We start from the raw sequence: 111,796 nt of genomic DNA on the forward strand, positions 1-111,796 counted from the left end.
AAAACTCTCAAACTAACTAAAATAAGGGGGTAGGGTGGTGTGCAGAGCAAACCAGTAATTACTAGAGGTCAAAATGGCTGTGTTTGACCTTGAAAAGGACATGGTGAAAATTAAGCAGGTCGTTTACAGTCAATCCTATCTAGGAGCAAAGTGACCTAAAGACAGTGACATGCAGGGCCGCCGACAGGGGGGGGGGGGGAGAGCCGGGACACGTGGCTGCGGGGGGCACCGCCAGGCGGCGTTGAAAGTTGGTATTGGCCAGAGGTCAGGCCAACATCTGCGTCCGGCAACCGGGACTCTGGTTGCCACGGGGCTCCAGATCTCCCTCATGCCAGGCCTCCTGCCGGGCTGCCTCTGTCCTGTCGGTGCACACCAGATGTTGGGCCAACTTTCGGGCAGGGTCAGCTTCCGCGGGAGAGAGGCAGGCCCAGCGTGGGAGCGAGGCCTGCAACAGCTGGGGAGAGTAGGGGCACCAGAGGCCTGAGACCATCTCCAAGGTAGGGGTGTGTTGTTTGTATATTTCGGGGGTGTTGTTTGTATTTGAGGGGGGCTGTTTGAATTTGGGGGGTAACATTGTAAGTTTTTAGGGGGGTATCTGTAGTATGCATTTTGGGTGGTAATGTTGTATGTATTTGGGGGGGTTGTGTTGTAAGTATTTGGGGGGGGGAAAGTAGTATTGTATGTGTAACCCCCCTCCTAAAAGGGTTACTAACATGGTTACTGTTTGTTCGGCCCCACCATGAGTTGCGATGTGGGGTTCCAGATGTCACACAGGGATATATAAGTTGGAGGGAGTATTCTACAAGGTTAAGTTCCAGGAGGACAAGGGGAGAGGAGCCTCGGGGAGAGCAGATGAATGTGTTTATCAAGTAATAGAATAGGCCTCCCTGTTTATTATGTTATAGATGGGAACAGTATCCCTTAAGTTATTGCCCCAAAAAGATGGAATAGAGTCTTGAATAGTTAATGAAAAGGAATACGGCCACAGAGGGACTCAGGAAAGAAGGCTCCTGGGTGCCAGCGGATCAACCCTAAACGCGGATCGGCGCTAATATTCCTTATCAGTCTGCGTGGAAGTGTCAGTTCCGAAACAGGCAAAAGGTACCGGGTCAAGTACGGAAGACCAACCAGGATTCCCGTCGGGGCCCAGAGAAAATCGGATAAGTACCGATGATGTTCCAAGGCAACAAGAAGGGCCGGGTCCCACATCTACGAAGAGCAACTAAGTGAATGTATCTCAGGTCAAGTGCTAAGAGTGGGCACATATGGAAGAACCATATTCATGTGTGATATAAAATAGAGTGCAACGTGGTAAACATGTGTATGAGCGGTCCCTGTGCTGGGGACACGAATAAATGACAGTTGTACTACAAACGTTCCTGGCGCCCATTATTCTACAACCTTGCTACCTTATTGCCCAGCCGCCTCAATCAAGCCCCTGAGTCAAGGTAGCCATGCAATACACACCAATGTAATCTCCCTAGAAGCCAGGCAGGGAGGGTTACATATATTTTTGGGGGGAGTAGTGTTGTATGTATTTGGGGATGGGAGAGTAGCGTATGTATTTGGGGTTGTGGGAGTAGTGTTGTATGTATTTAGGGTTGGGGGACTCACTAGTGTATGTATTTGGGGTTGTGGGAGTAGTGTTGTATGTATTTGGGGATGGGGGGGGTAGTGTTGCATGTATTTTGTGTGTGGGGGGGGGTTATTGTGTGTGTATTCTGGGGGGTAACAATTGTGGGGTGGGATTGTGCGGACATTGTGGGGGAGGGGAGATAGTATGGGTTTTGGGGGGAGAGGGATTTGTATGTGTGGCCAGGGGGGGTGGGGTGAGGGGGTGGAGATTGAGGGAGAAGAGGAATAAGTTAGGAGGGGATTGAGGGAGTGGTATTGATTGGGAGGGGGGTAATTGAGTGATAGCGGAGGGGGTGAAGAGGGTGAGAGGAGCGAGGGGTGTAAGAGAGGGAGTGAGGAAGAGAGAGAGGGGTGAGGGGGGAGAGTGAGTGAGGAAGAGAGGGGGGGAACGGGAGAGAGGAGGGAGAGAAATACATGGGGAGAGAGGGTGGAACAGAAGAGGGGGAGAGCCAGGAGGTGTGATGGGGGTTCACAAGACCGTCAACATGGGGGGGCCTGGTCAAAACGCTAGTTCTGGGCTCCAGGAAATATGTTGGCGGCCCTGGTGACATGTTTAATGGGTTACAGGGTCAGTCCCACGTAGGAGCCGTGTAATCACGCGAAACGCGTTGCGGAAGTGGTACATGACGGAGAGACGAGTCTGCCCACGTGACGCTGAACAGACCGGCAAAATAAATCGCCTTTTCCTTGCACGCGCTGCCTGGGTGGAAGCCACGTGTACACAGGGAGATGTTCCATGCAATGTCTCTCCCATTTGCTGTTTAGTTTGGCGCATGACGCCACTAACCCTTTGTACGCACTGCCCTTGCGTCCTGCTGCCTTGTCCGCGCCAGAACGCAGCAGAGGATGCTCCAGTAATGCGCTGGCACAGACCCACTGTCCCTCTAGGAGGTTGACCTTTCCCAAAAGGCAGCGGGGGGCAGAAATTCAACAAATGGGGTCTATTTATAAACTCGTCTGGCACTTGAAAAACTTTTTTTTTTTTCATGCACCTATAACTCATAGCTCTGTCCTGTCCATTCCAGCCCTTCACTGGCTCAGTAAATAACTTATCTTCACATTTACAATGAGATTTTTAAATGGCAGATACTACACAGTTAAAAAAAAACTGCAATGTGCTTTACAGGGTCAGTCCCACTTAGCGAGTCAATAACCACCTTCAGTGTAATTGTCTTCCGTAGAAAGATGTAATCTTTATTTAATTGGCTGTGGTGATAGAATAATGTTTTACTTTGCTCAGGGAACAGGAGGATTTGGGGTTTGGGACTCCTTTTCAGAGAGGTGCTATCTTTATGCTGGGGATGGATTGCACCTCAATGAAGAGGGATCTTCTGTGCTAGGGGAGGAAATGTTAAAAACGTTGGAGGGGGTGCTTAAAGACAATTACATGACCCAAATTGAGGAACCAACCAGGACAATACTGGATTTGGAAATATCAAACAATGTTGAAGTAATAACAAGTATTCAAATCCGGGAACATTCGGGTAGCAGTGATCATAACATGGTCTCATTTGAAATAAATGATCAAAAACCATATTACTTGGGTTCAACAAAGACTTAACATTTTAGAAAGGCAGATTTTAATAAATTGAGGAATAATTTGAGAGGAATAAATTGGGATTATGTTTTTGCAGGGAAAAATGTGGACGATAAATGGGCAGTCTTTAAAACATTTCAGTAAAAAACAATATTGCCATATAAACAGAGAGGGGAGGAGATGGAAAATAAGAGGCAGGCGTTTAGATTCTAAAAGTCAGAAGGGACGGAAGCATCGTATCAGAATTATAAGGAAAAATTGCAAAAAGGCAATCAAATTAGCAAAAATTGAAAATGAAGAAAGGATTGCAATAGAAAGTAAGATCAACCTTAAAAAGTTCTTTAAGTAGCTTAATAACAAAAACATTAGAAAAGAAAATATAGAACCTTTCAGTGTGAGATGGGCAGGCAAATTATTGGAGATAAGGCAAAAGCAGAGGTATTAAACAAATTCTTTGTCAAGGAAGAATCAATTGCGATAATAGTGCCGCAGGAGGAAGCCACAACCTCTATATTAACGCACAATTAGTTAACTGAGGAAGAAATACATAGGTGGCTTGGCATAAAGAGCAAAGACTCCATCTTTGCAGATGACACTTAATTGTGTAAGGTACTGTAGTAGAATCAGAACAGAATGTAATTTCTCTCCAGGAGGACTTGAAGGGACTGGAAACTTGGGCAGGTAATGGCAGATGAGGTTTAATACAGATAAATGTAAGGTTGTATATTTGGGAAACAAGAATCAACAGGCAATTTACAAATTTAATTGGGATAAATTAGGAGAAGGATTTAGGTGTGCTTGTAGACAGCAGGCTTAGCAATAGTGCCCAAAGTCATGCAGGAGCTGCAAAGGCAAACAAGATATTATCTTGCATTAAACGGAGAATGGATGGAAGGGAAGAAAACATAATTATGCCCCTCTATTAAACATTAATAAGACCACACCTTGAATATGGAGTACAGTTTAGGGCATGACGTCATAGAAAATACATTATGGAACAAGAAAAAGTGCAGAGAAGAGCCACCATATTAATAAAGGGGATGGATAATCTGATTTATGAGGAGAGGCTAGCTAAACTAGAGTTGTTTACATTAGAAAGAAGCATCTAAGAAGGGATATGATAACAATATACAAATATATTTGGGGACAATACAAGGAGCTTTCAAAAGAACTATTCATCTCAAGGGCAGTACTAAGGACTCGGGGTCATCCCTTAAGGTTGGAGGAAATGACATTTCACCAGCAACAAAGGAAAGGGTTCTTTACAGTAAGGGCAGTTACAGTGTGGAATTCATTACCCATGGAGACTGTGATGGCAGATACAATAGATATCTTCAACAAAAAAAAGGTTGATCATCTTTATAGAAAGGAAAGGTATACAGGAATATACCAAATAAATAAACATGGGAAGGATGTTGATCCAGGGAGTAATCTGATTGCCAATATTTGGAGTCAAGAAGGAATTTATTTTTCCCCTTATGAGATATCATTGGATGATATGTCACTGGGGTTTTTGTTTGCCTTCCTCTGGATCAAATTACTGTAAGTACAAATATAGGATAAAGTATCTGTTGTCTAAATTTAGCTGTGGTTGAACTTGATGGACGTATGTCTTTTTTCAACCTCGTCTACTATGAAACTATGTAACTATGTAACACTGAATTCCAGGGTATCAGCTCTTCTTCTTTATCTGTCTGACAGATGACGGCGTCATCTTTGCAAAAAAAGACAGCAATTTACCTGGGGCTTCGAGGTCTGACAAACAGTCTGATCACAGTTTGTAAAAAAAAAAAAAAAAAAAAAGCTTTTGTTTATGATGGACACGGTAACACATCTCTGCAATTAGGTAGCTTTGCTCCTACATGGGGCTGACTCATTAATAGGTTAAATGTAGGTGATCAACACCACTTCACCAGGCAGCACAGAACTGTTTTCAATGCAGACTACAAAATATCTTATTAGAAAAACCCATCCTAATTTCCTCAGGTAAAGTTATTTGTGCCAGACCCGCAAAGTTCAGTTGAATCAGAGCTCGGAACGAGACGTTACCTAAATCAGGGCTAAGAACGTGACATTACCTAAATCAGGGCTCAGAACGAGACGTTACCTAAATCAGGGCTCAGAATGTGACGTTTTCCTAAATCAGGGCTCAGAACGTGACGTTTTCCTAAATCAGGGCTCAGAACGTGACGTTTTCCTAAATCAGGGCTCAGTATGTGACGTTTTCCTAAATCAGGGCTCAGAACGTGACGTTTTCCTAAATCAGGGTTCAGAACGTGACTGTAACAGGGGACTTATCCCTGTTCAGTAATGTGCCTTTAATCTAGCAGTGTGGTAGTTAATTACTAAACACCACCTGCCTGATTAGATTGTTTACAAAAAGCCTGCCTTTGAGACAGGAAGTGACTCTCTCCTTAGCTCTGACTGAGAGCTGACCTTTGGAGCTGACCGGTCTTGAGCTCTGCACAGCAGAGCTGATTTCAAGACACAGGGAAAACTACTACACCTGAAGCTGAACCAGGAAGTGAGAAGATTTTCCCTCCAAGAAACAGATAAGACTTTTATTCTTAAGAGACTGCTTCTATCTGCTTATTTTCATGCTATATGTTTTGGGGCTGCGAGACATGCTTAACTAATGGAGATGTGAACTAATTGCATAGGATTTCACTAGAAATACTCCCAAGTGAATGGAAGCTTTGTTCCCCCCCCCTGTGTTTTGATAATTTCCTGATGAAAAGGAACAGGCACAATAAAGCCTATTATAATTTCACATTATAAAGCCTCCTAATTGTGTAATTCTGTGAACGTCCGTCTACAGTGACGTTTTCCTAAATCAGGGCTCAGAACGTGACATTACCTAAATCAGGGCTCAGAATGTTACTTTTTCCTAAATCAGGGCTCAGAATGTTACTTTTTCCTAAATCAGGGCTCAGAATGTGACGTTTTCCTAAATCAGAGCTCAGAACGTGACATTACCTAAATCAGGGCTCAGAACGTGATGTTTTCCTAAATCAGGGCTCAGAATGTGACGTTTTCCTAAATCAGGGCTCAGAACGTGACGTTTTCCTAAATCAGGGCTCAGAATGTGACGTTTTCCTAAATCAGAGCTCAGAACGAGACGTTACCTAAATCAGGGCTCAGAACGTGACATTACCTAAATCAGGGCTCAGAATGTGACGTTTTCCTAAATCAGGGCTCAGAACGAGACATTACCTAAATCAGGGCTCAGAACGTGACATTACCTAAATCAGGGCTCAGAACGTGATGTTTTCCTAAATCAGGGCTCAGAATGTGACGTTTTCCTAAATCAGGGCTCAGAACGTGACGTTTTCCTAAATCAGGGCTCAGAACGTGACGTTTTCCTAAATCAGGGCTCAGAACGTGACATTACCTAAATCAGGGCTCAGAATGTGACGTTTTCCTAAATCAGAGCTCAGAACGAGACGTTACCTAAATCAGGGCTCAGAACGTGACATTACCTAAATCAGGGCTCAGAATGTGACGTTTTCCTAAATCAGGGCTCAGAACGAGACATTACCTAAATCAGGGCTCAGAACGAGACGTTACCTAAATCAGGGCTCAGAACGGGACGTTACCTAAATCAGGAACGCACGTTATGTTCTTTGGGGATAACGCGTATTTTCAAAGCTAATTATATGCAAAAATAACGTTCAAAACACATCTCATTAGCATAGGCTCCACGTCACGTTATTGTAGCATAAATATGTCTTCCAGGCCGTGAGATAGGTGTTTAACTCAAATTGAGAAAGACAGGAGAGGCAACCGTGTAACATAGGCAACCCCACGTGGCGAATGTAACAAAATGGCGCCCTTAGGCACTTACCTGATGCTGCCCTTCTGTTCTAGCGCCACACCATCCCATTACCATGGCAACGTGACACTGTGTGATATCATGTTGCCGGCCCGTGCATGTGCGATCGACACTTGCCGGCCTGCACCTGCCAGTCGCGCATGCGCAGAAGCGGCAAGGGCCAATCACTCATGCGGGGGCCAGCAAGCAGCGGTTGCGCATACGTGGGCCGGCAGGTGGCAATCGTGCATGCGCACACACTGATCGCGCATGCATGGGGCGCCAAACCGCCTAAAAATTCTTCCGCCTTAGGCCCGGACCTATCGAGCCTACAGGGAAATCCGCCACCGGCAACCCCTATGAAGGTAAGTATCTTGGGAAGCAGGGGGAAGCAGGGGGTCCCCGGAGCTGAAAGGAACGTAGGTCCTCTCCAGAGACCCCCAGCTTCAATCCAATAACCTAAAAAGAACAGAAACATAAACTGCAACTTGTAGTGAGGCTTTAAGTGACTTAACAGAGCTTCGAGCAGCCGCTCCTAAGTGCGAGGACATTCCCAGCCATGTTCATGGAGCTTTTGGGATCATTTTTTATGAATAAAACCCATAGTGGAAACAAATCAGCGAGCAGAGTAAATACTAGAGGTAAAAACAGACCCCTGTATTGTAAGGCATGAGAAAGGGATCTTTAAATAATAAAAAAAAAATTAAAGCACACAGCTTTAATATATTTCCAATGACACCGAAAAACATTGTTAAAAATACCTCTGTGGGAGGGGTGACATTTAAAAAAAGCTGGAGGGGGAGCTCACGGGGGGGGGGAGCTCACGGGGGGTGGGGGAGCTCACGGGGGGGGCTCACGGGAGTGGGGGGGCTTAAGGAGGGGGGCTCGGCTCACAGGGGGGCTTACAGGGGCGGACTCACGGGTGGGGGGGAAGCTCACGGGGGGGAGCTCACGTGGGGGAGCTCACGGAGGGGGGCTCACGGGGGGGCTCGGCTCACGGGGGGGGCTCACAAGGGGTGGGGGCTCACAGGGGGGGCTCACAGGGGGGGAATAGGCACATCATTCAGGGGCGGTGTTCAGCGAATCACTGGGGTGTGCGTGTGTCAGAGTGTGCGTGTGTCAGAGTGTGTGTAGGTATGTGTGTCAGTCAGTGTGCTTGTGTGTGTGTATGTGTGTCAGTCAGTGTGTGTGTGTGTGTGTGTGTGTGTGTGTGTGTGTGTGTGTGTCAGTCAGTGTGTGTGTGTATGTGTCAGTCAGTGTGTGTATGTGTCAGTCAGTGTGTGTGTGTGTGTGTGTGTGTGTGTGTGTGTGTGTGTGTGTGTGTCAGTCAATGTGTGTGTGTGTGTGTGTGTGTGTGTGTGTGTGTGTGTGTGTGTGTGTGTGTGTGTGTGTGTGTCAGTCAGTCAGTGTGTGTGTGTGTGTGTGTGTGTGTGTGTGTGTGTGTATGTGTGTCAGTTAGTGTGTGTGTGTATGTGTGTCAGCCATTGTGTGTGTGTTTGTGTATGTGTGCGTCAGTGTGTGTGTGTGTGTGTGTGTATGTGTGTCAGTCAGTGTGTGTGTGTGTATGTGTCAGTCAGTGTGTGTGTGTATGTGTGTCAGTCAGTGTGTGTGTGTGTGTGTGTGTGTGTATGTGTGTCAGTGTGTGTGTGTGTGTCCTGCCCCCTCTCTCTTGACTCCCCCCCAGCACACTTGTCCTCCCCCCAGCACCCTTATCCTTTCCCTGCAGCAACTTTTTCCTGCCCCCAGCCCCTTTCAGCAGCCCCCCTTCCCATTCCTACCAGATCGCGGCATAGAGGCGATGGAGGCTGTGTCGGCAGGGGGAGGGGGGCAGCGTGTCATCGTCAGCTGGAGCCGACTCGGAGGGGAGCGCTGCAGCGATCCCCTTCTGATGGTGCTGTGGGGGACTTGGGTAACGCAGCGCACTCAGCGCACTCATCACCCCCCTCCCCCCCATTTCCGGAGCAGGAGCCGTTCCATGCCTCGGCTGGGGGAGGCCTGCAGGGACATGGGCATGCACCGGGAGGAGAGGCTGCAGGAGATCAGGGCCTGCATAGGGCCCCGGGGAGCAGTGTGGGTTGCAGTGTCCCTGTGAGGAGAGCCATGGCGTCTTGAGCGTCGCCATGACTACCGTGCATGCGTGGCACATCAATGGGCGGGGAACGGCGGCAGTTAGGAGTGGCTGTATCTCCTCGGGCTGCGGCCCGGCACCGGGTCTCCGAGCTGTGGCGTCCGGTGTGGGGGAGCGTTGGGAGTGGCGTTGGCGATTAAATTTTGAGGGGGAGCGGCGCCGGCGGCAGCGGGTGGGGGGAGCGGCGTTCGTTAGGAGCTGCGGCAGCGAGTAAATGTTGAGCGGGTGGGGGGGAGCGTGTAAGCGGCCGTGTGGGGGGGAACAAAGACGGTTAGGAGCGGCGCCGGCGGCGATACCGCATGTGATTTGCCAGAACACAGCCCGGCCTCAACTGCCAGCACTTTGACGTCACATCCGTTTCATTTTCTGTCCCCACAATCCATTTTTGTCGCATTACAAATGAGGTGCCACTAAAGAAGTTTCACTTCAAAAAATAAGGTTTTAAATTCACCTTTTCTTGGTAGCAGAGAAGTGTCGAAGGGCAACAGCGATGTTAATACGAGGGGAATTATAACTATCCTAAAAAATACTGTGTATCGTTGAGATGTTGTTACACACAAACTGATGTTTATTACAATATAAATATTTGTTCCATCCCCGTGGGAGCTGGAATTTGCCTGGCCCCCACTCTCCCTAAAGTACATAGATGTCTCGGTTGCAAACCTACCCACACAAGAAGGAATTTAATTGACCATTGTACAAAATCCCCTGTACCCTTCCTGTAATTATCTGCCGGGTCTGTTGGGGTGTGGGTAAGACTTATTAAATGGTGCTAAATCAAAGGAATAAACGACGGTCCATTCATGTGTGGGATATTTAAACAGTTGTGTGAACTCTCACTGGTTTTCTGTCCTGTGGATTTGGGGTCAGTCTCGTTGATTTGGGGTCACTCTCGTTGATTTGGGGTCAGTTCCATTGATTTAGAGTCCTGTTAATTTGGGGTCAGTCGCATTTATTTGCTGTTAGTCCCATTGTTTTGGGGTTAGTCTCACTGATATTTACTATCAGTGTCTCATACAAATCAGCATTATTTTCATTAAAATTAAATAGGTGCAGAAACCCCCAAATCTTATTTCTTTTAGTTGAAGTTTGAATGTTCATTCGCCCGGAATTTACGCCGAGCTAAACCCGTCCTATGAATAACGGCCAATTACAAGACCGACCCTAAATTTATCCCACAAATATCCCCAAATCGACTTTTTTCTACACCATTGTAGTTTAGGGTCTGGCAGCTTTATCTGGGAGACTCTGTGGCTACTATTTGCTATCCCAGAATCCTCTGCTTCTCTCACTGTTTATTGGCTTCTCCCTCCCATGTTTGGGCAGTGACTGTCACTGGAGATCAGGACTATTTACACCAGGGATCAGTACATCAGACAGAACTGCAGAGTTGAACAAATGTGAATTTATTGACTAAAGTTTTCACAAACTTCCAGTACATAAAACACACACACAAACTCACCCAACTGGGGTAACTGGGCGACTAACCTAAGGTCCTGGATGCTGGGACATCTGTCCAGAAGCTTACCCCGATACGCATTCCCAAGTTGTACCGCTGTCCTCTGTAGTATGGGCAGCACTGCCTTGCTCTCCGCTGGCTAACAGTTTGAAATTCCCCTCCATTGCTTCACTCCAAACAGCTCCAGCCAATGCTGCACACAAAGACCACAGCAACACCGGATACTCCAGACCCCTGCACTGGGTCTCCTCAGTTCCCTTCTGCTAACTCCCTGTCAGCTCTTCCTTTACAGAGGCCAGTCCCCTGTCATCACACAGCCTTCACCAAAAATAACCAGTCCAGAATGACTGTCTTGAAGTTGGAGAGAAGGAGTATGTATACCCCTGTCCCAGTCAGGGAGATGCCAGCTAATCTGGGTAGGAACAATATTCCTGGTCTCTGCACACGGCCCTAGACCCGGTTGATGAGATTACTGGGGTTGAAGGTTGGCCAGGATAATGCTGATACAATCCCCTTCCACAGGCAAACAGTACAGATACAACCCCAGGGCTTACAGCTTTCTTGCAGAGCAAGTCCACTCAGCAGGTGGTCGACCTCTCCCTGGTTCCTCAACAATGAGTCTAATCCCATCACAGAGTCCAGGCCTACAATACCAAACTCTGATGTCATTCCAGCTCAGTTTGCAAGAGAGCGTTAACCCCAACAGGTCCCCACTGGGAATGGTACAATAAACTGTACATAGCCAAATAACCACATCATATAATTGACAGGTAGGGGTAATGTCAGGGCTTAACCTTTATTTAAAAGCAGCCACATCTACCCCGACCATCACAGTGGCATAATGAATTGGAAACTTCCCTGACTCTGTCCACCATGTTGTTCAATCTCGTTTGCAGGAATTTCCAGTGGGACTTTCTCCCACCTCATGGGGCTCAAAGCCCATGATCAGAATAGGGGGACGGAAAGAGTAGCTTTGTGGTAACGAGTGGGTAAACATGGCTCGAATCCCAGTACCCCTTCTACTTGTGACCTTAGACAAGTTACTTTATCTCCCTGTGCCTCTGGCATCACAATTAGATTGTATGTTCTCTAGGGCAGGAACTTACTGTGTCTGAAAAATTCTATGTACAGCGCTACGTACACTGTCAGCACTATACAAGGTGAGATAATATTAATAACCGTGGAATGTATTTTCTCTGTGCGACTCATTTTCTTACACTGAATATTTTCATACACAAAAGCCAGAGATCTTGTTTTTGAGGCATCAGAAAAAACTGCATACCTTACTAGCTTAATATAACTCACCGGTTCCGTCCCAGCTCAAACCAGCTTGACTATCTCGAGGAAAAACCCAGAGTTCAATCTACCCCCCCGTGAAAAATATACTTTTTTTTTTTTTTAATCTATCCATATGAAATAATTAGAGATTGGCAAAGTTTAAATCCACTGCGAAAAGGTCGACTTTTCGAAAAACTTGTCAGAGTTCGGAAAAAGGGCGCCTCTGTTGCTAGGTTTCCTTTTTTTTATTCAATTATGTGAAAAGTCAACTGAGCAAACCCACCCACTCAAGAAGGACTTTCTGCTTAAAAAGTGACGAGAAGTTAAAAAATGTTGTTGGACGAACTTGAAAACAAACAAACAAACAAACGGAGAAATAGAAACTAGAGCCTTCTTCTGTACACACCAAATAAGACATTTGGGCTATTTTCGGAAGAAAATCACCATTGAAGTCAAATGAATAACAAAAGGTTCTAACAAACTGTTGTGGGTTCGCGAGGAAATAAAAAGGTTTGGGTCGGACTTTGACACATTCGCCCATGACTAAAAATAATATAAACACCTACAGACATAGCCAGACGTAACTTTGTTTCAGCCGGGGGAGGCAGCAGGAATCCAGCTGTGGATTCCCCCGGGCAGCGGTGAACTCTAGTCGCATGTGGTCCTATTGAGGAGTAATGTGTGGCTCGCGGTGATGCCGGAGGGTGCCAGGGAAACCTACGGGTGTAATTGTCACCGTTCAGCAAAAGTCTGGTTATATCTGCATGTACAAGGAAAAGCTATGCAAGCTTCTCTATAAGGCGAGGATAAGGATGATCGTTTTGGTAATTTTTTTCTCCTTTTGCTGGTGTTTATATTGATTTAATTAGCTGACTTAAAAAAAAATACTCTGCGGATAAGTTTAAGGGGTCAGTCCGTCCTACGACCAAAGTTTAAAGGGTCCTTGCCTCCTAGGATCAATGTGTACTGATAGTGACATGTTTACGGGGTCACATCTGGGTGATTAATACTTTCTTTACCCAAATCTGACACCCACTGTATAAGTATTTGAAATCATTTTTGAAAGTTCGTTTGTAAATACGTTATATTGAGTAAGAAGAGGAGTTATAGGGAGAGGTTATATGGAGCAATAGGAGGAGTTATAGGGAGGGGTTACATGGAGCAATAGGAGGACTTATAAGGAGCGATTATATGGAGCAATAGGAGGAGTTATAGGGAGGGGTTATATGGAGCAACAGGAGGAGTGATAAGGAGGGGTTATATGGAACTAAAGAAGAAGCTTAAATATGTTCCTATAACGACTCTATGTATATATTTGTTTACAAAACCTATAAATCTCATGTGGCTCTCGGCTCTTTGTGTGAGAGTAAAAACATTATTTATGACACTTTCCTAGATGTTCTATTTAAGAACCAAAAAAGCCCTCAGGAGTCACGTTATCAGCATGTTCCCACCTAAAGAAGCTATAAATCCAAAGAAATGAGCTATTCAACACCTTCCATGGCATCTAAAATATTTGTTTAGCAGATAGAGGTATGCACAGGCCTATGTAGGAGCAAAATGACCTAATGACAGTGACATGGTTAATGGATTAAAGGGTCAGTCCCACATAAAACCAACTTGACCCACTGACAGTGATGTATTTAATAGATTAAAAGGCCAGTCCCAGTGCTGGTCATTATAACATGTATAATATATATAGTATATTAGATAGTACTTACTGGTGCTATTGTTAATGAAAGCCGGAGGACAGGACGTCTCTTGCGTGTGTAAAATGATTGTATGATCTATGTGGAATTATTACGATGTGGAGGAACTGATTAGGTTGACAAGATATATTTTTTAAAGGGGTCCACATACAGTACTGGGCCATATTTAATGTCAGTTTTCTGCCATCAGACACCTTCTAGCGCTGGAACTTACTGACTATTCAAGTCAGTGTCTTCCATCGCCGGGAGGTGTCTTTTGGCAGAAGACTGCTTAGTAAATGTGGGCCACAATATTTTCCAGGTACAGTGGCAGATTTATCTGGCGCATGAACGTAACGTTCCTATCACTATTGTCACCTCCTGCCTGGAAGGACCAGCAACGCCCTGCGGAATCTTGGGTCAATGCCTCCTTAGGCTTGAGAAGACTTAAATGATGTAAAGAAAAACAGAACCAATTCCGTATAACCTCTCCCTACAACTCCTCCTATTACTTCCTGTAACCCCTCCCGATAACTCCTCCTATTACTTCCTGTAACCCCTCCCGATAACTCCTCCTATTACTTCCTGTAACCCCTCCCGATAACTCCTCCTATTACTTCCTGTAACCCCTCCCGATAACTCCTCCTATTACTTCCTGTAACCCCTCCCTAAAACTCCTCCTATTCCTCAATATAACCCCTCCCGATTACTTCTCCTATTACTTCCTATAACCCAGGGGTGTGCAAACTTCTTGCGCTGTGCCCCTCCCCACCCCCCCCCCCCCCCCGCCTGCTCTCCCTGCGTCACACCTCCCCCCTTACCTCAAATGTAGCGTCAAATAACCCGTGGGGTCATGTGACGTCACGCGACCCTCGGCGTCATCGGACGACGCGTCTCCATGGCAATGGGCATCAAATGACGCCGCGGTAAGTGAGACGCGCCCCCCCAAAAAAAGTCAGGGCGCGCCCTCCAGTTTGCGCATCCCTGCTATAACTCCTCCTAATTCCCCATATAACCCATCCCGATAACACTACATTACTACCTATATAACCGCTCCAAAAAATGCCTCCTATTGCCCCATGTAACCGCTCTCTTTAACTCCTCCTATTGCACCATATATCGTCTCCCTATAACTCCTCCTATAGAGAGAATTAAGGAAGTACAGAGTTACTAAACTCTCAATGATGAATATCACATGTAGGGCCTTGTTTACTAAGAAGTGCTACTCAATAGGACATCACAAAGTCCCATTCAATAGAATGGGCCATATTAATCCGTGCTGAAGCGATCTTTATATTGTAGCACTGTTTAGTTAATATGCCGCCTACATGCCATAACTTTGTCAGACTTGTGTAACTCAAATCTGTGGGTTCATTTTCCGGGACCCAGCACCCAGGGGTTTTCTGCTGTAACAGAGATGCTGCCCCTTAGTTGTTGCATGTGTGAAAGAGGATGTGTTAATAGTTCGTAAACAAGATTTATGGGGTGTTAAAAGGTGATCTGTGGTATGTAACATCCTGTAAGCTGATGCAGGTTTTGGTCTGACCCTAAACAATACCACAATTAGTGCGTGTGTGTCTGTGTGTGTGTCAGTGGGTGGGTGTTTATCAGTGTCTGCGTGTGTATTAGTGATTCTGTATGTGTGTCATTGTGTGTGTATTAGTGTGTCAATGTTTCTTTGTGTGCATCAGTGTTTCTGTGTCAGTGTATTATTGTGTGTCTGTGTATGTACCTGTGTCCGTGTGTATATTAGTGTGTCTGTATGTGCATCAGTATGTGTATAGTGTGTGTATCATTGTGTGTGTGTATTAGTGTGTCAATGTTTCTGTGTGCACATCAGTGTGTATATGTGCCCATCAGTGTGTCAGTGTATCTATGTCTGTATCAGTGTGTTTATATGCGTGTCAGTGTGTATCAGTGTGTCAACGTTTCTGTGTGTGTCTCTGTGTGTTAGTGAATTTGTGAAGTGCTTAAAGAGCACCATGTGCTGCATTGTAACCTTATTATAAATATATGTTTCTATTTTCTTTTGTATCCTTTCATTCTCACCTTATCTAGTAATTATATATTTTTCCCACTGTATCTCTTTAGATAACAATCTCCCTGTATATAGCACAGTTTGCAAACAGTCTTATTCCAAAAGACATTAGGTAAAGATCGTAGAAACACCCCAAAGACCTGCGTTACTACGGCAACATTAAAAGTAGAATACGTTTTTAGAAATACTTGTCTGTGTTAATAATAAAAATGTGTCACTTTAAAGCAATCCGTTTCCCTCTATATATGGCTCTATTCTGTGGCCCGTGGTGTGGTATTCCCCAGGCTGGAGGAGATTGTGGTCTCATTCATTTGAAGGGGAGCTGATATCTTCCCCAGTGCTGGGAAATGGCTTCACAGTGTAATGTGCTGGGTGAGCGAGTCCGTCTGCTGTGCACACTATACAAGTTAAACGGCATATTCTAAATACTGCACTGCACATTCCATTTCCAACGCTATTTGCCCCGGGCAAATTAGTAGGATTCCCCCTCCTATAATCCATATCTTAAATCACACGCTATGCGTATCAGTGTCTGTCTGTGTATCAGTGTGTCTGTCTGTGTATCAGTGTGTCTGTTTGTGTGTATCAGTGTCTGTGTGTGTGTGTATCAGTGTGTCTGTCTGTGTATCAGTGTGTCTGTGTGTGTGTATCAGTGTGTCTGTGTGTGTATCAGTGTGTCTGTATCAGTGTCTATGTATCAGTGTGTCTGTGTGTGTATCAGTGTGTCTGTGTGTGTGTATCAGTGTCAGTGTGTGTGTGTGTGTATCAGTGTCTGTGTGTGTGTATTAGTGTGTCTGTGTGTATTAGCGCTTGTGTGCTTATCAGTGTGTCTGTGTATTAGTGTGTCTGTGTGTATCAGTGCTTCTGTGCGTATCAGTGTCTGTGTGTATCAGTGCTTGTGTGCTTATCAGTGTCTCTGTGTGTATCAGTGCTTGTGTGCTTATCAGTGTGTCTGTGTATTAGTGTGTCTGTGTGTATCAGTTCTTGTGTGCTTATCAGTGTGTCTGTGTGTATCAGTACTTGTGTGTGTGTCAGTGTGTGTGTGTGTGTCAGTGTGTGTTTGTCCGAATCAGTGTGTCTGTGTGTATATCATTGTCTGTGTGTGTGTATATCATCGTGTGTGTGTGTGCGCGCGCGTGTATCTGTGTGTGTGTATGAGTGCTTTTTGTGTGTGTGTGTGTGTATTAGTGGGTCTGTGTATATCAGTGTCTTTGTATGTGTATCAGCTTGCAGAGAGATATAATAACATACAGGTTACCCCTCTGTGTTTGTCAATTTAAAGTGCCAAGGTCATAATGCGCAGTATTTCGCTATAAAATGCATGTTATCCTAAGCGTGTAAGTGTCCTGTCTTGGCAGACACACCACAGATTACGAACAGCACATATTACGGGCTCTGCAATGGTTATATTTTCTTTATTAGTGAGAGATCAGGGGGCTGATTACAGAAAGTACCGGTCAAATGGAAAAAATAGAAGGAAAAAATCCAGTAAACAAGTGGAGAGCTAAACTCCAGATTATCGGGGACAGGCTCAAACAGTCCTGGTTTTATATGTAACGTAGTGTGTCCTCTTGACTGCAGATAATCAGGGACAGGCTCAGACAGTCCTGGGTTTATATGTAGTGTAGGGTATTTTTTATTATAAAAAAAAAACACGAAACAATTTTACAAACATATCAAAACAAAAGCAACAAATACATTTAAAAAATACAATTTTACATTTTATTTACACTGTATACAGAAAATGTTTACACACTTATATCTGAACCCCCCGCCCATCTTCTCTCCCAGGACTTTATATCCCACCTGTCTCTCTCCCCCTGCTTTATTTCCTTTATACAGTGTGCTCTATAACCTGTCCCACTGCACAGGTAACAGGCACGAGAACCTTTCTGTGGAGAGAAGACTGCGGGTGATCCACAACCTATATTTTACAAATGCATTGTTTTAACACCACAGTGCTACAATTGTAACCCTGCAAGTGACCCCTAAACACACCATACACTAGTTCACAATAGTTTTGACCCTTTAAATCTGGCATCCATAATGAGGAGGCCATGCCCCCCCCCCCCCCCACATCTCCACTGCGTAGGGACACACCAGGAGGAGGTGCTCCATCGTCTCCAAGATCCCTGCACAGGAACCTCGGGGGCAGTTCCTATCCTCTATGTTTTTATATTTTAAATTTGCTCTTACATAAAAGACGCCCATGTAAAGTCAACCTGACAGTATCCTGAATCCCAAGAGGGTTTCTTGGGTCTAATAGAATCTGTAAGGCCTCTTTCTGATTCTCTATATCACAGGTGTTCTAGATCTAATTGTGTGACACATGTTCTGCTCAATACTACCCGGTACATTTTTTTCCTGGGAACAGAAGTAATTTCCAAAGCACTTATTTTACATCTATTTACGAATTTGTAAATAATCCTCATACTGTATATTCTGACATGTATACACCTTTTACAATGATTCTTTTAACATGTTTTCCATCTAGCCAGTGGGAGACATATATATGCCAAAACTGGTCATCTCGATTGAGAAAATTCTGCAAAGTAAAACATACAAAAATGAGAGAGAAAAAAAATAATAGAGGGTTCACCATTCCCAAACCGCCTTCCTCTCTCGGCAAATAAGTAATGTCTCTCTTTAACACATTCAAACGATTTCCCCAGAGCAATTGGAAAAAAAGGCTGTATAAAAGTAACAGTCATTTCCGCAGGAGGAGGAAATACAAAAAACTTAAATAGACAAAAATAGGTATAAAAAAAAATCCTTAATCATTTTAACTTTTTTCCTAATTGATAATTTCCACTTCTTCCCCCATTCTACCATGACCTTACAGACGTTTAGTTTATCCTTCCAGTTGTGAACACCAGAATTCTCTTTTCCAAAATAAATCCCTAAAACTTTAAAAGATACATTGTCTATCTGAATATCCTCAGGTAGACTAAAGGGGGTTTCCTCTTATCCTAAGCAGCAGGCCACAGATTTATCCTGATTCACCAGGGAGTTGGAAACATTTGAGTATTTATTTATTTCCTGGCTAACACCTTCAAATGAGCTTTTTGAGGTAACATAAATACAAACGTCGCCTGCATACGCCTGGCACTTAACTCGCCCTTCGTGTTGGGAACCCTCACAGGGTAGGGCTTGAATAAGACTATTCTGCTCCAGGTGTCTTAAAAAGGGGTCTATGGAAAAGATAGGGGGCTCAGCGGGCAGCCCTGTCTAACACCTGACTTTATGGGAAAGATTCCCCTATCTAACCATTAATGACCGGTCTTCTATAAGCTTCTTCATATAACAAAACCAGTTTCTTCACAATGGTATCTGGGAAACCATATCTTTCCAGAGTTTTCCATGATCCACCCTATCGAAGGCTATGGTCAAGATTTAACACGTAACCTGATAGACCTCCATTCCTGTCCATCTCAAACATCTCCCGAATGTTAATTAAATAATTAGTGATGTTCTTTCACTTAATGGCACAGGATTGGGAACTTGTTATCACCTTCTCAGCGATGTTACTCATCCGATTTATAAGGATCTTCGCTAAGATTTTATAAATCATTATTTATTATTGCTATTTTTTCGCTAACTTTTACATTTTTTCGGATCTCCTTTCTTATATAATAAGATCAATAGGGATTCACGCTGAGAGTGAGAGACCTATCCCTCCCAGAGAGGAATTATACACTTTTGCCAATATTTCAGCTAAAATCTCACAGAAAACGTTATAAAATTCAGCAGTGATTCCATCTGCCCCGGTGGTTTTATTACCTGTGGGGGTCTTAAATTGCATTAGACATTTCACTTGCTGTGATTGGGGAGTACTCACAGAACAAACAGAAAGATTCCCCAATGAATGCACTCAAAATGATGAAGTGAGAGTAAATGAAAACTTAAAATGACTATTTATTCAGTATAATCTTGTAAAATATAGTTTGTACAGAGACTATGTGGTGAAGTGATCCAAGACCACTCCCTTATGACACGCCAATTAATAATTCCAAATAATAATTTATAAGGAAGAAAGACCTAGGGAGACACTAATACCTAATAGTTTGTAGGCTATCACAAACAAGGATTAAATCCGGAGGAAATAGATACAGCAATCAGTATTGCAATACTATTTTCTAAAATAACTGATAGGGTACTGTAGTACCTAATACCAGTACTGAATCCAAAAGGATATAATCTATTGCATAAAGTGCATGCCAAAATTGGCAGACCTATGATTTAAGACTAGTGTGTCGTGAAGGTACAAATGTGGTAACGACGTATGGTCACTAAGCGAACGCAGACTGGTGAGAAATAATCACCTGCATACAGTATATAATCATAACAAAACTGATAGATAAGGGAAAAACACCCTGAGAAGAAGGGATCCTATAAAGGGCTAGCATAAAATATGCAGAGAAAAAGCCCTGAGGCACAGTTCAGTGACCGTATCCAGTTATAGCCTCCAGTCTATTGTGAACAATATATAATTGACAATAAACATGGATCACCATGGATGTGTACCAAAAAACAAACAGTAATGCTGTGCAGTCTGTATGGCAACGAGAAGTTGCTTCAAAGTAAGTGAACTGTAGTGAGCTACAGCTCACAAGTCAAACAGCCAGACACACAGGCTGGCGAAAAAGTTATATAAAACACTTTGGTTTAATGTTGTATAGTGGAAGTGGTTAACCAAAGGATACTGTTAACGCAGATTCAAGTATCAAGTAAGTTCAGTAGATTAATATTACCCACAACATATATGATGATCCTGGGTCTGAACTAATCGTAATAATGATACAAGTAGTTGAGAAGCTGCAACAGTGTTGGTAACTTGCTAGTTAAATATGTTTCAAGTAGCCAAAGTCACCCTATTGGTCCACACATAAATATGGTGACACAATTGTATGCTAAGAAGGGGATGATACATAGGCTCAGGCAACTTATCTGTGTGTCGGCATCTTTTGGCTTAGCTTCCTGCAAGTTACAAGATACAGCTCCGACTTCGGGTGGGGAGTGAGTGTATCCGCCGGTTCCGCAGAGTGACGTCATGCTGTCGAGTCACCTGACGTACGTTTCGCGTTGGGACGCGCTTTCTGAAAGGATTTAATCCTTGTATGTGATAGCCTACAAACTATTAGGTATTACACAGACTAGTGTCTCCCTAGGTCTTTCTTCCTTATAAATTATTATTTGGAATTGTTAATTGGTGTGTCATAAGGGATCACTTCACCACATCCCTCTGTACAAACTATATTTTACAATATTATACTGAATAAACAGTCATTTTAAGTTTTCATTTACTCTCACTTCATCATTTTAAGTGCATTCATTGGGGAATCTTTCAGTTTGTTCTGTGAGTAGTCCCCTTATCCCTATTTTCACCTTATGATTTTCATTATTGTTATTTATTATTCCACTGTTACTTAAGCTGATGCGGGAGCTTTCCTCTCTTTCACACATTCCCCCTTTTTATGTGATTGGGGAGTCTAAGCTTATCAGGTCATCCTCAGAAACTGATGGGACGTTAATAGAATCCAGATAATTGCCCATTTCTACAAGATCAAGTTTTTTTTTGCTAAAAAAAACCCAAAAAACTGCGTAGTATTCAGTGACAACGTTAAGTATCTCATCTTTACTAGTTACACAAAGACCCTGTGCATCTTTTAGGCCACATATGACCACCTTTTTCGTTCTGGTTTTTCAAAGGGATCTGGAGAATAAATCCCACAGCCACCAAAATCCTTCTTGTTTGTTAAAGAGGATAACCATTCATATTGTAATAACCTCGTACTTTCCTTAACACACCTACACTGCTCAGAATTCACTCTTTGACCAGTCTGCATTCCCGTATATAGTTGCAGCAATTTAGAGCGGAGGACCAAATATTTTTTAGTGACCTCCCACCAATGCACTATATTGAGATACAGAACTTGTGTGGCTACACAGTCCTTGAAGAACTGAAGGAAATGTTCTCTTACAGTCCCCTCCTGTAACATGGAAGAGTTCAGCTTCGAAACACTGCGACCTGGAATCAAAGTGTAGAGTTATTTGTAGAATAGCGTGATCCGAATATTCTACTGGTGATAATCTGCAGCTGGCAGTATTTACATTGCTCCTAATATATAACCTGTCTATTCTGTTTTTTCTTTCCCCACATACATATGTGTATCCTGAAGTATTTGGGTTGTGAAATCTATAAACATCGCTTAAATTAGCCTGTTTACACAGAACATTTAGGAACACGATATCATATTCCAATACATCTCTACCACTGCCACAGTCTAGGTTCGAGGTCACACAATTAAAATCACCCCCTAGAACAAGACATTTGGATGTAAATAAAAAATGGTTTAACCAAATCAAACAATTCCCTTCTTTGTTTTTTCATTTGGTAGCCATACACATTCATTAATCTGTGCCTGACATTCTGGAATGACGCATCGGCCTGGGCTCAGGTCAATCACTTTTTCACACTAAAAGTCATATCCCTTAAACAGAAACCCCACCCCATCACACAGGTCTGGGTCATAGGACCAAAAAGATGCACCACTTGTCCATTCCACAGAAACTGTTGCTTACACTCCACGCCCTCCATTTGTGCTTTTTCCCCTTTGCCAGGCGATGACCCTCGTTTGTTTGAAGGCGGCCTCATCTCCACGTCCTGTGAAGCTATAGTTTTTTTCACTCTACCATCTGTCTTTGAGGTAATGGTTGTACCTATGACAGTGGATCCTGTGGGTTGTTCCACCTCCATCCTGTTGATGTTTTGAGGAGATGGTGCCTCCTGGGAATTCTTCATTGCTTCTGCACCTGGGACTTCGTGGGTACTCGGTTCCTCTGTTTCCTGCTGTTCCTCTTCTTCTTTTTCCTGATCTTCCACCCCATCAGACCAGGACTTTTGTAGTGGCTGAAACATGTTTCGTATCTTTAGGCGGTCAATCACTGCTGTAAGGTAACTTTTTTGAAATCTTGGACAAGCTCAGCTGCACAAGGGTTATTCTTGTTTTTCTGACTTTGCAGCTGTGGGAATTTTCTTCTGGGACTTCTGAACCTCCCATGTGGATCCTCCTCCTTCCTCACCATCAGCCACTGCTTCTAGATGCTCTGGAGCAGGGAGAGCCTTCTGGCTTTGTTCTATTTTATTTTCAAGAGCAGTTCTATCTCACACCTCTCCTGTTGTACTGGTCCCTCTTGGGCGTTTTTGTTCTGTCAGGTCTGAGAAGGGAGTGGATTACTTCTGGAGTCCTCTCTTTCTACTGTGATTGGATTGTGAATTTCCTTTAAAACCTCCTCAAATCGGTCGCAAGCCCATGGAGTCCCTCCTCTCTGCAGCTGGCCTCAGTGCCTCGGAGTGCAGGTCTCTACCCACCTCTGTTGTAGAGTGCTGCAGAACGTACTCTTGTGCTTGATTGTGTTGGGCATGGGGACAGACATTGTATCAATGCCCACTTTTTGAGCACAAGTTACACAAAATGTTGTTCTTGCATTCATTTTGGTGGTGCCCCAAATCTTTGCATAGACTGCACCTGATCTTGTTAACTCCCGATGAGAAGTGTGATCTTGATCGGCACTTAAAGCAACATTTGGGTTGCCCAAGGTACAAACACCTTCCTCTTTCATTTCCAATGTATAGGAAGTTTGGTAAGTGTGTCACAGTGTTGTCTGCACACACTAGTTTCACCTCAAACTGATATCCTCCATTCCAGTATTCAACATTGTAGAGTTTCCTTGGTCCTTTGAGTACTGGCTGAAGTGCCAGTGTGACATACTCAATGTCAGCCACTGGGATAGATTCGTGGTCAAAGATGACATTCACCATCACAGTCTCCGGCTTAGAAATTGCTGTGGCCTCAAAAAGCTTCCACTCAGAGCTGCTACTCACTGCTTTGTATCTCTCCCAGAAGGTCTCAAGGTGGGTGGAGGTTTTAAAACTAATATCATAGTATGGTGAATAAGGGCCATGCAGCATGGCGTAAACATGCTCTGGGGCAAAGCGCAAAGATTTCTTTACGAGCGTTTGCCCCACATAATCCAAACCTGGATCTTTCTTTCTTGGTCCTAGAAATGTCAGCCTTACCACATTCCTTCTTCTTAAAGGATTTCTTATGGAGATAGTGAGAAAGAATTTCAAACCTTTCAGTGATTTCCATGCATTTTACTGTGAATCACTGGGTTTTGCTGGTTCTGTGTTTTCCCTGCAGTCTGAGCCCCCAGCAGCTGAAACTTGATCCAGACTATCAGTGCTGATTGCAGGCACCAGGTACAGCTGATTTTCCTCTCTCAGTGAGATTTCCCCTCTCTGGCAATCTGATTCTCCTGCAGCAGAGAGTTGTTCCATGTTAGCAGTGCTGGCTTCAGGTACCTGTGTAATCTGTGTTTCTGTCAGGGAGTTAACCCTTTCTGGCTCACAGTTTAGCTCCTTTGCCTCTTCAGAGTTTTTAGCTGGGCTCTGAGTGAGAAGAAAGTTTCCCAGGGTCTCTTTCCATTGTTTCTGCCTCAGTTGCTGTTTGCAATGTACCTGTGTTTGCCTCCTGAAAGACATGAGGCGAGTGCAGTAGGGGTCAATCAGCCTCAGTTTCCATGTGCTGAGGACTCTCAGCCTCTTCACTTGGCACATTCAGCCTCTGCATTGTTTGGGCACTTTGCTATAAGACTTGTTTGTCTGCCTGCTCTCTCTTGCCATCTGCCTGCACTCTCTTGCCGCCTGCCTGCACTCTCTTGCCGCCTGCCTGCACCCTGTTGCCGCCTGCCTGCACTCTCTCTTGCCGCCCGCCTGCTCTCTCTCTTGCCGCCCGCCTGCTCTCTCTCTTGCCGCCCGCCTGCTCTCTCTCTTGCCGCCCGCCTGCTCTCTCTCTTGCCGCCCGCCTCCTCTTTTCCAGCTCAGCCTCTCTTTTCTTTTTGCCCTCTGTTATAACATTACTTTGCTGCTGGGATTTACTGCTCTGGGTTTGTATGTTACTTTCCCCGGACAGAACCAGCACCTCACCTGTTCCTTGTGTCTCTTCCTCCATTCCTTCCTGCTCAGCAATCTCTTTCTCTCTTGTCTTTTCTCTCTGAATTATCCTCAAATCTCTTTCCGTTTGCAAAAGATCATCAGTGTCAGTAACATCCAGGCCACAGCCCCTGGGGTTCTCAGGTTCACCTGCCCCAGCACCCCCACCCCCTCCTGGGTCTGAGGCCATGCTGAGCCCCTAGTGGGAGCTCAAACACACCCAGCCTCTCTCTGCAAGGGAGACATCCTGACTGCAGAGTATCTGGAACAGGCTCAGACAGTCCTGAGTTTATATGTAGTGTAGGATATTTTTTATTATGTATATAAAAAAATAAACATTTACAAACATATCAACACAAAAGCAAAAAAATTAAATTAAAAGATACAATTTTACATCTTATTTACACTGTATACAGAAAATATTTACACACATATCAGAACCCCCGCCCATCTTCTCTCCCAGGACTTTATATCCCACCTGTCTCTCTCCCTCGGCTTCATTTTCTTTATATGCTCTATAACCTGTCCCACTGCACAGGTAACAGGCACGAGAACCCTTTCTGTGGAGAGAAGACTGCGGGTGATCCACGTGTCGTCCTGCCTGCAGATTATCAGGACAGGCTCAGACAGTCCAGCAAACCCTGACCAGGGGAGAGCAGTGACATGACATTGGCTTGAGTGGGGTCCTGGAGGTGAAGGGGTTAAGAGAGGGAGCATGCAGGAGGAGGGAATGGTCAGGTTATTTAAGAGGCAATTTGCCACACACCTACCTCTTTCCCTTCCTCCACACCTCAAGGACGGTTCCTGCGCACCAGCCCCTTTAGTGTGGGGGTGAAGGGCGAGCAGGTGTTATGTCATTAATATATTTATTGTATGTGTATTTTGTTTCTTATGAATATAAAATAAAAAATATATAAATGGAAAAAAGAAAGGAAAATAAGTATGGAAAGAGGATATGAATTGTTGGGTTTGTCGCAGCTGGAGTGGTGCGGACTGGTTAGTTTTGCCCAGGTAGGTATTTGGAGGAATGTTGATGGGGTCCAAAGGAAGCAGTCTTAATTCTAGGCCAGGTGCAGAAGGCCTGAGGGTGCCCTCCTAGAAGGGACCCCGGAGGTTTGGAGGCAAGAGTGCTCACAGGGTCAGGAGGTGCGGTGTACAGTGTCAGAATCACAGGTTTGGGGCTACATACTGACCATGTCCAGAGATTGTATGTATGTATGTCTTTATTTATATAGCGACATCCATGTACCTAGCGCGTCACAGCAGTATTATACGGGACATAATAACATAACACATAATGGGAATAAGCGCTTCAGACATAAAAGTAACAATAGAAAAAGGAGTTCCTGCCCGAAGAGCTTACAATCTAAGTATATGATTAATTGTTATGGTTAATAAAAGGCGGTGAACCAAAGTTACGGTGTCTGTGGCTATTGGGATTTATGGGTTACACTAAATGGTCCTAGAATCGAAGGGTACATAGGTCAAAGGGTGTATATCTAAAGTTGTCTGCCAAGTTGGCATAAGCCCTAAATAGTCTGTTCTAAGTGTTGGCACAGACTGAAGTTGCTGTGTATCGGCCAAACATTTAGTTGCCGAAGCGCGGGTGTTTCCTTATATACCTGTAGGTTACCAAAATGTCACATTTTTCACATTGTGGTCATTCTAAATAATATTGCTCCAGCAATTTATATTTACTAACACTCGTTATAAATAAAATAACATCATTCTGTTTTCTTTTAAATTGTATCAATCAGGTATTCAACATGACGCAATGCATCAATAATATTTTAAAACAACAAACCATGCGTCATACAGTGTGTATAAAGTGTGTATAATGTGTTCATCCATCGGACGCACATTCGATAAAGGTTTGTATGACCTTTTTACATAGTTACATAGTTACATAGTTACATAGTTACATAATCACATAATAGATGAGGTTGAAAAAGACGTTGGTGTTGTGCGGGGTACATTTTTGACCCCGTTTGGGGTTACTCTTCCTTTGTGAAAAAAGACATCCGTCCATCAAGGTCAACCGATGCTAAATTTAGACGGCAGATACTTATGCTATATTTGTATTTATTTATCCAGAGGAAGGCAAACAAAAAACCCCCAGTGAAACATTATCCAATGATGTCTCATAAAAGGAAAAAAAAAATCCTTCCTGACTCCAAATAATAACAATCAGAATTCTCTCTGGATAAACATCCTTCCCATGTTTACTTACGTTGTATACAGCACCTTTCCTTTGTTATTAAAAAAATGAGGTCCAACCTTTTTATGACGATATCTGTAGTATCTGCCCTCAGTCTCCATGGGTAATGAATTCCACATTGTAACTGCCCTTACTGTAAAGGACCCTTTCCTTTGCTGCTGGTGATGCTCCAAGAAAAAGTAAAATAATATTTTCATACATACTGTAGGTTCCAATTATATTTGGTCTTCTGTCTTAGGCTGCGTCCATAGAGGGGGGAGCCGCGCTCCTCCGCGCTGACGCTGAGGCTCGTCTGCGCAATCTGGAGTAATTGCATGAACTAGCAGACGAGCCAGCGTGCGCGATCGGGAGGCGGGGGGAGGCGGGGCACTGACGTCACTGGGCCCATAGCCCGCAATGCGCCAACGTCACGGCGCCGACGTCAAGGCACCGTGACGTTGACGCTGCTTCGCTCTGATTGGAGGTTTTCAGCCGACAGCGCGCTCAGAAACAGGCTCTGCTGTCGGCTGAAAATCCCTGCGCCTCAGCACGCCTGCGGACGCTCGCGGGAGCCCCCTCTCAAGACATCCTCATTGAGGATGACGGGGCTCATCGCGGAGCGTCCGCACGGCTCAGCGCTGACTGTCCTTCTATGGACTCAGCCTTAGAAGAGGTTAGCATATCCGAACCCTGTGTTCCATTGCATTTCAGTGACATTTGATGGCCCTTTTTCAATGTAATTGCTAGTTTATGTTTATTTGACAGTTCGACCTTTTACAACATTACCCGTGACCTTGAACTCCTGTATTAAGTGCCAGATAGACATTTCTGCATCTGCTCTTGATTATTCTCTGCTGATACCAGACATAAGGTTAATATTTATCTAAGACTAGGGCCTCTGCTGTATTCCGTGCTGTATGACTAGTGATAACAGAATGTATGGCGCTTGCAGAGATAGCGTGATAATTCCATATCTCGCTTCAAGAAGCAAGAATGCAGTCCCTTCTAGCAAATAAGACTGCTTAGTAAATATGGGCCTGTGTCTGTGAACTCTGTGCACGTCACGGCCTTTCCACATTCATCGCACCACGCGGGGTAATTAGCCATATCAAATAATTAAGCCGCAACCAAAATAGCATTTCATTAGCACTGAACTCACACTTCATTTACGCTGCAGCTGCTACAGAAGTACTGATATTTTTATAGTGAGGGAATACGTGACGCTACAGTACTGATGCTCGATCCCTGGTCCCAGGAGCTCACAATCTAGCTGTTGACATCTGCTTGTAGTTGTTAGGTGACTGGGGATGTTAAAATGGCTTGTGTGAAAAGCAAACGTTCATTAGCTACTCCTCTGTAGCCCAGTCTATGTAAGGCCTCGGTCCCGCTGCGCTCGTTGGCGCGGGCGGCAATGTAGCGAGTTCCCCACCAGCAGGGGAATCCTCGCGAGCCGGTCCCGGTCCCCCCTGGCGGCACAGCTGACTACACGCTGTGGCGCGTCAGCCGCTAGGAGACACAAGAGAATGGTGTTTCCTAGCGTTGACGCGTCACGTGGTGTGGCTGTGAGCCAATGGGGAGGGGAGGCTTCGGGAGGAGGAGAGGCTTCCGGGAGCGGGGAGGAGTGTGGAGTGAAAGCAGGTGCGTGCCTGTCTGTGTGTGTGTGTATGTGTGTGTGTATGTGTGTGTGTATGTGTGTGCCTGAGTGCCTGCCTCTGTCTGTGTGTGTGTGTGAGTGCGTGAGTGCCTGCATGTGTGTGCGCGTGTGTGTGTATGAGTGCGTGAGTGCCTGCCTCTGTGTATGTGTGTATGTATGAGTGCTCCAGCCCGAGTCCGTGGAGGGAGGGAGGGGGGGGGGGGAGAGTAGCGGGTCCCTCCTGCAGCCCGTGGAGGGAGGGGGGGGGGGAGAGTAGCAGCTCCCTCCTGCAGTCCGTGGAGGGAGGGGGGGGAGAGTAGCGGGTCCCTCCTGCAGGGAGTGGGGGGAGAGTAGCAGCTCCCTCCTGCAGTCCGGGGAGGGGGGGGAGAGTAGCGGGTCCCTCCTGCAGCCCGTGGAGGGAGTGGGGGGAGAGTAGCAGCTCCCTCCTGCAGTCCGTGGAGGGAGGGGGGGGAGAGTAGCGGGTCCCTCCGCTCAAGCCACGCCCCCCCTCCCTGTCAAACCTCCCACCTCCCGCCCACCTCCCGCTCTGGCTCCCGCTCCCTACAGACCGCATATCGCGGTCTGTGTATCTCAGCGCACCGCCTGTCAGCAGTGCGGGTGCGCTGACTCTGGGAGCGGGGCCTTAGCCTAAGGCCCAGCAAATATGAGATGGGTGGGAATTCATTGAGCCGAGTTTAAGGAATTTAAATTTCCTTTGGAATCAATTTTGCTTGGAATTTGGGGATGTTCCTGCATTTTGGGGGATTGTTTGCTGTACCTAACCTCCAAATCCCTTTCTGTTCCCAGTGAGGCTGGGGCTATCCATTTCTGGAGCTAGATCCACAGTGCTTGGTTCAATCAGAGCTTAAAATGTGACTTTGCCTGCATCAGAAACTGACATTATGGTCCCTGAAGTTAAAAACGTATCCACAAAGCTAATTATATTACAAAAAACAACGTCCGAAATACATCTCATTAGCAAAGGATCAAAGTCACGTAATTATAGAATAACATTGCGTTACCTTCAATAAGGTGACATTTAATACATCTTAGCATTACTCTGATCCAGACCCTGAGATAGGTGTGTAATTCAAGTTGAGAAAGAGAGGAGAGGGAAATAACGCTATGTTGGGTAAATTATACCGTACCAAACTGAAATAGACCCTATAAAATCGCTATTTTAGGGTTTGCATGCGAGTAATGCCAACTTTACGTATGACCTAACTCACGTAACATTAAGAACCTGCGTTAACCTTAACAGAATGTTGTGGATATGCGCAGTTAGGATAACACCTCATTTGCATGTCATTATCTGTAATGAACATTATAGTTAACACTATGCTCTTCACGTTCGCTTAACGTTATGTTATTGTTTGTATGTCTGTATATCTTTATTTATATAGCGCCAAAAGTGTACTCGGCGCTTCACAAAGAACACCGTACAGGAGGGCCCCGGGCATGTGGCGGGTTCCGTTCTAAATCCCGTCGCAAAACGAAAATCGCCAGAAAGTGGAATCGGCGATTTTCTGTATGTGCGCTTGTGCATGCGCAGACCGGCAATGCGCCGTTCTATGCATGCGCAACCTCGGCAAAACCCCCCATTCTGCGTGTGTGCGACCCCGGACAGGCCTGCTCTGTGCATGCGTGACCTCGTAGCGGCCCGTTCTGCGCATGCGCAGACATGGCGGATCGCCGAAAAGCGGAGCACCGAGAAGCGGGGCCTTGCTGTACAGGGAATTATACAAATACAATAAGCGCAGCAACATCAGACAATAGGAAAGGCATCCCTTGCCCCAAAGAGCTTACAATCTAAGTGGTATGATGGGAGACTTACAGAGACAGCAGGTGAAGATGCAACATTAATCTTAACATGATGTTATGTCAACGCCACCTTAGAGAACTTAATGAGCTTTGTGGCTCTTGGGCCCGGAGTCTTAGCAATCATGCGGTTTTGTTAAATAATCATTTCCTTTCTTGAAAAAACGGGTTACAGTTCTACGTCTCATTGACCTTGTAGAGCCGAATCAGTTGCCGAGTAAGGGACGTGGCTGGGTCACCCAGGGCGCAGTAAATAAAGTGCGCTAATTACTGTCACAGTATCTTATGGGGGACAATATTATAAATGTCCCCTATATTTCCACTTACCCTTCCTTAATAGATCGAAAGCTCCTCGGGACAGCGCCCTCCTTACCTACTGTTATAATGCATGTTCATGTTTGTTATTTTATTGGGGTTTTGTCCTCCAACCCTATAGTACTGCGCTACGGAATATGTTTGCACATTATCAATAAAAGATATAATAATATTTGTTTGAAAGTGAAAGGCAGGTGTAAAAGAGAGACCTTGAAGGTATCATAATATCACACATCGTAACACCGTCTAAAGGGGTTTCCAAATAATTCACTCTAAACCTTTATTATGAGCCCACTCACTGATATAAAGTGCGTTTTTCTACATACTGCACACGTGTGTCTGTACGGTGTATGTTCAGCGTTAAAAACAACCTGCCAAACATTTGCAAACACGAATAAATTGATTTTCCGTTGACCACATGATTTTCTTCCACCCCTTGCTGCCCCTTTTAAAACCATATAACATTTTCATTGTGATTAAAAGCTGTTGGTGTTTTTTTTATTTTTTTTATTTTTTACAATCTTTACCTAATGTTTTTTTGGGGAGTTAGACCGGCAGTTGTCAAATTGTTTTTGTTTCTGGTTTGCAAAGTCATTCTGAAGCCGTCATTAGTCAGACAGACAGACAAACAGAAGGCGCTGATACGCTGGAATCCAGTGATCCCGGAGAAAAGCAAGACATTCATTTATCACCCGATACAAACAGGTAAAACAGTTACTTTAAGGGGGTTGAATCTTATTAGATTATGTTCGATATATTATTATAATTTGTGTCTGCTACATGGGAGTGACTCTTGGAACTGTGGGCAGTTATCCTGGTAGCCTTTAGTTGAACTCTAGTGACAAGGACAGTGACTGTTTCTGACCGTCTGCAATGCCACAAAACGTGCGTACAAAACAATGCCTATTCAATGCCGGAATTGTGCGATTGTTATAGAACTACTAATGTTTACAGTATATATTGTGCTATGCCCAAGTTTAATAAACAAGAAGAGCTCCGTGTTCCCACCAGAATGATCAACTCTGAACGTCTCTCTCAAAAAGTCAGTGATATCTCCAGGATACTCAAGATATTTCCGACTGTAGTGATGTCTATGATCGTAAAATATATTATACGTAGCCTAGTCACAGGGCACACCGCTTAACTAGAAGCCCACTTACATACCAGGGGAAAGAAGGAAGGACAGGACCGTTTCGAATAGCGCCATAAATGTTGGGGTACGACTTTCCTGGGTTTGGACAGGCAGCAAAAGTAGCTTGGGAACCCAGCGTACAGTGTACATTGTCTCTACATCATTCCACTTTGTATCAGGCATTATAAAAGTCCTGGCACTGACTGCCTATATTAGAATCCCTTTCAAGACTCGAGTCCTCACTTACAAAGTTCTTAGCAACACTACCCCTACCTACATTACATCTCAGTTCTCACATCTAAGTACACCCCACGTCTTCTCTCTGGTCTTCTCTTCTGCTTTCCTTTTCCTTCATTGCTTTTTTTTTTCACTCCCACCTCCAAGATTTCCCTACACTGCGCTTCATACATTTAACAGTGCCCTATGAACTCAGTTCTTCTGACAGGTCCTATCCAAGACCCTCCCAATGTCTTTGCTAATAACACATTGAGTAGGTCCCATCACATTTTCTCCCCACTGGTCTTTTTCTCCCCACTGGTGTTTTTGTGTCCCCCTTTCCTCTTTCAATCGTGTAGATTGTAAGGTCCTTGACGTACCTGTGGAAGAACAGGAGGATGGACACCATGGTCTGGTCTATGTTGCTGTTGCAGATACCCTCGTTGAAAAGGTAGCAGGGGTCCCTCATCACGGGCTCTAGCGAGTCCTGCCTCATGATGGTGTTCAACTTATCCGTGTTGAAGTTCTCGAAGATCAGTTTCTCCCTTAGCTGTCGGAAATTGCTGACAGTCGGGCTGCCCGGGTTATTGTTGTCTCCATTGCCCTCCTCGATGTCGCTCCTGTTGGCCAGATCCAGGCAGCAGCTGCAGCAGTCCAGGCCAATGGGCGAGCGGCAACCGTCTTCCTCCGACATGCTCACCAACGTGTTCCAGCTCGGTTCGACGCCCGTTACGGCTCCAAGGACGGGCAGGAAAGAGACACAGCGCCCAGGAAAGCGGCTGATTCTGGAGATTCAACTCTGCTCGCAAAGTCCAACAGGGAAGCGGTGGGTTGACAGAGTTTTATGTGCGACAGCCAGATCCGTCTGCCTGCGAGTTGCTGCTTTCTAAAGATTAAAAACAACAAACAACCGTGCCTTCCTCGTTTTAGTTTCAGTACATGGCTGTGCCGCTTAGCAGAGCAGGAACAAAAATACAGCACTTCTTCATCTGTTGAGCAGTTGCACGCACACACACACCTCTCTCTGTCTGTATAAGCTGGGAATAGATTCTGTCTCTTATAGACACATCCCAGTTATGAGAGGGTGAACTTCAGTCCTCTTACTCCCCCAGAGGCGCTGCGGCTGTGCTACTGTACAAAGATTTTACGTAAGAGGACACCAGTCAGTGCAGCAGGGGACAGGAGAGCAGCGTTTTCTGGGTTACGACACCTGCCTCAGAGAAGAGCAGCATGGGTTGTGAGCGTTAGAAAGAGCGAGGTTTTGGGTGGGTGGGGTGTGTGTTATAGGTTTTTGATTTAGACGGAATCTCCTGCCAGGAGGGCTCAGCTTTTACCTCCCTGTTCCATTCTTGCTGACTGCAAACAAGTTTTGCAGCTGATAGGAGAATCTCCCGCTGTTTTCCTCTCAGCCTCGCTGCCCACCCATATTTAAAGGTGCAATCCCTGTTAGTTTGCAAAAAAATAATGATTTGGAAAAACTTTACAATGTAATTGTCTTCCCGTCGCTGCTGTGTAAAAACACTTCCAAGACAAATTATATTCCAACATATATATATATATATTATTATTATTATTATTATTATTATTATTATTAAGCATGTCACTGTCATCATGTCACTTTCCTCCTACTTTTGGACTGACCCTTTAACCGAGGGCTCTCAAACATAAGGTCCAAAAGTTTTTGTCCAGCCCACATAGCAATTGTTTCCTGACCCACCGAATGTTTTTTCAGCGCCAGAATCTTTTTTTTTGCCGGGGAAAGACGGGAGAACCGTCGGGGGGGGGAGGGGCCTGCACTCCCGGGGGAGGGGCCTGCACTCCCGGGGGAGGGGCCTGCACTCCCGGGGGAGGGGCCTGCACTCCCTCTGCAGCAGGAAACTATCGCAAGACTTGCCGTTGCCAATAGTATTGCCCGGTTAGCCTTTGCGCCTGCGCCTGCGACCACGTGGCACCGCGTGCACCTGCCTCTGCTCCTTTGAAGCGCGGTCGGCACATCTGCTTTGCGTGGCACTATTAACCAGGGCAAGGGAAGCACAATCTTTTTTCCCTGCGCCCCCTGCTGGCAGTTCCCCTCTCTCCGCTATGCCGTAATTAGACCCCAAGGAGCCAAGGTAAGTGAGGTTTACAGAGGCCTTCTCCACTTCCCCGGCCCTTAATTTAAGTGCCTTCGGGAAGTGCGCGGGGCCACTGTTCCCCGCCCCCACGTCAGTTTTGCACCCCCTGGGGGCGTGCCCCCCAGTTTGCACACCATTGGACTAGGGTAAGTAAGAGGGGAGGGGGGAAATGAGAGAAAGAGCGGGTTTGAGGGGGAAGTAAGAGAGTGAGGCGGGAGTGTAGGATAGAAGAGGGAAGAGAGAGAGGGCAAAGAGTGAGAGAGAGGGGGAAAGAGAGAGATAGATAGGGCAAAGAGTGAGAGAGAGATAGGGCAAAGAGTGAGAGAGAGAGAGTGAGTGAGAGAGAGAGAGAGAGGACAGTGAGAGAGAGATAGGGCAAAGAGTGAGAGAGAGTGAGTGAGAGAAAGAGAGAGAGGACAGTGAGAGAGAAAGGAGAAGCATGTAAAGGAGAAGCTGTCGAGGAGAGATGTTATGTGAAGGAATATCACTATAGAAGAAGAACATGTGGGGGAGAAGCTGGTGAGGAGGGGAACATGGGAAGTCCTGAAACATTCTGTGTATTTGCATATTTTGTAAATGTGTGGCTCGAGTGAAGAGCAATGAAATCTAATCGGGCCCCTCTTACGAAGTGAGTGTGACACCCCTGCTTTAACCCATTAAACATGTCACTTGGTCACTTTGCGCCTAAGTTGGGCTGGCCATTTAAGGAGTCCCAAAGGTTCGCTAACTTCTCTCTGCAGGCAGCACGTTTCTGGGCAGTTTCGTAATGCAGCGTGTGATGGGAATAATTAAAGCACAGTTGAGCTTGCATCATTGTCCTCCTCCCGTGTGTGTGAGAATCTTTGCAGCACAAATCCGATGCCGTCAGCCGGTCTCGGTGTTGGCTCAAGAGCAAAAACAACACAGCGATCTGTGCAAGTGTGCCAATTACTGCTCTCTTTCAGGGCTCAATGTGCTGTTCCGTGGTAAAGTCGCTTGTCTTTGAAGTGGGTGAACCTAGTTGCAATCCCAGCGTCCCATCTCCATGTGACCTTGGGTGAGCCACTGTATCTCCCTGTGCCTCAGGTGTCAGAAGTGTATTGTATGCTCTCCATGCAGAGGACTTAATGTGTTTGCAAAAATCTATGTACAGCGCTACATACACTGTCAGCGCCATAGAAGAAAGCAGCTATTTATTATGATCACGTCAGAACAGGCCCCTTCGGCAGTGAGGGAATGTATTGCAATACTGCAGAGAGGCTGTTGTAGGGTCTCTGGAGCTAGGGTTGCCAGGTGGCTTCTCCAAAAATACTGGACTCAACGGTGAAAGGTGCATCAGGTCACTATGTCAAGGGAGGAACATACCGGACACATACATGTCCAGTATTACAGTACCTCTCATTTGTTACTGGACAGAGTATCCAAATACAGGACAGTCCAGTTCAATACCGGAAACCTGGCAACCCTATCTGGAGCTCAACATGTCAATGTAGTGGATATCCTCTGTGCTCTCTGAGTAAGACTTGATTGAAGTTGAAGACAGGCTGTCACCGAGTGAAACTCGCTTCAAATGAGAGAGACCGCCTTCCAGGGAGTGGGAATTAATGCACGATTAGGACTCCCCCCACGAAGGCCAAGAGCCACAAAGCTTCAACTAACTTAAGACTAACTGCGTATCTCCTAATGCAGGGGTGCGCCATCTTTACCCGCTGCGTACCCCTCCCTGCTCGCGCCACCCGCCTCCCTTACCTTGTCTGCGGCATCAAATGACGCTGCAGGGTCACGTGATGTCATGTTGCCATGGTGACGCGTCGCCGAAGACAAGGTAAGGATAGTCGCAGTGGCCTCCCGCGATCCCCCCGGCGTTTAATTTAAATGCCTTGGGGAAGAGCGCGGGGCGTCTGCAACCGTCGCATCCCCCCTGAAAAATCTTGCGCACCCCCAGTTTTGCACCCCCCTGTTCTAAAGGACAATAAGGTAATATTAAGCCATGTTTTCTCCCCGAAAGCGTATAGTGTGAACTACGTATAGCGGGCGTTAGTGATAATAACAAAAACTTTATTTCATATAGCGCCTTTCTCCCAATCGGACTCAAAGCGCGTCACAATTAGAGTATAGCGCGCGGTACGCAGCACATAGCAATGTTACAGACACATTCTGTGCCCAGATGAGCGTACAATCTATGATTTGGGTACCTATGATAACTCCTCATTTTCATGTCATTATCATAACAATGCCCATTCACAAAAGTTTGGTACGGTTAACACAGGGACTTGCCGTTATGTTAGTTAGGTCATACCTAAACTTGGCGTTACTCCCATCCAGACCCTGAAATAGAGATTTTACGGGATCTATTTCAGTTGGGTATGATTAACTAACATAGCATTATTTCCCTCTCCTCTTTATTAATTTGAGTTAAACACCTATCCCTGGGTCTGGATCGGAGTAAGATGTACTAAACATGACATTACTGGGAGATAACTCAACGTAACAATAACATGATATCAAGCCTATGCTAATGAGATGTAGTTCAGACATTGTTTTTTGTATATAATTAGCTGTGAGAATACGATGTTAAGTCAGGGAACATAACGTTCGTTCCTGTTATAGGTAACGTCACATCATGACCTTCAGCCTTGAATCTGCCTTCCGTTGAGGAAAATAGCCATCACATGAGGGATATTATACAGTACACTCATGACTCTGAGTCCCGATTTAATGGAGCTTTGTGGATGTAGGCCTAAGTGGGGTTCACTCAACAGGCGTAAGACTGCCTTCCATTAAGTGACACTCACTCCAAATGAGTGAGACTGCCTTCCCATGAGTGTGACCCATTGCAAATAAGTAAATCTACCATCCTTTGAATAGAACTCACTCCAAACGAGACTGCCATCGAACAAGTGAGACTGTCTCCCAGTTAGTGTGATTTACTCAAAATGGCTGAGACTGCCTTCCATTACCAAGAAGTCCTTTAAAAATGAAGCTGCCCCGACAATATTATGTGGAGTGTGTTCAACGATTTATCTCGGGATTATAAAAATGAGCCATAAACGATGAGCTCATAAACTCCTTTAAAATTCTTCCTCGTGTCTTAAAATGCTGGTACATGTCCCAGGATTACATGATTAGTCCTGAACACCAGTCGGCCTATAGTTTTATTGTTGGTTACATAACATGTTTATAAGGAAACAAGACAGAAGATGGGCAATATTTACTAAGGAGTGCTATCCCGCTATATGGAATAGCACCATGTAGTACATAATAGCTCATGTGGCAACTCAAGTACTGGAACAGGGGCTGCTGAAGGATCTGTCCCAACTAGGACCAAAGTGTACTTCTGGCAGTGACATATTTAGGGGGACAGTGCCTCCTAGGACCAAAGTGTACTAATGATAGTGACATGTTTATGGAGTCATTCAAACCTAGGAACAAAGTGTACTAATGATAGTGACATGTTTATGGAGTCATTCAAACCTAGGAACAAAGTGTACTAATAGCAGTGGCATGTTTAAGGGGTCACATCTGGGGTGTTGATCCCTTTTTACCAACGTCAGACACATCTAAGTATTTTTAAATTATTTTTAGTTTAAGGAGATAAAGAAGAAAAACAATAATACCAGAGAGGAGAATAAAAAAATAAAAAAATAGAAAGATATTCATTTTTACACAAGAAGTAAATAAGTTAAAATGTAATGTTAACCCCCCCCCCCCCCTTGGGATTACTGTGGCCTTAGAGGGTGACATGTTTAAGGGGTCCCACACAGAGTAACCCCCCTTCCCCATCACATGGTGTTGGGTGACTAGGCAGAATCCTAGCCCCACCCTTTTCTGCCTAGTGATAGTGATGTCATCATAGGATATTTATAGGAGGGAGAGTGTTCTAGAAGGTGGGCACCTCACTGTGAATGGTGTATATACAGTGCCCTGTTTAGATAGCATTCCCAGGTATGTCTCCACACGACTCTTATTAGTCACATAGAGGCAGCCTTTGCCCTGAAGGGATTACCCCAGCGGCAGCCCCGAGGCATAGCTGGAGCAGTCCCATGGATGGGTCCATAGCTGATTCTCACCCAGAAGGCCCTTCAATTCCCGAGGCGGGGTTGCAGACAACAGAGAGAGAGAGAGAGTAGAACGCGGCCTGCCAGGGGCCCGAAGCAGATCGACACTACACATCAAAGGGATCCTTTAGGTTACAGGAGTTAGTCAAACCTCATCACCTTCCTAGCGGATCAAAGTTGATATGTATGAAGGAGCAGATGAGTGGAGATCCTTAAAGGTAAGGAAGAGAACTTTGTAGGGGGGGATCCTAAATTTGAGGGGAAGCCAGGAAAGTGGATACTGTTTTAGGAGAAAGTGAAATTATTCTAGCAGCGAATTTTGGAATGATTGTAGGGGAGAAAGTTGTGAGGCAGAGAGGCCCGTCAGCAGTATGTTACACTAATCCAGACGGGAGAGGGTAAGGGCAGGCATTAGCGTTTTAGCAGATGAGTGGAAAGGGTGGATTTTGGCAATATTATGGAGGAAGAAGTGACAACATTTGGCCATGCCGTAAATGTGAATAGAAAAGGAAACAGTCAAATGTCATCACTAGGCAATGTGCAGTTTAAATGGTAGTACCATTTACTGTGATAGAAAACGGCGGTATTAGGTCAGACTTAGGGGGAACTATGAGGAGCTTAGTTTTAGATATATTAAGTTTAATGCGGTGGAACGCCATCGACGAGCATACAGCCAGGGAGCAATCAAAGACTTGGGAGTGTATTGCATGTGTGAGGGTCGGGGTGGGTAGATATATCTGCATATTACCTGTATAGAGATGATACCTAAGGCCAAAAGAGTTGATGGGGTCACCAAGTGATAGTGTAGAGCAGGCCTGCACAACTCTTAAAGCGAGAAGGGCCGAACTGCTCCAAGCAAAAAAAATTTGGACCGCACGGGTAAAATCATCATCATCATCATGATCATCATCATCATCTCTCCTCCAGCACCTCTCATCATCATCATCCTCATATCTCTCCCCCAGCACCCCTCATCATCATCCTCATATCTCCCCCAGAACCCCTCACTATCAACGTTCGCGATACTCCCCATCTATCTATCATACCCCCATCTCTCCCCCTCACCCACACACATAATACTCCCCCTCCACATCAAACACACATTACCACCCTGCACACCACACACATCCCCCCTGCACCTCACATCCTTCTCCCCCCGTGCACCTCACATCACTCTCCCCCCTGCACCTCACATCACTCTCCCCCCCTGCACCTCACATCACTCTCCCCCCCTGCACCTCAAATGACACTCTCCCCCGCTGCACCTCACATCACTCTCCCCCCCTGCACCTCACATTCTCCCCCCTTGCACCTCCAATCACCCTCCCCTGCACCTCCAATCACCCTCCCGTGCACCTCCAATCACCCCCCAGCACTTCAAATCACCCTCCCTGCACTTCAAATCACGCACCCAGCACTTCAAATCACCCCCCTGCACGTCAAATCACCCCCTGAACCTCTAATCGCCCCCCCTTGCACCTCACCCCCCCCCTTGCACCTCACCCCCCCCCCCTTGCACCTCACCCCCCCCTTGCAGCTCACCTCCCCCCCGTGGCACCTCACCTCCCCCCCTTGGCACCTCACCCTCCCCCCTTTGCACCTCACCTCCCCCCCTGGCACCTCACCCTCCCCTGGCACCTCACCCTCCCCTTGCACCTCACCTCCCCCCCTAGCACCTCACCTCCCCCCCCTGGCACCTCACCAACCCCCTGGCACCTCCCCCTCCCCCCATGCACCTCACCTCCCCCCCTTGCACCTCACCTCCCACAACGGCACCTCACCTCCCCACAACGGCACCTCACCTCTCCCCGACACCTGACGGAGCAGGCAGGACTAGCACACTCGTGCAGTCCTGAGAGCAGGTTTGCGGCTTCCGGGCAGGAGAGGAGGGGGATTGCGGCTCCCGGGCGGGAGAGGAGGGGGGGACTCGCAGCCGGGAGAGGAGGGGGGGACTCGCGGCCGGGAGAGGAGGGAGGAGACTCGCGGCCGGGAGAGGAGGGGGGGACTCGCGACCGGGAGAGGAGGCTCGGGAGGGAGGAGGACAGGGAAAGCTGCCGCGGGCCGCACAATGAGTGCAGGCGGGCCGCATGCGGCCCGCGGGCCGCGTGTTTTACAGGCCTGGTGTAGAGAGAGAAAAGGAGAGGTCCCAGAATAGAGCCTTGAGGTTACACCAACAGAGATAGACAGAAGACGAAGACATGTCTGCAACAGGGACAGAAAATGCATCTATTAGTAATTGGGGAGGAGCCAGAGTGCAGGGCAGCACCTGGCTGGTTTGATGTGGCCACAGATATGCGCCGATGACTGGATATCAAGTTGGCAGGATAAAAGTCTGTTGAAAAAGTGTTAAATATATTTACGGGTTAATAAAGTTGTGGCTGTATTACCCCCAGTTCGGTGTTGTATGTTTATTGCACTTTGTGTGTTCATATGTGTTGGTATAATGGGGGAATAGGAGTATGGGGGGTGAGAGGGGAGGGGCGGGGGGAAGAGAGCACAAAGGTTATAAGGCTGTGTATTGAGGCTCTGTGCTTCCTGTTGAAGTGGAGCGAGGGAGAAGGAGCAGCAGTGGTTGCCATGTGGACACTTTACTGCAGGCTTTTTGGCCTATTTAAGGAAAACTTGAAATACTGTACAAATCAAAAACAGCTAGGAAAAAAAGCTTACACAAGATTAGTCATTCGTCTTATAGGGCGTCACACTTTAAAAATAGGGCATTTTTTGGGTGGAAGAGCCTCACCGACAAGAGTGAGAGAAATGGAGTGCCCCAACGTGATCATGAAGCGATCATGCGTGTGAAGCCTGACTGGGACAAGGCTGGGCACCTGTTCACACATACACAGCCCTGACTGATTAGCGTTATTATCATTCTTTACAAGCACTAACTAGGAGTTTATTAATGTTCCAGATGAACGGCGTTAAATGAAGCGAGATCCACATGCCCAGCCAATTCCCTGAAGCATGTTTGCTTGACACCAGCTTAATAGTTTAATTGTTTAATGTTTTAATCGGCTTGACTAGCTCTGTTTGTTTAGGCTTCTACATCGTGACGTTGACCTGAAAGGACTGTATCAACCTCGCAGTGCTATTTTTGTGGGAGAACTGCATTTTGGACCCTTTTCTTAAAGGGATCAACACAAATCCTATATAGTGATAATTAAATTATCAGATACGGGGCTGCACCGTGACGTTAATCTAAAAGGACTGTAACAACCACTGTGCCGCAGCACACAACGTAAGGACGGCTATCTTTCTGGGAGAGCTTAGTTTCTGTCCCTTTTATTAAGGGATCAACAAAAAAAATCCTATATACAGTAGTAATAATGTAACTATTAGGAACGGGGCTGTATTGTCATGTTGACCTATTAGAACTGTACTAGAATTTGCGCCAGCCCAGATAACAAAAAATTAGGACTATTTTAGGGAGCCGGACTGAGTTCTGGGACCCCCCCCTTTTTTTTAGGGATCATTAAAGATCACCATAAAAGATTCTATTTAGTGATATTGAAATTTTTAGGAACAGGGCTCGTTCAATAGGGAGAGCTGAATTATTTTTTGTAGTTTGGATACAAGTTCATTCTTCTTTACAGTTTCGGTAACTATTTTTCCCTACGAAAACACAGCTGCGTAAAGTACATAGCACTGTGTTACAGATCTCTGGGCCAATAAATAGGTTATAGGGAGATAGGAGTGGCTCAGTGAGTAAAGACACTGACTGGCACTGAGTTTGCAGCAGGGGAACATGGTTCAATTCCCGGTGTCGGCTCCTTGTGACCTTGGGCAAGTCACTTTATCTCCCTGTGCCTCAGGCACCAAAAACATAGATTGTAAGCGCTACGGGGCGGGAACGGTGTCTGCAAAAATGTCTCTGTAAAGCGCTACTGTCGCGGCCCCTTTTATTCTCCAACATCTCCGATTTTGTCTGGGTATTTTTTTCGAATGCCACGCACTTCACCGCATTCATGCCGCATTCATGCCGAGCCAGCGCTAATACAAATGCACGCGGCCGCGACTTTAAATACCGGAACATGCCGCATCAAACACTGCATCTGCCCGCGGTTTTAAAAGTCGCGCTGAAACGCCCGCACGAGGCTAAAGGCGGCCGCCACTGTACGTAAAACTAGCAGTGCTATACAAGAACAAACAATTATTATTATTATTGATTATAGCAAAAGTTATAAAGAGATCACAATAGCGTTACTGTACACATCGCAAATGTTTGTTTTGATGCAAAACTGGCACCTGTAAATCTCATTTTAAATTGTGTGGAGAAATGAGGTGAGGAAGGGGGTGGAAGGGGGGTGGAAGGGGGAGAGGAATTGGGTGCTCTCCCTGTACAAGCACTTCATGAACACACTGATATCAGACAAAAAGGAGCAGCCAGAGGAAATCAAACTAACCCTATGCCCCAACTCACCATGTACAGGCATAACCCACATTAACGTACGCAATGGGACCGGAGCATGTATGTAAAGCGAAAATGTATTTAAAGTGAAGCATTACCTTTTTCCCACTTATCGATGCATGTACTGTACTGCAATCGTTATATACATGCATAACTGATGTAAATAGCACATGTGTAACAGGCTCTATAGTCTCCCCGCTTGCACACAGCTTCGGTACAGGTAGGGAGCAGGTATTGCTGTTCAGGACGTGCTGACAGGCGCATGCGTGAGCTGCCGTTTGCCTATTGAGCGATATGTACTTACTCGCGAGTGTACTTAAAGTGAGTGTCCTTAAACCGGGGTATGCCTGTATACATAACAATTTAAAAATATTATTTAGAAATAATTACTTAGATGCGACCCCTTAAACATGTCACTGCCCTGAGTACACAGACTGCCCTGCCCATGACATGTCCTCGAAGAAAAAAATCGGAGAAAAAGCTGATCGCAGCAAGTGATAGGGCTGGAGGCAGATAACCAATAAAAATGATTTCGTTAATAAATCATTTTTGTTGGTTATCTGCCTCCAGCCCTATCACTTGCTGTGATCTGCCTTTTCTCCGATTCTTGCTATACTTACCTGGACTGAAGCACGCTTTATGGGATCCAGCTGACTCCACTACTGCGGGTTTATTTATTTCTACGGCACTTCCTCCGGTTGCCAGTGTGCTTCTCACATCCCTCCAGCCTTCCAGACCTCCGGGTAGAGGCAGGTGCTTTCATCTTGGGTGAGTGTTTGGTTTGCCTTCACTTACCCTTGTTAGCACAGTTAGACCCTCCTCATTGGTCTTATCTTATGGGGCTTTAATAGGAGTGAGATTGACTTCATTAATACACCTTATTGTGCACCTGGATAGGATTTTGTTTCATACTTGGATCCTGGATTTACCTTATACCTTGTATACCACACAGTGATGTTTTTTTGTAGCACCAGTTAGGGGACTGTTCCCCATTCCCCTATGCTTTAATGTCCTCGAAGAAGCTTTGAGTCTGTGCTGCGTTATAGATTGTATCGACTTCCAAATATTCCATCTATAACACGGAGGAGGATGAATGCTCCTCTGTTGACACCTCCTATAAAAGACATGTGCCCACTGCAGCTGCTGGCATGTCAGTGCCGGGCTAGTCCAGAACTTAGTCACTGCGATTCTGCCATCTGGGGATCCATTGACTCGTTCCATAATGCTCTGCTGTTCTATTCTGTTTTGTCTAAGGAATAGGGAATGACAGAGCTTGTGTAGTCATTGGTCTAATTCATAATGACAATTTCTTGTGTAAACCCTCTCTGGGAATTACTATGTGTATTTAAGGAGTTATGGCCCCTAAAGGGTTAATTGTATGGGTTGTTGCAAGGTACCAGGCTCTTTCCTATGTTTGTTGCAAAGTAGCTCAGCAGAGGCTTAGTGACGCCCACATTCTGGAAGATGTTGATTCCGCCCGCAGGTGCAGGATATTAAGTATAATTCTAACCACGCCCACCTTCCAAAAGATGTTTAGTCTGGGTCAGAATGACTAAGCAACATCCAAACCCCTCCCCCCTGTTTCCAGGGGGATGGTGACCTCACACAATGGTGTAAATAGAGCTGCAGAAATTTCTAGGCCCTTAGGTTCCTGGAGGAGCCTCATGGTATATGTTGTCTGTCCTTAAGTGTGTATCAATATGTGAGTGAGTATGGTCACCTTTATTATTTTGCAGTTAGGCAAATGTGTCCCTTATTTAAACAGGGCCACTTATAATGGAGGGTTAGCAACAGCCTACCCTTCCTAAAGCGGATGTGCGTGGCACCTATGCCAGGGGATTCCTCAAGGAAGGCCCCAGAGTGTCATACAGGGGACTTGCCTACAGACAAGTCCAAATAGAACACTAGCAAGCCAATGTAGGGATTAGGAGGGATCTGCACAGGATGACAGGATTTGGGGTCCTCAATAGAAGATGCACCCATGCATAGAGGGCTGCCAGCAAACCTCATTTCCACATGCAAGGGATTTCCGTTTATCCACCCAAAAAGTGTGAACAAGGTGACGAGCTATGTGCCTCTCCATGGATGCTGCCTGATCACCTGGGGAAGAAGAGTGTGGAAAAAGGGAGGAGGACTCGGGCTCCAACCTTAGCAGCGAGTGTCAGTCTAAGGTAAAAGAGAGGGTTTACATTATAAAAAGCTTGTGTGCAGCAAGACATAGGTATGTAATGGTGTTTCCCCCACCACCCGTGGGAGATGTGGCCATTACGCATCATGTGGGGCATGATACATGCTGGTTACAGGAGGGCTGAGTCGTCCGCCGGTGGTAGTGGGGATACGGTACTAGGCTTCTGGGGTTCATACCCTACATATCTCTTTAGCAGTGTAGAGCCTCCATCTGCCGTAGGCTCCAGGGAACTAAAGGTGATCTCTCACGGTAAGGTCACGCACCAGGCAGGAGGTATAACAGGAATGGTTTATTATCTCTTCTGTACAGCACAGTAACAAGCAGGCTTCTGCCCGATGCAGTAACTCTCAGCTACCACTGAAGGATGGTCCCTGGACCGTCACTACAGGCCAAGGGCACCCACAGCCGTCCTAGCTCTTCCCCGCCTCCCTAGCAGAGGCAGAGGTATTGTCCACTCTCACTCTCCCCCGGAGAGAAGAGGACTGGAGAAGGCTCAATACTCTGCCTTTCCAATGTGTGGCCTGCCTTCCTCAAGTGTGGGAAGGCACTGCTAAATTTGGGGTGGCACTGAACTTAAGTACTGCCAGGAGGAGGGCACCAGGTCTGTCTCATGATTGGTCATGCCCAGGCCTGATGTCACCGCCTCCCGCTGTCACTCAAGTGCAGCTCCTCGGAGGGGAAACCCCCATATCAACTACTGGCAGGGCCTGCTTGTACCAGGACTTAATTCCAAGAGGGAAGCAAACTAGTAGCCACAGATGGCATGGCTCCAGGTATAATTTCAATATTCTTTTAAAGTAGGATCTCACCGTTTGCAAATAGCACACATTCATGAAGCGGCTGGCTACATTTCTTCAATAAATCATCAAAACGTCCATAAAAATTGAGCATTTGTTTGAGGTTTTTAGAACTGCAAATTAAACTCCAGATTTTATTTCTTGGGTAAGAATACTGCTAATGAGCCTCAATCGTTCATTGATACTCCAATTGTTTATGTTTTTGGATGCTAAACAGAGATGTGCTTTTGTAATCTTCAGATTTGCTGTCACAATTAAATGACGCGACTGTTTGTATTCCTGTGCCATGTAAGGCAGTGTGAAGCTATTTGTAATGAGATCTGAGAGAGACTGTAGGATTTTCATTCGTTACCACTTCCTGATGCTCTGTCTTCTCCCTTCCGCTAAAATACATATATTATACGCTGAGATGTTAGCAACGTGAACTGTCCTACTGAACAGGTCTGTTACAAGTGACCACACTTTTTTTGTTTGTAAATTGTTCGAAATCTCGTCCTTTTCAGCAAAATTGATTATGAGACTAGGGAAATCTACATGTCTTACACAGGTCTCCAAACCTGCTAATCTCACCAGGTTGTCAGGTGTCATAAAGTGGTTAAAGAGCCAGCCCCTCCTAGGAGCAATGTGTACTAATGGCAGTGACATGTTTAAGGGGTCAGGGCCTCCTAGGAGCAAAGTGTACTAATGGCAGTGACATGTTTAAGGGGTCAGCCCCTCCTAGGAGCAAAGTGTACTAATGGCAGTGACATGTTTAAGGGGTCAGGGCCTCCTAGGAGCAAAGTGTACTAATGGCAGTGACATGTTTAAGGGGTCAGCCCCACCTAGGAGCAATGTGTACTAATGGCAGTGACATGTTTAAGGGGTCAGCCCCACCTAGGGGCAAAGTGTACTAATGGCAGTGACATGTTTAAGGGGCCAGGGCCTCCTAGGAGCAAAGTGTACTAATGGCAGTGACATGTTTAAGGGGCCAGGGCCTCCTAGGAGCAAAGTGTACTAATGGCAGTGACATGTTTAAGGGGTCAGCCTCACCTAGGAGCAATGTGTACTAATGGCAGTGACATGTTTAAGGGGTCAGGCCCTCCTAGGAGCAAAGTGTACTAATGGCAGTGACATGTTTAAGGGGTCAGCCCCACCTAGGAGCAATGTGTACTAATGGCAGTGACATGTTTAAGGGGTCAGCCCCACCTAGGGGCAAAGTGTACTAATGGCAGTGACATGTTTAAGGGGCCAGGGCCTCCTAGGAGCAAAGTGTACTAATGGCAGTGACATGTTTAAGGGGTCAGCCTCACCTAGGAGCAATGTGTACTAATGGCAGTGACATGTTTAAGGGGTCAGCCCCACCTAGGAGCAAAGTTTACTAATGGCAGTGACATGTTTAAGGGGTCAGCCCCACCTAGGAGCAAAGTGTACTAATGGCAGTGACATGTTTTTAAAAAAATATTATTATTATTATGAATGTATTGGTAGCCTTCAATAAAAATACAATGAAATTTTCACATGAATTTTTGACAAAACAGTGCAGGTTAATTGAATACATACATATGGGTGTCCTGTAGACCAGGGGTGCACAAACTTTTTGAGCTGCAGCCCTCTTCCTGGGAGCCGCAGCGTTTGCGCCCCCTCCCCTCCCAATGTCTCTGTGTCAAATGACGTCGCGGGTCATGTGACATCAAGTCACGTGACCCCACCGCGGCAATTGATGTGTGTTGCCATGGCGACGCGTCGCCGAAGACCCGGCTGGCAGCAGGTAAGTGAGTTACAGAGGCCTCACGCCTCCCCCGGCATTTAATTTAAATGCCATGGGGAAGAGCGCGGGACTTATGTAACCGCTTGTGCCCCCCTAGAGATTCTCCCGCCCCCACCCCCTGGGGGGCACGCTCCCCAGTTTGCGCACCGCTGCCGTAGACATACAGAGGAATAGAATGTAAACCCCCTTTTTTGTATTATCTGTGCTTTAAAAGAGCTAGAAAGAAGACCTAGAACTTTGGCTGCATCTACAATTTAAATATTGTGTGAAGATTTTAAAGTAACTGAAAGGCAGAGAGGAAAGTCTCACAATTGTAACTTTAAAAACGACATCACATCATCAGAAATACTTAGGGTAGAATATCCAGTGTAGCCAGATTGATGAGGTTTGAAGACCTGATTTCATGGGCTACCAGAGCTTCCCAACATTTCCAAGTTATCAACATAATTGTTGACCTGATCCAGGAAAAAAAGAGAACTAACATTCAGATCCTATAAAATAATACCTCAGGATTTTCTTTGTTATATACTATTAAGGAGAGAGCGCCGAGTTGTTACTTGACAGCCTTTTTTCTAAGCCAATAAAAAAATGAAGTGGACCCATTGTAAAACAATGTCTATCCGCGGGATATGGACAGCCCGTCTAAAAGCATGTCTACCAGCAGGATATGGGCAGCCCGTCTAAAAGCATGTCTACCAGCAGGATATGGGCAGCCCGTCTAAAAGCATGTCTACCAGCAGGATATGGGCAGGCAGACAATGATAAAAATGTTGGAATGTACAACCATTATAGCATAACACAATGCAAAACATAGGGGAAAAAACACAATCGATCGATCTCTCCTATGGAGACGTTCCCTTTCAGACCAAGACAATGGTGTTAGGGAAGTGTGATTCTCTACTAACTCTCGGGAAATAGATATTTTATTTTCAGCTAATTGGAGAGATCAAAGGTAAACGTCTAATATGATCACAAGTTTAGAAGTACAACGTTCTAGCTGGGCACAGAAGATCTTGAGAACCTCTGTAACTTACATTTTGAGATTGGCATGGGATAAACATGGGCTCATTTCTCTCTTTCATCAAATAAATTGTAATAATCTCTTTTTTTTCGTGTTTGACCAAAATTGAATTGTAGATGGCAACGCGGCGTCAAAAGATGCCGCGAGTTTATGTGACGGCACATTGCTATGGCAACGTGACGTCATGACGCCGGAGCGGGGTGAGGGGGGGCGTGGAGGTTAGGGGACCGCCGGAAGGGGGGCGCAGGGAAAAATGTTTGCGCCCCCTACGCTAGACCTTTGACTTGCCTTGTTATGCAATTGTAGAGACGCTTTTTCAGCAACAGACATATAGGCACCTATTCTAGTAGCTCAAAGTATATGAATCCACTTCTAAAGAGCCCATTCCGAACAGATTGGCATGCTTTGCTATTCTGTAAGCCCGTCTCGCATGTCAATTTACTTTCTCAATTTACATATTAAATGGGGATAAATTAGGAGAATCCTTGATGGAGAAGGATTTAGGAGTGCTGGTAGACAGCAGGTTTAGCAATAGTGCCCAAAGTCATGCAGTAACTGCAAAGGTAAACAAGAAATTATCTTGCATTAAACGGAGAATGGATAGAAGGGAAGAAAACATAATTATGGCCCTGTATAAAGCATTAGTACGACCACACTGAATATGGAGTACAATTTGGGGCATCTCTCCATAGAAAATACATTATGGAACTAGAGAAAGTGCAGAGAAGAGCCACCAAATTAATAAAGGGGATAGATAATCAGATTTATGAGGAGAGGCAACTAAATTAGATTTGTTTATATTAGAAAAGAAGCGGCTAAGAGGGGATATGATAACTATATACAAATATATTCGGGGACAGTAAAGGGGCTTTCAAAAGAACTATTCATCCCAAAGGAAGTACAAATGACACAGGGTCATCCCTTAAGGTTGGAGGAAAGGAGATTTTACCAGCAACAAAGGAAAGGGTTCTTTATAGTAAGGGCAGTTAAAATGTGTTACTCATTACCCATGGAGACAGTGATGGCAGATACAAAGGAGATCTTAAAAAAAAGGTTGGACATCTTTTTAGAAAGGAAAGGTATACAGGGATATACCAAATAAGTAAACATGGGAAGGATGTTGATCCAGGGTGTAATCTGATTGCCAATTCTTGGAGTCAGGAAGGAATTTATTTTTCCCCTTATGAGATATCATTGGACGATGTGTCACTGGGGTTTTTGTTTGCCTTCCTCTGAATCAATATACTGTAAGTACGGATATAGGTTAAAGTATCTGTCGTCTAAATTTAGCGTAGGTTGGACTTGATGGACGTACGTCTTTTTTCAACCTCATCTATGTAACTATATGTAACTATGTAACTAACTCACAGGTCCTATAGAACTTCAGGATTCTCTGACTTATGACATAATATCAGGAGCTGTGAGCTGGGTTACTGCACGGCGTTCCCTTTTCTGAAGCAATAAAAAGAAAAGCGTATCTATTACCAGGATATGTGCAGCCTGGCAATGAGAAAACAACAACCGCCATTATAACCGGTAATCAAACAGAACATAGAACATGGAAACAAATCAAACAGTCCAAATCCTCGTAGGAAGGAGTTTCCTTTCACATGCAGACAATGCTGTTAGGGCGGTGTCATGAAGGATTCTAGGGAATCAAACGCTTTGTGTGTGTAACTAATTGCAGAGAGCAAAATAGAAGAGTGTTTTATGCCAATAAACACGTGGATTCTCTTATTTCAAATGCAAGCCCTCTTAGAAGGTTGTGCTATTATGTGGCAACATATTTAGATTTTCTGTTTTATATCTTGTTATTTTCTGAAGCGGACAGCATCAACCGCAGCTGCTCGGCCGCCGACGGACAGTCGACTTTGCCCGTTTAGCCCCAGCCGTTTGGCCCCGCAGTATGGGTTATGGTTTTGTGCTTTGAAGAGTTAGGGCAGGGGTGTGCAATATTTTCCCGCTGCTCACCCCTCCCTGTTCGCACCCTCCCTTCCCTTACCTTGTCTCCGGCGTCAAATGATGCAGCGGGGCCACGTGACATCACGTTGCCATGGAAAAGCATCGCCGAAAGACAAGGTAAGGATAGTTGCAGAGGCCTCACGCGATCCCCTAGCATTTACTTTAAATGCCTTGGGGAAGAGGCAAAATAAATGACAAATGAAAGCGTTTCTATCGAAAACCAATCTGCTACAGATAGTAGCACAGGCCTTGGTCCTCTCCAGGCTGAATTTTGCAACTTCTCTGCTGAGGGGTCTAAAAAAATACATAATATCAAAGCCCTGCAGTTGGTTCAAAACACCACAGCCCAGCTTACAGCAGGCAAGGCAAGGAGAGGCCGCATCTCCCCTGTATTACAAGATCCGCACTGGCTGCCGGTGGAGGGTTTTTTCCACATTAGGCATCCACGGCTTCTCCAGAGATATTGCCCCCATCAGTTGTTTTACTGGAAGGACAAAAGACAAAATGACTCAATGCTACATCCAATGTGACAAAATACATAGTTAAATACTTCAATGTTTGTATTCTCATGAATAACGATCATTCAGTTAAAGCCTTTGGCCAAAGCGTTCTAAGACTGCAGCCACGTCACGGCATGACCAGTATGCAGCCACGTCACGGTACGACCAGTATGCAGCCACATCACGGCATGACCAGTATGCAGCCACGTCACGGCACGACCAGTATGCAGCCACGTAACGGCATAACTAGTATGCAGCCACGTCACGGCATGACCAGTATGCAGCCACGTCACGGCATGACCTGTATGCAGCCACGTCACGGCATGACCAGTATGCAGCCACGTCACGGCATGACCAGTATGCAGCCACGTCACGGCATGACCAGTATGCAGCCACGTCACGGCATGACCAGTATGCAGGTCCTAACACTACCTGTGAACATTCTCATTTACCTCTTTAGAGGAGGGAGGATGGCCTTAATAGACCTGTCCTGCACAGGAACATGTAAAAAAACTGCTACTTAAAAAGTGGGGAGGGAGGAGCTTAAACCCTGGGGGGGAGGGGCCACCAACCTCCAAACAACTGATACCAGTTGAAAATGTAAATGAATAAACGCACAATCCCAGCGAACTCTAATCCCAGAACCCACCACGTCATATATATATATTTGTGTCAAAAGAAGTGCTACTGAGCGTGGCCAAATGTATACAACAAAAGACATAGATATCTAATGCTACATCCAATGTGACAAAATACATAGTTAAATACTTCAATGTTTGTATTCTTATGAGTAAGGGTCATTTAGTTAAACCCTTTGGCCAAAGCGTTATAAGCCTGCAGCCACTTCGCAGCATTACCAGTGGGTTCTGGGGTTAGAGCTCTCTGGGATTGTGTGTTTATTAGTTTTACAGGAAGGCCACGAAGACTTGAGTTAGATATAAATTCCAGTGTAACTATTAATGTAAGTCGGATTGGTTAAAGCTGCCCTCGGGCTCTTCTGAGTTAACCAGTGTAGTTTTCTCTGAGCTCCATGAGGGGCCTGATCCCAAAGTGACACTGGCCATAGATACGCACTGGAATTCTGCAGGATTATCTGTTTTATGCTGGGTCTGGGACATCTGCTCCACAAGCAAAGAAAGCTCAGCTCCGAGAAGAGTAAAGTCTTGTGTAATATGGAGTGTAACTTGCTCCGACACCTTCTTGGCAGTGTACGTGTGTACTATTTTAAACATGGCTAATATTGATTAGCCATGTGAAAAATAGTAAGCGACTTGTAGACACAGGGTGCATGTAGTGTACTATTTCTTAAGGGTTACCAGTGTCCATCTTGGTCTACCGAAGAAAGTCATGACCCGACTTCACAGTTAGACACCTTCAAGCAGACCGTAGATCGGTCTTGATTGGAATTAATCAACACAGGGCTGATGTAATCCACAAAGCTGTCCAACATGTTATGCTGTCTTTAGCAAGCAAGCCTCCCACCGTCGGCTACAACCCAACACGGGTCTATTGTTGAAGTGAATGTCCTGTCAAATGTGGAGGAAAATCAGCAGACCAGCTGAATTAGAAGAGACCGTCTGCGAATGAAGCCAAGTAGCCTTATCCGGTCAAAAGTCATTGTCGAAGAGATGGTGCAGCCACGTGGTAGGCCGCTGCTTACGTATTTATATCAATGGACATTTGGGGAAGATCTGTTTTTAGCAAAACAGACCTCAAAGTTCTCATAAACCTACAATTTACAATAGACAAAACCAGCAATCCACATCTCTAAATTGTGGATGACTAAGAAATGTAACGGTCAGTTAAGTTAAGGTGCCATCTTAAGGATATTACTCCCTGGGTTTGGAGGATGTCAGTGACATGTTTAAGGGGTTAGTCTCTCCTAAGACCAAAGTGTACTACTGGCAGTGAGATTTATGTTTAAAAAAATGATTGCCTGACTGCATAATTTCAAGATATAAAGAGAACACAACACATTTCTGCAAAGACATAAAATACCGGTTAACCAGACAAGATCATTCTGAAATTAACCTGTAATTACCATTGTTTACTTATCTGATGTGTCAGGCAGTCTCTGCCCATCCACCGTCACAAAGGTAAACATGTTTCTCTTATTTATTAGTTGATTAACGCATTAACTCACAGATTTTCAGTTTTCTATTATTAACTTCAGGAATTTACCAACTAAACATCAATACCCTAGTTATTAGTTATTAAACTACAATACAAATATGGAGGGGGAGGAAAGAGAGAGGAGGGGGAGAAGAAAAAGAGAGAGAGAACTGCAGATCCTCACTGCTCCTCACCAGCTCATCGGAGGCTGAGTCTCGTCAACACCTATTAATTCCTCTAATCTTTCCCATAACTTCGGCAGCAATGCAGTGGATACCCATTCTGAGTACTGAAAAGCAGTCATCACTTCTTGAAGGGTGTTGGGAGGCCGTGAGTTCAAGAAGGGTCTCCATTCGTTCAAAAATTTACCCTTTCTCTGTGCAGTGTCCTCAAATCAATCACATTTTCCTTCCAATCTGCAATTGGATACAATCCGTGGACTGATTTGTAGAATCCAATCCGTGGATTCAGCAATCCATTGGCAGATTCTTAACAATTCCGGCAACGGATGGCTGAACCCATAGATTGGATTCTACAAATGTGTCCACGGGTTGCAGAATCCGCGGTGTGTATTGGAAGATATCTATTGTATCTGCCATCACAGTCTCCATGGGTAATGAATTCCACATTTTAACTGCCCTTACTGTAAAGAACCCTTTCCTTTGTTGCTGGTGAAATGTCCTTTCCTCCAACCTTAAGGGATGCCCCCGAGTCCTTTGTACTGCCCGTGGGATGAATAGTTCTTTTGAAAGCTCTTTGTATTGTCCCAGAATATATTTGTATATAGTTATCATATCCCCTCCTAGATTACTCTTTTCTAATGTAAACAAATCTAATTTTGCTAGCCCCTCCTCATTAGTCAGATTATCTGTCACCCTTTATTAATTTGGTGGCTCTTCTCTGCACTCTCTAGTTCCATAATGTCTTTTGTATGGAGTGATGCCCAAACCTGTACTCTATATTCAAGGTTTGGTCTTAATAATGCTTTATAAAGAGGCATCACTATGTTTACTTCCCTTCCATCCATTGCCCGTTTAATGCAAGATAAGATCTTGTTTACCTTTGCAGCTACTGCATGACTTTGGGCACTATTGCTAAGCCTGCTGTCTAGAAGCACTCCTAAATCCTTCTCCATCAAGGATTCCCCCAATTTATCTGCAATTTATGGGTAAGTCGCTTGTTTATTCTTCTTTCCAAATGCATAACCTTACATTTATCTGTATTAAACCTCATCTGCCATTACCTGCCCAAGTTTCCAGTCTCTCCAAGTCCTGGAGAGATATTACATCCTGCTCTGATTCTACTACCTTACACAATTTAGTGTCATCAGCAAAAACGGAGACTTTGCTCTCTCTGCCAACCTCAAGGTCATTAATAAACAAGTTAAAAAGCAGGGGTCCCTGAGATATTCCACTCACGACTTTAGCCCAACCTGAAAAAGTTTCATTTATTACAACCGTCTGTTGTCTATCCTTCAACCAGTTTTCAATCTAGGTGCAAATATTTTTACCGAGTCCAAATTGCTTTATTTTATACACTAACCTCGTGAGGACCTGTATTAAAAAAAGCCATTGCAAAATCTAAGTGTTCCCGTGAGGAAGCTCATATATGAGCGAAATGTGTAGAGCGGAGTTTTGGTGACCATGCAGATTTTGGGAAGGCATTTGTTTGTTGCTGGTAGACTGCAGCTGAGATTTGGTTCCCGATTTTCAACCCTGTGATTACATCTACTGCTTAGCGGCCATTTATCAGGATCAAGGGCTGATAGAAAGTGCTGCTACTTATTTCCAGTCTTTTGACCCAGGGTGGTCTGCATCCTGCCTCAAAGTTCTCTATGTAAGTTCATTTCTTTGTGTTTTTTTAATATATATAAGCAATCTTCACTATATTTGCTTTGTCTTTTCTATGTGGGATTCCTCTCCCCTTTTCTTTGACCCTCATGGAATTCGTTATGGATGTAAGAAGAGGATATCAGGATGTCCTTTTGAGTTGGTTACTCTATATAACCTCACTGCTTGATCTTCATGTGGAACATGTGAGTGGAATATTCACAGAATCTCCAATTCACATTTTGATTGTGTATACTGTATTGTACTATTATCATTGTTCACTCAATGTCCCTGGATGTACATTGCGCCCAACATTTTCTGCCAAAATCTAAGTAGACCACATCAAATGCATTACCCTGGTCTAAATTCCTACTTACCTCCTCAAAGAATCTAATAAGGTTAGTTTGGCATGACCTATCCTTCATAAATCCATGCTGACTATTACTACATAGTTACATAGTTACATAGTAGATGAGGTTGAAAAAAGACATAGGTCCATCAAGTTCAACCTATGCTAAATTTAGACAACAGATACTTTATCCTATATCTTAGACACCTCTTTTCTAATGTAAATAAATCTAATTTAGCTAGCCTCTCCTCATAAGTTAGATTGTCCATCCCCTTTATTAATTTGGTGGCTCTTCTCTGCACTCTCTCTAGTTCCATAATGTCTTTTCTTAGGATTGGTGCCCAAAATTTTACTCCATATTCAAGGTGTGGTCTTACTAGTGCTTTGTAAAGGGGCATAATTATGTTTACTTCCCTTTCAATCCAGGTGCATATATTATTACTGAGTCCAATTGTCCAATTTTCTTTATTTTGTACACCAACCTCTTGTGAGAAACAGTATCAAAAGCCTTTGCAAAATCTAAGTAGACCACATCAACTGCATTACCCTGGTCTAAATTCCTACTTACCTCCTCAAAGAAACAAATAAGGTTAGTTTGGCAAGATCCATCTTCATAAATCCATGCTGACTATCACTAATAATTTTGTTTTCCATTAGGTATTCCTGAATATTATCCCGTATTAAACCTTCAAGTAGTTTCCCTACTATTGAAGTCAGGCTTACAGGTCTGTAATTCCCCGGTTGTGATCTAGCTCCCTTTTTAAATATAGGCACCAAGTCTGCTTTTCGCCAATCTTGAGGTAATGCGCCTGTGGAAATGGAGTCCTTGAATATTAAATGTAATGGTTTGGCTTTTACTGAACTTAGCTCCTTACGGCTACTCTTATAGTGCCGGCGACGGTCAGGTGACAGTCGCTGGAAAATCAAATAGAGATGACTTCCAGCGATCGCGACCAATCCGTCGCTCCGTCGCTTACTATTAGCAATGAATTTGTTTTGCCGCGATGTCGCGTTGCTGTCGCCGGCAATATAAGCGCAGCCTAAGAACTCTTGGATGTATGTCATCGGGCCAGGTGCCTTAATTACTTCAATTTTATCAAGCTGCCTATGAACGTCTTCCTCAGTTAACCAATTGTTCATTAATATAGAGGTTGTGGCTTCCTCCTATGGCACTACTATTGAAGTTGATTCTATCCTGGTGAATATAGAGGGAAAGAATTTGTTTAATACCTCTGCTTTTTCCTTTTCTCCAATAATTTACCAGTCCATCTCACACTGAAAGGGTCCTATATTTTATTTTCTATTTTTTTTTTGTTATTAATGTACTTAAATAACTTTTTAGGGTTGATCTTACTTTCTATTGCAATCCTTTTTTCATTATCCATTTTATTGCCCATTTGCAACTTTTGTTACATTCCTTATAATTCTGATACGATGCCTCCGTCCCTTCTGACTTAAAGAATCTAAAAGCCTGCCTCTTCTTTTCCATTTCCTCCCCTACCTGTTTATTTAGCCACATTGGTTTAGACTTATTACCCAAGGGTATATACACTGATAAGTGTGCTTTCCTAACAATGTTTTAAAGACTTCCCATTTATCTTCCACATTTTCCCTGCAAAAACATTATCCCAATTTATTCCTTGTAGATTAGTCCTCAGTTTATTCAAATCTGCCTTTCTAAAGTTTAAAGTCTTTGTTGAACCCAAGTAATCTGTTTTTTGATCAATTATTTATTTCAAATGAGACCATGTTATGATCACTGTTACACAATTCCCAGATTTGAATATTTGTTATTACTTCTACATTGTTTGATATGACCAAATCCAGTATTGCCCCTCTCCTGGTTGATTCCTCAATAATTTGGGTCATGTCATTTTCTTTAAGCACCCCCAAAAAACTGTTTTCTTTCATTGTAATGCTAATCTCAATGCCCCAGTCTATGTCTGGATAATTAAAATCCCCCATTATGCAAACATGACCTCGTTTTGATGCCTTCTCCATTTGCAAAAAGTATTTCAGCTTCCTCAATCTCACAGATATTTGGTGGTTTATAGCATATTCCCACAAACATTTTCTTTGTACTTTTACCTCCATTGCTAATTTCTATCCACAAGGTCTCTACATTTTCATCATTCCCTTCATAAACACCTTCCCTTAGAATAGGTTTTAGATCCAGTTTAACATACAGTATAAGTGTAGCAGGGTATAACTCCTGACCTCTGGAGCGCTTGTGAAACTTCTTAGCCTTACTCTGAGGGGACTGTGGCGGCCATGTTAGGGGTTGTTATTTCAGTAATTACTGACCGGCCGGTCAGAGCTGTTAGAGGCATATCATATGTCTTATTCTATCTTTATTTGTTTGCAGTTTTTCCTTTAGTGTTTTTTTCCCCACTCCCCTTCCCTGTGTCTCTACCCCCTACTCTTGTGCTTTTTAAGATCCATATATTCTGCATTTATAGTCGTGTAGCATTTCCATATTTGTGTGATACCTATTGTTCTATTATTACCGCTATTACATTTTTGGCTTTTTCCGTGACTCTTTCGTTTTCTCTATTAATCAGTGTGTGCTGGAGCCCTTGTTTTGGTTTATATGATCTTCAGTGGGGTTGTTTGGGCCCACTTTGTTCCGTTTGCACCCTGTGCTTCATGATTTTTTATTCATTATTTAGAGTGCTGTCTATTATTGTTTATACACTATTAATTCAAGCTCCCCCATTTTATCTGTCAGGCTTCTTTCATAAGCAAGCATGCATTTAATGTTTTTTCAGCCTGTACTATTATCTTATCTGCTCCTTCCTTTCTACGCCAATTGGATTTAGTCTTTAGAAGTTTTCTAGTATTATCTGTATTTACTACTAGCTGAGAGACCCGGCGTTGCCCGTGAGTTAAATTTCCCGCTAGGAAAGGGGGGGGGAGGGGTGGAAAAGGGGGGGGGAGAGGGGGGAAAAGGGGGGGGAGAGGGGGGGAAAAGGGGGGGGAGAGGGGGGGAAAGGGGGGGAGAGGGGGGAAAAGGGGGGGAAAAGGGGGGGGAGAGGGGGGAAAAGGGGGAGGAGAGGGGGGAAAAGGGGGGGGGAGGGGGGGAAAAGGGGGAGGGGAGGGGGGGGACAGTGGACAGGAGGAGGGGGGGGGGCAGTGGATGGGGGGGGGGGACAGTGGACGGGGGGGGGCGACAGTGGACGGGGGGGACAGTGGATGGGGGACAGTGGACAGGGGGGGACAGTGGATGGGGGGGGACAGTGGACAGTGGACAGGTACAGTGGACAGGGGGGGGGCAGTGGACGGGGACGACGACAGTGGACTGGGGGTGGGGACAGTGGACGGGGGGGACAGTGGATGGGGGGACAGTGGACGGGGGGGGACAGTGGACGGGGGGGACAGTGGACGGGGGGGACGACAGTGGACAGGGGGGGACGACAGTGGACGGGGGGGGGACGACAGTGGACGGGGGGGACGACAGTGGACGGGGGGATGACAGTGGACGGGGGGGACGACAGTGGACGGGGGGGACAGTGGACGGGGGGGGGACAGTGGACAGGAGGGTGACGGGACAGTGGACAGGAGGGGGACGGGACAGTGGACAGGAGGGGGACGGGACAGTGGACAGGAGGGGGACGGGACAGTGGACAGGAGGGGGACGGGACAGTGGACAGGAGTGGGACGGGACAGTGGACAGGAGGGGGACGGGACAGTGGACAGGAGGTGGGGTGACAGTGAACAGGAGGGGGGTGACAGTGGACAGGAGGGGGGTTGACAGTGGACAGGAGGGGGACGGGACAGTGGACAGGAGGGGGACAGGACAGTGGACAGGAGGGGGAAGGGACAGTGGACAGGAGGGGGGGTGACAGTGGACAGGAGGGGGGGTGACAGTGGACAGGAGGGGGGTGACAGTGGACAGGAGGGCGGGTGACAGTGGACAGGAGGGCGGGTGACAGTGGACAGGAGGGGGGGGTGACAGTGGACAGGAGGGGGGTGACAGTGGACAGGAGGGGGGGTGACAGTGGACAGGAGGGGGGGTGAGAGTGGACAGGAGGGGGGGACAGTGGACAGGAGGGGGGGCAGCGGACAGGAGGGGGTGTGGGTTGCTTAAAATTTGCGGGTCCCTCCTCTCCACTCCCCCTGTATGTTTTTTTGCTCCCCCCTCTCTCTCCGCTCCGGCCCCCCCCCCCCCCCATGCATAGCTCCGGTCCCCACCCTACAGTGTCTGACACACACACAGTGACACACACACACACAGTGACACACACACACAGTGTCACACACACAGTGTCACACACACAGTGTCACACACACACACACACACACACACATACAGTGACACACACACACACACACACACACAGTGACACACACACAGTACACACAGTGACACACACACACACACACACACACACGTCAACTCTCCTTCCGGCCGCCGCCATCTTAGTTACTCCGCGAGGGAGGAAGGGGGTCCTTCCGGGCGCCGCCATCTTAGGTGCCGCGTGGCAGCTAAAGGCTGCCTGCCCACTGCCTGTCCGGCCGTCGGGGAGGGGGGGAGGTGAGTGGAGCACGGGGGAGGTGAGTGGAGCACACCGGGGAGAGGTGGAGGTGAGTGGAGCACACCGGGGAGGGGGGAGGTGAGTGGAGCACACCGGGGAGGGGGGAGGTGAGTGGAGCACACCCTGGGGAGGGGGTGGAGGTGAGTGGAGCACGGGGGAGGTGAGTGGAGCACACCGGGGAGGGGGGAGGTGAGTGGAGCACACCGGGGAGGGGGGGGAGGTGAGTGGAGCGCACGGGGGAGGTGAGTGGAGCACGGGGGAGGTGAGTGGAGCACACCGGGGAGGGGGGAGGTGAGTGGAGCACACGGGGGAGGTGAGTGGAGCACGGGGGAGGTGAGTGGAGCACACCGGGGAGGGGGGAGGTGAGTGGAGCACACCGGGGAGGGGGGGAGGTGAGTGGAGCACACCTGGGAGGGGGGGAGGTGAGTGGAGCACACCGGGGAGGGGGGAGGTGAGTGGAGCACACCGGGGAGTGGGGGAGGTGAGTGGAGCACACCGGGGAGGGGGGAGGTGAGTGGAGCACACCGGGGAGGGGGGGAGGTGAGTGGAACACACCAGGGAGGGGGGGAGGTGAGTGGAGGGAGGTGAGTGGAGCACACCAGGGAGGGGGGGAGGTGAGTGGAGCACACCGGGGAGGTGAGTGGAGGGAGGTGAGTGGAGTGCCGGTGGGGTGAGGGAGGTGAGTGTGATGGGGGGGGAGGGAGGTGAGTGTGATGGGGGGGGAGAGGACAGAGAGGTGAAGGCTGCAGGTGAGGTGTGTTGGGGCCGGAGGGTAAGGGAGCGGGAGATGTGTGTGTGTGTGTGTGTGTGTGTGTGTGTGTGTGTGTGTGTGTGTGTGTGTGTGTGTGTGTGTGTGTGTGTGTGTGTGTGTGTGTGTGTGGTCATTCCACCTCAGGCCAATGAGAGGTGTGCGGGGGCGGGCGGGCCAAGGGACCAATGAGATTTCCCCTAGGGACACAGGAAGATGCAGACAGGCATACAGTGCTTTCACTAATATATAATAAGATGGGTGTCTCACTGCTTGTCAAACTCCCACTTGCCACCATTCTACCTCCATAACCCCTAGCGTTTACCCTATCCCCATCTATTCTATTTAGTTTGTTATCTGTTTTTGTCCCTCCCCCCTCCATCCTAGTGTAAAATCTCCTCCAACTTACAAGGGTTTGCCGCCTTGTTATTATTCCCGCCAAAAGGCGGGGGGGGGGGGAGTGTGAGGACGCTCCACAGCCCACCTCACGCAAAGGATCCACCTGCCACACAGAGGCCCACACTCGGGCTCCTCCAGGAGGGGTACCTTAGTCAGCAGGGTACACCAGAGTCTTCAGTCTCCTTGATATGTCTGTCTGAGTTGAATGCTTCTGTCAATTTAACCCAAATTGCAACAGAACTTATCTAATTAACATCTCCTTGGTATGTCTGTCTGAGTTGAATAGGCACAACTCCTCCCTTAATTATTAGTCATGCGAATCTGTTTAGAGTATTTAAGTCAGTCTATCTTGGCTGTGCCATATTGCTGTGTAAGATCTTAAGTGTCACATATGAAGTGTCTGTGTAGTTAATATTGGAGTTGAATTGGAGGGGAAAAATCCAGGAAAAACTGGACTCTGCACTTCAACAACAACAACCCTGCAACTGTGAGAACCGGACTTTCTAAATGCTCTGATAATTTGTACACATCTATAGATTCAGTTTCTAAGCTGCTGCTTAATATTCTGTGCTACACTGCCCTGCCAGGCCTGATTTATACACCTTCTCTTTCAACTCCTGCTCCTCCTATCCTCCAGTACCTGGGAACCCTCTCTTCCTATCTCTCTCACTGCATCTCATTATGCCTCCCTATTGCTTTTTCTGTTTGCGGTTTCCTCACTCCTATGTAAACGTTTCTGTTCTCTCCATCATCCCCACTTCCCCCCTTATCCACATTTCTTCATCTCTCCTCCCCTCCACCTATGCCTGGGCCCATGCACTGCACCATTATTTATACACCTCTTCCCCAACAACTTCTTTACTCCTCAATAAAAAGCAATCCCCACATATCCTCTATTTATTTTTATTCTCTCTTTCTCTCTCTCTCTCCCCCTCCCCCCCATTCTAAGGCCTCGGGCATGGTCAGCGCTTAGGCAATGAGAGCGGCTTCAGCAGGGGCCCGCGCACGCCTGCAGAAGCGCGTCTTAACAAATGTTAAGTTTCTTAGCTCGCCGGAGCGCAGGGCCGGTCACGTGAGCGGTTCGCCCAATCAGGGCGAACCAGCTCCGTGACGTCACAGGCCCCCCCCGACACGCCCCCGGACGGCGCGCGGTCTAAGGCCAGGGAAAGCACCCACTTTCCCTCAGCCTCCGCGCGCTGAAGGCTGTATGGACTCAGCCTGATCCTGCACCCAGCCATATACACACCTGCTCTCACCCACACCTCCCTGCCACCTCTTTCCCTGCTAATGGCGTTAACCTATCTAATTTAAGTTTGACCAACCTTAAAACTCACCTCTCAAAAGAAGCCTCCCAATAGCCTGCACTATACCCAAGCATCCCAATAGCCGGCACTCATTGCTACTGTCCCACACCCACATTCACTCCTACCAACCATTGTGGCTAAGCCATCTACTGTACTGCTCTTACTCCCTCACCTGGTGTCTCTCTAAGTCTTCCATCATACCACTTAGATTGTAAGCTATCCGGGGCAGGGATCTCCTTTCCTGTTGTCTGACTTTCTGCGCTTATTGTATTATTATAATTCCCTGTACTGTATTGTCTTTGTGAAGCGCTGAGTACACAGTCGGCACTATATAAATAAAGATATACATACACACATTACTGCCGTTTGGTCCGCCGACATCAGGCAACTCTCTCAAAAAGAGGGGCACTCCCTGGGCCCAGGTTTTCTCCGCTGGAATGGCTCAAGGGGGTGGTGAGCGTCACTCCGCCGGCCTGGGACCTCCAATCCTCTTTACACATGGCTCTTCTCAGGAGGCCCCCAACTGGTGGTGTTACCGGCTCTCTTGATGTTGGCCTACTTTCTTCCACAGGGTTTGCCACTTACGAGGCCCATTCCTGCTCACCACGCAATGCCCTTCACCATCCAACCTCATAGGTGCGTAATCGCTGGGCCAAATAGCAAAGCCAGGTTACTATAATAGGCCAGTTCGTGTTTATGCATTTATTTCAAATTCAGATTCAGCTCTGCAGTGTGTCTGCCATGTGGTACCCTGCTGCCTACACCGTAATATTAATAGATTGTCTTGGCTTCCGTGGAATAGGGGCAAGAAAGACCCTTAAAGAGAAGCACACCCTCAAATCTCTCACTTTGTATTGTTGGTAGGCCTCGCTCTACCATGCAGCCTGAATCAGAATTGCAGTAGATAAGCAAGACCAGGACGGAAGCTTCCAGACTATGCAGCCATTTAGTAGACAGCTCACCCGGAAGTCCGACAGTGACATGTTTAAGGGGTTAGTCTTGGGAGGGGTTTGATTTCCTCTGGCTGCATGGGCATTGTGCCCCACTCTTTTTCTCACCTGGGGTGGGATACGGGTAGAGGAAACACTTGATTGACAAACACTCCCTCATCTGGAGGGCCTAAAGAAATGAAATTTGCAATTAATTTCCAGAGAAATGTAAACAACCATATATCTTTGCTTTTACCGTGGTTAGATTAGTATAAGGAAGTCAATTAGATGGTTACATTTTTAACAACAGGTTGTCTTTGGCCAGCTACATGAGAGTGCCTCTTTAAAACTGCGCGATATCCCGCGTGGGTATAAAAATCCATCAATTAAAAAGAAATGTAGGGAGAAGGGAATCTGTGCCTCGCCGATGATAGTCCAGATTATTAACTAAATGACAGGTCTTTTCCTGGTTATGCAAAGCGGTCTCTTCTTTTATTCTGCAAGTGAGTATCTTAGCCGTAAGAATGATGCCTTTGAAGTAGGTGACGCCTGTTCCAATCCCAGTGTTCCCTCTCCTGCTCACCCTGGGACAGTCTCTCTCCTCGCCTCGGGCACCGACATTAGAATGTTAGCTCTTCAGGGCAGGGACCCCCTGTGCCATATATCAAGTGCTGCACTCTCTTATTTGGCTGACATTCAGTCATATATCACAAAGTGGCGCTATTACATAAGACATTTTATAGACTATTTAAGGGAAGGTGTCCCATGGCAGGGGTGCGCAAACTTTTTCCCCCTGTGCCCCCCTGCCTGCTGTCCCCCCCTGCTCGCGCCCCCCTCATTACCTTGTCTCCGGCGTCAAATGACGGTGTGGGGTCACATGACGTCATGTTGCCATGGCAACATGTCGCCAACGACAAGGTAAGGGAAGTTGCAGGGGCCTCACGCGATCCCCGGCATTTCATTTAACTGCAACCGCCGAGCCCCCCTGGAAAATCTTGCGCCCCAACCCCCCCTAGTTTGCACACCCCTGTCCTATGATATAACACCACTTGGTAAATATGGGCCTAAATGTAGGCGCTAACACAGCAAAACACTTGTGCCATACAGAGAATAACTTCAGAGGTTCCCCACCCCTCCCCCCCCGCACGTTTATTTTTGATTTTTATAAAAAATCGCGTCCCCAGACTGTACAATACGGGGTCTGTTTCTACTTCTCTAGTATTTTCCCTGCTCAATTAATTTTTCAACTATGTATTTTATTCCTAAAAAAATGAACCTAGATGAATATAGCTGGGAGATGCTCGATTTCCTCTTCCTGCTCCCTTTTGTATGATAGAACCATGAGGCTTATTCTGCGCTGTACCGAGCGATCTGCACGGAAAGCCCCATTGACTTGAACTCACGGGAAAGCACTAACGGAGTTTACAGAATAAGCCCCTATGTGTTGACTTGGAGTTTGCGCAGGCAGAGCCCCTTTGCTCTTCCCTCCTTATCTTCATTGCCACTAACAGGGACGGGGCGGGCTAGAGATTGTGTAAACACTTGATTGACAAGCATCCCCCGTTGCGGAAGAAAATAATTATTTTCCACCCACAAAAAAAATAAAGCCAAATCTTGGCTTTAAGTCTGTGTTTCATTTATTTTGAAAAACACAATTCCATTGTTAAGTTGTTTACAAAGTAACAGGGACATTGTTATATTGTTGTGTCTTGAACATGTTGGTTTTTAGGAAGAAAAAGTGGGTGGCAGACTTGCACTAGAGAAACAATATATTCAGTGTAATTAGTTGCATCATAACTGGATACAAAAGTTTCCCAATATAATGCACTCAAAGAGGAACTTCTAATAAAGAAAATATAGCTTTTAATGTATATAAATAAAATCAATAACTGGCAGTATCGGAGAGGAAATAATTAAAATAGTTAAACACTACTGGAGCTGCGACCTACAGTGCACATATATGAACACATACATGTAATATGAGGGGTGGATTGTTGCTAAAGATTGAAACAAACTAAGGTGAGTTGTTGAGTATTTATCATACTGACTATTGCAATCCTAACAGGTGACAGTGTAATAATGGTTTAGGTGCTCTTCCTTACTGATCCCCTATGGAATACACAGAGTGTGTGTAGAGTGAGAGGTGAGTATACCCCCAAAGAAGCTCCGATGAGTAAAACGTGCGTCGGGTAATAGCGACGTCAGACACCGTGACGTCACAAGTGACCGGGGACTATACCTAATAGTTGCAGTGTAGCTGCTACGAATTAGCGGCTGCAACCACAGAACACAAAACCAGACAGAGGAATTGGGGATAGTTGCTAATCTTAGTAGTTTATTAGTTTGTAGCACTTAGATAGGGACAATTGGTCTACTCTTCAGCACCACGTGTAGCCTTGTGTGTTGGGCTACCCTTTCCTCTATATACTTACCTCTCACTCTATACACACTGGTGGTAGGTCTGGTAGGGGCATGTCTGCTCAGGGCAGCAGGCATGCGTGACCCTGGTATGATGGTGGACATCAGGCCAGGAGGACTACTGATGTATGTACTGTACATATGCGAGCCATGGTGAGAAGGACCATGGGCTCAATGGGTGGGATCGTATGGTGGAAATGTGGGAATCTCCTGTAGACTAAACAATCCCAAAAAAGTCTGCGATATTTTCAAGTAAATTGAGTGCCTTGAAAAAGGCGCAGAAGATATGATTCCCGAGTGGTTAGTGGTTCCAGAGAGCCCACTCAGATCTTCATGAGTGTTAGGAGGATACATAGGAAGAGAGAGAGACACAGCAATAGTGCAATATGTATATAAAGTATATTTAGAATAACAGTGGTAACATATACTCACAAACCTACTGTAGGTACAACAAAAGCTCATCATACAGTATGGAGGGGCTTGGGAGAGAGAGCTGCTGCCTACATGGGAAGGCTCATAGAGGCAGGTACGAGAGATCAGAAGGCCCCGGAAGTGACATCAGTAGCTACCGGAAGTGACACCAGGAATGAGCGGAGTGGAGGCAGCAGCTCTCTCCTAAGCCCCTTCAAACCTTATGAGGAGTTTTTGTTCTACCTATGTTTGTGAGTGTATTTTTGCACTGTTATCCTAAATACACATTATATACTTATTGCACTATTGCTTTAACAAACCCTTCGGTGGTTTATTTCCCCACAGCTAAACAAAGTAGAAAAGGCACACTGTCCCTTTGAGGCAAAACCAAATCATAAAAATGAAAGCCTGCTCCACAGTAGGGAGGCTAACTAGACATGACAGTCTAAGGCCAAGGCCATAGGGCAGGCACGCGCGCGGCAGGGCGCATGGCGTCAAGTGCGCCGGCGGCAGAGGCGATCCGCCTGTGGGATGGGGAGGGGGAGACGCGACGGGGAGGCGTGTCGGATGCGTGCCCGTGATGTCACACCAGCGGTTTGCCCTCATTGGCTGAACCGCTCACGTGACCCGGTCATCACGCGACAAAATCAAATTATTTTGCCTGCGCGCGGTAGCACTTCGTCCCGCACTCTATGGCCTTCCTCATTGAGGTACAGCCTTTTGTTCGAGCCTCACGCACGGTCGTGTTTACTATGGACGCGGTCTAACTATCTGACAGGCCAGCTAGGCTAGTTCCAATCCAAACACTACAAACAATAGAGTACAGATGCAGCGGCCGTTATTCGAACAAATCACGTAGCCACTTTCGTGTGCGCTGCTGTACTCCACGTGGCATTAACGCGGCCAATCGCCTCAGGCACACGTGTTTATCGCGGTTGCTTTGTTTGAATTTCATGGATTCTGTTTCTTTGTGTGCAATTAAATGAATGAATTGCAATGTGTACAGTACTGTGCTACTGTGTTATTTCAGGTGTTTAAAAACCAGAACACTAACATGCCATTTTCTGCACTCGCGTCTAAAGGCGGTACGGTTGGAAGAAATCCCGCGCCATGACATGGGTATTCCGAGGTATACACCGCGTGAAGTGTTCGAATAACGGCCGCTGCATCTGTACAGAGAACATATTGCCCTTAACTGTGGTGCCGGGAATCCACCCCAGGAGTCTCTATAAAGTCTCTCTGGAACTGTGACACCTTCGGGCAGGACAGCTCTGCTTCCTCAGCAGCATATGGTGGTTCCGTTGCTGGGTGGGGTTGATGGGTGGGGTCCCAGCCAAACCCAGCAGGCCATACCAACCAGCGTCCTTCCTGGTTGGGGAAAGCCTCTCTTCTGGCAGGCTGCTGACTGCCTTTTAAACCCCCTTGCCATCAGTAGTTCAGTATAATGAACTTCTATAGGTGCAGCTGCAGATTGCCTAGCTCATTGAGTTTAACTTCCTGCATGCTGGAAAGTACAGTATGCACACTGCAAGCTCTCTCTAACCTACACAGACAGTGACTCATAGGGTTGCCAGGTGTCCGGTATTGAACTGGACTGTCCTGTATTTGGATACTCTGTCCAGTAAAAAACGAGAGGTACTGTAAAACTGAACATGTATGTGTCAGGTATTTTCCTCCCTGGACATGGTGACCGGACGCACCTTTCATCATCGAGTCTAGTATTTTTGAAGAAGCCACCTGGCAACCCTAGTGACTCTGTCACACTGTGTATTGTTCTTCCTATATTTCCCCCTGACATTCATCAAGAAGATGTGAGTAGGACCTGGGTACCACTATTTATTAGCCACCTGGGAATCATAGCTACATATCTACTTGAAAATAACGCAGACATTTTTTTGAATTCTTTATTCTGTTTTGGGACTAAGGGATTAGTCTCTGTCTGCTGTTATATTTTAGTAGATAGGGAACGTTCATAACACTATATTCACCTATTGATTTTGTATCTAAGCACCCACGGTGTATGTAATTATGACCTCCTGTGGACATTTATGATTAAAGCTCTGACCATTTTTAACTCAATTTGGTGTTAGTGGCTGTTATTGAGGGGAGGATGTATTGAGGCTCCACTGGTCAATCAATATCGTTATTAAACATTAATTCCAAGAAACCAGTCATTTTCTATTTGTGCTATTCCGACATCTTTTCAACAGGGATTTATATTTTAGTTGGTCGGATAATTTAGGAAGATTCAACCACCCACCCATAATTTTCAATTATTTGCTTCAAAATAAATACGTTTCTATTTTCATTAAAACACCCTAAAGTATTTGGGTCCTATAGAGATATTAAAAGTAAAAAAAAAAAAAAAAAAAAAAACTAATACTCTTCTGAATTGTTTAAAAATAGTATCAATCAATGACATTTACGCTGTTAAACATGGCACTGCTATTAATTCACTGTGGTCCGTCCCTTTAATAGGTAAGTTGAAAACATCTTATTCTTAAACATTCTTATCACTCAGCAATGTGGCATGAGCTAATGCCACAGAACTGCAATTTTCTTTCTCTGCAAGTGTAAAGTGTACAAATGGCAGTGGCATGATTAAAGGGACAGTCTCTCCTAGGACAAAACGTGTACCAATGACAGTGGCATGTTTAAGTGGTCATTCACTCCTCTGACCACATTGTACAAATGACAGTGACATATTTAAGGGGTCAAATCTGGGTGGAGTGATGCCTTTATCCATTTAAAAAAAAATATTTAATAAAGTTATTATGTACTATTAACATGGCGAGCTGAGACCTGGGAGAGGCTTGATTTCTGAACCTGCTCCCTTTTATCTGTTATCACTGTGTGTTCAACAAGGGTTTGTACAGGCAGAGCCCCCCTCTCTCCCCCTCACCCTAACTTTACTGGGGAAATGCAAAAAAAAAAGTGGTAAGATAAGCGTAAATTAGACACTTGATTGTCAAACACATCCCGAGGCCCAGAAGAAATCCCTAGTAATTAATTTTCCCAAAAATGAAAGCAGCCAAAAATGTTAGTACGGTTAGATGCGATTAGGGAAACCAATTACACTGGTAAACTATTTACAAAAGGGTTGTTTTCTGGCCAATTACATGGAATTGCACCTTTAAGAGTAAGACATTTCAAACGGAATGTTCCTTAAAGCAAAATATGAAGCGTGTTCTTATTTACAGGTTGATTTTGGAAAGACAAAATTCTAGATACTTATAGAAGAGCAATGGAGCTGCACATTACGCCGTTACAGATGTGATTATGTAAATTATCCTTGACAGAAATACACAAATTGCTGGAACTAAATAAATCAAACACAGAAGTTTGTTTCCCTTGGAAGACGAGAAAAAGATGAAAGAGATGAGATCAGGTGTTATCCCAAGCAGTGGGCTCTCCGAAAGTTCAGTGCCGTTCCAGTAATAACCAGACACAAAAACCCCCCTCAGATATTTTTAACTAGCCCCTCTCTCTCTCTCCCTAGCCGTGGAGAATATTTGACTCTCGTTCTCCCTGTTTATTTTATTTCTTTAAAGATTTCTCCTCCACTACCCCTATTCCCCTACTGTACAATAGGATTAAAGATATCATTTTGTCAATATTCCCTTTGCCTGTGGTTTGCTGGAAAATTAGAAAATTCGACAAAAGGTTCGATATATAACATTTTTAGCCGAAGAAGTTGGATCGAACTTCAAACTTCGCCAGAGGAGATTACACCCTAAAATATGGGCAAGAGAGGGGGAGCCAGCGAGATAATTCCTACTTTAGTAGAGTACCAATTTACTTTTATACCTCCGTAAATACTCCTGTCTGCAACCCGTGGACAGATACCTGAGCAATAACCTAATCTGACTATGCAATATACTCAAATTAGTTAAAATAGCATATCTCCCAGGTGAGTTCCCAGCTATCTCTCCACATGTTGTATAGTGTTTTGGGAAACATACAAATGTACATAATGCCACTATAATTTGCATATTTACATTAGATTATTTCCCAGTTTATCTCTCCACGTGTTATATAAGAGAGCGTTTGGGTAGGTATCAAAGTCATTGTGACTGACTCTTCTGTCTCCCCCCTCCTGACCTTCTTGCTCCCCCCTCCACTATATTGCAGGCCACGGATTGTTTAACTTAGTGGACTTTCTAAAATGTTTGCTTTTTTTTTTACATTTGATAAAAGATGGCAATTTTCGCCAGGTTTGGGAAAACAAAAAGTTTGCACTTTTCTATAGAGGATGGTCTTCCGACAAAGGGAGGCAGCCTATGAAATGGCTTAATTATCAGGGGGGGGGAAAGTTCCCTGTTTCACAACCTCTGAAGGAATATACAAATATATGGCTTTAGGTTCATCTTTCTTTATCTTAAAGCCGGAAACGTGCGCAAAATTATCCAATTCCTTACGACAAATGAAACGGTCGCGTTATAATTATTAATGGACAAAAATATAGCAACAATAATAACTTTATGTCATATAGCGCTTTTCTCCCAATCGGACTCAAATCGCTTCACAATTGCAGTATAGCTTGTGGCACACAATGATTTTTACAGGCACAGTCACTGCCCAGATGAGCTTACAATCTATGTTGTTGGTACCTCAGACACATGGACATAAGGTGACTTGCCCAAGGTCATAAGGAATTGATACAGGGATTTTAACCTTGTTCCCCTGATTCAAACTCTGTGTCGTTGTTGACAGAGTCAGTGTCTTTACTCACTGAGCCGCTCCTTCAAGCATAAAATGAGGTTATTGGCATACATAATCATCCAATGTTTTCAATGTCCTACACTGAGACCTTCTATATTCTCATTGTTTCTTATATATTGGGCTAACGGTTCTATATTTAAAGTGAACAATAAATTTCACAGTTGTGTCAGAGCTGGCAGCGTCATAATGCTTGTAGTACACTGAAGGCTGGAATGAATTGCTGTCTTTGTTCCAGCCGCAGATTGTACGTTTCTAAGCGATGCTGTACCAAAACAGGAACTTGCCAATGCATTTATTCACGTGTGTTAAGATGGCAAAAAGAGGAAATTGCAGAAATATAGGTTCCTCTTTGCCGTTGGGGTTTGAGAATCTGTGCGTACACACAGACCATCCCTCCTGGGTCTCTGCTGCTCATCTTTCTTCCATTCATACAATACTATGATCAGTAGGTAGCTACACACAAAGGGTCCATTCAGGCTTGTGACGGTAGGGGCAATGTGGCCAGCATATTAAAGGTTAAGCTCAGCGATTGTCCCTACCAGTCAAGATGGATGCCAAGGCTCTGAAATACTTTAACCCAGGCAGTGCTGAAAAGCTGTGTAATGCAGCAGGCCTAAGCTTGTAGGGTTCCATGTTAAAATGGATAAGAAGTAAAGAGTGACACATTTTGCTCATTTGCATGTCATTACCCACAATCCCTGTCAAATACACCACAAGTGGTATTTTTATTTAATGCATACTATCCCATCTTATTGCAGCCAAGATGGGATAGTATGCCGTGTTGGGGAACTGTGACTCTAAAAGCGGAGACCTTGATCATACCAGAATCTGAAGGCACCTACCTCTGCGGGAGATAATGGGCTGGCTGTGGGAACTGTTTCTGTGTCTTAGTCCCATAGCACGATTCCCATTGGTCGATTCAAATTTTCCACTTCCCTTAAGCCCAACCCTGTGGGCAGTCATAAAAGCACTGTCATCACCCACAGCACGGATTGGTGCTTCATGGGCGAGCCCGAACTCTATGATTGGCCAGCGCATAGCATCCACGTCCTGATTGGTCAGCACCCTGTCCTTCATGCTTTTAGATGGAGACTGGGAATCTATGTAAAATGCTGCCGATTTCAGTACCAGCAGTTGTTCTTGTAAGGAGTGCTCACCACAAACAGGATGGGACCGCGAGGCCGATGTAGGGATTAGTAAACACAGACCTGAAGCCAAGAGGCCACGTCCGGTGTGCACGTTCGTTGTCGTGTAGCCGGGTCAGGGTTTGGAGAGGTAAGGTAGTAGATATACGCCCCGTGATCGAGGGTTGGAGCCTGGATAGTTGAGGTCACTTAGCCATGGTCGAGGGTAGTAGAAGGTAGAGTGGTAGATATCCAAGCCAAGGTCGAGGGTTGCAGAGGTCCGGGAGACAGGGCAGGGGTCCGTGGTCAAGGTAACTGGAATGCAAGACAAGGTAAAGCAAGGCAAGACAAGCAAGGCAGGGTATGGCAAAGAAGCTTGTGGACAGCACTTCGTCACTAGGTAGAGACTATTATGCTCATCCGATTTGGAGCAGGGATCGCTGAGCATATAAAGGTCGGTGAACCAATAGGATGAGAGGTACACCGCTGAAGCAGATGATTGACTCTTGATTGTACAGCCAATCCAAACAAGGAGCACAGTTAAATACGATAATCACTATCATACCACTTGATCGTCACAGGGCAGAGTTAGCACTGCAGGTGTCCTAGATGAATCCTAGATGGATCCTGCGCCTGACCACCACCAACAGCTTTCCCTTGTCCCTGGACTGTCGAGCAGGATGAGGAGGGTACTGGTCGGCCTGGACCAACTACTGGGTTTGACTGGTGGGCCCTCCACCGCTCCTGTGCCCAAGGCAGTTGTACGGTCACTCCCCTGTGGTGGTGGCCCTCGATCCTTTCATCGATAGAGCATTTGTGGGGTAATGAACTACCACAGATGTATACATTGATCAATAGGATTTCTATACATCTGGACAAATATTTTTGTCCAAGAATCAATCTTTAGTAGTGAGGCCAAAAGATATTTTGCTCTGGTTTTGTCCCACTTTTGCCGCTTGGAGAGAGAGGACATGAGGTCCCACTTTTGCCGCTGGGAGAGAGAGGAAATGAGGTCATTCTCTGAAGCTGGAGAGCGGCATGCTCAAGGGAACTGTTAGAAAGTACTTTTTCATGGAAAGGGTGGTGGATTCGTGGAACAGCCACCCGACAGAGGTAGCTGCTGCTAATAGAGTAAGGGAATTAAAAAATGTTTGGGGTACGGCTATCCTAAACTACGAAAGAGAGCAGAGGATCACGGAGGGTCTGAAGTTTTACAGCGGATAGGAAAGGGGGCAGAATGAGTGGGCCAAGTGGTTCCTATCTGCCGTCAAATTGTAGGTTTCAGAATTGTCTTAATATGCTGCCCCCAATGTGCATTATTGGGATGCAGAGATTTGGGTGAACACGAATGTTCTGGATATAGGAAGTGTGTGCCCATATGCCCTTTTACACGACAACGACACTCCGCTGCTAGATGTCTCTGGAACTCTGCGATCATCTCTTATTAATTGAACCCTCTGTGTGATAAGTTAAAGTAATATAAATATATTAGGAAAAGGGGGAGGGATGGGGGGGAGATTCTCAGCACTCAAAATTAACAAGAATACAACAACGGGTTTATGCCAAAGAATAAAGTTATATATATATATATATATATATATATATATATATATTGTCTATCAAAAAAAGAGCTTGAGCATTGCAACAACACTAGATATATATATATATATATATATATATATATATATATATATATATATATATATATATATATATATATATATATGCAATACGATACCGTGTTTGAGACGAATATCAAGAGGCAGCACTCCAAAAGGTAGTCAAAAAGCTTTGTATTATCAAGACATCATAACCAACGTTTCGGTCCTACACACGGGACCTTTCTCAAGGTGATGTGCCATGGAGGTCAGCATGCTAGTGACCCTTAAAGCCGGGTCCCCGGTGGTCACGGCGGTGTGCGTGCCGCACACCAGACACTCACCCCTAGTCAGGCCCCAGTAGCTCTTTCTGTGTGCGCTCCCCTCTCACGATGGCGCGTCCGCCGGCAGGGAAGACAAGAATTTTGTCGTGCCGCGTCGCGGTCACGTGCTCGGCGGGCAGCCAATGGAAGGGCAGATATGCCCCGCCATGGCCGCACCCCCCCCTGCGCCAGGCACGCGTGCAGCAGTGAGGACCGGGGCCGTGGTTCAGAATATGTACGTCACGGCACATTGCTCATATACTAAGGGTAGACCGTGATCTGCACGGAAGAAACCCCCCTTCCATCAACGGAATGGATGTGCATAAGAAGGCTGTGGAACCGGGGGTCGCAGGACCATCTGGCAACGAAGGGGTTAAAGCAACCGCCCCTACTAGGACAAAAGTGGTCTAAAGAAAGTGACATTTTTAATAACATAAATGCAGCTGCTAGATTCTTGTTTTAAAAAAAAAAAACGAAATTAAACGGAAAAGTAGAAGTATTTTTTTAATTATTTGTTTTTTAACGTAACATTTCCACGGTCGGCTAAAGATATGGGAGGTTTTTAGCCTCTTTATCTAATGTCTTTTGGTGATCAGACTGTTTGTCAGTCCTCAAAGCCCCAGGTAAATTGCTTGTTGTTCTCTTCTCTGTTTGCAAAGTCATTATGAAGCCGTCATTAGCGAGACAGATAAACAGGGAGGGGCTGATACGCTGGAATGCAGTGTTCCCGGAGAAAAGCAAAACATTCATTTGAGCATCAGTGGCTTTAAGAGGGATTGAATCTTTCTAACGAGCCGATTAGGTGGAGTTATTTTTTCAAAATAAGATATTAAACCTTGTGGGGAAAAAATGAACCTTTTACACTTTTTCTTTGTTCATTTTAATACAAAAACTTGTTTCCCTCTATGAATCACACTCCCGGCGGCCTATGGATAAATGAACATCGTGTACCGAACATTGAAAGAGAGAATAGAAGAAGCCGGTGTCTCCCTCGCAGAACATTCTTTATAAGTGGGCTGAAAAAAACAAAACCTTGACGTTGCTGTGGAGACGGACTCGGGCCCTGGGGGAAGCGAGGAATCAGAGAGTTCCTGTAGTGATGTGGGCCTTTGTTGATCGGGTTCTCTCCTCGCATGAAAGAGAAGTCGTGACGGATGAGATGCGGTAGCTGAGCCCTTATATTGCGGCTGCTGGGAAGCTGAAGCCTGGCACAGCTGGATGGAGGTTCAATAGTGGGAGCGTTATAGCTCGTGTACGGACAGGCGTAAACGTATCCCGTCCATGTTACAAACGCAGTTGCTCCAATAAACCCCCTATGTTGAACGTGAGCTCAATGTAAATCAAGTTACTATTCTTATTTTTATTTGTTTTGCAACTTTTTTTTAATTAGGCCCGAAGCCTGCGGTAAAGTGTTCACACGGTAACTCCTGCTGCTTATTTTCACTTGCTCCACTTCACCAGGAAGCACAGAGCACTTTTCCGTGCAGGCTGTCTTCCCGGAGAAACGATCTTGTCCTGAGCCGAGGTCCATAGAGTTCCGTTAAGTGACTTAACGAGACGCTAACAGAAGTTAATATTCCGTTAACTTCAACGTGCATCTTCAAAGGTCAATTCCCTTAGGTTGTCGTGTTTTCAGCAGGAAAGAGCATTGCGTTAATTACAAAGGACGTTGTGCGAATAATATGAAAAAGAGGCATTCCAGGCCTAGGGTTGTCAGGTGTCCAGTATTGAACCGGACTGTGCTGTATTTGGACACTGTCCAGTAAAACATTAGAGGTAATACTGGACATGTATGTGTATACCGGTATTACCTCTCTATAGTGACCTGACCAGCTTGGGGGACCGTGGGATTTCCCAGAGCAGGGGCTGCTGCTAGGAGGCTGGGCAGCTTCCTCCATCCTGATTGGCTGCTGCTGGATAATGCAGCTAATCAGGAGGTGGTGTCAGGAGCCTGAGGGTGGGTCCTAGAAGAGGAGGAAACAACATGGAGCGGAGAGAGTTGAGAAGTGTGTGTGTGAGTGTATCTCTCCAGCGTGTCACACCTTTCACCATTGTGTTCAGTATTTTTGGAGAAGACGCCTGGCAACCCTAGTTCCAGCTAACAACAAATCCGCAAAGATCCCCCTTTAAAAACCAGGAAGTCATACTGGTAACTTCACTGGTATCTTGGGAACTGAAAACAGCGTTCTGATCCTGTTAAAATAGCGGGGATCACTGCTTGATGGCAGTGGCATGTTAAATAGGTTATACTGTAGGGCCTTATTCAACTTATCAGACAAGTATTTTGAAATATTTTGGGTGTCACCTTGAACTAGTAGTCAGACAATGCAAGGAATTAAATAATAATTATAATTATATGTACGTGTAACATATCAGATTCTTAACACAACCTGTAGAATGGGGCAGCAGTATCATGCAAAAAGAAACTGGGGGTTGGATTGTCTTGACCACAAGGTATGCATGTAAGTGCTACAGCAGCTACACAATAAGAGTTAAAAAAAAAATATGATGCAGAGGTTTTCAGCAATAAAGCCGTAGAAAAAAAAACAGATTAAATTTCATATGTGCTGTGATCCTTGCGTGTGGTAGTTTGAAAATGTATAAAGGACTGCTGTTTTTTTGGTAAAAAAGAAAAAAACAGTCGACAGAAAACTACAGAAACTTGGAAGTATTGTGGGTTCAAAAGACAAACAAACGGGCTTTAAACAACAACTGAATATAATCAATTTCCTTTAAAAGATGCAATAACCATTACAGTGCACTTATTACGTTTAATGGTTATTGTTTTCTGTGTAAAAATAGATGTTTTCTATTTTTTTCCAGGTCTGTTTAGTTGTAATCTTATCTGCTAACTACAACTCATCAATAATTAACCCCCCAAAAATGTCACTGGCATTGGTCATTTTAGTCCTTTGTGGGACTGACCCTTTAATCCATTTAACACATCACTATCATTAGGTCACTTTGCTCCTACACGGGAATGACCCTTTGACCAATTGAATATATCACTGTCATTAAGTCACTCTGGTTCTACATGGAACTGACCCTTTAACTATTAAACATGTCACTAATTGGGTCACTTTCCTCCTAGTATAATTCACCCTTTAACCCATTAAACAGATGTGTCATTAGGTCACTTTGGTTCTGCACTTTGACTTCGTACCCATTTTTTACATGTATGTTTCCCTAAGGCTTTGCCTGCTACATTACACGCGTTGAACAAAAAAGTGCAGTCAGTGGACCCGTTCAGAGACAGCTTTTTGATCCTTTTGGGCTCATTAGTATGGGTTTGGTCACTGATTAAGTTTCCACCCTTAGGCCGCAACCGTAGGCCACGGATCGCCTCTGGGGCAGGTGCACGACGCCACGCTCTCCTACTATATCTGCAGCCTTAGTCCATAGAAGGACCGACAGCGCTGAGCCGTGTGGACGCTCCGCGATGTGCCCCCTCATCCTCAATGAGGATGTCTTGAGAGGGGGCTTCCGCGAGCGTCCGCAGGCGTGCTGAGGCGCAGGGATTTTCAGCCGACATCAGAAATTGTATCTGAGCGCGCTGATGGCTGAAAACCTCCAATCATAGCGAAGCAGCGTCACGACGCGCTTTGTCGGCAATCGACCCCATGACGTCAGTGCTCTGCCTCCCGATCGCGCACGCTGGCTCGCCTGCAAGTCCATACAACCGCTCCTGATCAAGCAGGCGAGCCTCAGCGTCAGCGCGGAGGAGCGCAGTCGGTGCTTCTATGGACGCAGCCTTACTTATGTTTGCAAGATAATTTGCATAGTCAGGAATCAAGACTCAGGACTCAGATCATGTTACAGTCAAGAGTGACATCTAGTGGTCTTGTTACAAAAGTGCACTATTCCTATTACTGTGCTTGTGCAGTTTTCACTATGGCACAGATTCATAGAGCTCTGTTAAATCAGGGCTAATAACGTGACGTTAAATAAAACAGGAACGGATGCTATGTAGAATTTGATGATATGTCACTGGGGTTTTTTGTTTGCTTTCCTCTGGATCAATATACTGCAAGTACAAATATAGGATAAGGTATCTGTCGTCTAAATTTAGCATCGGTTGAACTTGATAGACGCATGTCTTTTTTCAACCTCATCTACTATGTAACTACAAGTGCTTGCCGACCACACAATCTCAGTACAGAAAAGAGAGCAGCCAGAGGAAGTAAAACCCTTCCTGGGGTCCAGCTGCAACCAGAGTCCCGGAGGCTGGACGCGGATGTTGGGCCTGACCTCTGGCCGGGCCCAACTTCCAGTACCGGCCGGGACTCCTGTCGGTGGCCCTGAATATGTGGGTCAGAATCCCAGGAATTTAATTTTATCACAGGGGAGAGACCAAAAGTTTTTAAGTTCTGTGTGGAAGATCATGTGACCAGTCAGGCACTAGATACAATTGGTGCACTGCTGGAGAGGGTGCAAAAGGAGTGTGCCAGAGCCTGTCTCCCAACAGGAAGGGGTTGTGACTTTGTAAGTGGTTGCTACAGAAACAAAAATGCTTGTTACATTAGAATACATAAAAAATGTCTTTTTTTTTTTTTAATGCTACAAGTATTTTCTCATGGTACAGAACTGATTTATTAAAAAAAAAAAAAAAAAAAAACACATGTAGGATATTGCTTGAACTGCAGCTTTAACATGGGTGGGTAGCACAGGGTCTCCAGAGCAGACAGAACAAGGTTAATTCAGCTCCGGAGGCACCCTGGTTCCCGAGTTATATACCATGGAAGGTGCCGGCGGTTACTTCCAGATTGTGTAAACCCCACCCCCGCCGTCACACGGGCCAATAGAAATTTGTAACAGATGACGTTGCGACTGCCTATTGCCCCGAGTCCCATGGGAGATTTAAACTTCCACTTTGTTTCCCATATACTGTAGGTAAGAAACCTGTGGCACCTTCCATGGTCAGTATCTCTGGAACCAGGCATCCCCCAGAGATGGAATGATTATGATTCACCTCCTGCTTCCCACCCACGTAAAAAATAAATAAAAGGCGGGTATAAAAAAAGGATCCGGAGGGAACGACTCCTTTAATGGGTTAAATCTGGGTCACTGATATATTTTTTTTTTAAATCATGGTATTTGTATAAGGATTTTTTAGTCGTTTTAACTTTCAGTGTTTCCATCGTACCTATTGGCTCTGAGGGGTTTTTGCAATCTTTACCCAATATCTGTCTCAGGGCTCTTTTCATTTACAAAAGAGTGGAAATTCACTTCTTGCTTGGTTTTTATATTGCAGCCATTCTGATAACATCAGCTAAAAGTGGCGCGCAATTTTTAAAGCGCTGACATGCCCGCGCTCACTGATTTCAGGCAGGCGCGCCTCCGCCCACCCAGCGCGAGCACGTGAAACCCATCCCCACCAAGCCTGCTGACGCACGCACTGAACATTAACGTCCCTCGCGCTGCATGATGGGAAGTCGTATTGAAAAAAACCGCGAAAACCCGGCTTAAATTATTAACTTGCTGCCGGAGAGCAGTGAGCGCGTGACTGGCTGCTTGCCCTGTGCAGCAGCAGGATTCGGGGCGCGTGGCTGTTGCTGGTCAGCGAGGAGCCTCGCGCTGAGGTAGGGGGAGTGAGGGGGCGCTGACCGGGTGCGAGTCCGCGGTCACCACGGTGGAAGGGGGATTCGGCGATGTGGAGCTGCGTGTGTGAGGTGTGTGAGGTGTGTGAGGTGTGTGAGGTGTGTGAGGTGTGTCCGTCCGTCCGTCCGATTGTGAGCCAACTTTTTTGTATATTATGGTGTGCTTTCTCTTCCCTAATTTTATATATCTATTTTATCTCGTATCCCTATTTGATCTTTAAGGTGTGTGTGTGTGTGTGTGTGTGTGTGTGTGTGTGTGTGTATACACACATACATCTTTTTCTCTGAATAAAGAGATGTTTTACAGCCGTATGTACAAATATACATTTCGGTGGCTATATCTGTCCACGTTTCTCCCTATCCCTTTCATACGTGTATTGCCCTGTCTGTCTGTGTTACTATTCCCTCTGCAATTCCTTCTTTGGCTCAGATTGTTATCTTGGTTTTTACATCTGTGTTAGGCCTCGGACATGGTCAGCGTTGAGCCGTGCTTCTGCTCGGCACTGAGCCCCTGCAGCCGCAATGAGAGCGGCTTTAGTAGGGGCTCGCGCACGCGTCAGCACGCTTGGGGATGCGTGTGTCTGACGGCGTTTTGACATTTCCCCGCTTGCCGGAGCGCAGGGCTGGTCACGTGAGTGGTTCGCCCAATGAGGGCGAACCAGCTCCGTGTCGTCACTGGCCCGCCCCCTGATGGCGCGCTGTGTAAGGCCGGGGAAAGCACCGCTTTCCCTGAGCCTCAGCACTGTTTGGGGCACTATGTCCCAGGCTTTAGGCTGAGTCCCCGCTGGCTCTGAGTGCGCTCATGCTTAGAGCATGAGTGCCGGGTGTCCTGCAACTTGCGGACGCGCAGGGGAAGGAGGGGGCGCAATTGCGGGCTATCTGAGCAAGCGGGAAAGTATAAAAATGTTATTTCCAAAAGTGCCGAGTGTGTGTGCCTGCGCGCGCATCGCGTAAGCTAGAACGTGTGTGTGTGTGTGTGTGTGTGTGTATATATTATATTAGTGTGTGTGTGTGTGTGTGTGTGTGTATCGCTCAGCGCCATCGGGGACTCGGCCTTAAACTCATGGAATGTTTAGTAAATCAGTATTAGGAGACCATTCTCAAATGCTAGCCATAAGCTTGTAATATAGTGGGCGCGTGCACCGCGTGGCGCTGGCGTTTCGTTTGCAGAGGGTACGCAGTGGCTTGGGCGTGTGGCTATGACGTCACAGCACTAGGCCGTGCTGGGATTGGTTCATAGCGTGGCGCGGCGACAGCGCAAAAATACAATTCTCTTGTACTTTCTCTGGTCTGCTGTGCCACCACTAATGGCCGTGCGCGCGCCTCGACTGTATCAATGCCGGCCTCCCACAGTCAATTGTAATTGACGTGTGCGCTCGGTAGCGCAACCGCGCGCTCTATATGACAGGCCTTACTCTAACCCCCTCCTAATATGCATGTTTCCTGCCAACTAGGAGCCTCGCGGTGAGGATGGAGCAAGTGGTGAAGACAAGGTGTGAGTCTGCGCTATCTATGGAGGAAGGGGTATCCAGCGACAAGAGCAGCGGCCGCTCACGCCTGGACTCCGAGCTGGCAGGGAAATATGAACGGTAACTGAATACTGGGGAAGGATAGTAATGTGTCTGTTTACACACAGATATTAATTGTGTACATCTACACACATACACGTGTTACAGCACCGTCCTAATTATTTATAAAATATGTTTTACCAGGAAGTAATGCATTGAGTTACCTCTCGTTTTAAAGTATGTACTGGGCATAGTTATGACAAATAGTTACATAAGTGAACAGGGTATACATTATATACAAGACAATGCATGCACAGTTAAAGATAGTGTTATAGGCGTATGTAACAGTTACTAACCATGTTAAAATGTGAGACGGCTTTAGTTTTGAAAGAACTTAGACTGGTGGCGGTACTGAGCGTCATGGGTAGATTGTTCCAGTTTTGGGGTACACGGTAAGTGAAGGAGGAGCTGCCGGATACTTTGCTGAACCTTGAACTGTCTTTCCGAGTCAGATCTCGGATGATAAGTGCTGCATGTGGTCGGGGTGAGGAGTTTGTTCAGGTAGAGGGGTAGCTTGCCCAGAAAGTATTTGAAGGCAAGACCGGAAATATGAGACACCCTTTGTATTCATACATCACAATACTAATCTGTATGTGGCTTTGTACTTTCAGTCTTTATAGATCACAGTTGATTCTCACAGTGCCCACATTACTGTATATTTAATGTGCTGCCTGCCATGTTAAAACATCCTCTCCGAATGTAGTACATCATTTCTAAGTAATGAATAGTACCTGTTTGGTGCGACCTTTACCTCACCACCTCGCACACTCACATAGAGCTTCTTCCCATAAGAGAGCACTGTCCACTAAACATGCACAGATGGGGGTTTTTTTTTGCGCTTAGCAACAAGGTACATGTGCACTGCTTCAGTCTGCTTGTCTGACGGGCTGTTGGATAACTGGGCTGGCCCTATGGAGCTACAAGATTTTGTGCGCTACGTGGCATTTGATTTCTCTTATGTGGGGGGGGGGGGGTTATGGGGTATATAAAGTACGATTTCTCATTCATATGAAGACACTGCCATGATAAAGGTTCTGCTTTAGGGACTGAAACATTTCATTTTTGTTTGTTTGCCGCAATACATTCTCTCCACCCCCCCCCCCCCCCCCCCCACAACTCCTTGATTCTGTTTTTCAGACACCAGTTTTAGATGGTAAGCTGTTTGTAGGCAATTGGATGATTTCTTTAAATTCTTTGTTGCTAAAAACTGATCTGATATCATTGAAGAAAAACATGTGCATCTTTTTGCAGCAATGCTATTATGGCAGCAAGCCAGTGGTGTAGGTACAGCCCACGCTCTTGGGGTCTCGCCCTGTCAGCGGGCCTGCTGACCATCTCTCTTCTCCCCAGATAGAGGCTGGTGGGAGGAGATGATGGTACACGGCGGGCCGGCAGAGGAGTTAGGAGTTGCATGGAGGCAGAGCAGGACTGTCTGGGAGGAGCATTCCCCACCGGTCCGACCCGGAAGTCTTTCTTACTTCCGGTGCCTGTGCTACTACAGCGCGCTCCTCCCCGGTTGTCCTGCTCTGCCTACGTTCAACTCCAAACTCCCCTGCCGGCTGCTCCTCTGCTTAACTCTGGCGGCCTGCCATGTACCATCTCCCCCCCGCCTGCGTTGATCACCACCCTGTCCCACAGGTAGGCATGGAGAGGGATGGTGATGAGGGGGAGAGAGATGCAAATCTTTCTCCTGAATCTACGGAATACGTTCACTTTCATAATGGAGCTCTGTAAACCATTTGCCCGGGGGCCTGCGCATGCCAAGCTACGCCACTGCAGCAAGCACTCTATAAAAAAAGTCTGTACAGACATACACCTCTTAACATTGCCTTGTAGAAAATACTTCAGAAACGTGTTACTTTTGCAAGTTACAAACTAATTCAAGGTGGATCGTCTACACTATTGTTTAATTCATCATCCGATGCCTTCTGGGCTGTTGTGTCTTTCACTCGAACACGTGAAGGTGCCTTTCTCATTTTTATGAGACCGCTTCTGTTTGGAGCAGGGGCTAGGTTGGGGGAGGATGGGGAGTGGAAGGGTTATGCTGTGAATGGGCATGGTTTAGGACTTGTGTGAGGCTGAGACTGGCAAATTGCAAGTCTTCATATGGCTGCCTTGTATGCTTGGACAGAAGATGCCCATCATATTCTTGCTATTGTATTGCTAATACTTTCTTGGCAATCTTTATATTTACCCGTACATTTTCTATGCAGATTTTATAGCTAGATATATCTATCTTGAGGTGTGTGTGTCCCTTCAACCCCCCTTCTTTCAGAACATGTATCTTTATTTTTTGGTGTCTTGTATATAACCATTCCTGCCTAATCGATAATGTTGCCTTTATTTATGTAACCCCTCTAATTTACCTCAGATTAACACCTATTGCAAGGGGCCTGAGTCTTCTCTACACTCCCCACTCATGGCCATAGGGCAGACAAAAATGGAGGTAGGCAACAGGAACGTTTATAATACCACTGATTTACAAAGCAGTTAGAAAGGATACACGGGTACCGCCATGATCCTCAGAGGGGTCATTCAATGCAGTCACGTTGCATAGGACCATAACATAAGCACTGTGCGTCAGTGTCTGTTACTGCGGCCTGTATCATGGTGCAGGCACCCCATTGGAGCTCTTATCTAGTATGGTGGTGTAGCAGTCCTGTTATTTTGCAAAACTTTTTGGTGTCCCTTTTTATCTAGCTTCCTCCTGCTGCTCTCAGACGGGTGCTCCGTCAGGCCCCCTCGCGGCGGTGACACCTCCCTGCCAGTGCCCGCTAACTAGCAGAATATAGACCGGCCCCTGGTCCCCAACTGCCAGTCCTGTGATCCCCCAGACTGTTTGTTTTGACACATGCAGTACTACAACCATGGCTGCCGAAGTTGCCAATAGAAAGATTTTACCCTGTAACTGTTTTTTTTCCCCTTGGGTCTCACAAGGGATCTGTACAATGTCACCTGTTTGCTCTTCCCTGATTATTTTACTGACTTCTTAATCAGGCGTCGTCTCTAGTCCATTTCTTCATAGTCCTAAGGCAGGGGGGCGCAAACTTTTTTCCCTGCGACCCCCTGCCGGCTGTCCCCTCACTCCCGCGCCCCCCCCAACCCCAACTTACCCTCGCTCCGGCGTAATGACGTCACGTTGCCATAGCAACGTGACGTCACATGACCTCGCAGCGTCATTTTGACGCCGCGTTGCCATGGCGACGCCGGTGGGAAGCCGCCGGAGCCACGGGTAAGTATGGTTTACAGAGGCCCTGCAGCTCCCCCGGCACTTAATTTAAGTGCCTTCGGGAAGCGCGCGGGGCCTCTGTAAACCCCGCGCCCCCCGTCGGCAGTCTCGCGCCCCCCCTGGGGGTCGCGCCCCACAGTTTGCGCACCGCTGTCCTAAGGCATTAGTGTACTGTTTGTAGCCTGCACCATAACCTCCTGTATGAGCAAAATTACTTTGTAATAACAGACTGGTGTCACTCGCTCAGCCTAGTCATCTCAAAGATGAGCGGAAGTGTGCATTAAAGGGGAAGACGGCCTGAAAATGAGAGCCCTCACGAGGGACTGGTAAAAAGCACTTGGTCAGGGCACAACTATTAAGAAATGTTGTTCATTATTATATCAACCATACCCATATTCCTAGTACTTGCGTAACTGCATACGTTTATTAAACTGTAGGCTAAAATGAATCAGAACCGCAAATAAAGTGATGCTTTAATGCATGGATTAAGATATGTGAGAGCTACTCGGTAGTGCGGACGGATCAGTCAGCAACCATGTATACTATTGGGATAGCATTTTACTAGGTGAAGCAAAGATGGTCACACAACAGCTGTTACAAAAAAAAATCATGTGCAAAAATTAATTTCTCTTGGTGTAAGGGAACTGCTTTACTATCCTGTACAGTGTCAATTAGGGTAAACCACTAAAAGCCTAGGAAGATGTGGTTAAAATTCTTAATTGGTGTTTAGAGGGAGTACTATACAAGTACAGTTCAACCCCGTTGCAACGCTAATCCGTTTATAACGCGGTGCGAGCGCGGCTCCCATTTTCGTATGTATGAATACTTTACAGCACGATTATCGGTGTCGTAAATACTTTATTGTACAACGCATACAACTGTGCATTATTACCAACGCGATCCGCTTATAACGCGATGTGATTCTTTCCAAGCAAAGCGTTAAGGGGGTTGATCTGTAGTAAGAGAATTCCAGTGTAATATAAAAGGATTAGAAAAATCCCTTTTTGAAAGGGACCACAAATTCTCAAGTGCTTGTTCAGCAGGTGATCACGGCGGTAGTTATTGGATGAACATGAGAACCATTCGTAGAAGTTTTATCACACTACCTGGAGCTCCTAAGGCCTGGGACATAGTGAAATCAGCGTCGCTGAGGCGGGCTGAGCCGCGCTGAACAGATGCACAAAGCCCCTGCATCTGTAATCAGCGCGGCTATAGTTCCTCCCTCCGCATGCACGCTGATGCGTGCGGAGGCTGAGAAAATCAGAAGAGACAGGCAAGTTTGAAATTTTCCGCTTGGGGGAGAGGAGAAGCGGTCATGGTGCTGCAGCTGGCATTTTTACTACTGTGTCGGAGCCACCAGAGGTGTGTGTGTCTCACTTTGAAGTGGTCTGTGTGTCACTGGGGAACGTGTGTGTGATAATATTTTAAAAATAAAAAAAAAACACAACACCGTGTGTTGTGTTTTTTTTTCTTCTTTTTTTTAATTTTTAAAATATCACACACGTTCCCCAGTGACACACAGACCACTTCAAAGTGACACACACCGTTACCCAATCACACACACACTGACGGCTACCAAGTGATACACACACAGTGATACCCGCCTCCCAAGCTCGCTTGCTGTCTCCTCTGCCAGGACAGCAAAAAGCTCCTGGTAGAGCGAGCGGCAGCAAGCAAGAGCGAGCGGCAGCACCAAATTCTTTACTATGTCCGAGGCCTATGAGCTATCCGAAGAGTGCCCTAATTCGAAGCTTGTGCTTTTTATTCAGCAAGAATGTAAAGTAAAATAAGCTTGAATAAGTATAGTCTCCCTGATCCTATTTTATTTTTCTCTGACGCTTAATCATGCGTAGTCTCTAGTCCATTCCTATGTTGGTTGACGATACTATACCCTCCGGACAGTGAATGCCCTTCCTATGGTGTTAGTATATCGTTTGGGCCTGTACCATAACCTCTTCTATGAGCAAAATAACTCTGTACATTCAAAATGTAATTGCAGCGTATATTTATTTTTCTCTGCAGCTATGTGAAGAAGGCTAAACACCAAGCAATGCAAGGAAACCTCTTGAAATCGATAGAGCTTTTCCGGTTGGCAAATGACCTACATTCCAGTGAGAAGCTGATCGGTCGCATACAAAAGCTGGAAGAGGCTCTTGAACAAATTGCTCTGCAGAAAGAGGAAGAGGATGATGAGTTTGTAGATGTGTTAAACAGCGGATTCATGCTCTATAAAGAACTCTACAGCAAACTGTTTCAGCATCAGAGAGAAGGTGTGGCATTTCTGTATGGTCTGTACAGAGATGGAAGGAAAGGAGGTATTTTAGCAGATGACATGGGCCTGGGAAAGACTATACAGATAATTGCATTTCTTTCTGGAATGTATGATGCTCAACTTGCTAAACATGTTCTGCTGATTATGCCAACTACATTGATCCAAAACTGGATCAAAGAATTTGCCAAATGGACTCCAGGAATGAGGGTGAATGACTTTCATGGTACAAGTAAGAAAGAGCGGACTAAAAACCTTGAAAAAACACAAAGAAAGGGTGGCATTATAATTACAACTTATCAAATGTTGATCAATAATTGGCAACAGCTTTCCAGCTACAATGGGAGAGAGTTTGTGTGGGACTATATCATTCTAGACGAGGCTCACAAGATCAAAACGTCATCGACAAAAACAACCAAATCTTGCCACTTGATCCCGGCAAAGAATCGCCTTCTTCTGACGGGCACACCCATCCAAAACAACCTCCATGAGATGTGGTCTCTCTATGATTTTGCTTGTCGGGGAACACTGCTGGGAACATCAAAGACTTTTAAAATGGAGTTTGAAAATCCAATTACCCGTGCAAGAGAAAAAGATTCCACGCCAGGAGAAAAAGCCCTGGGACTCAAGATTTCTGAGAACCTCATGAAGATTATAAAACCCTATTTTCTCCGACGTACAAAGGACGATGTGAAAAATCCACAAACGCCTGAACAAGCAAATGTTGACCCAAATAAAGCTGCTCGTGCTCCTTCCATGCCTTCTCTGTCACGAAAGAACGACTTCATTGTGTGGGTGTACTTGTCGTTGGTTCAGGAGGAAGTATACAAAAAGTTTATTTCTCTTGACCAAATCAAGGAATTGTTAATGACCACACGATCCCCTCTGGCCGAGCTGAACATCCTAAAAAAGTTGTGCGATCACCCCAGACTGCTCTCTGCAAGGGCGTGTATCCAACTTGGTCTGGAAGGTGATGACCAATGCAACGAAGAAGGTGATCATGCAGTTACAAAGTACGATCACCTTTCTGATGAGACTCTGATTGAGGAATCGGGCAAACTGTTGTTCCTGATGGACCTCCTTCATAAACTGAAGGCGGATGGCCACAGAACGCTTGTGTTCTCTCAATCGAGAAAAATGCTGGACATGATCGATCGCATCTTAAAGAACAAAGGTTTTAAGATTATGCGTATCGATGGGACAGTGACCGACCTTACCGAACGGGAGAGAAGAATAAGCAGGTTTCAGAGTAGTAGAGAGTATTCTGTGCTTCTGCTGACAACACAAGTTGGAGGTGTTGGATTAACTCTAACTGCGGCTGATCGAGTGGTTATCTTTGACCCAAGTTGGAACCCTGCTACTGATGCTCAAGCTGTTGACCGAGCCTACAGAATTGGACAAAAACAGGATGTGGTCATTTATAGGCTCATCACATGTGGCACAGTGGAAGAGAGAATTTACAGAAGACAGATCTTCAAGGATTCCCTGATAAGACAAACCACTGGTGATAAGAAGAACCCTTTCCGCTACTTTAGTAGGCAAGAGTTGAGGGAACTGTTTTCTTTAGATAACACCAGGACTTCCTCGACACAGATTCAGCTTCAGACTATGCATGCAGCCCAGCGTAAAACAGACACCCGTCTTGATGAGCACATTGCTTATTTGCATAGTCTGGCGATTTTTGGCATCTCTGATCATGACCTTATTTATTCCCATGAGGCGGCTTCCCAAGATGAAGAGGATTACTATGAAAATGAGCAGGACGGTCAATATATTCAGCAAAGGGTGCGGAAAGCTAATGAGCTGGTGCAGTTGGAATCTCAGATGAACGAGCAACTAATAGAACAGAATAGGGCTTGCACTGAGGGGGCATGGTCGAGGCAGACGGTTGTTTCTGACAAACCAAAGAAAAGGAGCCTTCCTAATGTTAAGCAGTACATTTCACCACCTGTAATGGTTGATGTCACAGAGGATGATATTGCTAATGTCAGCTGCCAGATGACCAGTATGGTAATGGAAGACTCTAGTGAAGATACAGATGAAAAGCAGCTTTGTGCTCCACATACTAGTAACGCGCATGAGTCAGAACTAACAAAAACAAACAACTCTAATAGTTTTCCACCCATACGTGATTCTTTACTGGCTAAAAATGTGCAACAAAAAAATGAGAAAAGATTTGCTCCTGCTATTAGTCCTCCCCAAATTCTTGATCTTTCCAGCCCTGAGGCTGAAACCTCTTGTATCAATACTGGAGTGACTGTGCCTCCTGCACGACATGCTAGCAATGGCCAGTCTGTAGTAGAAAACATTGGCTGTAATGTTTCAATAGTCGGCAAAAGTTTTCTCGCATTGAAACCAGAACCTGGAATGCAGACAAATGTAAGGCATTCGAATGGTTTATCTAACGTAACTGGAGTATTTCAGAAGCCTGGGATAGCTGATGCCAGTTTGGATATAAAAGACGGCCTGCAAGCAAGCTTGTCTCAATCAATGTCCCAATTACCATGCGACTTTAACCTTGTACTGGAAGATTCTATGGAAAACCAAAGTCAAGTGGAAGCTTCTATGGAGTATGAAGAAGAGTTGGGAAGTATCACAGAGAATTCCATGGCACATGAAAAGGAAGAAATAATTGTGTTGGATGATTCCATGGAAAATGCAAGTCGAGAGAGCAATGTCTTAGAAGCTTCAACAGGACTTGAAAGGGAAGTGGAAAACATAAGTGACGCAATGGAGAACTCGAACCTCCAGCTTAAAGTAGAAAGCAGTTACTCTGAGTCAGAGAAGTCAAACCAAGAATTGGTCGAGGACTTGGAGAAGTCCAATCATGAAGATGGTGTAAAAGGAAATGGATTGCAATCCTATATAGACATAGATAGTGAAGAGGAAGTGTGTTTTTCTAAAAAGAGAGCTGCAAATAGAATCGATTCTGACAGCGAGACTGAAAGTTCAGAGTGTATTGTCGCCGAGAATGAGATGGCGTCCTCTCCTTTTCACAGTCCATCCATGATAGGGATAAGTGCTTCGACACCAAAATTTGAAAGATCCCTAACAAACTTGATATTTCCTTCAGGGAGGAACGTAGGTGGACGCAGATCCATTGCTTCACGAAGATCTCTTGTCCATGTGGCAGTAGAGGAAGTGCAAGATGTGGAAGAAACGATTGCTAGCAGCAGTTCTGAAGACGATGAACCGTTTTGACATGAATACGCTGTTGTCCCTTCACATTTACGTGACCTTGAACTTTCCCTCCACAAAGCTCTTATCTTCATAATATCTATCTTGAAACTTATTGTTTTATGAATGTTCTCACTTTCTATAGTTAAGTCTCTGTACATCTTCTCCCCCCCCCCTTTTTTTTCTTTTTTTTTCTCTCCCCCCTTCCCCCGTGAACATCAGTAATTTTTCAAATTTTGAGAGTTTCCAATTTTTCCTGATCTATTTCAATTGGAAGTTGTTCTTCAATATCAAGAAACACTGTATCCATCTGTGCTTTTCTTCTTTGTGCATAATTAAACAAAGGTTATAGCTCCATATTGGTGACTTATTCTAAGCTGCTTATTGTGTTACAGAACACAACACGATGTAAAATATTAACACAACCATAACGCTATAAAGAACAAATGTCATAATGTGAATGCGATTCCAATAAACGTATAGCTAAGTCCTGCTGACTGGAAGGTCTGTCCAGAACCTTCTTGGACGAAATGTGAAAAGGATAGTCCTTGGTGCTGGAGCTTGGATTTATGCTATTTTTCTCCAATGGATATAGAGAAAATGACAGATGTCGCGTTTCAAAAAATTGTTAATGCACTTCTTAACACTTATTTCTATAATAAAATATCCTGTATTGTATCTTGTTCCACCACTTGATGGTAGTATTGACAGTATTAACTATGTCATGTGGTGCCACATTACACAAGGATATCCCTTATAGCCCACTTTGTCACAATGGTAGGTACAATATATAGCTAGCCCCACTGGTTTTGGAAAATCCACCTAATGAAAGAGATTGTGTCCCAATACTAGAACACTAGTGGATAGCTTCAGAGTTACTTATCTTCCATTCTGTTAATGGAACTGTATAGGGGTGACGGCTGACATATATATATATATATATATATATATATATATATATATATATATATATATATATATATATATATATATATATATATATATATATATATATATATATATATATATATATACTCCTCATACATGAAAATGGAAAAAACAAACCAATAATAGGACAATACCGTTGATTAAATCTACTCTACAAAAAAAACCACATATAGATCAAAAACAATTGGAAATGCACTCACGAAGTTCCCAATGTTCAATCCTTACGAGGAGTCCACTATATTGTCATTGGTGGAATCACTGAAGCAATAGGTGTTTTAAGGTGTAAATTTACACAGTATTTAATGGTGCAGTTCCACTTCACCTTATCCTCTGCAGCACATGCTTCATATGCACATAGAAGCGATTAAGAGATAATGGGGAAAGACAGGTTTGTGGATCTGTTTGGGACGTGAATATGCTCATAAGTGGTATATTTGTTTGATGGATTTCTGCAAATTCACCCCATTTAAAAAAAAAAAATTTGTGGTCTTGTTAGACAAACCTTAATGTTAACATTTTGTATGTCTCGGGTAACACGTTTGCCTTCTCAGAACCTGTAAAAATGCAGATTTCTATGTTTTTTGCCTTTTATGCACACGCCATGAAAAAAAATGTAGATGTTAATAAATTATGCAAAATTTCTTCTAAACAAAGTTGAATAAATCTGAGTAACAATGCTTTTGCATTTCTTATTTTTGTGAATGTCGTGTCAAAGTAGTTCTTTGCTTTTAGATCAGGGGTTCCGTGGGATATCCCTAATCTTCCAGAGCAGGGCCGGTGTTAGGGGTCTGGGTAGTTTCCTCTATCCTGATTGGCTGCATTACCCAGTAGAAGCCAGTCAGGAGACTGTGAGTTGTGGCGAAGCAGAGGAGGAAGCACCATGAACTGTAGAGACGAGAGTTGAGGCTGTGTCTCTGTCCTGTGCGTATTGGTGTTTTTTTTTCCTCCGACTCCCGCGCGTGCCTTCTTCTCTGACTCGCTTTCTCTCTGTTCTGTGTTTTTGTGACCTGGTCCTGTTGTAGGGGTGCCGCAGCAACTGTGCAGTGTTTTGGGGTGCCCCGAGAGACAAAAGATTGAAAACCACGGTTTTAGGTACTCATATCCATCCTAAAGGTGCGATATGGGGAGTTTCCTATTTCTACCTGCTAATAGCCCAGAAAGATGTCTTTCAGATGGTTTCTTAGGGCAGGAACAAACAGACTTAAGCGCAAATGCTTGTGTGTGACATGTGAAGGTGCAATAAATGCAAAGATTGCAATTCGCTCTTATGGTAGATCAGAAACACTGATCTTTAGGGGATTGAATATCCAGGAGCTCCCCAGGTACATAAAGCAAAGAGAAGATATATAGTGCACAGTTTATATCAAAATGCAGTGAGCCCAAATACAAACTCACATGCTCCACAGAGTAAAAAAGCGTTGTGACCACTCTGTGTCCACGGCATTGGCGCTCTGCTCACACACAGCAAACGGAGGCAGCTGCAGGCACTCTGCTTTTCCCTGGTCTAGTGGGTGAATCACACTTCTGGGTTCCCCCGGCATATGACGTCACCATATTGGCAAGGCAATGGGAAGCCTTCAATTCGGCTGTAGCTCCAGTAGTGTAGAGAACGGCAGGCACGGCACCCAGTGCTTCAGGAATAATGCAGAATCACCCCAGGCGTTTCATTCCGCTTTGGGAACTTCCTGAAGCGCTGTGTGCCGTTCCTGCTATTCTCTACACCAGTGGAGCGCATTTTTTTTCCCCTGCGCCCCCTCAGCATCATGACGTCACGTTGCCATGGCAATGTGACATGACCATGTGGCGTCATGACATGGCGACGCGTCTAAGAGCCAAGGTAAGTGAGGTTTACAGAGGCCTTCGCCACTTCCCACGCTCTTAATTTAAGTGCCTTCAGGAAGTGTGCGGGGCCTCTGTAAACCCTGCGTCCCCCGCAGACAGTCACCCCCCAGTTTGCGCACCGCTGCTCTACACTACTGGAGCTGCTGCCGGATTGAAGGCTTCCATCGTGGTGACGTCATCCGCTTGGGGAATCCGGAAGTGTGAAACTGCTGTACTATACAGTGGCGGCCGAGCTGAGTCTTAAGGCGGCTAGATCCGCGGCTTTCAGATTATCCCGTTTAACTGCGTTTTTATGTCTTTTTCGCCCGGAGTGAACTGCGGTATTTTCGCGCTCGTGATATTAGCATTTTATTCTCGCTGGCTGCAATACTGCAATGCCGTGTAAAATCTCAGGGGGGCGTTTGCGAGCTGTTGTCTTGGAAGTCTAATACCTTCGCGGTTCAGCCCGCGTCAGTACACAGTCTGTGTGTGCGCGTGCAGTAATTGTAAATTTGCATATATTAAGTATACATGCATTTAGCAGTGCTGTGCTGCTATACAGTACTGTATGTAATTTTTTTTTCTCAACAAATCAAACCATTTTTTTTCACAAGCCTGCCAAAACCATCTTACTGTATTACGAAATTCAATCTCTGCTGTAGCTTTTGACTGCGACACTGTGTTTGACTGCACATGGTTGATTTTTGTGCTTTTTACATACTGTATTTGGGGGTGTATTATTATGATGAACTGCCTTTTGAAATTAAAGTATGTATTTAGCTTTGAACATCCACGTAGTCGTTAATTTTATGAATCTTGTACTCTAATCCTTTCAGAGATGGCAGCTTGCTTCTTACTGCAGTGTCCCCTATCAACATAAATTTCCCGAAGTTAGTAAAGTTAGTCACTGCGCCTGCGTGTAATTCTCTTTGAGATAGGAGCTTGAGGCGACCGCCCAACCCCCCCCCCTCTCGCAACAGTGTCATACAGTACATTTTCTGATGTTAGTTAGTTAGTTAATCATTGTGTTCTTAAAGCTGCAGTTCAGTTTAAATTAAAAAAAAAATTTTTTTTTACTTCAATAGTTTTAGTTTCATGTGTGCAATTTCCTAAAGAACTGTATAGCTGCAGGTCAATTCGTTCTCCATGTATTGATCGGCGAAATTTGGTGACATACAGTAATTAGAGCTGGCATCTGTTTATATTCTGCTTCTGTCTCTCAGTGGAAGCTCATAGTGAGGAAAATTTAAACTAAAAGCATGTGATCAGCGCTCAAACCTATATAACTATACCTAAATATTAACTAAAATAACCAGGTGCTTAACAATAATAAAATGAATATTTAAAGTGTCCCCTATAAGGAAAAATCTAATGTGAATTCCTCACAGCCTGTTGTGGCAGGTTGGGGAATGGCTGCCTTGGGAATATAACAACCCTATCCACAAGGGCTGTATAACATACACAGAGAGATAACAAATGACACAGATAAAACACAGACAATAATTCCCTGGCGCACTATCAGATAATAAACCTGACGAATCGGAGTAGTCCCATGAATCAAAAGATGGTATAAAGAAGATCCACAGTCCACAATGTCCCGTTCTTTTACACAGAATTCTGGTCTGAAAATACAAATAAAACAACCATTGCGCAGTACCCTATGGTCAGTATTCCAAGACCCCACCGTTGCTATCTACTTACTTAAAAATAGATAAGAATGGGCCTCAAAAGGTTTCTTTAAGTCCCCCCACGATTGGCTCCGACTGATTCCTGCTGCTGGTATCACGCTTTACACTTCCAGCATCAGCATCACCATACCGATTGGGAACAGAAAGGGGCACCAATAGTATAGCACTATAACATTTATTGTTAAAAAATGACAAGCATAAAAACATGCACTCACATGCGAGAATGCCCTATGCGTGTCCTACAACGTGCCGTCCGCTTCACATGGGAGGATGTCGAGGGATTGCAGGGGGAGGCTGGAGCCGGCGTGGGTCCCCGCTTCGTGGCCGCGACTCGGAGCGCCTAGTCCCTCCTCCGATGACGTTCCCCGTCAATCAACCTCCTTTCCTTCCACAGGGTCTGCACGTTGCAGCACGTTCAACAGGCTCCACCCTACGCGCGTTTCGTGACTCTGACGTCACTTCTTCAGGGGTAATGGAGCTGTGGGGGCACTTGAGGTATTTTATACCCTTGTGCAAAGCTGACAGGGAGTTCCCATTAGTTGAATGTCTGATTGGGAACTCCTGTTGATTGTCCACTTGTTGGCTGATACCTGGCAATTCGTGTGTTTAGCAGGTTTAACCACTTCATGCCTGGACAGCCAATTGCACTAGATGATTACATTCTAGCATGCTGTAAAATACTTTACACAAAATTATTTAATACATCAGTATCATAAAAACCATAATAAAACTCTATAAATTGTAGAAATAAAAAGTAATTAGCAACCCTGTGGCTTATTATTCAATGTGCGAGATAGCTATTTGTATTGATCACTGTTGCTAACAGCATAAAGGACCCAGAGGTGGAAAGAGATTATTTGCATAGCAAAAAAACAAAAAACAGATAACCTGGTTATGCAATATTCAACATCAGCAGTTACAGACCTAACTGTCCCTCAAAAATGCTGCCAGGTCAAATTCGATGTTTAATCCTCTCGGGGTTAAGGTTTTGAGGGTATATATCCAGTAGCTTTCGCGTCTGGATATAAGATTGATTTTATCACCCCCCCTCCAATTCTGCTTGGGGCAGTCAATCCCTTTACAGATTAACCCTTCCGGATTTTGTCCATGTTTATTTTTAAAGTGACTGGAGACGCTATGTGTCTCCAGACCCCTTTTTATATTATAAACATGTTCTGCAAGACGTCGTTTCAATGGTCTACCTGTTCGCCCTACATATTGTAGTCCACAAGGGCACTCCAACAGGTAGACCACAAAAGGAGTCTTGCAGGAAATGAACGATTTGATGGGAAATCTGACACCTGTAACATTGGATTGAAAATGTTTGCATTTACTGCTGTACCTACAGCCAATACATTTGTCACATGTAAAGAATCCGTCCAATTCCTTAAGCCATGTTGTACTTTGTGTTTTTACGGAATTGAACGGACAGCTCGGGGACAGTTGAAGCTTTAGATTATTGGCCCTTTTAAACACTATCTGGGGGTGTTTAGGTAGTATTGTTTTAAGTATAGCATCCCCCTGGAGAATACTCCAATGCTTCCTAATTATTTGTGTTATTTTGTTTGACATCCCATTAAATTTGGTTATAAAGGGGATGAACTCTACACCCTCTACTTGTTTTAATTTCTTTTTGTCCATACTGATAAGGTCATTTCTATCTATGTCCTTTACACTTTCTAAGGCCTTCTCAACCATATTAAGATTATATTCCCTCTGGATAAATTTATCCTTAAGGTCATTGGCCTGCATCTCAAATATTTCTGGTTGAGAGCAATTTCTTTTAGTTCTTAGGAACTGGCCCTTGGGAATATTGTTAATCCATCTATGGTTGTGATGGCTAGACGCCAAAAGGTATGTATTGGCATCTACTTTTTTATAAAAGGTCTTAGTTTGAATAGACCCTCGCTCTATGAACAATGTAAGATCTAAAAAGTCTATACTTGTGGGGCTGATGTTGAAGGTGAATTTTAAGTTCATATTGTTGTTATTTAAGTATTTTTGGAACTCCCCAAGTTCCTCAACACCTCCACCCCAGATACATAGCACGTCGTCTATATAGCGTTTCCATAGTACAAGGCCCGCCCCAAATGGGCCGCCGGAATGGATGTATTCATCCTCCCACATGCCCATAAAGATGTTAGCATAACTAGGGGCGAACCTTGTACCCATGGCAGTGCCACATATCTGGAGGTAGTGGCTGTTGTCATAGCTGAAGAAATTATGTGTAAGTATATACCGTATCCCTTCTATTATAAAATCTCGAAATCCCTGTTCTAGACTATCATCTTGATTTAACACCCTACTGACTGCTCTGATACCCAGGTCATGATTTATGACGGTATACAGAGACGTCACGTCACACGTGACCCAAATATAATGATCTTCCCATTTTTTGTGTAAAGTATTTTACAGCATGCTAGAATGTAATCATCTAGTGCAATTGGCTGTCCAGGCATGAAGTGGTTAAACCTGCTAAACACACGAATTGCCAGGTATCAGCCAACAAGTGGACAATCAACAGGAGTTCCCAATCAGACATTCAACTAATGGGAACTCCCTGTCAGCTTTGCACAAGGGTATAAAATACCTCAAGTGCCCCCACAGCTCCATTACCCCTGAAGAAGTGACGTCAGAGTCACGAAACGCGCGTAGGGTGGAGCCTGTTGAACGTGCTGCAACGTGCAGACCCTGTGGAAGGAAAGGAGGTTGATTGACGGGGAACGTCATCGGAGGAGGGACTAGGCGCTCCGAGTCGCGGCCACGAAGCGGGGACCCACGCCGGCTCCAGCCTCCCCCTGCAATCCCTCGACATCCTCCCATGTGAAGCGGACGGCACGTTGTAGGACACGCATAGGGCATTCTCGCATGTGAGTGCATGTTTTTATGCTTGTCATTTTTTAACAATAAATGTTATAGTGCTATACTATTGGTGCCCCTTTCTGTTCCCAATCGGTATGGTGATGCTGATGCTGGAAGTGTAAAGCGTGATACCAGCAGCAGGAATCAGTCGGAGCCAATCGTGGGGGGACTTAAAGAAACCTTTTGAGGCCCATTCTTATCTATTTTTAAGTAAGTAGATAGCAACGGTGGGGTCTTGGAATACTGACCATAGGGTACTGCGCAATGGTTGTTTTATTTGTGTTTTCAGACCAGAATTCTGTGTAAAAGAACGGGACATTGTGGACTGTGGATCTTCTTTATACCATCTTTTGATTCATGGGACTACTCCGATTCGTCAGGTTTATTATCTGATAGTGCGCCAGGGAATTATTGTCTGTGTTTTATCTGTGTCATTTGTTATCTCTCTCAGTGGAAGCTCATGAATATTCATGAGCACTCCTGCACTGACATGACATGTGCTAGAGGGAGGGCAGGGCTGGCAAAGGGGTGTGCCAGGGCTTGTGACAGGACATGAAGGGGCAGTGCCTTAGCAAATGGCTGTTAAAATAGAATATTTGAAAATTGGTCTTTCTAAGTTGTTTTCTTAAAAACAGAAAATGCTAAAAGTATTTTTTCTTACTACAGAACTGATTTACAGTATTAAAAAAAACAGACATGCAGGATATTGACTGCGCCTGCGTGTACTGTTGTTCTCTTTGAGATGGGAGCGTTTCAGAACTGATAGTTGTCTTAATCCTCAAATCCTTTCAGAGATGGCAGCTTGCTGTTTACTGCGCTTGAGTCGAACGCCCAACCCCCCCCCCCTCTCGCAACAGAGTCGTCTGTGTCCTTACATACTGTATTGTGTTCTTAATCCTCTAATCCTTTCAGAGATGGCAGCTCCCCCTCTCGCAACCCCCCCTCCTCTCGCACCAGAGTCATACATTTTCTGATGTTAGTTAGTCGTGTTCTTAATCCGTCCAAACCTCACACTGCCTGCGTGTACTCTAATCCTTGTAGACATGGGAGCTTCAGTAGCTGATTAATGCACATGACTCAGCCCCCCCCCCAACCCTTTGAGGCTTATTTTACAGTAACGCTTTGGAAAATCCCTTCTCGGTTTTGAAATGTAAATCTGATTTGCACAGCATAGTCAGAATTGAGAGTTAAAAAGACCTTAAACTGATGTTGGTTTGTCATTCATTCTTATTCATTGGTGTACTGAAGGGGTGGGGGGGTTGTGGTTGTTGTCAATGATTATGATTAGCAGTAATGTGAATAAATATTCATTTTATTTTCTCAGGAACCAAAAAATACAAAAATAAAAATAATCATGAATAATACATACAGTAATGCTGTCTTAAGTTCTTCTGGCAGATTGAAATTGGATAAACATTTTTAAAACATGGGGAAACATGAATAATGCACATTTATAAGAATATTATTTAATAATATATAAGTACTGTAATGTATAATATATATATGTATAATATATATATGTATAATATATATATATTATTTTTTTCGTCTGTATCTTGTTCCTCCCTCTGTGAACAGTACTGTACTGTACAGTAGTTCATTGAAAGAGGAGAGGTTTTGTGTACATCACTACTGCTGTTTATATACTGTACATTTGACTGTACAAGCAGAGTAGACTGGACACAGCACCCCACCCACCTCCCACCAGGTCACCCTTTTACTGAAACGACAAGAAAACAACAAATTAGTGTAGTTATGTGCGTACTGTATTATTATTGAGTACTGTACATGGCTGGTGCTGCTTGAGCAGTTAGTAGGCGGTTACCGTAGTACTGTCAAACTAGTCTACTGTTTACTGGAACTACTGTACTGTATACTCTGACTACTGTTAAATACTACAGTATGTACTGTAACCTGATGGCTGGTGCTGCTCTCTCTGTAAAGAAAAAACTGTAACTACTGTATACTGTACTCTGACTATTGGGAAAGAAAAAAATCTGTCCCATACTTACCTGTATCATACTGTACTTACAATACTACAGCACAGCACTACTTTCCTGATGCTTATCCATTGCGCGCGATCACAATGGGCAACACAGTGGCAATATGGTCTATATATTTATTGCAGCGTTCCACGGTGAGTACATCATTCCAAAAACTCAGTATGCTTTTCAACAACTCGTCCTTTTTGGAGGGTTTCGCCACTCTCCGGATATGGTCCTTCAGTTGATGCCAGACCATTTCGATCGGATTGAAGTCTGGCGATCTGTCATTGGAAAAAAAGTACAATTAGTTTAAGAGGTACAGTACACAGTAAAAAAAGTGTCAGGCAGAAAAAGCGAAAGGCGGCAGCCGTTTCCACGCCAAGGCCAAAGCGACAGGCTAAGGCCAATAAAGAAAACCTTCCGCCGACCCCAAAGGCTAAGGGTTTTCATAGACGTAAGCCTTATTATGTCAAGAAAATATACGGCGATGTACTGTCGACGCAAAACGATTGGCAGCCAACCCATCGAACCCGCAGACCACCACCTCCCATACGCTTCGACGACTCTGCCGCCGCTGCCCCGGAAATCTTCAGGCCGTCTTGTCCACCCCTCGTCGAAGACGCTGCCGCCTCTGAAATCCACGGGTCACTTTCTCCTTTGCTCTTGGACGACTCTGCATCTCGCCCGGAAATCCAAAGGTCACTTTCTCCATCCCTCTTCGACGACGCTGCCGCTTCTCCTCTACCGGATATCTACAGGTCACCTCCTCCACCCTTCTCATCCTCCGTTGCACCCATCCACCCAGATGTCCAGACGCCATGCACAAGAAGCAGCTCGTTAGACCGGATGCTCAATGGGATAAGTGTGGATATCCCCGGGAACTCTATTGTGCTGGCAAAGATAGATTTGCTTCTGGAGACAATGGTAGCTATGGAGCAGCGGATGCAGAAGATAGAGGCTGACATAGCGGGCATACATTATTTGCTCGGTGTTCATGCCCCTGTTTCCCAGGCGCTGGAGCAGGGGGTTGACATGGATGTGATGAATGGGACCTTCGACCCCCTTCCATCACCAAGCGCACCCCCTCCACCAGAAGATGTAGTGTACCAGTACATGGATGCCGTTGAGGATAACATGACAACCCCGTCAAGACCACGCCAGGAGACAACACGGCGACCAAGACCGGAGGAAAGCTTACTCCCAGACAACCTACCGTCGCCTCAAGTACACCCACTCCCAGAAGACCTACACCCGTTCGCATTGATGTGGTGCCCGATATCACCCTGCGTCATATGCCAGTGGCACTCAGGGAAAAGTATAGGGTGATGAGTGCTGGTGCACCCCACAAGTATGCCTTGTTACTTTTTAGGCACCAGGTTCCCTACTCGTTGTACTGCGACTGGGCCTTCAGAGTGAACTACGAAGGAAATCGCGTAAAAAAGGCGCTTCCTGTCAATTTAAGACAGAACATTATGGACGAATTGCGGCGCTTTTATCCAATTACAGATCCTGTAATGACGGGCGTTCGAGACTGCATTAATGGCGTTTTGCGCCATGCAAGGCAGCGGCCATGGACGGACCATGTGGAGCACATACCTGTACAGTTGTGCTGAACTGTATTGTGCATGTTTTGACCTGCTGTACTTAAAGGAGATGTTGTTGTGTGTTTTGTAACTTGTATTTACTGTATACACAAATGTTGCAACTTGTAACACACAGGACCTACAATACTGTGCTGTACCTGCACAATTCCAGTTCCTGAAGGCCTCAAACAGGCATGGTTTTCAAGGTAAGGTTGTCCTGAAAACCGGGCCTGCCTGCTGCCCTCGAGGACTGTCGTGGTGCAGTGGTGCAATGGTGCAGGCCTGACTGGCCGTTTTGCACACCATCCCAATGTACTGTATACTGTACTGTATGTTTTTTTAATAAAGGAGATGTTGATTTTTGTCACAGGTACAGTTACATTTTTTAACTTGCTGTACTTAAATAAAGATGTGTGTTTTTCAACTTGTATTTGTACTGGTGCAGACTGCTTTTCAGACCATCCCACTGTATACAGTATGTTTTGACTTTAATAAAGGGGATGTTGGGTTTTGTATAATTTATGAATAAATAATTTGTTTTTAAAGCATGTGACTGTAAACCATACTGACTGACTGTAAATGTTTTAACTTTATATACATAAATAAATGTTTTCACTACTGTAGCAGTAAACCATACACCTGTTGATGTTTTGAATTGCTGTGCACTTAAAATGTTTGTACAGTATTTGTAAATAAATGTTTTTGTACTTACAGTACTCCACCAATAAAAGAACATGTTTATTTGTTTTACATTGTTCAATTGGCTCCATTGTAACAAAACACAGTGTTTCTAGAATGTTGGGGCATACTGGACTGCACTGTATACTGTAGGCATGCTCAGTACAAGAGTATCAAAAAAATAGAAGACGCATACTGTACTGTTCTGTATGAGCTGTCAGTGTAATACATGTAGAATAAATGCATAGTTTTTATTTTTCCGGGATTATTACACACTATATAAAACTGTATTGTATACTGTACGGCCGGAAAACATCAGCATACTGTTTCAGGTACAGTATTCTATCCTAATCAATAACAACGGCAACTAAACTGTAGACTCCGGTACGTGGCTTTTTAAATCCGAATCAGCAATGTGCAACGATATTATCCATCGAAATCCCTCCATTAGCCGTTTTATTTTCTGAGGAAAAACAAAAAGAAAAGTTTCACTGTAATGTTCAGCCCCCTAAAGACGTTCCCAGCTAGTCCCACCAATAATTTTCTCGGGTCGGGGGGGGGGGGGGCGTCTCCGGTTTACATGCGCGTGCGCCTACCGTCGATGTAATGACACGCATATGCGTTTCAAGAAGGTTCCAATGCGCATGCGCCTAGCGTTCCACCAATAGCTCAATATCTGCAGTACAGTACTGTAGAAGCCGCTCAGCCAATGATATTGCTTACAGGAGAATCGCTTGACTTTCAAATCGCGCCGATATTGTTACTGTATTGTCAAAATAAAAAAAAAACACAGAAAATAATACGGCAACAATACTAACAATACTCACCATAGAATTTCCCATTCAGCTGGCACCGGCGCCGGTCCACTGCCAGTCCAGTGTTCCTGGTCATCCTTGTTGATAGTTTGCAGCGGGACTAGTCCACCTGTATTCAGCTGATGAGGCTGGAAATTGCTTAGGTACATGGAAGCTTGCTCGAAACTGCACGCGAAATCCGGCTCAGGCTCACTGACGGTGGGAACGTTATCGGAAGACGGTGCCGATGCATAGCTTGGCAGCGAATGTTGTTTCTTGGTTGGTTTTAACATGGCCCTTTGCCTTTTGCCGTCTGCACGATCATAGATACAGGAAAAAAACGGTGATACACACCAATACCCTCACAATTCATGAATATCTGCCATCTGGCGGACACGCGAATAATTGCAACCTATTAAATCCGAACCATTCTCAATAAACGCATCAACCGCGCGTCAACCCATGGCTGAGAACGCAAAATGAGTGCGGCATGCTCCGGGTGAAGTGCGTCACATTCCAGGAAAAAGCCAGTGAAAAACCGGCGATGTGTTAGACTCAGATGCGCCGCAGCAGTATATCTTCATTTTGTTTTATGTACCTGGGAAGCTCCTGAATATCCAATCCCTTTATAGATCAGTGTTTCTGATCTACCATAAGCGTGAGTTGCAATCTTTGCATTTGTTACACCTTCACTTGCATTTGATATAAGTTCCACATAAGCGCAAACTCTTAAGTCTGTTTGTTGCTATTTCTAGGGTTCTTGAGAAACACCCTTCTGTGAGCTGCTCCTCTCTACATGTATTAATCACCATTTATAGGTTGTTATTCACTATTCACCCTTTAAGTGATTTAGGTTTGCGCTTTTTTGTTTTAGTTTCCTAGGTAAAGATGGTGTTTGGTGCTCTACTTGGGCACAGAACGCGATTTAGGCAGGGGAGTCCGTGATCACATGATCGCTCCGCGAAGTGGTCATGCAATCTCTATGCGGAAGGGACTGGGCCAATTTTGGAGCCTTGGCCCCTCCAGCACTTAAAGGGTTTAGAAAAAGGAAACGACAGGAGAACGGCCAGTTGAATTTAAGGGTTTCTGAATTGGAAAGGGGTTGTCAAGTGTTTTCTTTAGCCTAATGCCACCCTGTCCTTATCAGACAACTAATGAAATTTGCTTACTGTATTTACCAGCTGACTTTATATATGATTTTTGAAGTGAAACTGCTTTTCCGGCACCTACAGCGTTTTGATGGGGAAAATGTCCTTCGTTGTCACAAAAACGCATGGCGGAAGTGACGTCATGACGCAGGAACGTCCGCGGGCCTCAGCGCATGCGCAGAAGGATCCTCGGGCTTCTGGAGCAGCCCCAACACGTGGGAGACAGAAAACAGACACACACCGAGGGAGACACCCACACAAAGAGGAATTCACAGTTAGTATACATATAGAAGTACAAATAGCTAAAACGGGGTGTGGGCCGAGCACGCGCATTCAAGGACAAACTTATTTGCATTTTGTCACTGAAATTTGTTTTGATTTATAAATTAAAAACATGACAAATACAATTTCTGTGACCAAACAGTGACAAAGGACAAAGAAGTTTCACTTAAAATGTAACAAAAGAGAACTAGTTCTGGTCGCAGGGTCCCCAATAGAAAAATGCAACCTTCCATCGGCCGCCAGCATAAGACTCACTCCGGCAACCATTTTGTTTGCACAAGTATTCTTACCTGGTGAAAAAATCTGTTTAACACCTATCATGAAACATCGCTAAAACTAGAAAACACCCTTTATAAACTGTAGAAAAAAAGCTTGTCACATGGCTGAGTGCCTTCACTTTATTGTGACCTATACCAAGTGCCACTGAACCATTAAGAGGTGGACCCCATTTCTCTAAACAAAAATAAATCCAAAAGGAGCAGGATTCCTTAGTTCGTTATGGGTGGAGAAGAGAGAAAAACACTCCATTATTTCCTCCCTTCCACCATGATGATGTGGTATCCAAACTTGGTCTTCACAGGAGGGTCAGTATACACTGGCTTGTCCATCGTGCTCACTGACAGAGCAAATGCAGCATCTTGGAAAGGTCCCACCATTGACCCTCTGGTCATCCAACCAAGATCTCCCTGAAGGAGTCAATAGAAAAAGGCAGATATTAACAAAAACCCTTTCTCTTCTGTCTCCAGCTCCCATCCTCGTGCACCTCAGACTGAAGGTTGCTTCATCATCAGCTGAATATTTATTTCCTAGAAATATTCCGCGTATGAGGATATTGCTAAAAGCCTTTGCTCTTGGAGAAGACTGCAACAGATAAACAAATGGTACAGTTAACAATGACCCAATATTTTAACAATGGTTTTATCAAAGCAAAATGTGGTTTCCAACAGAGGAGGTTCCACTAGAACTAAGCTCTTCAGCTTTTGGCCCATGGGCCAAATCCTTCTCCAGAAGGTCCTTGAACTGTCTACCCAACCTAATTTTATTGCAGTTGCTCGGGCATGTAAATGCATGTTTTCATACTTAAACTCACTATAAATAGAAAGTTGATAACATATCTGTATGGTGCAGATGTTATAAACGCTTATAATATGTATGGCAACTTTTTCAATCTACATAACATTTTGTTGCTGTACATTCTGGTCCTCCAACTTGTAAATGTTTTCTACACCAGCCCTTTGGATAATTTGTTGAAGAGCATTGCCCTACAGTGTAAAAGCCTTGTTCAAGGCACTCAATCTAATATAAATGTATTCATCAGTAGAGGTGACATGTTTAAGGGGTTCACCATCTAGGTAACTGAAGACTGTCACATAAATCTAACATTTATAAAGTATTTTTTTCACGGTATGAATTCAGTTTGTAAAACATGAGCTAAGATTCGGGAGGGGGTTTGATTTCCTCTGGCTATTCCTATTTGTGTGATATCACTGTGCGCTAAACACTACTTTGCACAGGCAAAGCCCCCTCCCCATCGCTTTCTCCTTATCGGCTGTAACAGTGACATGGTGGGCTGCAGGTTGAGGTTCTGGAATGCCACGGCCTGGGACGGCACAGGCGCTGAACACCAACAGCCCTAATGATGTACCAAATTAGTCATAGACACATGCTCGTTCTCTAGGGGTAGATGAGGCCGAGAACAAATGGAGAGAAGAAGGCGGTGCGCCTTCTCCATTTGTTCTTTGCCAGCACCTTGGTAGGAGCACGCCGACAGCGCCAGGATCCCACACACCAACAGTGAGTTATGCATTGATTTGTTCCGGTTTCTTCTTGCAAAGTGTTCCTCAGTGAAGAGGTTATAGAGGGGCCGGATACCACTGTGTTATAGAGTGTGGCTACGTGGGATTTCTCTAACATTGCGTTGTATATACGTCTCAATATAGTATTTGTGCCTGATCTAGTCTGAGTAGCGTCGCTGAGGGAAGTGGTGTCCCCATTTCTCCAGAAGTAGATCAGGCTGAGCATGCTTACAGAAACGGAAGTGGAGCCCTCTCGACTTCTTTCTGAGCCATCTGGCGCCTGGTTGTGGTCATGTGAGAAAGGGTTGACACAAATTACAATATAGGACGAGTACCCCTTGCCTGGCTTTATCTTCACTGTACTGCGTAGCCACCTCGCTGAACCGCACCCCAGATTTCAGCTTTTCCATCGCTTCCATAACCTTCCCGTGCTTCTCACACAAGATGTGCCTCACCTGAGGGAAGGAATAAAGAGATTACCGCCCAACAAGGACACACCTCCGTCCACATGGCTATTTCTTTCAAAATCTCTACCCCCAGCTGTATAATACGGGGTCCGTTTGACTTAGTTCTCTCGCTAATCTTTAAAGTGTGTGTGTGTGTGGTCAGAGCTAGAGCTATATATATATCCCAACAGACCACAACCTGATCCTGTCGCTATTTTGAGGTCTGCGGACATGTTCTGCCCTGTACTGAAGCAAGGGAAACCGGGGAGGCCCGGATGTCAGGCAACGGGATGGGACATTTGGTCACAGCCACTGCGCACCAACCAAATGGCCGGCGCTTTGTCGCAGATGAACCCTCCGCCGCAGCCAATTCGCTGCTGGGATCCCCGCCTCTGGTCACTTCTAAGGTAAGTTTTATTACAGTTTAGGGTAAGGGGCTAATTTAAGGGTTTTAGCGGTTAGGGTAGGGGTTAATTGAAGGGGTTTTAGCGGTTATTGTAAGGGGATTTAAGGTAAGGGCATAGGGTAGGGGGTATACTTACCATAGCGGCCGGCAGCGGAGTAAATCGTGGCAAAGCGCCGGCGCCCATTTGGTTGCAGCGAAACAACCACGACCAAATGTCCTAGACCTGGGGTGCACAAACTTTTTGCCGCACCCTCTGCCTGCTCTCCTCCGTTGTTTCCTCCCCCCCCCCCCACTACCCCTACATCGCACAGCGTCAAATAACGTCACAGGGTCGTGCGACATTACGTGACAAATGACATCACATTACCATGGCAACCGTTATGTTAAGTGTCGCCGTATTGCCATGGTCACGCGTCCTGAAGCCAGCTTAATCTCAGTAAGTAGAGGTTGTAGAGGCCTCGCGCAGTCCCCCGGCATTTAATTTAAATGCTTTGGGGAAGAGTGCGGGACCTCTGCAACCGCCCGCGCCCCCTTAAAAAAAAATCTTGACCCCCCAGTTTGCGCACCGCTGTACCTAGACCGGCAGGGATCCCTTCTGTTCTGGTAAGATAAAAAAAATTGTTTCCCAAAATAATGAAAACATGGAAGTGAAGGGTCTCCTCTTCCGTTCCCATCACGTTCACCGCTCCGTGGAGGTAGAGATCTCCTCTAGAAAGCGGCGTTATCAGCATAACATTGGCTGAACATTAGAAGGGCTCCTGGCGTGCCAGCTCTCGGTCATTATGGCAGCCTTAGGTTTAACGTATCATGCGTTTCATTACACATCAATATACACTGTCAACATTATACAGGAACCATTTTTGGGTGGGGTTCCTGTACATACGAAATCCATAATACATAATGTAAAGATGTATAAACCCAGCACCTCACTCAGCCATAGTTCCAGTCCCCAATAACGACCATTGAGTATATGTGTATATAAAGATACTTCACCCAACCCAAATTGGAAGGAAAAGGCCCAGCACCACACTTTGGATGCATGTGGCTGTTTCATTAGTCTTTTTTATTATCATTGCAGCGCTGGGTCTTCTTTTTCCAATTTGGTTTGGGTGAAGTATCGTTATATTTTACTATTCCGAGCCGTGTACTTGCCCTTATATGACAGGTGCCATGCGGAGGTGTGCCTACGACGCACGGTGTATGGTGCATGCGCACATACACACTGTTAGACAAACCAATGTTGAAGGGTTAAATAAAGCAGGTCCGAGAAAAAGAATTCCTGGAGAATTTCACAATGAGATACTTGGGATGAAACCAGTAAAGTGAAAGATATTTGCACATGTAAATGTACATACACACTGACCTTGACAGCATTTCCACCTTTGGGGGTTTTCGTCTTTTTATCATCATCTGCCACTTCCCCTCCGCCTGCACCGCCTATATACAAAATAAATGTATATATCACACAAAGAGTGACAATGTGTCACCTTTTGCCTGGAATATCCATGCACATGGAGCCCATATAAGCAAATGCATCGCTGTTGACACAGCATGGGACTATATCTATATAGTCATCGACAAATGCGGTCGCAGTGGAGACTGCATTTTACCCCCTGGCGAGGTGCTGCGGCGGTATTTTCCCCCGACTGGACGTGACGCCATGACGCTACACGGTGATTGCTCTGCACTGGACGCTTTTTGCATCTCTTGGACGATTGAACTACGACCCCCCACATGCTCATGGCCGTTGACTTTTGACGCCGCCCCTCAGTGACGTCCCTTCCCCTGTTCGTGCGAGGACTCTGCCCGCCATTTTTCGCCGCAGTATGCGTCGGAGCTTCCTCCCGAGCTGTGCTCGCCCCACCCTCCAATACCGTGGGGAACCCGCCCGGACAGCCCTCTCCCCTCCCCCCCTCACCAGAGCCCGGTTCCAGAAAGGCAGAGCGGTGTCTCCCCAGCACGGATGTGGCGGATTGTACCCGGGGCCCCCTCCTACCACCAGATATTAGTGAGGGAAAAGAGCCGGCCCGCGCAGGTGAGGAGACACGATCACGGCCGGAGCCCCGAGCGCACACATCTGTCAGTCACACTCACATCTATACATATAGGTGCACCCCCTATAAATAATATATACACACCCCTATACATATTATATACACCCTTATACATATCACACACCCTTTACGTATTACATATGCACCCCTATACATAACAGTCAGTCAGTCAGTCAGTCAGTAAACCACCCAGTCAGTGTCACCCACCCAGTCTAGTCTCACACACACACACACACACACACACACACACACACACACACACACTTCTTAGTAGGAATGTATTCAATTTTTTTAAAGTGGGTGGGGCTAGGTGGCGAGTAGATTTTTTTGGTTCGGCAAGTAGATTTATGTGTGATTTGTCAAGAGATAGATAGGCTTAGATATATAAATATATATAGTGTTCGACAAACCTATACATTTGCACGCCCCGGGCGAGTGGATTTAACACTGTGGCGAGCTCCTATTGGCCCAAGCAGCACACGTGTGGTACTAGGTGGCGAGTAGCGACCACAATATATATATATATATGTATATATATATATATATATATAAATTTATATATATGTAGAGGTATCAGTACCGTGTTAGCCGAGCTTCAATAATCAAAAAATAAATAGATGATACCGTTCTGTGGCTAACGAAATGCTTTTATTTGTGCGAGCTTTCGAGATGGCTAGAGGTGTTAAATGGTTCCTGAAAGAAAGTGATGTAAGAGTGTGTGTGTGTGTGTGTGTGTGTGTGTGTGTGAATATAAATGAATGGAGAGCCCACAGTGTATACAGTGCTATACAAAAGGGGTGTGTGGCGTGGGAGTTAATGAAAATGGTGTGTGGAAATGTGGGAGCTAGTATCCACACACACTTTTAGTTATGCCACTATCTCCCACATTTCCACACCTACCCACACCATTTTCATTAACTCCCACGCCACACACCCCTTTTGTTATAGCACTGTATACACGGTGGGCTCTCCATTCATTTACTGCTGCGGCCAAGTTTATTCGAGCATTTGCCCGTTCTTGGCCGCAGCAGTAGCCTGGCGCGCGCCCGAGAGTGACGGGCCGCGGCGCCGAAGCAGCGGAAGAGCGCCCTCCGATCGGGGCGCTCTCTCCTACCGCTGCCGGGTCCGCCGGGTCCCTCGGAACCCCCTGCCGTGTAGGTGTGGAAATGTGGGAGATAGTATCCACACACACTTTTAGTTATGCCACTATCTCCCACATTTCCACACACCATTTTCATTAACTCCCACTCCACACACCCCTTTTGTATAGCACTGTATACACTGTGGGCTCTCCATTCATTTATATTCACACACACTCTTACATCACTTTCTTTCAGGAACCATTTAACACCTCTAGCCATAAATCTCATCCACACCGGGGGAAGGACTAGCACAGATAACATTCCAAGAGACACTTTTTTTAAGTATTCCATTTGCTTGCTTCATTCATTGTAACATCGCCGGAAGAAGAGATCAGTGTATCTCGAAAGCTCGCACAAATAAAAGCATTTCGTTAGCCACAAAACGGTATCAATATATATATAATATACACCACCACTACAAAGGGCAGGGGGAGGGAGGGCAGGGGCGAAGGGCAGGGGAGGGAGGGCAGGGGGCAAAGGGCAGGGAGGGCAGGGGGAGGGAGGGCAGGGGGCAAAGGGCGAGGGGGAGGGAGGGCAGGGGGCAAAGGGCTGGGGGGGCAGGTGGAGAGTGGCAGGGGACAAAGGCCAGGGGGAGGGAGGGCAGGGGGCAAAGCCAGGGGGAGGGAGGGCAGGGGGCAAAGGCCAGGGGGAGGGAGGGAGGGGGCAAAGGGCAGGGGGCAAAGGGCAGGGGGGCAAGGGGCATGGGAGGGTAGGGGGGCAGGGAGGGTAGGGGGGACAGGAGGGTAGGGGGACAGGGAGGTAGGGGGACAGGAAGGGTAGGGGGGCAGGGAGGGTAGGGGGGGCAAAGGGCAGGGGGAGTCAGGGACGCGTTTAATAACCCATTCCCCTGCGTTTACTGACCTTGCACGCTCCGGTGAGGAGGTGCTGCGCCTTTCGCGGGGGAGAGGCGGAGACAGCTGGAGGAGCGGCGGAGACAGCCGGAGGAGCGGCGGAGACAGCCGGAGGAGCGGCCTGTGTGAGGGGAGAGCCGCAGAGAGCGTGCTCTGTGTGTGGGTGGGGGGGATAAGCGGGGTGGGGGGGTGAGCGGGGGGGAGATCAGGGGGGGGGGGGTGGCGTGAGCGGGGGGAGGGGGGGTGAGCGGGGTGGGGGTGAGGGAGTGACTTATGGGTGGTGAGAGCCGTGGGGAGCGCTCTCGGGGATGGTCAGCTGGGGGGAGCGGCCTATGTGAGGGGAGAGCGCCGCAGAGAGCGTGGGGGAGGGGGGTGGGTGGTGTGTGTGTGTGTGTCTCCGTCTCTCCTTTGGCCCGTCACTCCGCCTCAGGCCATGAGAGGTGTGCGGAGGCGGGCGGGCCAAGGGAGCAATCTCATTGGCCTGGCCCAAGGGTCCAATGGGATTGCCGCTAGGGACACAGGGACGGACACAGGGAGACACATACAGACATAGACACATAAGACGCTTTCACAAATATATAGTAAGATTTACACTAACAAACATTATACACTTTATTAATCCAATCACTTCGACGATCATACCTCATGCACATGACATTCGGTCTCACTTTATGACCACTTCACTTCTATCTATCATATATATATGTTTTTAAATTAACACTTACGGTAGCGCTCTTTGCACTACATTGCTCGTGAGGAGAAAAAAAAAGAAAAAAATATATACATATATGCATACACACACAAAGATGACAACATGGTCAAAAACACAAAAAAATCTATACACACGTGTGTGTGTGTGTGTGTGTGTGATCCACAGGGCGGTGGTTACAATCCTGACTATCAATGTTTACGGGATCGGGATGCCAGGTGTGACACTGCGGCTCCCGTTAGGCGCGCAACTACCCTCTCCCCTCCTCCCTGTACCTTTCCCTCCCTTCCCGCCGCTCTTTCCTTTCGGCGGCATCTCTCTGCTTTGCCACTTCTGGGGGAGGGCGTCGCGTCACCTACGTCATCAAAGCGCCTAGACCGCACAGCACCACCTTCCTCTTGTCACAAGGAGTAGAGGCGGGTGAGGCCTCGTTCAGGGTGCAGGCTTCGGAGGGAGGGCGTTCTGCCGTGCGAGCTGCCGTGGGACACAAAGTATTCAAATTGAATCCTGGTTGTCAGGGTAGCAGCTGCACTGTCTCCGAAGCCAGGAGTTGACGCTGGCTACAGTTTCAATAAACGAAAAAATCATTTTTTGAAGCTGCAGCAGCGTCACTGGGACTTAGGCAGCCAATGAAATCATTCTTGAGAATGATTTCATGACTGCAACTTGGATCCCTAAGCTGCCGTCTGTAGCCCCGCCCCCTCCAACTCCTGAAAAACGGCTGCTGGGGATGAACACACATCGCCCAGCAGACTGCCGCCCTCCCTCCCGCCCTCCCTCCAACTCCTGTCTCTGGCACCTTGAACGAGGCCTTAGGAGAGCGCCCCCCGCGGCGGGGCGGAGGCTGTCTCCGTCGGTGTGATTTGGGCGGGCTCAGGGCGGAGGTCAGGATGCGGAGAAGGTAGAGGCGCTATCATTGTTATACACAGGGAATGAGATAAATCACTCACTCCCCTTCCTCTCCTACCTTCTACAGCACTCCCGCAGTAGATGGGGAGGCTGCAGTCTCTCCACCCCGCTAAATGTCGGCTATTGACCAGAATTGCCTGAGACGAACCCCAGTCTGCCACACATTCACTCTAGATAATCCGTCCGACAACATGGGAGCTACCTGGTGCTTCCCCCCTCCCCCCCTCCCTTCCCCCCTCCACCTCTCCCTTCCCCCCCCTCCACTCTCCCTTCCCCCCCCTCCACTCTCCCTTCCCCCCCCTCCACTCTCCCTTCCCCCCCCCTCCACTCTCCCTTCCCCCCCCTCCACTCTCCCTTCCCCCCCCTCCACTCTCCCTTCCCCCCCTCCACTCTCCCTTCCCC

The 111,796-nt window shown here is 45.7% G+C and overlaps 2 protein-coding genes across 9 annotated transcripts in view; one reads left to right on the plus strand and one right to left on the minus strand.

Annotated features, from left to right (window-relative positions):
* The first annotated feature begins 31,140 nt into the window (after nt 1-31,140).
* Nucleotides 31,141-89,649, plus strand: ERCC6L (ERCC excision repair 6 like, spindle assembly checkpoint helicase). 8 transcript variants are annotated; one of them, XM_075572969.1, is made up of 3 exons: nt 31,141-31,237; nt 80,504-80,638; nt 85,869-89,649. In XM_075572969.1, exons 2-3 carry the CDS (start codon nt 80,520-80,522, stop codon nt 89,314-89,316), a joined length of 3,567 nt encoding a protein of 1,188 aa, XP_075429084.1. In that variant the 5' UTR covers nt 31,141-31,237; nt 80,504-80,519; the 3' UTR covers nt 89,317-89,649. The 8 variants fall into 8 exon arrangements, with proteins under 8 accessions (XP_075429084.1, XP_075429081.1, XP_075429077.1 ...); XM_075572966.1 differs by lacking the exon at nt 31,141-31,237 and adding an exon at nt 37,830-38,249; XM_075572962.1 differs by lacking the exon at nt 31,141-31,237 and adding an exon at nt 44,072-44,607.
* A 13,816-nt stretch (nt 89,650-103,465) lies between these two features.
* Nucleotides 103,466-111,796, minus strand: part of PIN4 (peptidylprolyl cis/trans isomerase, NIMA-interacting 4) — a 41,857-nt gene continuing 33,526 nt past the window's right edge. The window contains exons 4-6 of the mRNA XM_075572971.1: nt 107,093-107,166; nt 105,213-105,332; nt 103,466-103,767 (exon numbers count right to left, since the gene is read on the minus strand). Coding sequence (XP_075429086.1) covers nt 103,609-103,767; nt 105,213-105,332; nt 107,093-107,166 — 353 coding nt within the window. The 3' untranslated portion in view covers nt 103,466-103,608. The remainder of the gene's footprint in view (nt 103,768-105,212; nt 105,333-107,092; nt 107,167-111,796) is intronic.

This window comes from Ascaphus truei, chromosome 16 (assembly GCF_040206685.1).
Source record: "Ascaphus truei isolate aAscTru1 chromosome 16, aAscTru1.hap1, whole genome shotgun sequence".
NCBI classification, from domain to species: Eukaryota; Metazoa; Chordata; class Amphibia; order Anura; family Ascaphidae; genus Ascaphus; species Ascaphus truei.

What these genes read in the sequence shown, in the direction of transcription:
- ERCC6L (XM_075572962.1), top strand. Translation starts at nt 44,453, where the DNA reads ATGCAAGGGATTTCCGTTTATCCACCCAAAAAGTGTGAACAAGGTGAC. An exon ending in GCAGCGAGTGTCAGTCTAAG is followed by an intron (nt 44,608 to 80,503) that starts GTAAAAGAGAGG and finishes CCTGCCAACTAG; the next exon opens with GAGCCTCGCGGTGAGGATGG. An exon ending in CTGGCAGGGAAATATGAACG is followed by an intron (nt 80,639 to 85,868) that starts GTAACTGAATAC and finishes TTTTCTCTGCAG; the next exon opens with CTATGTGAAGAAGGCTAAAC.